At 55.5% G+C, this 135246-nt stretch overlaps 10 protein-coding genes across 12 annotated transcripts; 6 read left to right on the top strand and 4 right to left on the bottom strand.

The window, feature by feature from the left end:
* Positions 1-7258: 7258 nt before the first annotated feature.
* CIAPIN1 (cytokine induced apoptosis inhibitor 1) lies at positions 7259-12402 on the bottom strand. 2 transcript variants are annotated; one of them, XM_059824807.1, is made up of 8 exons: positions 12225-12402; positions 11759-11869; positions 10288-10364; positions 9862-10030; positions 9584-9657; positions 9137-9252; positions 8530-8599; positions 7259-7951 (listed from the first exon to the last, which is right to left on the bottom strand). In XM_059824807.1, exons 1-8 carry the CDS (start codon positions 12382-12384, stop codon positions 7841-7843), a joined length of 888 nt encoding a protein of 295 aa, XP_059680790.1. In that variant the 5' UTR covers positions 12385-12402; the 3' UTR covers positions 7259-7840. The 2 variants fall into 2 exon arrangements, with proteins under 2 accessions (XP_059680790.1, XP_009812857.1); XM_009814555.2 differs by having other exon boundaries at positions 11759-11911; positions 12228-12402.
* A 2962-nt stretch (positions 12403-15364) lies between these two features.
* On the top strand, positions 15365-23776 carry COQ9 (coenzyme Q9). 2 transcript variants are annotated; one of them, XM_059824870.1, is made up of 9 exons: positions 15365-15428; positions 16441-16612; positions 17222-17357; positions 17716-17858; positions 18131-18215; positions 19411-19515; positions 21523-21678; positions 22097-22150; positions 23648-23776. In XM_059824870.1, exons 1-9 carry the CDS (start codon positions 15365-15367, stop codon positions 23681-23683), a joined length of 951 nt encoding a protein of 316 aa, XP_059680853.1. In that variant the 3' UTR covers positions 23684-23776. The 2 variants fall into 2 exon arrangements, with proteins under 2 accessions (XP_059680853.1, XP_059680851.1); XM_059824868.1 differs by lacking the exon at positions 23648-23776 and having other exon boundaries at positions 22097-22419.
* Positions 23777-23896: 120 nt separating this feature from the next.
* POLR2C (RNA polymerase II subunit C) lies at positions 23897-31749 on the top strand. The gene is made up of 9 exons (XM_059824917.1): positions 23897-23982; positions 24323-24372; positions 24626-24694; positions 24878-24930; positions 25057-25185; positions 26246-26297; positions 26808-26976; positions 30509-30583; positions 31256-31749. Exons 1-9 carry the CDS (start codon positions 23897-23899, stop codon positions 31398-31400), a joined length of 828 nt encoding a protein of 275 aa, XP_059680900.1. The 3' UTR covers positions 31401-31749.
* Positions 31750-34501: 2752 nt separating this feature from the next.
* DOK4 (docking protein 4) lies at positions 34502-37653 on the bottom strand. The gene is made up of 8 exons (XM_059824832.1): positions 37571-37653; positions 36598-36705; positions 35908-36022; positions 35699-35818; positions 35416-35605; positions 34971-35109; positions 34752-34875; positions 34502-34650 (listed from the first exon to the last, which is right to left on the bottom strand). The coding sequence occupies exons 1-8, from the start codon at positions 37634-37636 to the stop codon at positions 34526-34528; spliced, it is 987 nt and encodes a 328-aa protein (XP_059680815.1). The 5' UTR covers positions 37637-37653; the 3' UTR covers positions 34502-34525.
* A 3629-nt stretch (positions 37654-41282) lies between these two features.
* CCDC102A (coiled-coil domain containing 102A) lies at positions 41283-46836 on the bottom strand. Its single transcript, XM_059824961.1, has 8 exons — positions 46303-46836; positions 44275-44477; positions 44051-44159; positions 43676-43792; positions 43380-43589; positions 42942-43112; positions 42747-42850; positions 41283-41693 (listed from the first exon to the last, which is right to left on the bottom strand). Exons 1-8 carry the CDS (start codon positions 46834-46836, stop codon positions 41567-41569), a joined length of 1575 nt encoding a protein of 524 aa, XP_059680944.1. The 3' UTR covers positions 41283-41566.
* Positions 46837-55783: 8947 nt separating this feature from the next.
* ADGRG5 (adhesion G protein-coupled receptor G5) lies at positions 55784-60428 on the top strand. Its single transcript, XM_059825070.1, has 12 exons — positions 55784-55835; positions 55960-56053; positions 56161-56287; positions 57258-57392; positions 57545-57661; positions 57835-57877; positions 58038-58144; positions 58666-58784; positions 59032-59297; positions 59392-59491; positions 59952-60214; positions 60352-60428. Exons 1-12 carry the CDS (start codon positions 55784-55786, stop codon positions 60426-60428), a joined length of 1500 nt encoding a protein of 499 aa, XP_059681053.1.
* Positions 60429-74706: 14278 nt separating this feature from the next.
* On the top strand, positions 74707-87524 carry ADGRG1 (adhesion G protein-coupled receptor G1). Its single transcript, XM_059825069.1, is given in 27 exon segments — positions 74707-74796; positions 74799-74850; positions 75375-75800; positions 76304-76427; positions 76510-76657; positions 76742-76870; positions 77109-77225; positions 77768-77817; positions 78182-78278; positions 78362-78477; positions 79087-79361; positions 80019-80130; positions 80395-80663; positions 80834-80950; positions 82222-82372; positions 82410-82465; positions 82991-83186; positions 83269-83386; positions 83873-84013; positions 84101-84223; positions 84306-84345; positions 84431-84531; positions 85032-85144; positions 85297-85580; positions 86122-86215; positions 86660-86946; positions 87409-87524. Coding segments are annotated over 27 exon segments (3942 nt in total).
* Positions 87525-88769: 1245 nt separating this feature from the next.
* On the bottom strand, positions 88770-97652 carry LOC104257347 (uromodulin-like). The gene is made up of 9 exons (XM_059825068.1): positions 97611-97652; positions 94019-94085; positions 93322-93489; positions 92512-92717; positions 91756-91916; positions 90938-91183; positions 90117-90276; positions 89537-89681; positions 88770-88870 (listed from the first exon to the last, which is right to left on the bottom strand). The coding sequence occupies exons 1-9, from the start codon at positions 97650-97652 to the stop codon at positions 88770-88772; spliced, it is 1296 nt and encodes a 431-aa protein (XP_059681051.1).
* A 119-nt stretch (positions 97653-97771) lies between these two features.
* DRC7 (dynein regulatory complex subunit 7) lies at positions 97772-112396 on the top strand. The gene is made up of 17 exons (XM_059825025.1): positions 97772-97908; positions 98339-98513; positions 99407-99532; positions 100700-100894; positions 101230-101379; positions 101711-101929; positions 102665-102793; positions 103737-103812; positions 104351-104479; positions 105337-105465; positions 106516-106742; positions 107634-107849; positions 108939-109049; positions 110182-110292; positions 111340-111534; positions 112020-112159; positions 112306-112396. The coding sequence occupies exons 1-17, from the start codon at positions 97772-97774 to the stop codon at positions 112394-112396; spliced, it is 2556 nt and encodes an 851-aa protein (XP_059681008.1).
* Positions 112397-116620: 4224 nt separating this feature from the next.
* On the top strand, positions 116621-134326 carry KATNB1 (katanin regulatory subunit B1). Its single transcript, XM_059824743.1, has 20 exons — positions 116621-116696; positions 119297-119427; positions 121555-121672; positions 123464-123564; positions 124097-124138; positions 124824-124907; positions 125886-126001; positions 126529-126600; positions 126875-127025; positions 127459-127646; positions 127773-127903; positions 128716-128766; positions 128941-129021; positions 129164-129165; positions 129690-129794; positions 130788-130937; positions 131270-131346; positions 131766-131840; positions 132584-132700; positions 133312-134326. The coding sequence occupies exons 1-20, from the start codon at positions 116657-116659 to the stop codon at positions 133442-133444; spliced, it is 1965 nt and encodes a 654-aa protein (XP_059680726.1). The 5' UTR covers positions 116621-116656; the 3' UTR covers positions 133445-134326.
* The last annotated feature ends 920 nt before the right edge of the window (positions 134327-135246 follow it).

Here is a 135246-nt window from a genome sequence, read left to right as displayed (position 1 = left end):
CCAACCTGGAAAAAAAAAACAAAAACCAAAAAACAAAAAACCAAAAAACAAAAAACCAAAACCCACCACACAACAACAACAAGCCACAACCCACCCAACACCACACAGCACCATGCCCATCAAGCTACATGCCACAATGCCACATCCACACGCTCCTTGAATATCTCCAGGGAGGGTGACTCTACCACCTCCCTGGGCAGCCTATTCCAATGTTTCACTAAGAAATGTGAAATGTGATGTGCCAGGTCTCCTCTTGGCTGCAGAAAGGAAGGAAGATGGAGGATCTCCAGAACATCTCACTGCTCAGCACTCCTTGGGGGCTGTTTCCAACCTACGTGCCTGGAGATCCATGGGATTTGGCTTAGAGAGGCCACCGCTCAGCCACAGCTCCCACCCTATCCTCGTGGCAAGGAGAGCCATCGCTTGTGCTTGGCTGGGACACGAGGGTGGCCATCCCGCACCCTCCTGACATGGTGCTGGGGCGGCCAGGGAGGCTGGGGTTGGGCAGAAGTCCAACAAGGGATCAGCAGGGGGTCTGCTGCCCACCTTTTGGTTGACAACTGGATGAATATGAGCCAGCAGTGTGCCCAGGTGGCCAAGAAGGCCAACGGCATCCTGGCTTGTATCAGAAATAGTGTGGCCAGCGGGAGTAGGGAGGGGATCGTGCCCCTGTACTCGGCGCTGGTGAGGCCGCACCTCGAATGCTGTGTTCAGTTTTGGGCCCCTCACTACAAGAAGGACATGGAGGTGCTGGAGCGTGTCCAGAGAAGGGCGACGGAGCTGGTGAGGGGTCTGGAGCACAAGTCTGATGAGGAGCGGCTGAGGGAGCTGGGGTTGTTCAGTCTGGAGAAGAGGGGGCTGAGGGGAGACCTCATCGCTCTCTACGACTGCCTGAGAGGGGGTTGTGGGGAGGTGGGTGTTGGTCTCTTCTCCCAAGTGACAAGTGACAGGACAAGAGGAAACAGCCTCAAGTTGCGCCAGGGGAGGTTCAGGCTGAATATCAGGAAAAATTTCTTTACGGAGAGAGTGGTGAAGCATTGGAACAGGCTGCCCAGGGAGGTGGTGGAGTCACCATCCTGTGGCGCTTAGGGACATAGTTTAGCAGTGGACTTGGTAATGTTAGGTTAACAGTTGGACTTGATGATCTTGAGGGTCTTTTCCAACCTAAATGATTCTACAATTCTATATAGCCAGGCTGGGTGGCCCTTGGACTGGCCCAGCACAGCCCTTCTCATCTTCTACAGCATGAAATGACCAATGTTGTTATTTTAAGGAGAAAAGGGTTTAAAAAAAGCCAATTTCAACTAAGAGGGACTGCTCGTGACTCCAGGAAGAACTGAGGAGGACACCTGAGGCTTGTATTAAAAGCCTTGGCAGCCGGTTATCCTTTGCAGAGGCAAGAGGGGAAGCTTCAGAGGAGGCAAATACAGCTGCAGAGAAGTTCTTCAGCATCCCACTGGTCAAAAAAGAAGGCCACAAGGAAAGGGAAAACACAAAGGATATGAGCAGAATGACATGATCACTAAATTGCAGAGGCAAAATCAGAAAGCTAAGGTAGAGAATGAGTTAAAACTGACAAGGGCTGCGAAAGGTTCTGCATTTGCTTAACTGCCTTAAAAAGAAGAGGAAGGAAAAGGAAAAGTTTGGCTCGTTGCTTCACCAAGAAAGAGTCATTAACTGATGAGGTGGAGAAAGCTGGGATGGTCATAGTGCTGCTTTTGTATCCTCCCTCACACCTAAGGTTAGTGGGGATCAGATTTGGGATAACGTTTTTAACAAGGAACCAGGAAAGAAGCCTTGGAGCAGTTACACGAGTGAGCAAGAGGTGAAGAAACGCAGCCAGAGCTGATTAAGGAACTAGCTGAGGCAATCTCTCAAGATCTCAGGGGCCTTTGCACGTGCAGGCAGGAAGGGTGGGGGCAGTGCCTTTGTCCATCGGCTATTTTTAAAAAGGTGAAGCGGCTATGGCCAGAGCTGAGCCTCCAAATTTCAGTTCCCAGAAAGATGCTATCACAAGCAGTTAAGCGAGTGTGTGAAGAGAAAGCGATAATAAATGCAATGCCTTCCGTGCCCCAAACACGTATGTGCCACCTCTGTACGGACAGAGTTGTCCCCGTGTGCGCTCAAGGCAGGTGGGTGAGACGTCCGTGATGGATTTCTATGCCAGGAGCACAGAGGGTGTCCTCGCTGCCCTGCAAGCTCTGCTCACCGCATGGAGGAAGCCCTGAGTCAGGCAGAGAAACAGAAGTAGAAGTGCTGCTTTTCCCAGTTTGGGGGTCTTTTTTAGGGCAGAATCGTAGCAGCAGGCACCTGGGGAGAGCACGGAGGAGCCACTCGACCTCTGGAGAAGAGTAGCAGGGCGTGCAGCCGGGGACATCTCTGTAGCTCCCCAGGAGCTGCTGCCTGATGTGGTCCCCAAGCTTCACACCCACCGTGATGGTGCTTTTGGGCACTGATGGACAAGTCCTCAGTGCTGCGGTCACTGCCAGCCTGGTTCCTACATGGTCCTCAGCCGAACCTCCCGCAGAACCTCCCGCAGAACACAAGGTCTTGAGCAATGCTGCAACTGTGCTGGAGCACACAGGAGAGCCTCAGCCTCCACCACGCTCCCAGGCTGGTGGAAGAGCAGCAGGAATCCACGTGGGAAAGAACAGGGTTGTGACCCGGGTCGCAGTGGGAAAACCCAGAAAGAGCAAAGGGAAAAAGAAAAAACAAGCCAAGGAGCAGAAAAGGAGGAATGGGAAAGGGTGGGCATGGGTGAGGGCGGCAGTGGGGAGGACTGTAGTATTGTTGGATAGCATGAAAAAGAGAAGGAGAGAGGCCAGCAAAGAGAAGAGAGAAAACGAGAGAATTGGGGAAAGAAAAAAAGAAAGAGAGAGGTGGAAGAAATTGGAGTGGAGAAAGAGGAGACGAGAGACCAGAAGAGTCAGAAGGGGAAGACACTGAGGGAGGAAAATGGCTCAGGCGGAGGAAGGCACTGAGCTCGCTTTGCTGTGGGAAAAAGAACAGTTAATTCGTTGGGTAATTAATCATATTTCTGCTGACAAGTTCATTGGACTTCAACACCTCTGAAACTCTCAGAGATGTCCAGGCCAGGCACAGGGAGAGGTTTATTTTCTGCTCTGCAGAGGGCACACGTTCCTCCTTGCCTCGCAGAGCATCTCCTTCTCATCCAGGAGACCCAATTTCTCCAGCACCTTGCCAGCAGGCATCACGTTTATTTAAGAGCAAAGTAACGCATGTAAAGCAAGCTGCAAAGATGTGGAGAAAACCTTCCTGGTCTTTGCACCAACGGGCCTCTGAGGGCCACCAATGTGGCCATGGTTTTCCCAGCAGGAGGAAAAGCAGCTGCTCTAATCCAAGGCGGGGAAAGCAGGCGTGCACACGGAGCCAGTGCTGAACTCCACGGCTCTTCGCGCGTCCCCAAGTTGAAGCCACGCAAGGGGATATGCCAGGGTGCGAGTACGGAGGCAGGGGTAGATGTACTGGGGTGTTTCACCACGAGCGGCTCCATAAAGCATCTCTTGAACAGGCTTCAGGGTAAAAAGGGACATTCAAAGGATGTTAAGAGAGGCAGGAGGAAAAGGGCAAAAAATGCTGCTGATCTCAGCTGTCAAGAGGAACGGACGCTCAGCTCCGTGACGCAGTGCTTGGCCCAGCACTTGGCCCGCGGAACAAAGGGCTGCATCTCGCAGCCCCCCGGAAAACTGGGACAATTCACTCTGTTTCAGTTTTATTGCTAGAGAGGGTTGGAGGAGCCTCCCTGATTATTTTAATCCCTGCTTTTTGTAAATTAGACTATTTCTATGTCCCCAAGATGATTGATGCTCAGCAGGGCTGGTCCCAGCAGTGCTGGGAGGAGAAGCCGATGGCACTGGGCTTTGTTGCGTGCTGGGGTCCGCAAGGCTGGCCGGACGAGGACCAGGCAATCCTGAGCAGCTGCAGCCGCTGGAGGGAGGCAGTGGAGCAGAAAAGCTGGCAAAAAAAACCTTGGACATGGCTGGAGATGGGGAACAGCCTGTCCAGGGCAAGCTGGGTGGGAGAGGCACATCCATCCCCCCTGCACCAGGGCTCCTGTAACTCCTCCTGCTTACAACCCAGTTGTGCTCAGGACCTGGATTCATTGTGTTGGACGGCTTTCTGCGCTTCTGCAGCTGGGAAAAAAAACCACGTCTGTCTTCTTTGTGTTGCACAAGTGAAACTAGGAAGAGGTGAGGGAATTCCTCCGTCGATGGTCCTGGACCGAATCCCGCACCCTTAGCCTCTCTTACCTAGATGTTGCAGCCCCAAATCCTGTCCTGATGTGGGTGGGATCCTCCAGGCTGCCCCAGCCCCTGGCTTGGAGGAGGAACAACAGGGAGGATGAGGCTGCCTATGTGCCCGTGAGGGAAGATGGATGTGACTTACAGCCACCAAGAAGGGGATGAGCAGATGCTCGTCTTTGCAGTGGCCAGCCCTCACATGCCCCGTTTGCCTGCAGTGCCATAAAACACTCCCCGAGGCAGCGGTGCAGATGGGACGCTTTCAGAGGGCCATGGATGATGCAATCCCCCAAAAGAAATAAAACCACCTGAACAATGCTTCAAAACCACGGTGCAAAAAATAAAAGATCTCACAAGAAAAAGTGCGTGGTAGGAGACAAAGGAGCAAGTCCACCACTGGAACGATGGAAGACAGGCAATGGCTGGATCCAGTAAGGTCTCGGGGGTCTGGCCTAAGGCAGCAGGCACTCGAAGGCCCCATTCCAGTGCACGTGCGGCCGCACAGCTCGCTCTGTGCCACAGAGCAGTGTGATTTTTAGTCCTTACTGCTCTCAGCAGCCTCGTTTGAGATACGCGCGGGCAGTCCTGCACTCCCCATGGGCCGTACCTGGTGCTGCGTGTCCAACCCGGGTCACTTGAAGAAGAGAGTGGCTTCCGCTGCCTGGAGCAAGGAGTTCAGAGGAACACGGGAAGAGGTCAGCTACTGGGAGAAAAATCAGAGAAGGTTCACTGCAAATGGCTGAAGTTACAGTGACTTAACTCTGCTGCAGGGCACGTTTAAAGCGTCCGCTGGAGACCCCCGTAGAATTGCCCTGTCGCAGAGCTGGCTCAACAGCACATCAGGACCTGAACCGCATCCGCTGAGTTCAGTTAATTCTCCCTCAGTTTGTCCTTTTAGCCCCCTTCCCACCATCCCAGCTGAAGGGAGGGAGGTGCTGCTCTTTTCTCCCCGGTATCCAGTGATAGGACACCTGGGAACGGCTCAAAGCTGCGCCATGGGAGGTTCAGACTGGACAGTCGGAAGCATTTCTTTACTGAGAGTGGTCAAACCCTGGAACAGGCTTCCTGGAGAGGTGGTGGATCGCCCAAGCCTGTCAGAGCTTAAGAGGCATTTGAACAATGCCCTTAATAACATGCTTTAATTTTTGGTCAGGCAGCTGGACCAGATGATCATTGTAGGTCACTTCCAGCTGAAATATTCTATTCTAGGCACAGTCACAGCTTGCTTACCCCCTAGGGACAAGTGCCACCCTCCCAGGCGCAGGCTGGGCAGCCAGACGTAAGGACTAGGGGTGGGAGGAGGAGAGGAGGGCAGGCAGGGTGGCTGGAGGCTGTAGCAGACAAGGGAAGGGGGCTGAAAGGATAAATACTCAAAACCAGCCTGAGAGAAGCATATTCCCACCCAGCTGATGCTCCACTGCCAAACTGTCACCCTTTGAGGGCCTCTCACACAGCAAAAGCGAGTAACACTATTTAAAGAGCACAAGATTATGCAGCCTTAACCATCATTAACCCAACTCAGCAGTATCGGAAAGTGCTTCCAGCTTGTTTAAATTCCAGTTGAGTGAGTCACTGTAAAACAAAAGCTTCTGCAGCTGCCTCCTCCCTCTCTTATCTTATTTACTCCTGAAAGGAAAGCAGAGTTCAGGTTAAGGGCTGCCTTTATCAGGAACCTTTCACATGTAGACATGCAGAGAACTGATCTTCCGCTACCAGTGAGGCTGAAAAAAAGGCAGTAAAACCCCCAAAAGGTCATAGGTGTGTGGAGGCTTTTACCTATTTCTTTAGATCACAAGATGGGAGCGCTATCAGCCTTGTTGGACAGGAGGTTTATCACAAGATTTGTGTCTCCTTGGGAGCTGTTCTCACTGATGACAGAGGCAGCAGCTCGGAAGGAGGGTGAAGAAGGGATCTGGGAAAGCCGTGCGCTGGCTGGAGGGCAGCCATCTACATACAAGCTCTCGAGGTCTCCGTTGCCACCAGTGCCTCATATTCCCCTCTGGCTCCCAGGTAAGTACCCAGTACTGCACAGCTAACACCGTAGCGCCTGCCCCTTGATCCACACAGGGTGCTTTGCATGCCTCCAGGACTCCCTCCTTTCTCTTCCTGCAAGCCACCTTCTCCTTACTTAACCAGGAGAAAGCCTCTTTCTGAAATCTAGACTGAATAACAAAGTTAATCTAGGCAGCTTGATTCTGTTCTTTCCAGTGGGCATTACATACTCAAGTCATGTTTTCAGTGGAACAACTTACGGAGAACTCCAAGATGCAACCCAACGTTTAAATGGTTCCAGAAATCACTGAGAGGCTGAGTAAAAGGAGAGACGCGCTTAGAACACCACTAATATCAGTCTTAAAACAAACACTTTACTATCGGTCACTTTTATTTCAAGAACAGAACAGACTTTCATCCCAGCTCCCTCCGTGAGTTTAGCGCGTAACCCAGGTAGCACAACAAGAAGCAGTCACATCCTGTAGAGCAAGAGCTCCAAAAAAAGCAATCCCCGTTGAGACACTGCCTTTGGGTTTTCCTCCTCTCCCTCCCTGGGTGAAAAGCAAGCGTTGGCACAGAACATGAACAGCTCCCTCATCCCGCATCTGCACAGATGCTTCACTAGCAGTAATTACACCAATAAATAAAGAGTAGTCAGTATCTCGCAGAGCGGGAGCAGATGGTGACCGCAGATCATCTAGAAACTAAGTTATTGCTATGTTCTTACTTTTTGGACACTGCAGGTAACTCACTTGGTAACCACCAAGAGAGGTGACAGTCTCAGATTGCCCTTGTGTTACCAGTTCATGTTGGACAGAAAGGTGTGGGAGGACAAGACAAGATCTTGTTTAATCTGCTCCCTGCCTTAAGGGCAGGAGTTTTCTCAGTGCGACTGAATCTTTGTCATTTTGATGAAAATAGGTGAGGGCAGGGGATATCATCGGCAGGCTCCCAAAACACTTGGAAATTCATCATGCCTGCCAGACTTTACCAAGGAGTTCACGTACACAGGTAAGAGTACATACTGCTAAGTGTACTCACTGCTCCTGACTTGCAACAGGAGCTGCTGAGCCACCTTCACGTGGTAAGGAACTGCAGGTTCACATTTCAAAGAGAGCAGGTTCAGATTTCACAGACAGCAGGAGCCCAGTGTCATCTTGAGAGCTGAGCCAGCGCTGCTGATTAATCAGGGAAAATCAGGGCAAATTAGAGCTATACGACAGGGGCATGGGGAAGTAGCAGTCCTGCCACACGCACATGTCCAGCCTGACACTTGATTCTACTTCCCTCTGCTGGTGGGACGTGCTGTGCCAGCCAGCGTCCCAGTATCGAGTCAAGCCAGCTAAACCAAGGCATAACATGAAGTCTAATACATACGAGACCACTTGTCACCAAAAATTATCAGGCAGCCCAAGGTTGATTACAAATGATGAGCTCACAGCAGTGTCAGTGCCCACAGTGTCCCTCCCCACAAGGAGTATTGGCCGGAGAACATGAGTCTGAGAGGATAAGGGGGACTGCAGGAACAACCTCAGACTGACGGAAAAGCAGAGGAGTCCTTTGCAGGACGTCCAGAGACGTCTTTGTTAAGCATCATGCAGCTGGTTCTCTTTCAGGAGAATCTTCTCCCCAGGCTTGAAGGCGGGCATCCCCAGGTAAGGGCAGCTGGCACAGCGGAACGCATCCCCCAGGTAGCACTGGCAAGAGAAAGAAAAGCACCTTCTGTAAGCAGCAGCAACTTCCAGTTCTCTCCCCCTGTGATACGCTTTTTTCCAGCTTAAGAGACATGCTCCTCAGCATGTACCAGCACAGAAACTGCTTCCCTTCCACCCCCTCTCAACATGTGTCTGGTTAGCGCAGTTAGAGCGGTGCAGGGCACCGTGCTCACGTGGAAGAAGCGAGTTTCCACCCCAGCCGGCGTGCTGGGGCATGGCTGCGTGCTGGGGCATGGGCAGCCCCGTAACCACCGCAAGGTCCCCCTGTGCTGCCATGAGGTGATCTTCCCTAAGCAGGTAGCTGGTTAGCACGTGAGCAGGGAGGTAAAGGTTCGCTGTTCACTCTGACTCCTACAAGGGCAGCGCTGGCACTGGAACAGACAACACACGCTGGTACGGAGCATGTGGGCACAGGGCAACAGGCTGAAGCTCTGCAGAAGCTGCACAAGCAGCGTTTGGAAGCAGTAAGCCAGCTGAGGGAGCAGTCACTAGAGAACACAGTTCTGAGACACAGATCACATGCTGCAAACCACAGTATAGAAACAAAAATGACTATTTACATTTCCACAGGCAGATTTGGGCTGTGAGCTCTTCTTCTCCTGTTCCAGCTCCTCAGCCAGGCCACATGTGCTGTAGAAAAATAAAGAAGTCACCTGCATCTTTCTGCTTAAACGTTGTGAGTCACCAACACTTGCTTCAGCCCCACTCACACACAACAGCCCTCACTCTGTCACCTGACAGCTGACTCCGGGAGCCTCACGCTCTTCACTTTGTTCTTCAACACCATGGCTTGTTATACAAGTGCTGAAACACACTCCTCAAGTTTAAACTGAGTGGGAAATGACTCTACAGCACTTGCTATGTGTGCTATTTCTCCTTGAAATCTGAGAAACCAGGGACTGGACTTGACCAAGGCTGGACAAACTGTGTAGCCACCTTCAGGTGGCTGTTGATCACATCAGTGTGGTAATTTGTAGCAGTTTTGGTGTGGCTAGTCAATTCTCATTGTATTTGGATTTACATTCAAATAGTTAAGATAAGGACATGAACCAAGAGAACTAGCTCTGAAGAACAGCAAAACATTTACAATCTTTTTAAAATCCATCCAACTCTAAAGTTTAATGTTACAGTTGAAAGGTTCACCGATACGCTAATCCCAGCACTGACCAGTTCTTGCAGGCTTTCTTTTTGCCCATTTCTTTGCAGGATGGAGCTCTGAGGGAAGATGGATCTGGCTTTTTCAAATCCTCTGAATCCAACAGCTCATCAGAGTCCAGAAGATCCTGAAAACATACCATGGAAGATAACATGCAGGAAACTGATTTGTCAGTAGGAAATGACATTGATGTGTTATGTTCAAAGAGATTGTGCTATCTGGAGCACTAGCGTTAAAGTGCTGCAGCTGTGCCCTCTTACCCATGTCTCCTCTCTGCCCTCACCACACCTCTGGGCTCTCAAGACCTCACATAGTAGATGAGATATTTTGCCCTAGGGATGCTTTTCTACCTCTTAAGCTGTAAAGCTTCCCAAGAGGCATAACTGAAACTATTTAGAGTAGGAAAGGAGAGGAGAGAGAAGGAACACCAGCAAAGCCTCACAAATAAAACCAGATACCATTTCTTCATCATTCATATCATTGGCAGAGAGCGTCCACAGCTTGGCAGTGGCTGGGTCCACAGAGGGTTTTCCTGGAGCCAAAACAAAGGAAGAAACAGTAGTTACTCCAGCCTTTGCCTCATCTACTCCCAACAAATAGAGCTCAACTTTGGAAAGCCCCACTTCACAGGTTTTTACTGTAGCACTCCCTACCCCAGAGCTGTCTCCCTATTCCAAGAGATGCTTGTCACCCAAGAGGCAGGCAATCCACACATTTAGCACGGACCACTCCTTACCTGAAGGACCAGGTTTCTTGGCAAAGGAAATTTTGAGCTGACTTGAGGATCCCACTTCGAAATTGGGCTTCCTGCCTTCTATCTGGACAATGACAAGGTCATTGCCTTGGTAACCCAAATGCTCTTGGACCGACTGGGCCTCTTCTGGGGTCAATGCTTCCTTTTGCAGCTGCAACATAAGATTTTAGGTTAACCTCATGCAGAACCCCTTATTTCAGCACCCAGTCCAGCATTCCAGTGAACACAGTATTTTTAATCCTGAAGAAAAACACCACCTTGGCAGTAACTAAAGTTTGTGGCAGGCACATTTACAGCAAACCAGGGTAGCTAAACACCTTGTCACCCAGCAAGTCCCCAGGAATCGCCATCCACATTTCAAGGTAACTGCACGAAGGAAGTTTCTGGAAGCAGTTAGCACATACGTACCTCCTTCACTTCCACCAACCCAGAGAGAGTCAGAGCTGTGGGGAGTTTGGCTGCTGTTTTGATTCTGCTGTTGTTTCCTGGAAGACACAAAAGCAGGAATTAGGAAGAGGGAAGAACAAGAATACGGGTCACTGAGAAACCTAGAAAAGCAAGAGCTTTAGCAGGAAGTACTCAAGCCAAACCTCTGCTTTAAAATTAAGCCCTTTCCAGCTGACAGCAGGAACATACCAGAAAGAGCATAAGCAGCTTGTTCATTAAAATAACAGCCTGTGGCCACAAAGCCGTTATAGCTCCAGATCTGTTCTATATATGCTGAAACCTTCCCCAATCCAATTTACGCCCACCAAAAAAAAAAGGAAACAAAAAACTACCCCAAAACCCAAACAACAAAATCCCCCAAAATATTTTCACATATTAAAGCGAACAACTCATGAAGTTTTCAAAACAGGGAGTCCTAAATGAACATTATGTTCAGAAACATAACATTCAAGAGCCTTGTTCTCATAGGCAAAAGCTATTACAATCACTGTTTAATCAAAACCTTATTACAGGTGTCTTCTCTTGGGCACAGGATTGCGCTGAACAGAATCCATTCACCCTCTCCCACTAGTCCCACTTGCACTTTATCCCAAGCCCACCAAATTCTGGCCTGTCAGATGTAACTTTGGAAAAAAAGAAACCTCACCTACTCCAGACTTTGCATGTTCTTTGTTCTGTCTCACAAGTGTTCCCCCTGCCCCTAAGGTACCCCTTGCACCACAGAACCACCGCCAGCTTCAAAGCATTGGCAAATCTTCCCTATCTGAAGAAGGCGTTTCTGCTGCCACTTACACCACCATTTTCAGCACTGTAGATTGTGCCAACAGAAACACTGTCAGCATAGATGCTTTTGTTCTTATGAGGTGGCATATTATTTCCCAATACCATCCTCAATCAGCTCCCCACGGCAGCAAGGTTTGAATGCAGGTCAAGTATAAGACAGAGAAATAACCTTGTGTTCACCTCCTTGTGTGTTCCTCCAGCTGTCTCATGGCAGGTGCTCTGGCTTTACTCTGAAAACTTAGTCCAAACACTTCTACCTTTTCTGGGAAACTATTTCTCAGCTGGCTTCTGGGACAGCTTCTGTCACCATTTGTCACCTGTTTTTAAAATCACTTCAGAAGTTCCTCAGAAACACAACATCTGCAACTATTTAACATTACACACCCTAGGAGAAGACCAGTGTCCACTGAGCTTTTCAACGTAGTTTAGGAACAAGCCTATCCAGCACTTTTGATAGGAGAGTGACTGCAAACATCTCTGACAGCTACCAGCTTAAACAAAGGATAAAACCCTTGCTATTCAGGTTAGTGTGTCAGGAGAATGAAAATCTCTGAACGTCAGTCAGGGTTCCTGTCCTTTCTATTTCAGCCTAATCCTCGCAAGAATTGCTATGTTGCCATGAAAGCAAGGCTGATGTGGATTCTCTCACCTGATTCTGTAACCACTGGTTCTTTCAGGAGGACACGGCCCCCCGGCTTAAGTATCCGAGCTATTTCTGCCAGTACCTCTGCACTGTGCTGCGCAGTACTGCCTGGTACCACGCCAGAGAGAATTACATCAAAACTGGACTCCCTGTGAGCCGCTGAAAAGAAAGAATGAAAAAGGAAGATGGTACAATTTTACACATATATACACACAGCTTTGCTTAATACATCAGTTCCCCCTCCTTCCTCATTTCTCATGCTTGCGTACAACAGCAATAACTGATTAAAGACACCAGTCATAAGAAGCACGACCAGGGTATATCACTTTCTTTGCTGTACTGCCAGTGGTAAGAGTTAACAGTAGGCACTATTGCTATTCTGAATGCTGACTTATGAACCAGGGAAGACGTCAGCTCACACAACAGAAGCACACTCGCCCTTTAAATGAAACTGAAAAATTAAGTTCATTCTTACATTGAGACAGCTGGTTAACGTTTTCCACAGAGACACGATTATCAGCTCCCACCAGCGCCTGAATTTTATCCACCAAATCCTTCAGTGCTTCAACCGGCGAGGAGCTGTCCCAGATGATGGCCACGCGCTGGCCTGGCACGACTCCGTACTCCCCCATTTCTCCAGCAGCAGCAGTAAACCTGACAGCAGCAGAGAGAGAAACGGGTCAGTGGGAGACAGAGAAGAAGGGTAAGTGCTAAGCGCAGCATGAACCTCTGTGGACTGCGACTTAAATCCCAGAGCATCAACTCGTTTTAATAAACAGGGATTGTTTTCTGGAGACAGGCTGCACAGAGTTCCCACAAGCTGAGCATTAACATGGCATTAAGAAATAGCTACGCTTAAGGGCATAATTCACTTTCTTTCCAGTTCAGAGACTAGTTTTGCAGGGAGACTGCAGGCCATGCTTAAAAAAAAAAAAACAAACAACCTAAACCCCAACAACTTTCCTTAAAGATTTGAATAGAGCTGGTGAGGGGTCTGGAGCACAAGTCTGATGCAGAGCGGCTGAGGGAGCTGGGGTTGTTCAGTCTGGAGAAGAGGAGGCTGAGGGGAGACCTCATCGCTCTCTACAACTACCTGAAAGGGGGTTGTGGTGAGGTGGGTGTTGGTCTCTTCTCCCAAGTGACAAGCGACAGGACAAGAAGAAAGGGCCTCAAGTTGCGCCAGAGGAGGTTCAGGCTGGATATTAGGAAAAATTTCTTTACGGAGAGAGTGGTGAAGCACTGGAACAGGCTGCCCAGGGAGGTGGTGGAGTCACCATCACTGGAGGTGTTCAAGGAATGTGTGGACGTGGCACTGTGGGACATGGTTTAGTGGGCATGGTGGGGTTGAGTTGATGATCTTATAAGTCTTTTCCAACCCTAATGATACCATGACTCTGTGAGACATACACAGGATTTCTGGATTTCCAGACTAGTGACAACTATTTGACAGTAAACACTACCTTGTCTCTCCTACTCAGGACATCACCTAGCAGAGTTTGCTTCCGCAGTACATGAGAATTTAAAAAAAGTACCTTTTGGCATTCCCAGCATTCCAGATTGAGGCTTTTCCAACTCTTACCATTGGTGCCGCTGAGTGAGCATTACATGGAGGGAGGAGGGGAACAGAACGTGCAGTGAAGTGTCAGTTTTGAGAAACCTGTCTGCACTAATATTTTATAAAAGACTGCATTCCTGACAGGGTCCAAAGAAAACCTGCACTATAGAAGTGTCACAATAGTATCATACCATCACCTGTACCAACTGTAGCAGCACCGGCTACTGAAACAAATTACCTAACCTCTTTCACTCTACTCATCCAATGCAAACCTATTTTCTTTCTAATTTAACATGAGCACAGAGAACAGAGAGCTCCGGTGAGCACGCTAGTTGCTCGGCGTATCTTCAATTAGCTGCAAGCCACACACTTGCTTCAGGAGAGCCTGTTGTAAGGTCTTTAATAGAAATCATTACATTACGCATCCTGGGTAATGCCTTATTGCCCCCACGTTGTCATGAAAGCACCGCTTATGGATATGCTGTACCAAATTTAACTCAGTCGCCTGCAGTCAGGGGTAGAGTTGATTTTGACCTGCTGTTTCTCTGGCTCTAAGTGCCATGGACCCCTCTCTCCTAGAAACTGCAGACAAGTTCAGGACAGAACAGCCCTACACCTTGTCAGAGTTGCAATGGTAGGAATTAGTGCTAACACAGCCCACGCTGCCAACCAGGTAAGGAGTGGAAGATCTTGGATGTACGCCACAGGTTATGGCACCTCACGGTTGGCCTTGCATGCATATGCAGCACAAGCTAAGCGACTACAACAGATAGTAACACTAGTAAACACACATATTAATCCCATTAAGAAGTCACCCTTCCCAGGAAGAAGGCTGAAAACCTCAAAAGATACATAAGCTGTTGGGATAACGTGGAAAAAATAAATCCGAAGTCACCATCTTCGTCTCAGAACAGCAGGCTGTGACCCTTCAAGATCGGCCCAAGCCCAAACTACATCAACAGCAAACCCAGCCTGCATAGATCCCTTGAGATGCAATCTAAAGAAAGTAGGAAGCTATCATAGTCCTCAAAGACACGACAGCATGTCTGCTTTCAGTCAGTGTAAAGGCTAGGAGTAAGTTATCATCAGAGTATGCAGAGTCACGTTCTTGATGGGATAACAGGAAGGATATTTTTCCCCTCTTATGTTTTCTGGTAGTAGGTGCAATATATTTAAAGTGAAAGGTTTTGTGTAGCAGCCGTCTTCCTTTTAAGTATCTCCAGCCCTAGACTACAATGACCTGGCTCGCTCAATCACCCGAGCGCTCGGTTGGCCAGGGCTTGGTGAAGACAGCGAGCCGGCGCTCTCCTCTATCGCACCAAGGAGGATTCCGCCGGCTGGGATCAGGCTGCTTCGTGCCACGCCAAGGAGGAGGCCCAAGGGCTGGATCCGGGATAGACAGAGGGCTGCGGGTGGGACCTTATCTGAATTTCACACACGTTTTAACAGTCCTCGAGGAACAGGACCGCCCAAAACCGGGCAAGAAAAGAGCTTTAAACAATATTAGAGGTTTCTAGCTTCAACAGATTAAAAAGCTACCGCATACAGCACGTTAAAACATTAAACCAGAGCCTCCTGAGCGCTGCGGACCTTGCGATGCACAGCAGGCCCAGGGCGCGATCCAAGGCTGCGGGCGACGACTACACCGGCCCTGCAGCAGGTGAATGGTTTAAATACATCCCCTCACACAGAAAGGGCAGAATAAGCCCCTGGATCACCGAGCCAGGAACGGTTTAGAGGGACGAGGGACACGATACGTGAGGGAATGTCACACAGGAACTCCCCACCGCCTCAGGGGAGGCCTCGGAAGAGCCTTTTGAAGGGAAAAAAGGAGAGTATTGGCCAACGCGGGAGGAGCCCCCGGCCCCCTGCCTCCCCCCGGCCCCCTGCCTCCCCCCCGCCGCTGAGGAGGGGCGCCCCCGGCCCGGCCCGGCCCGGCCCGGCCCCGCTCACCTCCGGCCGCGCCTCAGCCCCGCTCGCCTCGCCTCGTCCCGCTCTGACGCCGTCACCGCCGCGTCCCACCCCCGCGACGTCATCGCCCTCTGCCCGCTTCCAAGATGGCGGCGGCGGCAGCGGGCAGCCTGCGGCGGGCGGGCTGGCGGCTGTGGCGGGGCCGCGCGGGTGAGGGGGCGGGGGGCGCGGCGGGGGCGGGAGGGGGAGACGTGCTCGTGCTCGTGCCCGTGCCGTGCGCGCGGCGGGCGGGGCCGGGCGGGGCGGGGCGGGGGAAGGTGAGGTGAAGGGCAGAGGCGGGCCGCCGCTAGGGGGCGCCAGGGGGCCGCGGGGCCGCTCCCCGCACAGGCCCAGGCCCGGGCCGCGAAGGCGGGTCGAGGCCTTCCCGCCGGCGGTGGCTGCGGGCCCCGGGGGGGGCTGGAGGGGCACAGCCTGGCCCACGAGGGTCTGTTTGGGGAGCGCAGTGCCTGGGTGAAGGAGGCTGTGCAGGGCCTGGTGTGAGGAGAGACCCCCCTCAGCGGCCCTGGCGCCCGGCCAGGCCCTCAGACCCCTCTGGTCCTCAATCTGCCCCACGCAGCGTGTGAGGGAACCGGAGGGGGTTTGGGGTTGGGGGGGCTGTGTTCGGTGGTGGGGTTTTTTTTAAAGCGTGGGCTAAGCTTATTAAAAAAACTCAAAACCTCACCGTAGTTAAATTAAAAATTCTCACAGAGTAGCCGTAATTGAAAGCTGAGTTGCCTTTGAGTCATCTGAGAAAGAGACATCGTGATCAGCATGTTGTATCCGTTAAGACTGCTTGCAGAGTATTACTTGCCTCTTGCCCTGAGCTCAGGGGTCGGCGCTTCCCTCCAACTCCTCTCCTTCATCAGGGACTGAAAAGGAGAGAGGGTGTGCTGCAGGGCACTGAGTGCATCTTTGTGTACCTGGCTTCCAGTGCAAGATTGGGAAACTCCTTTCTATTTGCAAAACGTGCCATCTGCGTGGTTCTTCTCCTCACAAAACATTCTCACTTTATTTTCATCGAGTAAATGTGAGCTTGGCTCAGAGGGGGGCTTTCCAGAAGAGGCTGTCCTTACAAATTTCTGTTCTTTTCGGCTGTATTTACCACAACTCTCTTCTTCACCTTCATTTTCTGTGCTGCTGCTTGTTGGAAGGAGACATCTGACTCTCTTGGTTTCCCTTTTAGTGGTCAGGTGCCAGCTCTGCCCACCACAGCGTCCTCTCCAGGCCTCGGCCGTGCTGAGGAGAGTCTCCGATGAGCAGAAGAAGGAACCATTGGCATCTTCCTCTCAGCAACAGTTCGATTCACATCCAACCGATCACCAGCCTGAACAGGAACCTCAGGGCCCTCGCCCCAGGTAACTCACTAGCTAGTTCTAGCGCTGTCCTGCCAACAGCGGGATCAGGAAGGCTTTGCTTTCCTGAAACTAGCATCTGAAGCTCGGAGACAATGAGATCCCGAGTTAACGGAGCCTCAGACTAGAGCAGCTGGTTTGCTGTGACAGTGCAAATACCACTGTCTGCTGTGGAGAAAGGAGGGGACTTGCTTTCAAGAGGGAACCTCTCTGGTCTGCAAAGTGCAAGCCTTCGCTTCCGGATTTTTCTGTAAATCTACACAAAATATGGACACTATGTTGTCCATATGTCTATAACTATAAAGCCCCCATTGGAAAAGCTTGTAGTTTAGCTTTTATTTAAAGGAGGGGGAATCTGAGACTGATTGGTCTCCAGATAGGCACCTAGATTGAGCCCTCCCTTATTTTTCTCTTCTCCTCTCATGGCAAAGGTTTGTTAAGAATCCTTTTTCTGGAAAGGGAAGGATTTTACAGGAGGAGGTGAGATTTGTACAAAGTAAGCAGATCTCAAAGCGTGCCTCCACATAGCAGTGGCAGTGAGGGAGCGGCAGAGTCCAGGTTGCTGATGTTTGATGGTGACGTTCCCCTCACTGTAACAATACCTTCTCATAGTTACACTGGCCAGGGCGGCCAGGAGTCTGAGGACTATGAGAGCGAGGAGCAGCTGCAGCATCGAATCCTCACAGCAGCGCTGGAGTTTGTGCCTGAACATGGCTGGACTGCAGAAGCCATTGCAGAGGGAGCCAAGGTATGTGGGGAGAGAAGCAAAGAACCAGTTGAAAACTGGATGGAGCTGAATTCCAAAGACAGCCAGGCCTGCATGCTTCCCCCACATACTCTTGGGCGATGCACCCTAGTCAGCAGATGGTACCGGGCAGGAATGCGTCCCGGCTACTCCAGGATAACCCTGTCGGAGTTAAACTAAGGCACGATGTAGAGTAGTGATCTAAAGAGAGAAAAACACGTACAGCAAGAGCTTTTTAATGCAGTGTTGCTTTGTTTAAATTCATAGAACTTTGTTCACAAAATACATACAATGTATTTTCTGGCTGGATTCTGCTTAGCAATGTATGACCCAGTCTGTGCTTCTTCCTTCTTCCCTGCAGACCCTGGGTCTCTCTGTTGCTGCCGCAGGGATGTTTCACAGTGATGGCAGTGAACTGATCCTGCACTTTGTGTCTCAGTGCAACACCAAGCTGTCTGAGCTGCTGGAGCAGGAACAAAAACTAGTGCAGCTGGGCGAAGCAGAGTGAGTATTGGGTATGAAAAGACATCTTCCTTGGCAGACTTTGGGGACTGGATAGACAGAGAGGCCACCTGGGACACAAATACTTTAAGTAAAAAAAAGTAATTTATCCAAATAAAACCACCTTGCCAGACACAGGGTTGGACCAGAGGCATGAAGGATACATAATTCTTTGCATATCTATTGCTGAGGCAGGCAAGAGATCGATCTTTCACATTCACAATTGAGTTTAACTTGGATGTTCTTCATATTTGTATTTTGGTTTCCTCACCCAGGAAGAAGCCTACAGATCAATTCCTAAGAGATGCTGTGGAAGCCAGACTGAGGATGCTGATTCCATACATTGAGAAATGGCCCCAGGTATAAAAAGAATATCAAGATTGTATCTTTTTGTGTGTGTATTTTAAACACTCTGCGGCCTTCTACGTAGTCTCTCCACCAGAGTAGTTCAAGGTTGTAAATGAAACCCTCGCTGGTTTCAGATGATTCATACCCTTCAAGAGGAGAGCACCCTTGGAGGAGGCAGTTAAAGGTGTCCTTAGAACAACTATTTCTTGCAGTTCTGGAAAGGCAAACCTCCATCATTCCCTCCACCCATCTGGGATCCCCAGGGGATAACCTGTGTCTCCGCTCAGTCCTCTTTGCAGTGTCACTGTAAGTCACGCTCCTTGCAGCATTTTTCCGGTTGCACTGGTATCGTCTGATGCCTGGAAATGCAGAAGTACTGCTTTGTTGCAAGAAACTGCCTGCCTAGTGTGCGAACAACAAACCCTTGGCAACCTGAGGATCGATCTGTGAACTGAGAGGGCTCTGTGCTTTGAACTTCAGATTTAAGTCTCAAGCCTTTCTTCCAGGGTGAGAAGGGAATTGAATTGTGGCCTCAGTAACAAGCAAAGAGTTCCCAACCTTGGGCTGCAGAGATTGCTGCAAAGTCAGCCTCTGTTGTCCAGAATCACTGCTGGCCTCTGGGCAGCTGAATCCAGTGTTCCTTGCAGAGAGGGAAGACAGGATTCATGTTTTTGTTCCAGATTAGCATAACTTGCCATGTGAAGGATGTGGGTGGTTTGTGACTCTTCTGGCATTGTGTTATTAAGTTCAAAGGCTGCAGGATCCCCGTAGGGCCATTATGGCTGGCTGTTCTGCCCTCGGTAGCTGCTTTGAGTTCAAAGTCAAATTCAGAGAAACGAGAAGATTTGACTCCCTGCCCATAGGGGCACAGCACAAGCGTGAGTCAGCTCAGCCTCTGCTGTGTTTCTGTGCCTGGAGAGGCAGCTTGGGAGAGACAACACAGTGGCGTTTGAGCTCAGTGGGGAGCTTTGGGGTCCGGTACAGGCCGAGGCCTGAGCTTGGCTGCCACGCTGTACATTCCCCGCAAATCCTGCCGCTTGAAACGACCAGTGCTCACAGAAAAGATCTGGGGGGACTTGTCACTGGGAGCTGGAGGGAAGTCAAGAGCAACAGGGAAAAGATAACAGAGCAGAGCATTGTTGGTCTGCTTTAATGCTATGTCCTTCTCTCTCCGACCCTCCCATTTATCTGTGTGTTTCCTTCGCAGGCTCTGAGCATCCTGCTGCTCCCGCATAACATCCCATCCAGCCTCAACCTCCTCACCAGCATGATCGATGATATATGGCACTATGCTGGAGACCAGTCCACAGACGTAAGTCTTTGTGCTTCGCAGACGGGCTGGTTCTGCCCCTCGGCGCTGCAGCAAAGTGATGGGTTGAAGTAGGCAGGCCACATATCTCTTGAAATGATCCGTTTGTTGAATGAGGAAGACATTTTCAGAAGCACCCAAGGGTCCTTATAAGCCAGACTAATTTCCAAAGAGACTTAGGAGCCAATGGGACTAAATGCAAATTACTGCCAATGCAATTAGTGCAAATTAAAAGGACCTATTTTCCTAGACTCTTTTAAGCGCTCTTTTTTTTTTTTTGAAGAGACAGACAAAACTGTTGAGATTTTGAGACTAAGAAGTTGATGCAGTATTCAGAGAGCGAGCACCATCTCTGTCGAAGCAGCTGTCTCTTCCACCAGCAGTGGCATTTACAGATTTGACTTGAAAACCTTTAAAGAACCTACCTCAAAATACCAGTAGCTTATTAAAGCTTTCATCTTTCTGGCAGGAAATAAAAGAAAATTATAACCTTAATTAAAGCAATTAATAAACTACTTTAATTAATATAGATATATGGAGAGATGGGAAAAGCTAAATGAACCATTTTAACAAGCTACTTTAATAAGCTTCTTTTATCTGAGTATAAAAGAGAAGCTACTGCAGTGAAAAAGAAGTAAGATGACAGAAAAATTAAAGGAATAAACCAGAAGAGAACTGAACAACTGTGATTGCATCAGGAACTGCAAGTCCCTGACGGTTTATGAAAGTCAAATCAACACGTCGGAGTCAGTGTCTGCACTGAGCTGTTCCTAAAGTCTCCTCACCGACGCAGAGTGTAGGCGAGGTTCTGAACTTTGTCTTTTGTTTACACCTTCTGACAGGTTACAAGAGTTTTCTTGGGGAGCTGTGATGTTGAGCCCCCTCCATCTTTCCCAGTAAAGGGGTTTAAATGTCACTCGTAGTGGAGCCCTCTTCACGGCGCCAGGAGCTAGGTAGAGTATGCCTGTGCCTCAGTGGACAGCCTTCAGGTGTTTTTTTCAGAGCAGGAGGAGAATCAGTAAAAACAGTTTGGTCTCAGGCACCTGAGAGATCCAGCTGCAAGTGGCAACATCCCTCATGTTTCTCCCCTCATCAAAGCTTGCAGGTCAAGGTGCAGACAGTAGAGATTTCGAGCCAACTTGTTTTCAAAATCAAGGGCAGTGTTTTCATTTCTCTGTTGCTTTGTAATTGTGAATGGAACAACCAGAATTTTTTCCAGGTACCCAAATAATTTAAGCACTACAACAGCAGCAAATGAAGGTGAAGACTTGCTTTTAAAAATGTTTATATATTTCATCTGCCAGTGGTGCAAGTGCAACTGGAAACACTGAAGAGTTTGAGTTATTTGTGCATCTTTGCATTGTCTAACCTATTGTTGTAAAGCATCCCACAGCATTGCTGCCAGCCCGTACTGATGCATTTAGTGATTCAGCAGGCAGTACTGGTATTTCAATGACAGGATTTGGGAAAGGTGTATCTCTGCGTGCCGTCTCGCACAGTTCTGTCCTCTGGTTGTTCCCGTTCTTCATGCTTGTATCTGGTGCGAACTGGTGCGAACTGCTGCTCAAGTTCAGTACTAAATATAGTCGTTTCTCATCTAATCGGATCTAGAATCAGAGCTTTGCATTGCCTGCTAGCAGTCTGTAAAGCAAAGATGAACTCTTGCACCATGCACGCAGGCTAGCTGGGCAAGGGAGAATTCCTTGCTGTCTGCTGCAGGTGCCTGCTTGCAACCAGAAGCGGGTGGTGGGGATTTTGTTTGGCAGTTTTAGACGCCGTACTTGTGACCTCGCTCTGGTGCCACGGGAGCAGCTGTGCTGTCAGATGTCGGTGTTGGCTGGCGGCCCACTGCATCACAGAGACGAGTTATACAGCTTAAGTGGGGAAGGAATGTGCTGTCGGTGTGCTATTTTCCTTTGCCGTTCTCCAGTCTGCTTTCGTGAGCTGCATTCTTGAGCTGCATTCAGGTCACACCTTTCTCTCTCTCTCTCTCATTTCATGCCCTTGCAGTTTAACTGGTACACTCGTCGGGCTGTGCTCACTGGCATCTACAACACCACCGAACTGGTGATGATGCAGGATTCATCCCCAGACTTCGAGGACACTTGGCGCTTCCTGGAAAACAGAGTAGCTGATGCCATGAACATGGGCAATACAGCTAATCAGGTAACGCTACGGGCAAGGTACGCACGCAAGCGTCCCCCTTTTCCCCAGATACGTATGCAGGCAGAGCTGGCTTTTCAATCATGCAGACCACACGTCTGCGGAAAGACCACCGTGTACTGGCGGGTGGTTGCATAAATGCTGTCGGTTCAACATCAATAAATGCTTATGTATTTCCTAGTAAAATGACATGTAGGCGCCCTCTTTGCCAGACTGGCACGATAGTTAGGAGACATCTATTCCCAGGAAATCTCTTCCATGTTTCTTATCTCTGGCTGTCATTTGTCTGCAGCGCTTGGCTTCCATCAGCACCTTGCTATAGCAAATACATGTCCGTTGTGCATTACATCTCTGTGTTTGGGTGGCCAACAGTGTAGCCGCAGAAGAAAGCAAAAGGTCATGTTCTCCTTGTGTCTCCTAGGTACAGTCAACCGGAGAAGCAGTTGTCCAGGGCCTGATGGGAGCTGCAGTTACTGTAAGTAATGCTGAAACCAGCAGGGCTGTGAGGGCAGAATTGTTTCTGTTCCCTTCCATGCTGAGTGTCAGCATGTTTTTCCTCCCAAATTTAGAGGACAGCATGAAAAAGAATCATCTTTCATAATTTAACTACATGTAAGGATGGTTTTCTGGCTAGTTTGGGGTTAGTTCACTGTTCTGCGGTGAAAGAACTTGTAACAGAGCGTAAAATATTAAGTCTGAAGCTGCAGGGTGAGCTTTAGGGATGAGAGCCAGGCAATCAGAATAAATAACAACAGTTGTCTGTCGCCGCTCACGAGATCTCTTCCTCTGCCAGTCCCTGCGCTGGAGATCTTGATGGAAGGACTGTGCCCCCATGGACACGCGGGAGGTGGCGCCTGTCCCTGTGCCACAGTGGGATGACTTCCTCAAGCTCTTTCAGTTGCCTGCAGTGCCCTTCCAAGAACTCATTCACTTCTTGGTAGCATCCTGGACTGCTCTGTGTCCATGCAGGGGGAGCTGCACGTCCTCTGGGATAGGAAATAGTCCTTTGTGTACCCAGGAATGATTTTTGAAGGGCTTCAGGGCCTCCCTGTGATTCTATTTTTGGACAACTCCCATTGTATTCAGCAGCAAAGTGATTTCCTTCTTACCAGAAATACATTTTCCTTGTGCTTACCAGTACAGGACAAACAGGCTGGAACATAAATTAGAAATCATTTTTACTGTATGAAGCAGTTCTCAAGAGTTTTTGCCACCTCCTTCCCCCTGCAGTTACGGTGGAATCGTTTCGTATCTTTAGCATTCCTCAGCCTCTCTCTGCTTTTGCACCTGCCAAAGGATCCTCCACCAGAGAAATCCCTGTGCTCTGTGCTCTTGTACGTCGGCACACTGCTCCCCTGCAGAATCCATCCCCGCAGCTTCGCTCCCAGATGTCTCCTGCTACCAGATCTTAGTCTGTCGGTGCAGCAGATCCGCTGTGCCGATAAATAGGAGGAACGAGGCTGCTTCTGAAAGGGGGTGGGTTGCAGCCAGCGGGTTTTAGGGCAAAATCATCCCAGTACATTAACTGTTAGGGGCAACCAGTCCGGACCTCCCATGTCATGGGGTGCTGTACAGGTGTGCTGAGCTCTCCAGGTCTCTGCAAAACGGACCAGCAAGCTGAACGCCTCAGCGGCTTCAGTTCACTCTCGGGGTCTGCGTGGCCGCAGAACTAAACCCAAGCTGAAACCTGCTGCCCTCGAGAGCAGGTTCAGGTCAGAGCGGCTGGATCTAGGGCGATCTTTCTCCACCCCGTTTGCGTTCACCCCCGTCCTCTGCCCACAAATGGGGCCTTTCGCCCCCACCTCTGGGCTCCCGAGCACCCAGCCCTCCCCTCTCCCCTGGGGCAAGACTCGCTGCCCGGCAGCGCTGAGACCTCCGGGGCTGGGCTGGGCGAAGGCCCCCGAGCTCGGGCAGCGCGGCCTCCCCCGCCCGGGGCACCGGTGCTTGACCCCCTTCTCCCTCTGCCCCACAGATCAGGAACCTGGCGGGGCTCAACCAGCGCCGGTGAGGAGGGAGCCGCGGGCGCCGCCGACGGCGCGGGAGCCAGCACGGCCCGCGCCCGACCCTTCCCCGGCACCAATAAAGCCGCACCGTACGCTGACACGGACTCTTTTTGCGGGCGCACCGGCGGCGGAGCGGAGCGGGGCGGGGACGGACCGGGCGGGTCCTCCGGGAGGCGGGGGCCGCCAGGGGGCGGGGCCGGGCCGGGCGCGGGGCGGCCATGCCGTACGCCAACCAGCCCACGGTGCGCATCACCGAGCTGACGGACGAGAACGTCAAGTTCATCATCGAGAACACGGACCTGGCGTGAGCACCCGCCGCGGGGCCGGGCCGGGCGGGCCCGGGGACGGAGCAGGCCGCGGTCGGCCCCGGTGGCGGAGCTCGGGAGCGGCCCCCACAGGCCCTGCCTGCCCGCGGGGGTGCAGCCGGCGGGGGGAAGCGGGACGGGCCGCGGGGATCCCCCCCCTCGGGTCGCGGCCCCCCTGGAGCGGGCCCGGTGGGGGCCTCCGAGGCAAAGGCCGGGCCTCAGCCGCGGCCTCGGCCTCAGCCCGGGCCCGGCCCCCCTCACGCGTCTCTGCGGGCGGGCGGGTGCGTGGCGAAGCTCCGCGCTCCCTCATGCCTAAACGCGGGTGTTTCTCTCCCTCAGGGTGGCAAATTCCATTCGACGAGTGTTCATCGCAGAAGTCCCCATCATAGGTACCGCCTTGCGCTTCCTTGGGGCCACGGCCCCTTGGGCTGCTGTCCCCTTGCTCTCATCCCTTCCCCGCCATTTTCTCCTGCACCTCCGAGCTGCTGGCAGCTCACCTTACCCGGGTTTAGTCAGTACTATGTGTTACCAGATGCTGCCTCAGCTTCGCTGTAGTCTCCGTAACGTTTTCTGTGCCCTCGCAAACTGCTCGGATTTTCCCCCATAAATATTTCTCGGCTTGAGACTTTTTCCTCTCTGCAGCTATCGACTGGGTCCAGATAGATGCCAACTCCTCTGTGCTCCATGATGAATTCATTGCACACAGGCTGGGTGAGTGCTGGGCGTGGGGAAGAAGACGGAGACGTGCAGCGAGGCAGAGGTCGTGGGCGAAATCAGTCCAGAGATGCTGAAGCACCTTTGTCAGGAGGCTGCTGTTCCTCTGCCCGCTCGGCAGGAGGGCCGGTACTCCCGTGGTCTCATTCAGACATTCCCCCGATTTCCTTCTTCCCACAGGCCTCATCCCGCTCACCAGCGATGACATTGTGGATAAGATGCAATATTCCAGAGTGAGTCAAGCAAAATGTCGTGGGTGCTTATTTTGATGGTGGCGGGTGTCTGATCTGGTGGGAAGCGCTACTGATTTCTTGCTGGGAGAAATTTGGCATAAAGGTCTTGACCCGTGTCTGTCCCAGGACTGTACGTGTGACGAGTTCTGTCCGGAGTGCTCTGTGGAGTTCACCCTTGACGTCCGGTGCAATGAAGACCAGACTCGTCACGTCACATCCCGCGATCTCATCTCCAACAACCCCCGGGTCATACCGGTCAGTGCGATCCCTCTGCTTGTCAGCGAGTCCCCTCTCTATGTTCCCATTGTGGCGGGGGTGGCAAACACATGGGATGTGGACAAAATAAGGCCTTCGAGCATGTTTTACGTTGCCTAAAGCCCCACTTAAAACGTAGTGGGAGAGCAAAGCAGGAATATCTGCAGAAGCAGCAGTGTGTGCCAGCGCCCTCCTCTTCTTCGCTTTGTTGTCCTTCACTTGCTGTCTGACGGCGTGTCCAAGCAGTATGGCCTTGTTAAAGCCCCATCCTGCACCCCTAATCTCAAACTCTTGGGAGGCTTTAGCGTATCCCCTCTGTCTCGCCTCGAACACTCGGAGCCTGTGCGCTTGTGTCCTGCTGCCGTGTCACTGCCTTCTCCTGCCTGATTGCTGCCTGGGCTTGGGCAAGGTCAGCCTCTTCGAAGGCTTGGCAGCAACCCAGAGGCCTCTGGTTTTCTGGTTCTTGGCCCTCAGCGCAGCAAGGTGTGAGGAGCCCGGGCCAGGGCACTACTGCCAAACGGCTCTTGCCCATTTGCTTTGGGGAGAGTTGGCACAGCCAAAGCGGAACGGATGCAAAGGGCCTTAATGGAGAATGATTTCAAATGCTATTGAGGCCGCATCCGGATGTCACCGCAACCTGGGGGCTGCTTCTGGTAGCTGGTGACGGTGTCTGCCTGGTTAAAGCCTAGCTGTAGCCCGCTGTTTCTTGCTTGCTTCGGCTGAGGTGCTGTGAGTGCTGTGTGTCACCTGCCAGCGGTCATGGGAGTGACTTTGGGTCGCGTCGCAGAACCACGCAGCGGCACTGGGCTAGGCTGGAGCTTTCTCCGTCCTGGGGGGGAGAGCAGCTTGGGAGGCGAGCAGGCTGGTGGAGTGGGATATCGTGTACCTAGCTGCAGCTGCCTGAATTGTTCCGATTTCCGTTAAATAGGGTGGGCTGGATTTGTTGCCCGTGCTAGAATGGCTCTCTGCAGTATCTAATATTTGTAGGCAACTGCTATTTGATGTGGGGAAAAACGCTGATCTTGCCATTAATTCGCTTGCTTTTGTTCTTCTTCCGCAGGTAACATCTCGGAGCAGAGACAACGACCCCAATGACTATGTGGAGCAGGACGGTAAGCGGCGTTTCACTGGGAACAGGAGCTGGAGGAGGAAATTAATTTTCTTTCAGGCTTTTTGAACTCATTCTTCCTTTACTAGCTGTGTAACTGTAAGGCAACTGTAAAGCTGGCAGTCATGAGACACCAGCACCACTGCATCAGTGGGGTTAGCATTTAGTCTTAATGCCACTTAAAGGTTATCCCTAGAACTAAAGTCCTGTGTCAGAGGGTGCTTCTTTCTCCTTGTGAGAGCTTAGAGACAGCAAAGATGCAAAATGCTGTGCTGTCCGCTGTTGCCTGGGGGCCTGAGCTGTGCCTCTGGGCATATGTGTAACTCCTTTTTACTTAGCAAGGTGTTTCCCAGCTTCTCTGGGGACACAGATGAGCCCCTCTAAGAATCCAAGCCAGCCCTGGCTTCTGGTGACGTCTTCCTGGGCACTAAAAATTCCCGCCTTTGTCCTAGTGTGATCTGCACACTCATTTCTCCTCTGCAGCCTTCTCAAATGGGCGCATGCTTTTCCGCAGACATCCTCATTGTGAAGCTGCGGAAGGGCCAGGAGCTGAGACTGCGAGCCTATGCCAAGAAGGGCTTTGGCAAGGAGCACGCCAAGTGGAACCCCACAGCAGGCGTAGCGTTCGAGTACGACCCGGACAACGCGCTGAGGCACACCGTGTACCCCAAACCGGAAGAGTGGTATGTCCTAATGCCTGTCTGGAGGGACTGGAAAAGATTTTCTAGCAGGCATCTACATTTCAGTCCTGAAGATAATTTGGGTCAGTGAGTGATCGCGAGCGTGCTTGTCATTTCCCCTTGCACAGACTCTGCTCCTATGTTAGGGTACCAAAGCCAGTCACTTGGTTGCAGCTGTGTGCAAGGTGGACTGGTTTGTGGCCACCTCTCATCCTCTTCTCACGTACTGTCACTGCAGTTTTACCTCGCTTTCATGTCCTTTACCACGACTCGTTCCTGTTTCTTCTTCCCTGCACGAGTGGTACGTAGGTCAGGGTGAGGTCTGAGGAAGGAATAGATCCATGCAAGGTTGGAGGAGGTTGCTATGAGAGCAAAGAGCGGAAGGTTAGGTTGCAAGGCTGATTTTGCAGCCCTGTTTGAGGAAGCCCTGTGTGTGGCTCTGATTTCACCCGTACATCTCCTTCCTCCTGGAGCGTGAGCTCTGGCGGCAGGGTTTTCCTCTCTGGCCCTTTCCTCTGCTCTGACATACCATTCTGCACTGGTAGCACGCTGCGTCTCATCTAAAAGTGACATGATTTTGCTTTTGGAAAGCTGCTGCCCTGCTTTGGCCAGGGCAAGGACTTCACCTAGCAGCACTATTCTATGAGTAGATACCTGAGCTGCTCCTGGCTTTGCATCCCAGTGACTTTGCATCCCAGTAGACATCCTGTCATCGAGCACGCTGGAGCCAGCAGCAGAGCAAGGAACCAGGTGCTTTAGCCAAGGCAAGCTGAGACTAGGGGGGTGGTGGATATGCTGCCGTAACAGCAGGGCAGCAGCCAGAGCTGCGCTGAACGTTGGGAAGACCTCGGTACGGGAGCAGGATTTGGTGCAGGGACCGCAGAAGCCAGGGCTGAGCAAGCGGGAACAAAAGCCTGAGCAGAGCTGCAGCTGGAGAGGAGGCTGAGCGGCAGAAGGGGCTCAGCGGGTTTTCCTCCTGGCGCCGCCAGGCCCCGTGCTGCCAAATTTGACTCTGTAAAATGGCTGCAAGCACTAGCAGGCAGGTAGTGGGCTGTTGTACCTCCACACTGTCCGCTTCAAGCCTGGGCGCTCGGACGTATCGTGGAGCGTGGCCTTACGCTGTCCCTTGCTAAGCTAGCTATCAGTAAACGAGCTTCCCAGAGGTGCGGTTAGCCAAGATTTCACACCTCAGCCGGACTGCCAGGGGCTTTCTGCTCAGGAGCTGTCACGGAGATCCTGTGCGGCTAGGTTTGCACTCAGGAGACTTGAGAAGCCTTTTGTTGCCGAGGGTGGAGATGCAGGTGAATCCATTACATGCATGAAATGGGCTGGGATCTGCCCGCAGCCATCCCAGCCCTGTTTTACAGATGGAAGGAGCGAACCCCACTTGGCTTTGATGGGCTCTGTAGGGTGCGTTCGTGGGTCTGGTTCAGTCAGTCTGGGTGAGAACAGGACGTGCCAGGCGTTCGGCTCCTTTAGCGCTTCGTCAGGGCGGTGCTCTGGGATCTGCAGTAGGAACCAGGCTGGCTGGTAGTGCTGGAAAACTGGAAATGGGCATTTTCCTTAGCGTTGATGATCTGTACATGTGGACTGAAGCTGGACTTTGGGAACTGCCAGCTACAGACCAGGCTGTCGAGGGGGAAAGTCCATGAGAGGCCGGTTGTGGTGAGGTGGTGCAGAGCTGAGGAGGATGCTGCTCGGCAGTTTTGTGGTCAGGAGCACGTCACAAGAATTGATGTGCTGGCCTGTCCTTTGTCACTGGCAGTTTTGAGGGTGGAAGTGGATAGTCTTGAAGTTTCCAAATGTTTTGTGGCGGGTCAGTTGCCCCAAAGTTCAGTTGATTGTCTGGATGATAGATTGGATGCTTGAGAAGCAAGAATGTCTCTGTGATGTGGAATTTCAAATCAGGATTTGAAATAATTTTGAGTTTTGTTTTGGTGCCGTAAAAATTCTTTGGTTTAATATCTGTAATGCTAGATACTAAGTCTTTGACACTGATGAAGTGACAGGCAGGTTTTGAAATACTGCTTTGAGCTGGACAGACAGACGCCAGGCAGGCTGAACTCTTTTTCGACAGGGAATGTCACAGTGTGAATTTTGGAGAGTTTGGGCTTCTGGAGATGTCGGTGTCACAGAGAACAGCCCCAGCCGCGTGGCTGAGCCCTTGTACCTCGGCAATGAGGCGCTTCCCTGTCTGGGTGGCCCAAGGCAGCTGCTGATGGGGATTTTTTAGTTCAGTGGCAGAGTTGGCTGCATCTTCAGGAACCCGGTGTGTTATACAACAGGCTGGGTACCTGGAAACAGTTTTTGAGAAGTTCTTGACGAAATGTAAGTAAAAGTTGGAAAAATCCCAAAGGGAGATTGACATTGGAGCTGACTGTTCTCTGATTATATGTCTTGTCTTTCCAAGTTCATCTGATTGCCCGTGAAGACAATACAGAGACAAAGGCCTCTGCTCTCCAAGGCTAGCTATTATTTTTGGTCTGGTTTTTCATGCTAGTTGCTTTTTGAGGCTGTTGGCAGAGCGCTGGCACGCAGCTGGACTCTCAAAGCAGCTGTCGTGGTGGTGGAAACCTCTGCCCTGTTTTCGGTCCTGGGTGGTTCTGCAAGTAACGTGAAGACCCAGCTCCATTAACACTTTATCTCTCTCAGTGGTTTGTTACAGACAGGATTTATTTGGGAAGTGCAGTTTTATTAAGGCAGCTGATGATAGGCTGCGAGGATCAGTCTTTGTTGACATCGCTGGGGCAGAGGAAGGCTAACGGGAGACCTTGGTGGGCACGGGATTTTCTGTACTGGCTTCTCGGACACCTCAAGGCTTTGGGTTTTCTTACATGGATTAAGTGCTTACAAACAGTCTCTCCAGTAAGATACTCTATAAGCCAAGGGATGCAACGGGTGGAAAGATGTGTTGGCCTAGCTGATGCACGGGTATTGCAGTGATTTTGGTAGCGATGTGTGTAGAGGAGTGGAGGTGCAGGACATCAGGACGGGGCTCACTAATGCAGCTGGTGTCTGAAGTACAAGAGATTTTTTTTCCTGCTGGGCACAAGCTGACCGGGCCTTCCCATCTCAGCCATGCTGCACAGACAGTGCTGGAGTGCTCCGGTCTTTTCCTGGCCCAGTTAAAAGTAGGAAAAAAGATAACATAAGGTCCATTGCTCCATAAATAGCATCCAGGCTCCATAAACACAGTTCTTTCAAGCATCGTCACCCCTTCACTGTAAGCACCTGCCAGATAGTGCCAGTGTAGGTGGATGGAGCCACAGTACCCCGCACAGGGCTCGCTGAATTTGGGCAGAGCGGGGCTGATCCTCTTCCTCCAGTGCTGCTGGGTGACTGTGTGGCATGAACGAGGAGCTAGAAAGGGCAACATGGGACTGATCTTTTTTTTCTGTGACTTGATGTTTCATGACGGCTCCTTCGCCTGCTGGACATCAGCCCCAGTGCTCGCTTTCTGGGGCCAAACAGTGTGACTGTGGGGCCAGGCTAGAGCGTGGGCTCCGTGCTGACCTTCCCTGCTCTTTGATTCCAGGCCCAAGAGTGAGTACTCGGAGATCGACGAGGAGGATGCTCAGGCTCCCTACGACCCCAACGGGAAGCCAGAGAGGTAGGAAGCTGAATGTGCTGCCGCAGCTGGAAGATGGGGGGACTGGCTGGGTGCATCTCTTGGCTTTCGTTAATACAAGAATATCTGCTCTGCATTGAAGTTTGCCAGCCCAGGAAGCTGGTGTTCCCTGAAAAGCAGGGCAGAAGTTGGGGTTAACTGGTGATATGCCCAGGCCTGGCAGGTTTTCCCCTCTGGGAGATACTAGACGGCTCTCTTGAGTTTATGTTATCAAGTAGGACAGTGCAGTGCTTGGTGAAGCATGAGGCCTGCGGGGGAAAACGGCTTAGGATATTGATTCACCCGTGTGGGTCTCTCATGCTCTGCTTGCTGGTGGTACCCCCTCTCCCGGGTTATTTGCACTGCAGAAGTGCCTGCAGCCGGTCTAACTCCCTGGTGCGGGGCTCTGTGCTGGCTCACAGGTCACAGTGCTGAATGGGGAAAATCTCAGAAGTGCTCTTGCAGCCTGTGGAGTCACGAGTGTTGGTGTGACGGCTGTAGAGGGGCAGCGCTGGCCGTTGCCCACTTGGGAGGTGAATGATGCTGATGGTTGGGATTCCCTGCAGATCACCTGTGGTGGGTCAGGACGGGCTGGAACTGCTCTGCGGGTGCTCTCTGGTTTTGCACCTCCTTGCAGGGCAGATGGTGACTTATCCCCCTGACTTGTAACCTCAGGTTTTATTACAACGTGGAGTCCTGCGGTTCTCTGCGCCCGGAGACCATCGTTCTGTCCGCGCTGTCTGGCCTGAAGAAGAAACTGAGCGATCTCCAGACCCAGCTGAGCCATGAGATTCAGAGTGACGTCCTCACTATAAACTGAGGTGGCCCCTTGCACGAGAGTGCTCAGGCATGAGTGATGCAGAAGGTTCCAGCGCTCTGGACCGAGGCTTTTGCCTCCCCATCTCTCTCTGCCTTTCCCAGCCCAGCTCTGCTGGCCAGTGACACCTCTTCCTTGGCCCCCCTTCCCAGGGAAAGCCATCGTGATGCGTAGGGTGAAGCAGGAAGGGAATCAGTGAGCATCTTTGCTGGGACAGGCTTTCTCTCTAAGTGATCCCAGAGTTTGAGGCCAGAGTTTTGGATTCTGGCCACGTAGCGTTTGGGATCGGGAAGCACGTTACACAACCCTACCTTATTTGCATGTCCGTTCCTTACTGTGCTGAATAAAGCCTTACCCCCCCATGTGCTGTCATCCCTGAAAGCTCATCCGGAGCTGCAGGAGGAGATGTCACATCATTTACTTCTCTCCAATAGATGTTAACTTAATGAGATCTGCCTTGGATGGAGCATTGCTCTCTACTGCTGATTGCTGCTCTTGACATTGTCTCCTAAGGAGACCAGAACCCCCTCCAGCAGGTAGCCCGTCATTTACCGATCCAGCGCTACATATAAAGCAGATGTTTGAAGCTGGGCTGGTAAGCGAGATGCTGCAGAAGGCAGTGCTGCAGGGGAGCCCAGATGGGCCAGGCAGGCTTAGCTGTATTTAAAAACTGCTTTGGAGGAGATTCTACCCAATGCGCTATATAATCTTTACGTTAGGAGCTGGGATGGCAGGGAGTCTGTCGTTAATAAACCCCGGCTGACAGCTTCCGGTGTGCCCGCAGCCCCAGGGTGGGTTGTGTGCTGGGCTGGAGCGAGGCGCAGGTCCCAAACCATGACCGCCGTGGCAGCGGCTGAAGGACTTCAGCAATTGCCCAGGTCTCCTTTTCTCCTCCCCTCTGTTAGCGCCCAGCAGCATTTGGGATGAGCTTCCTGGAGAGATCTGCCTCTTCCTTACCGTGGCGGCTGGGAGGGAGGGGAAGGCGTGTGTGCCACTTCACTCATCCCTGCGTGGATGTGGTACATGGGAACATCGTGGGGAGCAGGGACAGGGGCTCGCACTGAGCCGGAGAGAGCAGCCGGGGTCAGCGCTGCCTTCCCCTCCAGGGAAGAGCTGCTGCAGCCAGGCTACTGCTTCCACGTCCTTGCCGTGGCACAGCCGGCTGCGGCACCGCTTCCGCAAGAGCTATCCCCATCCCTGGAGGGAGCGCCATTGCAGCTGGCGTGGCTGTCTCACCTTGAGGCCAGCGCTCTGCCAGACGGTCATGGCATGGATAACCAAACTGGCACAACTCTGGAAGAGCTGGGAGATGGAGCAGCTTGAAACTTCTTCGCCTGGGGACTTGGAGCCACCACTGCCCTCACACGTCCCCGGAGCCGCGGGCAGCCAGAGGTGAGGGGGTGACAGTGGGGTGCTGGCATCCTGTTTCACTGGCAGTCGTTTGATGGAGGGTGGCAAGTCACTCCACCCTTCTCCCCTCCCCAGTGGTTTTAGGGCTTTGCTTTGCTTTAAATGTCCTGTCTGTGGCTGAAGGCAGAACAAAGCTTTGAGCCAAGCACGCTGCCAGCGTTAGGAAATCTCCCCCCATCAGCATTTTTCTCTCTGGCAGGCGCTACTCCCACTTGCACTTCCCGAGCGCCTTTGGATGGAACAGACAAACAGGAAGGGTGGATAAGGGTTGTTTATTCATTGAGCAACTCCTTAAAAAAAAAAAGAAAAACATTTTTGGTAATAAATGTTAAGTCTTTTCCAGATGAGGTGTGTAGTCAGGAAAAGAGAGCGGGTTACACCTCTCACCCGGGGAAGGACACGCTACCGGGTGGTGCTGGGGTGCCGATGAGCCCCTCTGCGCCCGGCCATGCTGCGGGGAGCCGGGAGCAGCCCTTCTCCCCTCCTGCTGCCCCCCCCAGCAGCTCCCCAGCCTCAGCCACAAGCTACACAAACCCAAGACACAGTATTTACAAACCACAGGTTCCCACATCACGACACTCCCCGTCCCCAAAGCACGGACCTGGAGCTTCAAGGGCGGAAATAAAACCACCGACCACCCAACCCCAACCAAAAGAAGACTCCAAAGAAACACCAAGGTTTGCACGGCAATAAAAAGATAGCCCTTCTAAAGGAGGTCAATAAATAGGAGAACTAGAAAAAATCAATTGCTTTTGAGTTCAGCACATGACGCCCAGCTCCCCTTGGGTGAGGGCCTTCACCGGCCCCACCAGCAGGCGAGGGGGGGAAGTGAGGACGATGGGAATGGGGGTGCGCGGAGAAACGTGGCTCTTCTCCCGTTGGCATGGGCTTCTCTGCCTGGGGACTTCTTATATCCACAAAGCTGCCCCTCGAGGGACAGATGCTACTGGCCAAAACTGGTCCCTGGGTTGCCCACCAGCAGATAAACCAGGGGCACGGCCGGGGGGAGTGGCTGCGGGTGGAGGAATGAGGGGTGCTGGGGTGGGGGCAGCCTGGGGGGCTTGACTCTGCCCGGCCGTTCACCCCAGCCGACCCCCCTGGAAGGAAAACCAGTTTCTCCTGAGACGTCTCAATTCTACAGCGAGTGTTTAAATAGCTTTGAGAAGTGCAAAAAAATCAGCTCAGGGATGATGGGGGGAGCACCCCACTCTTCACGCGGGGTGGCAGGGGGAGATGCTGGGACCCCACACCATCAGCCCGGCACAGCCGCATCCTCCAGCGCTGCTCTGTCGCCGCGGCAGGGTGATGCTCCAGCCTTCCCCTGCCTCATCATCGCAGAAAACACACTGAATTTCTTGACACCCCCACCCCTTCTCTACCTCCCAGATGGAGCCCCAAGAGTCAAAAACCTCTGAGCACCTCTCTGCCCACGGGCTCTTCGGCAGCCACAAAGTTTGCATTCGTGTGAGAAGGAAAAAAATCTCTTATAATACGGATATTCAATATATATTGCAAGTCAGTCGAGGCTGAGCCAGCCGTCACCTCCACTAACGTCAAGCCAGGGCGCGAGCCAGCGCCTGCTCCCCCCGAGGTCTTGGCATGGAGGATGCCCCAACTCGGTCTCCCTGGGGACTCGGAGGGGCAGCTGCCTGCATCCTTGCTGCCCCTTGGGGAAGAAAAAGGGGACCCCCTGCCACAGTTGTCCCCCCCCCGCCAGCTCACGGGGACGATGTGGGCTCCCTGCTCTCAGGCTTGTCGCTTTTGGAGGACTTTGGCTTCAGCAAGATGAACCTGTTGAGGAGGTCGGTGTCCGAGCTGGCCTGGGCGCCCGCGTACGCCTCCCCTGGGGATGAAGCAGAGGGTGGGCTCGCACTGCGGGGTGGGGGGGGATGGCCCGGGGGTCGGAGGAGCGGCAGCTCCTCGGTGGGGGACGGGGACACTCACCGGCGTAGCTGGAGGACTCGGCCATGTTCTGGGAGCCGGTGATGTGGTGCCAGTAGGCGCTGCGGGGCAGCATGGTCGTGGGGGTGCAGGGGTAGGAGAAGTGCTCGGTGCCCTTGTTCAGCAGCTGTGGTGGACGGGGTGGGGGGGTGAGGGTGACACAGGGTGCCCCAAGTCCCCCCCCCCCCACCAGCTGTGTCCCCAGGGTGGGCTGGAGCTCACCCTGACGTTCTTCTCCATCTCCAGCAGGACCCTCTTGTGCTGCTCAGCGATGGCCAACGTGGCGCTGTGCACGCGCTGGTAGATCTGCTCGCCCTCCTGCGTCTGGAAGGTGTAGAGACCTTCCCCCGCGTCGCACATCCTGCGGGGACAGGGCACGGGGCGTCACCGGGGTCCCCAAGCCGAGGGATGATAAAAAACACCCCCACGCCCCCCCAGGTGGCAGCTGGCCCAGCTTCCCATGCTTTAAGTGCTGTCCCCATGTCCCCTCCACGGTGCTGACCTGGGACCAGCTCCGTCCCCAAACCTCCCCGACCGTAGGACACCCTGTGCAGGCTGTGGCCATCACCCCGGCGTTAGGCCTGTCCTAGGGTGATGGCAGCAGTGCCGCCTCCCGGTGCACCCAGCACCAGTGGTGGTCCCCGTCCCAGCGAGGGTGACATCTCACCGTCCGGCCTCGAAGGTGAAGCGGGTGGCGTCGCGCCCGTAGCGGCGCAGGGAGCAGAGGGGCCAGGAGACCAGCTTCACCCGGGGGTTGTGCGTGTCCCAGAGGTAGATGTTTTCGTGGGTGATCTGCAGCTTGCACTCGCCGTAAATGTCCAGGTTGGGGCAGGGGAGGAGAAACACGTTGAACCGGTCTGGAGAGGGAGAAAAAAAAAATAAAATAAAATAATTCAGGGGGGCGTAGCGAGGCCGAGCCCCGAGCGAGCGCCCCGCCACCGCGTGCTCACCCGTCTGCTCGCACTGCACGCCGGGCGCCAGCAGGTCGGGCTCCCCCAGGCTGATGTCGTTCAGGCGGGCGCCCAGGCACTCCACCGACAGCGTCTTGTACCACTCCTCCGCCTCCAGCTCTGCAAGGCACCACGGCAGCCCCTGGGCGACCCTGGCCAAACCGGGGTGCCCCACCCGGCACCCCCATCCCCTGGGCGCTGCCCCGTACCCGAATCGCAGGTGAAAGTCTGCGCGGAGTCGTCGGTGAAAACGATGGCCACGGCCTGTCTCTTGGTCTCCTTGGGCAGGCGGGTGATGCACTTGACGTTGCTGATCTCAGTGACCTGCGGAGGAGGCGGAGGGGGGAGCGTCACCGACGGCTGCACCCAAACCCAGCCCCGCTGCACCCAGAGCCTGGTGGCACCCAGACCCCAGCCACCACTGCCCCTAGACCCCAGCCCCTGCTGCACCCAGAGCCCACCCCCTGGGCTGCACCCAAATCCAGCTGCTGCTACACCCAGATCTGGCCCCTGTAGCACCCAGACCCTGGCCCCTGTGGCACCCAGACCCTATCCCCTGGGCTGCACCCAAATCCAGCTGCTGCTACACCCAGATCTGGCCCCTGTGGCACCCAGACCTTACCTGCTGCTGCACCCAGACCCTGGCTGCTGCACCCTGACTGGCCACCGCTGCACCCAGATCCTAGCCACCACTTCACCCAGACCCTGGTCCCTGTGGCACCCAGACCCAGCTGCACCCAGACCCAGCTGCACCCAGACCCAGCTGCACCCCCCGCCGGAGTGCACGGGGCGACAGCCACCCAGCTCCAGCCCAGCAAGTTTAGGCAAGGAAGGACCCACTCCGGCACGGGGCCCTGCCAGCGGGCAGCACCCCAGCACCCCTCCACCGCAGCCCCCACCTTGGGGCACCCGCGCAGGCACGCTGACTTCTCATCCGGGTACTTCTCCAGGCGCTGGGGCCCTTTGCTGGAGGATTTCCGGAAGACCAGCCAGCACCGCCGGTAGATCTGCCGGACAGAGAGAACGCGGGCGGCTGCCACGGTGCGAGTCGGGGTCCCCGTCCCCACCCTGTCCCCATGTCCCCATCTCCTTCCCCAGGACCCCTGCTTGGTCCTGCTGACCCCGCTGGCCTGGGGACAAGAGGGGACACTGGGGATGGGGCCATCCCGGGGCTGCCATCATCCCCCCTGACCCCTGCCGATGCTAATTACGGAGCTTAATTAACGAACATGGGCAAGGCTCCCAAGGGGACCCCCATCCCGGCGTCTCCCTGTCCCCTCTCCCGCAGCCCCAGCCTCTGGGGGTGGCGGGGCCATTGTCCCCAAGCATGTCCCCCCCCTTAAATCCGCTCCCTCTTTGTTCTCCTTAATTAGCGTGAAATTACCCAGCATGCTCGTTGCTGCAGGCTCCAAGCGATGGAGGTGAGCAAGGAACCCCCCTGACCCCCCACCTATGGGTGCTGCACGCCAACACCCCCCTAATTTGCACCCAGCAGCCCCCCCCCCCCCCAGCGTGGGGCATCCCCGGTGCCAAAACTGGGTGTGGAGGGAAACTGAGGCACGGGGGGGGGGGGGAGTGGGTGGGGAGGGCTCAGGGCCACCCCCCAAGTCCCCACTGTGACCTGTGTCCGGTGAGGGGGTGCCACCCAGTGCAGGATCGGGCCCCCTGGGGCTGCTGGATGATTTGGGTACCAACAAGTGGTCAGCTCCCCCCCCCCCCGCACCCAAAATGCCACTTATTTAACCCAAAACCAGGGGCGCCGGTTGCCACGAGAGGCGACGTGGCCGGGGGACCCGGCCACGTCGCCTCTCGTGGCAACCGGCGCCCCAAATTCATTGGTGTCCCCCCCCAATCCCCGAGACCCCCACTCACCCCCAGCTTCTTGCTCTTCATCCTCACGTAGCCTTGCTTGATGATGTCGTTAAAATTTGTCGCCATGGCGATGGCCCGATGGGGTGGGGGATATTTTGGGAGGGGGGGGGCTGCCTTCACCTTCGCCCCCCCCTCTCCATCCTCTTCCTCCGTAACCCCCCCCCGCCTCACCGCCGGCCCAGCTTGGTGCTAGCGGCGTCCCCCATCCTGGCTGGAAAAGACAAATGACAGATCTACGGGTGACATCTTCCTCCTCCTCCTTCTCCTCCTCCTCCTCCTCTTCCTCCTCCCTTCGCTGCCTGAACCATCTGAGTGGAACAGTCCGGCGTTAACCCCTGCCAGCGCGGCAGTGCCAGGCCAGCACGCACGAGTGCTCCCCGGCCATCAGCCCCAACATGTGTCCCATGGGACACCCACGCTGGACCTCGCCCAAGGGTCTCCATCACCTCTCGTATCGCCCCTCCTTCCTCCCAGGCTGCTCGTTTGGGCAGCAACATGGCCCTGGCTGCTGGGTGTCAGTAGGGTTCAGTGTTAACGACCTCCTGCCCGGTCAGGCAAGCTCTGCTGAGGGGTGTTTTGGTCCCAGTACCGGGTGCCAAAGGGACCCCAACTCCCAACCTTGCACCCCTCCGACGCAACCCAGGCTCCCTCCAGCCCCGCCACGAGGTTGGCCTCGCTCAGCCTGGTCCCCGTCTGGTCCCGGGCGGCGGGACCAGACAGGGACCAGGTTCATTTCCCAGCTGGAAAAATCCCCTATAGAAGGCAGTAACCTAGGAAACGGGATGGAGCCATCCCCAGGGATGCTCGGGAGCCACACTGCTCCACGCCGGTGACACCCCGGTCCCCAAAGCCCCGGCACCCAGGAGCATCCAGCCCCATCCATCCCAGAGGGGCCATCCCGCAGCGACTACGCCCCAGTGTCCCCCTCCAGCCACCGCAACCGCCACCATGGCCTGTCTGGGTGCCACCGGGCTGGCTTGTGTGTGTCCCCTGCCCCCCAAAAGCCAGGCTGGCCCCACTGCCTGGGCCCCCACGCCTGGTCGTGGGGCACTGGGGGTGGCTCGGGGGTGGCCTGTGGCTCACTGGGATGGGGGAGTGGGGGTGATGGGGGCTGGGACAGCACCCTAGGGACCCTCCGCCATCCCCAGTGGGTCCAGCGCTCACCTCAGAGGGGGACATCCCCCCCCCATCACCCCATGCACATGAGCACCCCAAAGGAATTCAGAGATGCTGGGGGGGGGGGGGGCACCTCCTGCCCCCCCGCCCCGATCTGTCACCTCGGACACCCCCAAACCCGGGCACCCGGCACCCCTCCATCACCCCTAGGTCTCCACCGCTCCCACCGGCATCACCCCTCCCTGCGCTGTCACCCCCCCGGCCGGGCCCCCCCCGACACTTGTCACCCCGGACCTGGGCCAAGCGCCGTCCTGTGCCACCCCCCACCGCACACCGGTCCCCCCCCGTGTCGTGTCCCGGCCCCCCCCCGGCCTTACCCGGTCCCCCCCCCCGGCTACAGGCGGCGGCCCCGGCGGCTCGGGCGGCTCCGGCGTCCGGCTCCGCGTCGCTGCGAGCCCTGGAGCCGCGCGGCCCCGCCCGCCCCGGCCCCGCCCCGACCACGCCCCTCCAGGCCCCGCCCCCAGTCCCGGTCCCCCCCCACCCCCCCACCCCGGGCTGCCTCCTCCGTCCCCCCAGGGCCCGGCCTCGCCCGGCCCAGCCCAGCCAGAACCACAACCGGCCGCCCTAGAAGAGGCTTTCTGCCTGCACATCATTAGGCTTCAGAGTGAACGCCCCGGGGCAACTAATGGGCGGCAGCGGCGGCCTCCCCCCGAGCTGCTGCCCCGGGTTGTCCCTCGACTCAGGTGGTGGTCTCCTCGTCCCTGTCCCCCCTTCTGTGCCCCCCAACCTCTGCTTTTCGGGGCCCCCACTGAAACTGCCTGCAGGCACCTCCACCCCCACAGCCTCATTTGTTGGGCCATAAAAAAAAGAATAATCGCTGCAAATAAAAGGGCATTAAAAAAACCCGCGAGCAGCAACGAGCCGTGCTTTTAGCCAATCAATTAAAAGGCAGAGCGAGGGGATTAGCTCACTGAAATATTAATTTTTAATAAGGTTGTGTCTGAGCTCCTCCAGTGCCCCGCGAGGCCCCGCTCTGCGGGCTGGCCGCGGGGGCTGGGCTGCAGGGGCCTGGGCTGGGGGGTCAGCACCCACAGGTGAGCACCCCTGCTGCCACGGGCGAGCACCCTGCACCCACAGATGAGCGCCCTTGCCCCCACGGGTGAGCACACTGCAGCCACGGGTGAGCACCCCTGCACCTCCCCAAGTGCGAGCACCCTGCACCCACAGATGAGCACCCTTGCCCCCACGGGTGAGCACCTCTGCACCCATGGGTAAGCACCCCTGCACCTCCCCAGGGTGAGCACCTCTGCACCCACGGGTGAGCACCCCTGCACCCAACGGCAAGCACCCTGCACCCACGGGTGAGCGCCCCTACATCTCCCCAGGGTGAGCACCCTGCACCCCCGGGTGAGGACCCCTGCATCTCCCCAGGGTGAGCACCCTGCACCCACGGGTGAGCACCCCTGCATCTCCCCAGGGTGAGCACCTCTGCACCCACGGGTGAGCACCTCTGCACCCCCCCCCCAGTGCGAGCACCCTGCCCCCACGGGTGAGCACCCCTGCACCCATGAGTGAGCACACCTGCACCCACCAGCAAGCACCCTGCACCCACGGGTGAGCACCCCTGCACCTTCCCAGGGAGAGCACCTCTGCACCCACGGGTGGGCACCCCTCCATCTCCCCAGGGTGAGCACCCCTGCACCCAATGGCAAGCACCCTGCACCCACGGGTGAGTGCCCCTGCATCTCCCCAGGGTGAGCTCACTGCACCCATGGGTGAGCACCTCTGCACCTCCCCAGGGCAAGCACCCTGCACCCACGGGTGAGCACCCCTGCATCTCTGCAGGGTGAGCACCTCTGCCCCACGGGTGAGCACCCCTGCATCTCCCCAGGGTGAGCACCCCTGCACCCAATGGCAAGCACCCTGCACCCACGGGTGAGCGCCCCTGCATCTCCCCAAGTGCGAGCACCCTGCCCCCACAGGTGAGCACCTCTTCACCTCCCCAGGGTGAGCACATCTGCACCCACCGGCAAGCACCCTGCCCCCACGGGTGAGCACCCTGCACCCACAGGTGAGCACCCCTGCATCTCCCCAGGGTGAGCACCCCTGCCCCCACCAGCAAGCACCCTGCACCCACGGGTGAGCCCCCCTGCACCTCCCCAGGGCGAGCTCACTGCTCCCACGGGTGAGCACCCAGAGGTGCGCACCTCTGCCTGCCCGGCCGCAGCCCTTCGGACGCAGGCACCTCCATGGCCATGAGCCCCCCCGCAGCCCCCACTTACCACTTCATGGGGACGGGCTTTACCCATGAACTGGGCTCGTCCCCAGGTGTGGGGACAGCGAGGGCAGTGGGGTGACACCAGCAGCCACACATCCAGCCCCACGTGCGGCTTGCGGAGAAATACCCTGTCTCCCCGATGCTTCCCCCCCGGTCCCCTCCATCCTCGCTCCCGCGTGGGGACAAAGCAGCCCCCACCAGAGCCTGGGCCCCTCTGGGCTCTGTATTTATAATAAAAAAATCATATACAAATACATACATATATATAATATATATATAAAAGCAGGCAGGAGAGCGTGGCTGGCTGCAGGGCTCGGTGCCCCTCTCTGCCCTGCGCCGCCTCCTCCTGGGCTGCTCAGCGATGGTGGCTTTGGTGGCCACATCTGTGTCCCAGGCAATGCCGGTGACCGAGGGGCATCGGATACTGTCCGAGAGGCAGCGGGCTTGGAGCATCCCTGGGCAAATTCCTCCCTGCCGTTCCGTGCCTCAGTTTCCCCATCTATACAAGGGTCACCGCATGGCGGGGTCCCGCGGTGACAGGCACTTGTGGGCAGAGGAGCGCCATGGGACGTCCCCGCGGCGGTGGTGCCTGGCCCTGGGCTCTAGGGCACCTGGATCTGCAGGTCCTCGTCCTCGTCGGGATCGCTGGTGCCATCCCCGGTGTCGTCGGGGCCGAAGCGGGTGCTGCGCATCTTGCCGAAAAGCGGGGTGCTCTGCTGCCGCCGCAGCCTGCCGAGGGAGAGCTGCTGGGGTGGGGGGCGGTGGGGCGCAGCCCCAGGAGGATGCCGAAGCCGAGCCTGTCCCCCTGCACCCCCGCAGCATGGCTGCACCCCGGTGGGACCCCCGTTTCTGCGTCTCGCACCAAGCGCCGGGTGCAGGATCAGCCCCCCCATCCTGGGGCTGACCCTCCGGCATGGGGCTGGGGAGCCCTGGATGATGCTCGGCACAAGCAGGGCACCGGCTAAAACCCTCCAGGGCTGGACTCGGCCACGCCGGGCATCTTGGACCCAACCGAGAGTGCAGAGCGGAGAGTTGTCCCCCTAAAATGGGGCTCCCCCCAGAAAAAAACAAAAGTCCCCATTCCTGGGAGTCTGCGATGGTTTTAGCTCCTCGCTCGTTCCTCGCATTAAAATTCATCACCGAAAATTTATGAAGCAAATTTGAAATCAAAAGGCCCAGGACCCGGTCAGATCCGACCAGTTCGCTGCGCTTTACTGGAAAGCATGAATTATTTAAGGGTGAGCGCACGGGGAAGCTGGAGAGGGGGAAGATGAAGCCTCCATTATTCCTCCATGATTTAATGAAGATGTCCCAATAAAATAAAGGAAGATTATAAACACAACCCCCCCAGCGCCTCCCGGAGATGCGGCATCGATCTCTCACGGCCATTTCAGCTCTTTACTGCTGGAGAGGCGAAGCGAGGCCAGGGAAAAGTTTTTAAGGGCAATAAAAACCACCTCCCGCCTCCCCAAACCGGCGTGGGATGCTCGGAGCCTGCCCCGACCCTGGGTACCGGCGAGTGAAATGCCAAGCGGTGTGAAACTGGGCTGTACTGGGCTGCGGGCAGCCTTGCGCTGGTTTAACTGGGAGCTTGCAGTGGGGCGAAGGCTGCTCCCAGGATGGCTCCACGCCCTCCGAGGACGTTGGAGGGACTTTGGCCACGCTTAGCCCGGGGTTCAAACCAGGGAGATGCTGTTGAGGGACGGTGGCGAGGAGAACGTCACCCCACCCCTGGGTCCTCGCTGGTCCCCACCGTGGTCCCCCCCCCGGTCCCCCGCTCACCGGGACTGCAGATGCTCCAGCTGCACCTGGAAGCTCTCGCTCTGCTCCGTCTGCTCATCCAGCGACCGCTGCAGCTTCCGCGTCTGGTTGTGGGCCTCATCCAGCTGCGGGATGGGATGGAACGGGGCTGTCGGCAGCCGCGGAGGGAGCGGAGCTGCCCACCCCTGTCCTCTCCGCCAGCACGAGCCTCCCCACCTCGTCCTCGGCTTGGGCCAGCTCCTTCTTCAGCTCTTCCACCCTCAGGCGCAGTTTCTTCACCTCGCCCTCGTGCTGCTCCACGCGGCGGTTGGCGTGGGCCAGCTCGGCCATCTTCTCCTGGTACTGCTTCTTCAGCTTGGTGTGGATGTGCTTCAGGTCAGCCAGCTCCTGCAGCGGGCACGGGGCAGGGGGCTGAGCGGGTGAGAGCCACCCCCACTGACGGGTGCCCCCTTCTCCCTCCCCAGAGACCTCTCCCACCACCCCACCCCATGATAGAGGAGCTGATGGAGCAAGGATGGGGTCACTACCACCCCTTAGATGAAGGGCGGTGGCAGAAGTTGGGCTTGAGGAGGTCCTGGGGGGGTGCTGAGCCACCGCTGAAGTAACAGTCACCCAGGGAGGGGGTGGCGGGGGATGGGACCACCCCCATGGCACCTTGTTCTTCTCGAAGAGCTCGGCCTGGATGGTTTTGAGGTCGGTGTCCAGGGCGCTGGCCGTCTGGCGCCGCTTACGAGCCAGCACCTCCTCCAGGTCCTCGATCTGCGCCCGCAGCTTCTTGTTCTCCCGCTCCAGGTTGAGTTTCTCCGTCTCCAGCCGCTCCCGCCGGCCCCACTCGGCCGCGTTCTCCGCCTGCAGCCGTTCCATCTGGGACAGGGACATGGGGTGGCCGGGGGGCAGCGGGGACCCCCCTCGCCGCTCTCTTTGCCCCCCGCATTGGGGTTGGGCCTCACCTCCGCGCGCAGCTCGGCCAGCTTCTTGTCCATGCTGGAGCGAGCGCCCAACTCGTCCTCCAGGTCCTCGGAGATGCGCCCCAGCTCATCCTGGTGGATCTCCTTCAAGATGTTGAGCTGGGGAGGGGGAACAACACAGCACCCAAGGTGGACAGCGAGCACCCACCTTGGGCCACCCAAGTCCTGCCCGCACCCATCCACACAACATCTGCGGACGGACCAACTGGCTCAACAGCACTAATCAAGACCCTTAATGAGCACCCGGGGGTTGAGGAGGTGGCTGCGGGTCACCATGTCCAACCATCAGGACATGCCACCCGCCAGGGGACAGGCCACCCCCCCGGGGCACCCCTGGTCCCCAGGCACCTCGCTCACCTGCTTCATCACCTCCTGCTTGTTCTTGTTGAGCTCCTCGTACTTGATCTTCCACTGGCTGAGCTCGCCCTCCAGCTTCTCGATGCTCTTGCTCAGCGCCAGCTTGTCCCTGGGGAGAGGCAACGCTGGTGACAGCCGGCAGGACCCCATGGGACGTCCCATCCCGGTGGGGACCGGGCTGGGCTCAGCTGGCACCCCGCGAGGATGATGGCCTGAGCACTCACTCCCGCTCCTTGAGCAGCACTTTTTGGGACTCATCCAGCCTCAGCTTCAGGGCGGTGACTTTGGTGGCATCCTCCTCCATGACGCTGACGTCTTCCCAGAGCAGACGGCTCCGTTCCTGGCGGGCGAAGGAGGCCCGGGGGCCCCGCTGCTCCCAGCTCTCATCCTGCTTGCTTGTCAAGATGTTTTCCATCAGCTCCAGCTCCTGCGGCGCCGTGGGTGGCCCGGCACAGGGGACAGGGAGTCACCCGTGGGTGAAGGAGCTGCCCTGGCTTCTCACCCCCTACAGCACCCAGTCTTCACCCCAAAACCAAGAGCGTCCCCCCAGCCAAACCCAGCAGCCACCCTCCCTCCGGTCCCCAGGGACCCCCCGAGGCTGATGGAGAGGGACCCGTCCTCGACGGGGAGCTCCCATACACCACCACGCTCTGCTGCCAGCTCCTGCCTCGCTGGAAATTTGGGATGGGGGAACACCCATTTATTACACCGACCTCGCCGCGACCGCCACGTGGGCGATCTTCTACCGGGCTCCACGAGCGCGTGGTAAACGAGCTGCAGAGGTTTTCTGGGGACGGGATTTCCCCAGGGACCAAGCGGGGAGCCCACGGGGGATGCTCAGATTAGGCTCAGATTTGCCGCTCGGCAGCCCTGGACTGAACCGGCACGGCACGGCACGGCACCCCGCGCGGTGACCTCTGCGCTGTGACAGAGCCGACCGGCAGCAGAGAGGGGATGGCCGGAGCAGCTGGGAGCATCCCTGGCGTGGCTCTGGTGTCCCCTCCTTCCTCCTCCTCCTCCTCCCTTCAGCACAGACCTCTGCCAGAAGCCCGGACGGACACCCTGGCATTCCAGCCATCGCTGGGAGATGCCACCAGCACTGCTGAAGCCACTGTCCCCTGTACTGGCACACCGGCTTCTGCTTAATGTCCCCAAAGGGAAAGCCCGGAGAAAGGGACCAGAGCCCGTGCCAAGGTGATCTCAGGGCTGTGGGGGTCCTGGACCCCCCCGCGGCACTGCTCTGAGAGGGGTCTGACCCCCCCAACGCTGTTCCAGGAGGGGTCTGACCCCACGATACTGCTCCGAGAGGGGCCTGACCCCCCCCATACTGCTCTGAGAGGTCTGACCCCCAAGGCTGCTCCGAGAGGGGCCTGTCCCCCCCACACACACACACTGCTCTGACAGGGGGCTGACCCCATGGCACTGCTCTGAGAGGGGTCTGAGCCCCCCATGCTGCTCTGAGGGGGGTCTGAGCCCCCCATGCTGCTCTAAGGGGGCTAACCCCCCATGCTAATCCAAGAGGGGTCTGACCCCCCTGTACTGCTCCAAGGGGGGTCTGCCCCCCCATACTGCTCCCAGAGGGGTCTGACCCCCCCCCCCCGTAATGCTCTGAGAGAGGTTTCACCCCCCCGTGCTGCTCCGAGAGAGGTCTGACCCCCCCACACTGCTCTGAGAGGGGTCTGACCCCCACCACGCTGCTCCGAGAGGGGTCTGACCCCCCCATACGGCTCCGAGAGGGGTCTGACCCCCACCACACTGCTCCGAGAGGGGTCCGACCCCCACCACGCTGCTCTCAGAGGGGTCTGACCCCCCCCCACTGCTTCGAGAGCGGTCTACCCCACCTGCACTGCTCTGAGAGGGATCTGCCCCCCCGTACTGCTCCAAGAGGGGTCTGACCCCCCCCGTAATGCTCTGAGAGAGGTCTCACCCCCCCGTGCTGCTCCGAGAGGGGTCTGACCCCCCCACACTGCTCCTAGTGGGGTCTGCCCCCCCTGCACTGCTCTGAGAGGGGTCTGCCCCCCCGTAATGCTCTGAGAGGGGTCTGACCCCCCCCCACTGCTCCCAGAGGGGTCTGACCCCCCCCACGATGCCTGCCTTTGGGGGTCAGGGAGTGACCCCACGAGCACCTGCAGGCAGCGGTGGTTTGGGGGTGCACGCAGGCAGCTACCGGGGCTGAGGAGCCCCCCCTGGCGCCCCGCCAGCCCTGCCCACCCTGGGCAGCACCCCCCCCCACCCCCCGCCCCCCCCCTCACCTTGGCTTTTTGGGGCACCTCGGCCCCCACATCCCGCACAGGCTCCCGCTCGGGGTCGGCCTCTCCCTCCGCCCCGTCGGTGTCAGTCGGGCTGCCAGCGCCGGGCAGGCCGTGAAGCCGTGCCGGGGGTCGGGCGGGCGACGGGCGCTCCTCCGGCCGGTCGCGGTCCCGACGCAAGCCGGCCAACTCCTTGGTGAGGGCTTCCAGGCGATGCCGCAACTGCCGGACCTCCTCACGGGCCCGGTTGCGCTCGGCCCGCACCTTGCTCCATTTCTCCCGCCAGTTGGCCGTGCAGTCCGACCACCATCGCATCGTCTTCTCCATCTGGGCCGCTCGCGCCCGCGCCTCCTCCAGCTCCCGCAGCCGCAGCTCCTCCCGCCCTTCCCAGTCCCCTTCCAGCAATGCCGGAGGAGGGCCGGGCGAGGGGGTCCCGCTGGGGGGGGACGGGGAGGGCTCGGGGGCCAGCAGGGCCAGCAGCGAGCCCCCCGGCAGCGGCGGGGAGCCGGCCAGGCGCGAGGCCCCGCTTTGGCTCATGGCGGGTCTCCCCTAGGGCATGGCCGTCACCATCGGGGTGGCACCTCCGTCCAGGGACCTGCGGGAGAGAGGAGGGCTCAGGGGGTCCGGGGGGGCTGCAGGAGGCGGCTGGAGGGAAGCGGGGGCACGGCCCCTGGGTTTGGGGGGGCGGCACGCTGAGGGATGAGGTCCCTGGCATGGGCCCTGGTCAGGTCCCCGGTGAGGACTCCGCTGGTGTCCCCAGCCGGGTCCCTAATGACGACGCCGGCGAGGTCCCCGGTGATGAGCCCAGCAAGGAGCCAAGTGACAGCCCCAGCCAGGTCCCCAACGAAGACCCCGGTGAGGTCGCAAGCAAGGACCCCGGCAGGGTCCCCACTGAGGGCCCCGGTGACGGCCCCAGCAGGGTCCCCAGCGACGAGCCCGATGAGGTCCCCAGCGAGGACCGCAGCCCACCGCCCAGTCACCGGCACCTCGTCCCAGCTTGGCACTGCAGCAGGCACCAGCCTGGCCCGGGGCGCCTCCGCCAGCGCATTGGAGGCAACACCGGCTACATGTTATCTGGATGATGTCATCCACATGAGGTCATCCGGATGACGTCATCTGCGAGCCTCCAAGCCCATCCCCGGTGCTGTGGCGAGGGGGGGATCCGGCTGCACCTCAAAAGCTCGAGCGAGGGTTAAAGCCTGGATCCGGCGCCAGCGAGGCAGGAACAGCTCCGGAGCAGCGTGGCGGCAGGATGCGTGCCGAGGTGGCTGGACGCGCTCTCCGGTGACGTCGCAACAAAGGGCCAACGCTGACCGCCTACGGCCTGGCATGGACCTGACATCCCGGCTGGGCCAGGCGGATAAACCGCCCCAGGAAACCTTAATGGGAGGCTGCTGTGTGCCCTAATGGGATAAGTACAGAGTCTGGCCACGGCCAGCCCGCAGCCTCCCGGCAGGTTTTTGGGACGGTGGAGCCTGGACCCGCCGCTAAATCCGGCCGGGCTGTGAGCGTCGGTGCCGGAGCAGCGGGAGCATCGGCTGATGGCGGTGACGTGCTTCGGGCGGGGGGGAAAAATTCATTTCTTTGATGGTATTTGCCGAAACGGTGAAGTTTTGGTAAAACTTCAAGGCGAGCCCCAGCCTGCGCTCTCCTGCTGCCCACACGGGCTGCTGCCCCGTGGGGGGGAACCCAGCTCCCGGCAGGATCGGGCCCCGGCAGACCCCCCAGCACCCGTGCAATGCCCACGGGAGCACGGGCATCCGTGCGATGCCCACGGGAGAACCGGCACCCGTGCAATGCCCACGGGAGCACGGGCATCCGTGCGATGCCCACGGGAGAACCGGCACCCGTGCAACGCCCACGGGAGCATGCCCGGAGCACGGGCACCCATGCAACGCCTGCGGGAGCGCAGGCACCCACGCAATGCCCGTGGGAGCACCAGCACCCCTGCAGCACCCACAGGAGCACTGGCACCCGCGCAGCACCCACGGGAACACACGTGGAGCGCCAACACCCGCGCAGCGCCCGCGGGGATCCCGCACGGATCACGGGCCCCCCCCGGAACACCCACGAAGAGCACGCGTGGAGCGCCGGTACCCGCGCAGCGCCCACGGGAACACACGTGGAGCGCTGGCGGGAACGTGCGTGGAGCGCCAACACCCGCGCAGCACCCGCGGGGATCCCGCACGGATCACGGGCCCCCCCCGGAACACCCACGAAGAGCACGCGTGGAGCGCCGGTACCCGCGCAGCGCCCACGGGAACACACGTGGAGCGCTGGCGGGAACGTGCGTGGAGCGCCAACACCCGCGCAGCACCCGCGGGGATCCCGCACGGATCACGGGCCCCCCCCGGAACACCCACGAAGAGCACGCGTGGAGCGCCGGTACCCGCGCAGCGCCCACGGGAACACACGTGGAGCGCCGGCGGGAACGTGCGTGGAGCGCCAACACCCGCGCAGCACCCGCGGGGATCCCGCACGGATCACGGGCCCCCCCCGGAACACCCACGAAGAGCACGCGTGGAGCGCCGGTACCCGCGCAGCGCCCACGGGAACACACGTGGAGCGCTGGCGGGAACGTGCGTGGAGCGCCAACACCCGCGCAGCACCCGCGGGGATCCCGCACGGATCACGGGCCCCCCCCGGAACACCCACGAAGAGCACGCGTGGAGCGCCGGTACCCGCGCAGCGCCCACGGGAACACACGTGGAGCGCCGGCGGGAACGTGCGTGGAGCGCCTGCACCCGCGCAGCGCCCACGGGAACACACGTGGAGCGCCGGCACCCGCGCAGCGCCGGCGGGAACGCGCGTGGATCGCAGCGCGCCACGAACGCCGCGGGGCGCGCGCGCCCCCCACCGCCGGCCGACCCGGGCTCCCGGCGGGGGCGGAACCGCCCGCCCCCCCCGGCGCCTTCCCATTGGCCGCGGGCGCTGCCACTCCGCCGGCCGCCGCGACGCGCCCAGGCCCGCGGGAGCCGCCGCATTCCTCCGCGCCCGCCCCGCCCCGTCCCGTCCCGCACGGCCCGGTACGGCCGGTACCGCCCCGCCCCGCCCGGCTCGGCTCGGCCCGCTACGGCCCGGTACCGCCCGCCTTGGCCCGACCCGGCCCGGCCCGGCGCGCCCGCCCCCCCCCCCCCCCCCCCCCCCGCCAAACTTTCCCGCAAGTTTCCCGTCGCGCCGGTGCCGCCGGTGCCGCCGCCGTCCCTCCCGCCGGCCCGCCCCGCTCCCTCACCGGTGTCAGCGCGGCGGCGGTGCGGGCAGCCCGCGCGGAGCGGGGCGCTGCGGCCGAGTCTCCTCCTCCTCCCCCTCCTCCTCCTCCCCCCGCCGCTCCCGCCCCCCGCCCGCGCCCGCGGTGCGGGGGGGGGGGGGGGGCCGGTCCCGCCGCCGGCGCCCGGCCCGTGGCCGCGGGTGCGTGTCGTGCTTCCGTGGGGGCTTCCACGCTGCTTTCGGCACGGGGAAGGGGAGATTTGCCCACGCGCGCGTACTTGCACGCGGGGGTTTGCGGGGGGGTTACACCCGTGCGGGCTTCACGCGCGGGTTTGCACGTGGGAGGCGGTGCACGGCGATGCCCACGCGTGTCACCCGCTGGGTGCTCGCGCCCGCGTGCGGTGGGGTGTCTGCCCACGGGGGAGCGTGGTGGCTGCTGTGTCCACGGGCGTTTTTTTTTTTACGTGCGCCTGGGTTGCACGCGTGGCTGCGCCGGGGAGCGCGTGCAGCGGCGGTTCCTGCGCGCAAACGCCTCGCGAGCGTTGGCGCGAGGCCGCACGCAGGCGTGTTGGCGCACGGGCGTGGTGCGTGCAAGGGTTTGCACGCACGCCGCTGTTGGCAGGTGGTTGCGGTTGCTGGTGGGCGCTTGCAGGCGTGCACAGTTGCGGGCTCGCTTGTGGGTGTTTGCACACGAGCGTAGGGCGTTAAGGAGGTTGCGCAGGCGGGTGCTCGCGCCTGGGCATGTTCACACGCAAAGAGCGAGGCATTTCCGCCTGCTGGCGCGTGGGTATTTGCACACGGATGTACCTGCACACGCGTGTGTTGCATGCAAGGGTTTGCCTGCGAGAGGTTGCGCGCTGCTCTTTGCACGTGGTTGCGGTTGCTCGGGGGTGCTTGCAGGCATGCACAGGAGCGTGCTTGCTCACGAGTGTTTGCCCACGACCGTGGCGCACAGCAGGGCTTGCACGGGCGCGTGCTCGCACGCATTTGCACGGGCGTTTGCACGCAGGCGTGCCGGCGCGCAAGTGTGATGCACGTGGGGCTGCGGCTGCCAGACTTCATCTTGGCCGCCGGCTTCTTTCCAGCTTGGGCCTCTTTAGGGTTTGAGTGCTTCTGGAGCCGCTGGCGCTGCGGCTGCAGTGCTGGGGGGCCGGGGAGGCCGGGGCCGGCTGCCGGAGCAGGCCTGTCCCTTCTTCCCTGTGGCTCTGGCTGCTCCCACAGGATTGACGTTGCTCCGCTCCAAATCCATGAATCGGAGGCTGGGGCTTGCGAGGGGACCCGGGGTGGGGTGGGGGGACAGGACATCCCCACCCAAGGCTCCCCACGGGAGAGCGGGTCCCAGGCGGCCGCGCAAGCCCTGTCCCTGCATCCCCGCACATCCCGGTGCTGGCTCTGTCCTGCTCCTGACCTAGCAGCAAAGACCCAAACCACCATTTTCCCCCAATAGTTTTCCCTTTGCTGGATGCTTTTCAGCCAAAAAATTGGGAAATACAAGCATCCAAGAGGATTGCGTCCCACGGGACGGGGAAATGATGCCATGGGACACCGACACCCTTTTCTGCCCCAGCATCAAGCAAAGCAGGGGAAAAATAAATCAAATTAAAGCAAAACTGCAAATGCCCATGCGTGTTCTTCCCAAGCCCGGTATTTTTCCGCTGGAAACGACCCCAAAAAGCTGGAGGCGGGGGATGCTTTGCTCTCCTACGTCCCTATCCCTGTGTTTTGCGCTGGGGAAGCCCGAACAAGAGGCTTTGCTTGCAGCCGGTAAAGCGATTTTGCAGGCGGTTTGGCTGGAGCTACTGGTGCGTGCCGGCGGGTTGGGGTTTTAACCTGCTCCTGGCACTAAAACCGGGCTTTGAAAGCCGGCAAAGTTTTTTCCAAGTGTGTCTTTACTGTTTGCTTGGATGTGAGCATCTCTGTGGCATCGGCAGGTTCAAGGATGCGTGGCAGCATCCTGGGATCTGTGGGGTTTGCCCTTGCAAAAATCAAACCTCCTTCACCCAGGGCACATCACCAAAGGACGTGGACAGTGACCCACCTCTGTGGTCCATGGACCATCCTCCTGGCACCCTCCTCCTCCAGCTCTGGGTCTCCAGCCTGGCCTAGGGTGCCTGGCCATGCCCAGCAGATCCCCCTTAAATCCATCCCCAAAGGGCTCCCATCTTCGGGGTGGGTCAGACGGAGGCAGGCTGTTGCCCCGCGGTGTGAGCTGAGACCTGGAGACTCGTTGCGTGAGTGGCTGCAGGCGCTGGGCAAGCACAGGGCGGCATCGCTGCCTCGTGGTGGGCACCGGTGTGGCTGAGATGTCCCCCCTCCCTGCGCCTCTGCATGTGGCCACATCCCTGCAGCTGGACCCAGCAGCCCCTGGAGCACAAGGTGAAGCCTTTTGGGGCAAAACTAACCATTTGGGGAATTAAAAATAAAAAGACCTTTTTTCCTTCGGCTGGGCCGGCTGGCGTCGCCAGGGGAGCTGTGCCGCTGCGGCTGGGATGGAGAATGCCGGCTCCGCTCCAGCGGTAACATCAAACTGTAGTATCATGGAATCACAGAATATCTCAAGTTGGAAGGGACCCACAAGGGTCATCGAGTCCAGCTCCCTGCTCCTCGCAGGACTGCCTACAACGAAACCATATGACAAAGAGCGTCGTCCAGACGCAACTTGAACTCTGACAGGCTCCACGCCGTGACCGCTGCCCTGGGGAGCCTGTTCCAGGGACCGACCACCCTCTCGGTGAAGAACCTTTTCCTAATGTCCAACCTGAACATCCCCTGACGCAGCTTCGTTCCATTTCCTCGTGTCCTGTTGCTGCTCACCAGAGAGAGATCAGCACCTCCCCCTCCTCCACTGCCCCTTGAGGAAGTTGTAGGCTGTGATGATGTCACCCCTCAACGATGAGGTCACCCCTCAGCCTTCTCTTCTCCAAGCTGAACAAGCCAAGTGACCTCAGCTGCTTCTTGTAAGTCTTGTCCTGGAGACCCTTCACCATCTTGGTTGCCCTCCCCTGGACACACACTAATCGTTCGATGTTCTTCATATATTGAGGCGCCCAACGCTGCACCCAGTACTCGAGGTGGGGCCGCACCAGTGCGGTGCAAGCGGGACAGTCGCCTCCCTCGACCGGCTCGCTGTGCTGCGCTTGGTGCACCCCAGGACATGGTTGGCCCCTTTGGCTGCCAGGGCACACGGTTGACTCCTAGTCAACTTGCCATCAACCCAAACTCCCAGATCTCTTTCCATGGGGCTGCTCTCCGTCTTCTCATCCCCCAATTTCACACAATCATCGAATCACTAAGGTTGGAAAAGACCTGTAAGATCATCAAGTCCAACCATCAACCCAACCCCACCATGCCCACTAAACCATGTCCCACAATTCCACGTCCACACGTTCCTTGAACACCTCAATTTGTATGTATACCCAGGATTACCCCGTCCCAGGTGGAGAATCCGGCACTTGTGCTTGTTAAATGTCATACGGTTGGTGATTGCCCAGCTCTCTAGTCTATCCAGAGCTCTCTGTAAGGCCGCTCTACCCTCCAGGGAGTCCACAGCTCCTCCTAGTTTAGTATCGGCGGCAAACTTAATTAACGTACGTTTGACTCCTGCATCCGGCTCATTTATAAAAACATTAAAGAGCGTTGGCCCTAAAACTGAGCGCTGGGGAACCCCACTGGTGCTGGCCGCCAGCCTGATGTAACCCCATTTACTAAAATTCTTTGAGCCCGACCCCTCAGCCAATTGCTCCCCCAACGTATGATGGACCTCTCTAGCCGTGTGCTGGACAGTTTATCCAGAAGGATACTGCGAGAGACAGTATCAAAAGCTTCGCCAAAGTCCAAACCCACCACATCTATAGGCTTCCCTTCGTCAACTCGATGGGTCGTAAAAGGAAATTAAGTTGGTTAAACAGGACTTTGCCCTCGTGAAGCTGTGCTGGCTGTGACCAACGACTGCGTTGTCTCTCAAGTGTTTTTCAATAACTCCCAGAAAAACTTTCTCCATAATTTTACCAGCACTGAAGTGGGACTGACAGGTCTGTAGTTACCAGGGTCTTCCTTCTTACCCGTCTTGAAAATTGGGACAACATTTGCCAGCTTCCAGTCCACTGGGACCTCTCCAGACTCCCAAGATGGTTGAAAAATAATGGAAAGAGGTCCTGCGATGACATTGACCAGCTCTTTCCATACTCTGGGATGAATCCCACAGACTCATGTGCATCCAGCTGGAGCAGCAAGTCTCAAACAAGGTCAGCTGGGAGTTTATCATCCCTCCAGTCACGGTCTTCCAACACAGGGCTCCGGGGGTCCCAGGGCCCATCACTGGTGTTCAAGAAGGAGGTGAAGAAGGCGTTAAACATCTCCGCTTTGTCCATGTCCCTATTTGTGAGGAGACTGACCTCATCAAGCAACGGACTAATGTTATCCCTGATCTTCCTTTTGCTGTTGACATATTAAAAAAAGCCCTTCTTGTTGTCCTTCACAGCCCTGGCCAGCTTGAACTCTAGTTGAGCTTTGGCCACACAAATTTTCTCCCTACAGTGACGAAGAGCATCTCTGTAGTCCTGCCGCGTCGCCTGTCCTTGCTCCCAACCTCCGAACGCTTTCCTTTTCCACCTGAGTCCTAGCAGCAGATCCCTGCTCAGCCACGCCGGCCTTCTGCCCGGCTGGTTTGACTCCGTGCCATGTACACGCTCTGCTTGGAGCCCGGCTTCTGCCCCGGTGGCACCGCCGTGGTGGCGGTGCTGCCGCAGCGGCCGGCTGGGCTCCTTGGCACGGGAGAGCAGGGGTTGCTGGTGAGCCGGTGGCAGGGAGAAGCTCATTAGAGGCAGAAAGTTAATTATATCAGACATGCCCGGGGAGCAGGTTGTCTTTGGGCCTCGCCGAATCGCAGCCGACTGCCATGGCAAGCGTCGGCCTCCGTGTCCTTGGGGTTTGGCGGTGCCGGGGATGCCCCCCCCCCCCAGCCCCAGTCTCTCAGTGGGCTGCGAAAAAGAGTAAGCAAAAGGAAATTTAAAAGCTCTCTTGATTTAATCTGCTCATCTGCATACGAACACTTCCTTTTCTGCAGCCCCAACGCTGAGCAGACAGAGCCGGAGCGGCCGACTCCACCGTGGTGGTGCCGACACCGAGAGCTGCCCGGTGCCCAAGGTAGGGGATTCACCGGAGCGAGGGGGGGATGCGGGGGGCCGGCGTGGCGCTGGGGGCTCGCTGGGGTGCCAAGCTGCTCCCCACAAAGGCAAAACCCACCCGAAGTGACACCCACGCCCTGTCATTTCCGGAGGGCGCAGCGAGGGAATGATGCCCTCTCCGGCTCGGCGGCGGTGGGCATGGCGTTCGGTATTGCCGGGCTGTGCCGGGCGGCAGGGGAGGTCAGGGCAAGCGCCTGCATCAGATGCCCCAGAGATCCTAGAGTTACATTGGTAAGAAGTAAAAGGGTTATTTATTGCAGAACATCCTAAAGGGGACACAGTGGCCATCCCTCGCTGGGGGTCAGGGAGCAGCCTGTGCAGGCAGCTGCCCACTGCGCTGCTGCTCCTGCTCCGGGAGGCTCCGGCTGCGTTGGCCGTCATCAGTCTCAGCACCTCAAAGTGTCAATCCCATCGCTGCATCCACAGTTAAAACCCATTTGTGCATTGGGGTTGCACCCCAGCACCGCTGCACTCGCAGCCTCTCTCCCCAGCTGCTTCGGTGCTGGCGGCATTACCGCAGCGGGCGTTGCTGTGAGCGGCACTGGGTGCGGTGTTTGCAATGGATGCAAATCTTGCTGCCAGCTGCCTTCCTCCCACCCTGCGCTGGGGACGCTTCCTCCTCCCCAGCTCCGTGCTGGGCCACTACCAGCAAGCCCCGGCACTGCGGTAGAGCGTACCGGCGACCCTTCTGGCTTGCAGGCTGCTTGCCCGGGATTTGCAACCATGAGCTGGTATGGCAGCAAGGTCCAAGACCCGGTTGCAGGGGGACGGAAGGCAGAAGCCTTGCCCCCGCGGTTTTACAGCCTTGATGGTAAAACAGATGCGAAGAGCATCCTGCACCCCAGTCACTGTGGCAAACATCCTCTTCCTTGCTTCGCCACCGGAACAGCCGCTTGGCACTTCTGGGCTGGGGCTTTGCTGCCGCGATGGCTTCGGTGGGCTTGGCTGCCCGTGGGGGGGAAGCCAGCGGTACGCCATCCTCATCCTGCAGCCGGTGTGTGGGAAAGGGCTGAGGTCCCCGGGGGATACGGGTGGGTGCTGCGGGGAGCTGCCCAGGTCCTGGGTTCCTTTTGCAGGAGAGGACCACAGCGATGCCCACCCTGCCGCTCATCACCCTCATCCTCTGCATCCTGTGGGCTCAAGGTAGGGACATCTCCCATCCTGGCGTTGGTCTGGGCACTTTCAGGGCTGTTCAGGGCTCTCCGGGCTGGGGCGGGATGGGGAGTGCGACAGGGTGCCATACGCCAAGGCTCAGCTCCCAGAACAGCTCCGACAGAGCTGAACGGGACGGCGAGTGACATGGATATCCTGGAGAAGGAGCTGCAGCAGGGCTGCGGCAGCGCCCACCGCGCCAGGGAGAGGTGAGCACCAGCTCCCGCTCCGCTGTCCCCCGGACCCCCTACCTCTTCCCAGACCCACAGGGGCCGGATCCTGCTCCACCCTCCCCCGGAACACCCTCCCTGTGCAGGTTAAGTCAGGTGGAGGAGAATCTGGCCGACGGGGAGAAACACAACTTCACGGGCAGCATGATCGAGACCTACGTGTTCAAGTTTGTGACCGAGCACTTCAGAGGGTTAAACCTCAGCAGCAGGATGGTTGGTCCCCCCTGCGCTGCTGGGGCTTTTCCCAGGGGATGCCGGTACCCCCCTGGCCCCCTCCATCCCCAGTGGGAGGTGCTGGGGGGGATGCTGGGGAGGCTGACGCTTGCCCACACTGGGCTTCCATCATCCTCCGAGGATGCTTTACGCCAGCAAAGCCACCTGAGATGCGGCTCTGCTGGGGTGTTGCAGGCAGCCACGGCTGCAGGTGCCCAGCTCCATCGCTGGGATAAATCCAGGGGCTTCTAAAGCTGGGGGCGTTTCTGCAGCTGAGAGCCAGGATTTCCATCCTGAAACCCTTCTGATCTACAAAAAGGGAAGCCCTGGCCCCCACCTTCCTGCAGTGGGAAGGGCGAGGGAAACCGCGGCGGTGAGCGCGCAGGGTGACTTTCCTGTCCCAGAGCAAGGGTGTCGTGCAGCGGCACCACGACACTTCCCCTGGCCGCGGGGCTGCCCTGACGGGGACGTCCAACCGTTCCGGCCTGAGGTCCCTTCCCGCAGGACAAGGCAGGTTTTGCAGGCAGGGGTACCTGCCTGTCAGCTGGGACCCCCGGCTCAGGACCCGGGAGCAAAGAGTGTCTGGGGGAGCCCACCAACGTGTGAAATCCAATGGGAAAAGCATCCCAGCACGATGCTGTCTGCCCCGTGCTTGCCCCATGGTGGGGCTGGCAGGACAGATGTGCCCACCCATGGGTGATGGACCCCCCCCACCCACCCACAGCCCTCCCATGTGCTACGGGCTGGGAGGGCCCCCATGTCAAGATGGGAGTGGCTGCCATGTCTGCGTGTCCGCAGGTGCCGTGGCAGAGCTGGAGCTGCCGCCGGGGCCGGGCGATGCTGCGGGGCCACGCCAGTAACTGGGGTGGCTGTGCTGGGGAGGGGGCAGCCAGGGCAGCACCCTGACCCCCCCTGAGCCAGCCGAGCACAGGGTGGCCAAACCCATCTCTCCCCCTGCCCACCGGCGCAGGATATGAAGCTGGGTGGTGGTGGGAGGCTTAGACATGCCATGAACTTCCCGGCGGAGCTCGTGGAGGGTGTCCGGGCACGGGGCGTGGAGCAGAAGCTTGTCTGCATCTACATCCACAGCCCCTGCATCTTCCAGGTGAGCCGCAGGTCCTCGCACAGACCCCCTGAGCATCCTCGGCCAGCAGCACGCACGCCCCATCACCCACCCCCCGCCGAGATGCTCAGGCGGGGCCAGCGGGATGTCCTGGGGACCCAGGACTCTCCCCACAGGCACCCCAACTCTTGCAGGATGCCCACAACAGCTCCGTGCTGAACAACGCTGTGCTGGGAGCCTTTCTGCAGAGCGAGCACGTGGCCGGGCTCAGCCGCCCCGTGGAGATCCAGTTCTGGCACGACACGGTGCTGGTGAGCCGGGCTCCTCCGTGGGCATGAGCCAGGGGGGTCCCCAGAGCCAGCGTTTCCCCTGGAGTTGGGGAAAGAGAGCGTGTCCCCTCTTTGCATTGGGACCAGAAGGTTTCTGGGGTCCCCGGTGAGCAGAGAGGGTCCCCAGCTTTCCCGCTCTGTCCCCTTTCCACCAGGATGCCTCCAATGCCACCTGCGTCTTCTGGAAGCCCGGAGCTGGTAAGTGTGGCTGCGGCCAAGACGGGGGCAATGCCAGCTCGGTGCCACCCTGAAGACATCGCCCGTCTGCCTCCCGGGCAGCCCTGGCAGGGGTCGATGTCCCCTCGATGTCCCCGTCCCCTGGCCGCTGTGCCACCCTCCGACGGCGGCTCTCTGGCAGGCGCAGGCAGCACAGGCAGCTGGCACAGGGAGGGCTGCAAGACCACGCACAGGGAGGGCACCGTTATCTGCCACTGCGACCACCTCACCTACTTCGCCGTCCTGCTGGTGCACAGCCCTCCTTCCCCCCTCCTTCTTCCTCCTTCCCCCTTCCTTCTTCCTCCTTCCCCCTTCCTTCTTCCTCCTTCCCCCTTCCTTCTTCCTCCTTCCCCCTTCCTTCTTCCTCCTTCCCTCTTCCACCTGCCCTCCTTCCTTTTCCCTTCCTTCTTCCTCCTACCCCCATGCTCCTTCTTCCTTCCCTCCTTTCTCTGCATCCTCCTTCCTTCTTTCCTCCTCCCTTCTTCCTCCTTCCCTTGTTCCCTCCTTGCCTCTTCCTCATTCCCTCTTCCCCCTTTCTCCTTCCTCTTTCCCCATTTCCCTCCTTCCATCTTCCTCCTTCTCCCTTCCCTCATCCTTCCTCCTCCTCCCTGGAGGTGGGGGTGTAGGTGGGTGTGGGGGTACGGGGTGCATGTGGGGGTACAGGGTGCCTGTGGGATGGATTTTGCAAGGGTTCCCCCCACCTTTCCCAGCGGGTGGGTGCTGCTGCGGGTGCTGCCCCGGCTCACCCCGTCCCTCTCCTCTCCCGGCAGCTCCCGGCCGGTGCCCTGAGCCGGGCCCAGCTGGCATCGCTCACCCACATCAGCACCATCGGCTGCTCCCTCTCAGCTGCCGCCACCCTCTGCACCCTCCTGCTCTGCTGCTTCTCCAGGTAGAGCTGTGCCGTGCCGTGCTGTGCCGTGCCGTGCGTGCCACGTTGTGCTGTGCCATGCCGTGCCATGCCATACCACGCATGCCACGTTGGGCTGTGCCATACCATGCTGTGCTGTTCCATGCCACGCATGCCATGTTGGGCTGTGCCGTGCCGTGCTTCACCACGCCGTGCCACACCGTGCCATGCAGTGCCCTGCCATCCGGCGGGCACCTCCCAGCACCCCCTGCCCTCACCCCTCTTGCAGGCAGCGGCTGAGGGACAACACAACCAGGATCCACATGCACCTCCTGGCAGCGCTGCTCCTGCTCAACTGCAGCTTCCTGCTGAGCACGCCGCTGGCCGCCAGCGCCGAGGGGCTCTGCCGGTTCACCGCCGCCTTGCTGCATGCCAGCCTTCTCTGCGCCCTGGCGTGGATGGCCGCTGAGGCCTTCCACCTCCTCCTCCTCCTCGTCAAGGTCTACAACGTCTACATCCAGCACTACCTCCTCAAGCTCTGCCTCTTCGCTTGGGGTAAGTGGGCACCCGCCCGTGCCTGCCTGCCCGCGCCTGCCCGTGGCACGGCTGCCCCGGCACGGCCCCGCACAGCCTGTCCCCGGGCCCGTAGGTCTGCCCACGCTGGCCGTGGCGGCTGTTTTTGTCTTCAAGAGAGATACGTATGGGTACCACGTCATCAGCACCTCTGAAGGCTACAAGAACGCGACTATGTGAGTGAAGGGGGCTGCCAGCTCCCCTGGAACCCTGGGCACCCCGGGCACCCCTGGCACAACACACACCCCAGGGACCCCGGGCACAGCATGCACCCTGGGCACCCTGGGCACAGCATGCACCCCAGGCACAGCATGGACCCCGGGCACAGCATGCACCCCGGGCGTGCCAGACACCCCGGACGCACCAGGCACCCTGGGCACCCCAAGCACACCATGCACCTTGGGCACACCAAGCACCCTGGACATGCCAGGCACCCCGGGCACACGGGGCACACTGGGCATCCTGGGCACCCCATGCTGTCGCTCTGCTGAGTGCCACTTTTTGATGAGCCCGGCTCTGCCGGCTGCCTGCCTCCATCTTGCCACGCATGGGGGCACCCGCCACCATGCCCCTCCCGTGCCCAGCTCCTTCTTAGGGGGTGCTGGCCCTTGTCCCCAAGAGAGTCCCCTCTGCCAGGTGCTGGCTCACCAGCCTGCCGGCCCATTACGCCACCGTCTGCTACGCTGGCCTCATCCTGCTCTTCAACATGCTGGTGCTGGGGAGGGTGGTGACGATACTGCGGAGGATCCGGCGGCAGAAGGGGCAGGCGAGGAAGGACTGGGCGACGGTGCTGGGGCTCACCTGCCTGCTGGGCACCACCTGGGGCCTCGTCTTCTTCAGCTTCGGCGTCTTCCTTGTCCCCCAGCTCTACCTCTTCACCATCCTCAACTCCCTGCAAGGTCAGTGGGGAGCACTGGGGGCGTTCTGGGGGACGGGCACCCCGTGTGTAGGGAGCAGCAGGGTCCTTGTCACCTTCCTGCTCCTCGCAGGAGCTCGGTGCGCCCATGGCAGTGACCGCGTTGCCACCCACCCACAGGTCTCTTCGTCTGCCTCTGGTACGTCACCGTGCACCGCCGGAGCAAGCCGGGCTCCGTCAGCAACACCTCCGGATAACGCGCCCCGACGGCGGGGTGAGGGGCTGCGAGGGGAGCTCGGGAGCTGCTCCCCAAGGACGCAGCGTGGCGGTGTCCCCTGGGCTGGACAGCCGGCGCCGTGGACGCCGTGGGTTTCTTCAAAGGAAGCATTTGGGCTGCAAAGCCGGATTTCTGGGCGGCGGGAGCTGCCTGCTGCTGGGGGGCTGCAGCTCGGGGCCCCGCGGGTGCTGCGCTCCCCTGGGGACTGCGGTTGCCCCCGTGCCGGCCCAGGGCAGCCCCGCCAGCTCGCAGCCCCTCCGTTAGTAACCAACACTGACTTCTTCTGCTGAAGGCGGACACTTCTCATTAAAAGCGTCGTTTAATTGCCAACGCAGGTCTCCTCCGCTGCCAGAGCAGCGGTGCGACTCTGGCCGGGGTCCCGCAGCCGTCCGCTGCCACCCTGTCACCCCAAGCCCCACGGCGGGCAGAGGCGGCAGCCACGCTCTGCCTTGTCGTTAGTGAAGGTCCCACTAGATGGCACGAGGATTTCGAAGATGGTCCCAGCTCTGGACTGTGCACTCGGCAGGGCCGACTGGCGGCGTGGGCCTCTGGCGGTGCCGGTTATCGGTGCCAGTTAGCAGTGGTGCTGGTTAGCGGTGGTGCTGGTTAGCGGTGCCGGTTAGCGGTGCGGAGGAGCCCCCCAACAGCCAGGAGGGGACATCCAAGCCCCCTCGGGGAGCTGCCACCGGATCATCGCACACAGGACAGGCAGAAGCGGGATCTCCCCGGCTACATCCCCCCAACCCCTTTGGTGCCGGCACGGCTGCAGGCTGGCAAGCGTGGCCGTAAGGCCGTGGCACCCCCAACTCCCCCCCGACCCCAGGTTTTCACTCATGACAGCACCCCACCAAAAGCCCTCCTGCTCGCCCCAAAGCCAGCGCGGGGACGGAGGCCACCCACAGTCCCGGGTCGGCGGGCAGACGGGCGAGCAGGGCTTTGGCTTGGCATCGGGCGGACGTGCCGGAGCGGAGGAGAGGGTGGGAAGTGAGTAAGCGAACCGATAACTCGGCTTTCCTCCCGCTCTCACTGAGGAAGGCAGATCCTGAGCAGAGCTCCTCAACACGACCAAACGCTTTATCAGGGTTTACGCAGTCCAGCCTGCGGGAAATAAACAGCGAGGATAAATTGCGGGGGGTAAAACCATCGGTTGGAGGTGGCGAGTCAACCCTGAGCCCCCGGTACATCCCCGTACACCGGGCTTAACCTGGAACCGCACCCACGGTTTTGCCTTTCTTGGTGCCTGAGTTTTTGGAGCCGGGCATCCCACCCTCCCTGCCGAGAAGCAAGAAGCATGGCACCGCGGTGACGCTGGCATGGCCGCGAATCCGCCTGCGGTGGCGGCGGGGTTCCCATCGTCCCCGTGCTTGTAACTTGTGGGGTGCGCCAGCGAGGTGCCATTTGCTGGCGCTGCCTGTTTCTGGTCTGGTGGCAGGGGACCGGGCATCACGGGGCAGCCTCCCGGGGTGACACTCTGCCCGTCTCTGCCTTCCCGTGCCGCTCCGCCGAGCGGCGTTTCCCTTTCCGCCTGCTTCCCAGGGCCTGGTTCTGGGCAACGAAGGAAGCCGCTGGCTCTTGTTCTTTGTTCCGCTCACAAAGGGCAGCCAGCGCCACCGAGTTTCCATCCCTCCCGCCGGTGGCTAGGACAAAAGCCGGTCGCGCCGGGGCCGCGTGCCCCCGCCTTCCAGCCCGCCGGGCACCGCGGTGCCCCCGGCTCGCGGACGCGCTCCCGCCGCGTGGCGATGAGCTGTGCATGTCTCACCGCTCCGGCAGCTGACTTCAGCTATTAAATAAGAAGCCTGGGGGTTTGGTGAGGTGCCAAGCACCCGGTTTGGCCCCCATGAGCCCCACCATGGGAGAGTCGCATCCCGGCTGCGGCGGTTCCATGGTTCCATCCCCCCGGTTGCTCTTGGGATGCGCTTTCCATGCCCCTTCCTCCCCATCTCGAGATTTCGGAGCTTGCGGCGTGAGTGATGCTGGCTGCCTGTGCCTGCACCGGCGCAGGAATAAACCTTGTTCCGGTATCCGGTGGTGCTTGGAAAATAATGGCTTGGTGGTTGCCTCCCGGCAGCAGGAACACAGCACTGATGGGGCACGGTCGTCCCCGGGGAGCTGAGCCCATTGCTGGCGACCGGGGGGCAGAAAAGGCACTTCTCCCACCCCACTGCGCCAGGACTGGGGGTCAAAATACTCCCCGAGGTCCCGTGGGAGCGCAGGGTGGGCTCCCACCTCCCACCAGCCCCGGTGGGACACAGCGCCGCGGCCGGCTCGCCCCAGCCCTGGGGCACGGCGGGCAGGAGAAGGGGGAGCCGGCCCATCTCACCTCCCCAAGGAGAAATAATCCTGTTTACCTTCCCCTGCGCCTTATCGGGCAGGAGGCCGGTGCCGGGCTGCTGGGGCAGGGGGTGCCGTCCTTTTTTCCGCAGGGAAAAGGGCGTCACCGCGGTGCCTTCAGGCTCCGGTGCCAGCCTTAGCCCCAGGGGCAAAGCTCTGGAATTATTGCGAATTCTCCAAATTTGGGGGAAACAAGCAGCCGGGGAAGAGACTAAATCCATTTGGGAATGGGAGGGGGCAGACCTTGGCTTTGGGATTTGGCTGCCAGGGAGGAGATGAGCCCGGTTCCCGCATCCCATGGGAGCATCCTCACCCGCTGCTTCTTTTCCCACTGCTTGACCAGTTTTCCCCCGGACTTCCCTGCCGCCATGGCGGGTTTATCTGCAAAGCCGAGCCTAAACAAGTTAAGTCGGGTTTATCGCTCGCTGCGGTTGGGATTTACAGCCCGGGCACCCGGTGAGGCGCTGTCATCGCCGCTGCCCAAGGGAGAAACCCCGATGCGGGGTGGGGGGGACCCCCCTCCCCATTTGGGGGGGACCCCCCTCCCCATTTACTGTGGTTTTGGGGGCTGACGGAGGCGGAGCGGCGGCGACGGGGGAGCGGGAGCACCCACAGCCGCTCACGGCAGCGGCGGAGCTTCGGGATCGCCACCCTCTGAGGTTCCCAAGACTGCCCTGGCATCGCTCGCCGGATTTGGGTGGGGGGGACCTCCGGGCATCCCCTCCCACCGGCACTCGTCTGCTTCATCATCCTCATCCTCACCTCGGCAGCAGCCTGGCGGGACGTGTCCTCGCCTGCCGGAGCACGCCCGTCCCACCGCCGCGCTGCTCCGGCACAGGGCCGCTCGCCTGCCGCCGGCACCGGGGCCTCGAGGAGCTTTTAGGATCTTTTAGGGCTTTTAGGAACTTTTAGGGCTTTTAGGAACATTTAGGGCTTTAGGAGCTTTCAGGGCTTTTAGGAACTTCAACTTTTTTAGGAATTTTTAGGGCTTTTAGGAACTTTGAGGGCTTTTAGGAACTTTTAGGGCTTTAGCAGCTTTTAGGACTTCTAGGAACTTTGACTTTTTTAGGAATTTTTAGGGTTTTTAGGAACTTTTAGGGCTTTTAGGAGCTTTCAGGGCTTTTAGGATCTTTCAGGGCTTTTAGGAGCTTTCAGGGCTTTTAGGATCTTTTAGGGCTTTTAGGAGCTTTCAGGGCTTTTAGGAACTTTTAGGGCTTTTAGAAACATTTAGGGCTTTTAGGAGCTTTCAGGGCTTTTAGGATCTTTCAGGGCTTTTAGGAGCTTTCAGGGCTTTTAGGAACATTTAGGGCTTTAGGAGCTTTCAGGGCTTTTAGGAACTTCAACTTTTTTAGGAATTTTTAGGGCTTTTAGGAACTTTGAGGGCTTTTAGGAACATTTAGGGCTTTAGGAGCTTTTAGGACTTCTAGGAACTTTGACATTTTTTAGGAATTTTGGGGGGTTTTAGGAACTTTTAGGGCTTTTAGGAACTTTCAGGGCTTTTAAGATCTTTTAGGGCTTTTAGGAGCTTTCAGGGCTTTTAGGAACTTTTAGGGCTTTTAGAAACATTTAGGGCTTTTAGGAGCTTTCAGGGCTTTTAGGTTCTTTTAGGGATTTTAGGAGCTTTCAGGGCTTTTAGGATCTTTCAGGACTTTTAGGAACTTTTAGGGCTTTTAGGAACATTTAGGGCTTTAGGAGCTTTCAGGGCTTTTAGGAACTTCAACTTTTTTAGGAATTTTTAGGGCTTTTAGGATCTTTGAGGGCTTTTAGGAACTTTTAGGGCTTTAGGAGCTTTTAGGACTTCTAGGAACTTTGACTTTTTTAGGAATTTTTAGGGCTTTTAAGGAACTTTTAGGGCTTTTAGGAGCTTTCAGGGCTTTTAGGAACTTTTAGGGCTTTTAGAAACATTTAGGGCTTTTAGGAGCTTTCAGGGCTTTTAGGAGCTTTTAGGGATTTTAGGAGCTTTCAGGGCTTTTAGGATCTTTCAGGACTTTTAGGAACTTTTAGGGCTTTTAGGGACATTTAGGGCTTTAGGAGCTTTCAGGGCTTTTAGGAACTTCAACTTTTTTAGGAATTTTTAGGGCTTTTAGGAACTTTGAGGGCTTTTAGGAACTTTTAGGGCTTTAGCAGCTTTTAGGACTTTTAGGAACTTTGACATTTTTTAGGAATTTTTAGGGCTTTTAGGAACTTTTAGGGCTTTTAGGAGCTTTCAGGGCTTTTAGGAATTTTTAGGGCTTTTAAGGAACTTTTAGGGCTTTTAGGAGCTTTCAGGGCTTTTAGGAACTTTTAGGGATTTTAGGAGCTTTCAGGGCTTTTAGGAACTTTTAGGAACATTTAGGGCTTTAGGAGCTTTCAGGGCTTTTAGGAACTTCAACTTTTTTAGGAACTTTTAGGGCTTTAGCAGCTTTTAGGACTTCTAGGAACTTTGACTTTTTTAGGAATTTTTAGGGTTTTTAGGAACTTTTAGGGCTTGTAGGAGCTTTCAGGGCTTTTAGGATCTTTCAGGGCTTTTAGGAGCTTTCAGGGCTTTTAGGAACTTTTAGGGCTTTTAGAAACATTTAGGGCTTTTAGGAGCTTTCAGGGCTTTTAGGAACATTTAGAGCTTTAGGAGCTTTCAGGGCTTTTAGGAACTTCAACTTTTTTAGGAATTTTTAGGGCTTTTAGGATCTTTAAGGGCTTTTAGGAACTTTTAGGGCTTTAGGAGCTTTTAGGACTTTTAGGAACTTTTAGGGCTTTTAGGATCTTTTAGGGCTTTTTAGGAATTTTTAGGCCTTTTAGGATCTTTTAGGGCTTTTGGGAGCTTTTAGGGCTTTAGGAGCTTTCAGGGCTTTTAGGAATTTTTAGGAACTTTAACGGTATGTAGGAACTTATAGGGCTTTAGGAACTTTTAGGGCTTTTAGGAACTTCAAGGGCTTTAGAAGCTTTTAGGGTTTTCAGGAACTATTAGGGCTTTAGGAAATTTAAGGGTATTTAGGAACTTTTAGGGCTTTAGGAGCTTTTAGAGCTTTTAGGAACTTTAAGGGCTTTTAGGATCTTTTAGGGCTTTTAGGAACTTTCAGGGCTTTTAGGAACTTTGACTTTTTTAGGAATTTTTAGGGCTTTTAGGAACTTTTAGGAACTTTAACAGTATTTAGGAACTTATAGGGCTTTAAGAGCTTTTAGGAACATTGAGGTTTTTTAGGAGCTTTTAGGGGTTTTAGGAACTTCAAGGGCTTTAGAAGCTTTTAGGGTTCTTAGGAACTATTAGGGCTTTATGAAATTTAAGGGTATTTGGGAACTTTTAGGGCTTTAGGAACTTTTAGGGCTTTTAGGAACCTTAAGGGCTTTTAGGATCTTTTAGGGCTTTTAGGAACTTTTAGGGGCTTTAGGAGCTTTCAGGGTTTTTAGGAACTTTAAGGGTATTTAGGAATTTTTAGGTTTTTAGGAGCTTTTCGGAACTTCAAGGGCTTTTAGGAACTTTTAGGGCTTTTAGGAACTTTTAGGGCTTTAGGAGCTTCTAAGTTTTTTAGGATCTTTTCAGGCTTTTAGGAGCTTTTAAGGCTTTTAGGAACTTTAAGGGTATTTAGGAACTTTTAGGTCTTTAGGAGCTTTTCAGAACTTCAAGTGCTTTTAGGATCTTTTAGGGCTTTTAGGAACTTTCCGGGCTTTAGGAGCTTCTAAGGTTTTTAGGAGCTTTTAAAGCTTTTAGGAACTTTTACGATTTTTAGGAGCTTTTAGGCTTTTGAGGAGCTTTTAGGTCTTTTGAGGAGCTTTTAGGCTTTTGAGGAGCTTTTAGGGCTTTGAGGAACTCCGCAGCTTGAGCAATAAACCTGTATCAGGCGGATTGAGTGCCACTGGCCTGAGCCCAAGGGCAAATGTCCCTCGCAAGGGACAACACAAGGATTTCCTCCTTCCCGGTGCTCAGCGCCTTTGAAGACGCAGCGCGGCCTGCCGACTTACAGATAATCCCGATAACATCAACAAGTGCAGACGTTGACCTAAAAATAACGTCTGATAACGTCAAGCGCAGACAAAAGGCTCTTTGTTCCATGAACGGCGGCAAAAAGATGGCCTAAAATGTCCTTTCCTCGCCGGGATACGGGGCTCACACCTGATCCCCACCTCCAGGAGGGCCTGATCCTGCGGGAACCACCGCTGGGTTTAGCAGTGTTATTCCCGAGAGGTGGATTTATGGCATTTCCCGAAGGAGCTGGTCGGGATGACCCACAGCGGGAGGCTTGGCTCGCCGTGATGCTCCTGCGGCTTCGGCTGCCATCAGCGCGCATTTTGGAGCTGGTCCCGCTCCCTGTGGCGTGGGGACGGTTGCGCTTCAAAGGCGGCCGCGTTAGCCACGGTCCGGCCGCGTGAGCCCGCGTGAGCCGCTTCCCATGGGAGCCGGGGAAATTCGGGGCTTGGAACTGGAAATTAAATGAAGCTGGGGGGGCGATGCGAGCGTGCGGGATGTTCCTCGCTCTGGGGGTCCCAGTGCAGCCATAGCACCTCCGGTGCCGCGGCCGCGTTTTATCTCCATCGCCTTCGCTGCTGGAGCGGGAGATTGTCTCCACCCTTCCCCCAGCAGAAAGAAAAGTCTCATTCAAGCCATTGAAAATATCTGCAAGAGCAACTATTTACCCAGGGCACTTCCCGGAGCCCTCCCCGCCTGCCCTCCTCCCTCCCGCTCCCGGCAGCCCCGGCTTTCTCCCGCCTGGCTGCTTTTCAGGGCGCACAAAGGGCTGGCACGGCTGGACGCGGGCATTGCTTGGCAGCGGCTTCGTCTGCTCCCGCAGCGCCCATCGCTGCCACGACGCTTCCAGCCTCAGCTCCCACCGCCGCCGCGGGGTCCCGAGGGCGAGGGGCAGGGTGCCCATCTCTGGCCTTGGCATGGGTGGTGGGAACCGCGTGCCCTGGGCGGGGGGGGTCACATCCAGGCCCCGCACCCCACATCCCAGCCCATCTCCTCCAGGGATGTGCTGGGGGGGGGCATGGGGGACCCCAAGCCCAGCTCGCCCCAGTTCAGGGCCCGGGCTCCTTGCCCTGCTTCTGGCCTCCCCCGTTTCCTGCGGGGAGCAGGACAGGGTTCGCAGGGACACTCCGTCCCGGCTGCTTTCCCATTAATTGTTATTTTTTAATCCCATTCGCAGCCAGGCGTGCGGCCGCCCAGCTCCTTCCCCGCTCTGGATGCCCGCCAGCCTGGAGCTGAAGGGCAGCGGGACGGGGTCCCCCCGGCTCCCGGCTGTCCCCAGCCGTGGTCCCCCAGCCCATCCCAGGCCCGGTCCTGGACCTGGTCCTGGTCCCGGTCCCGGTGCCAGCCGAGTGGGGTGATGCAGCCCGGTGCTCCCAGCCCGGTGCTCCCAGGCAGAGGTGGGCTGAGCCGAGCCGAGCCAAGCTGAGCTGGGCTGGGCAGAGCTGAGCAGAGCTGGGCTCGGCAGAGCTGGGCTGAGCTGAGCTGGGCTGGGCAGAGCTGAGCAGAGCTGGGCTCGGCAGAGCTGGGCTGAGCTGAGCCGAGCTGAGCCGTGCTGGGCAGAGCCAAGCTGAGCCGAACCGTGCTGGGCAGAGCCGAGCCGAGCCGGGCTGGGCAGAGCCGGGCTGAGCCGAGCCGAGCGGAGCCGAGCCGAGCGGAGCCGAGCCGAGCCGGGCAGAGCCGAGCCGAGCCGAGCCGAGCCGAGCCGAGCCGGGCCGGGCAGAGCCGGGCTGATCCGAGCTCAGCCGAGCCGGGCTGGGCAGAGCCGAGCCGAGCCGAGCCGAGCCGGGCCGGGCTGGGCAGAGCCGGGCTGAGCCGAGCCGAGCCGAGCCGGGCTGGGCAGAGCCGGGCTGAGCCGAGCCGAGCCGAGCGGAGCCGAACCGAGCCGGGCTGGGCAGAGCCGGGCTGAGCCGAGCCGAGCCGAGCGGAGCCGAGCCGAGCGGAGCCGAGCCGGGCAGAGCCGAGCCGAGCCGAGCCGAGCCGAGCCGAGCCGAGCCGGGCTGGGCAGAGCCGGGCAGGTGCCGTGACCGCGGGCTGGCGGACCCGCGGCTCCCACAGCGATCCCGGAGGGTCTCGGGGGGGGGGGGGGGGGTCGGTGCGGCGCGACCCGTCGCGGTCCCGCCCCGCTGAGTCACCGCCTGCCCGGGGGGACGGGGCGGGGCGGGGCGGGCCCGTTTGTCTCGCTGCACCGAGCCGAGCCGAGCCGGGCTGGGCTGGGCTGCAAGGTGCGGAGCCGAGCGGTGCCGAACCCCGCCGAGCCGAGCGGCACGGTGCCGAGCCGAGCCGAGCGCTGCCGAGCCGAGCCGAGCCGAGCCGAGCCGAGCCGAGCCGAGCCGAGCCGAGGCGGGGCAGCGCGCCCAGCCCAAGCCCGGCGCAGGTACTGGGGGCGGCGGGGAGCGGCGGAGCCGGGCGGGAGAGGGAGGGAGGAGGAGCGGGGGGGGGGGGGTCCGGTGTTTGCTTTCGGGGTCCCAAAGGCCACGGTGAGGGGCGCTGCCTGGCACGCCCTTACTGGGGCTACTGGGAGGGGATGCTGCGGCGTCCTGGGTGCGGGCGGGGAGGCGGCGCGGGCAGGAGGCACCCACTGGGTGCGGGGCCGAGCAGTGCCCCCGGCCAGGGGACCGCCACGGCCCTGGGCACCCGTGTCCCCCCCCCCGGGCCAGCCCGGCGGGACGGGGCTCTGCCTGGCCGGGGCGGGTGCCGCCGGGCAGCACCCTGGGGTGCTCGGCGGGGCGGGGAGCGGCCTGTCTGGATGGAGGTAAGGGTGTGCTCCGGGGGGGGCTTTGGGGTGCACCCCACTCCGGTAGGTGCGGGCACGTTCTGCCTCCCCATGCCGGAGCAGTGGGTGCGACGCCCGCGTCCGGGCAGGGCCCCGGAGCCTCTGCTCGTGGCCAAGGCCTGAGGTGTCCGGTGAAGCCTCCATCCCGGCTACGCTGGGCTCGCCCTCGCCCGCCTCGCCACCCCTGTCCCGGGGCCAGGCTGAATTCCCGGGCCGCGGAGCCACGAAGCCCCCTGAGCCACCCGGGACCAGCTGCTCCCGGCTGCTGTCGGCGGCACGGCTGGGCCCCACGAAGCCCCCGCCACCGGGCCGGGCCCTGCGTGCGGCCACCGCTTCCCACCCTGAGAGAACCACCAGCGCACCCCATTCCTCCTCCTCCCTCCTGGCGAAGGGCGCAGCATCCCCGTGGGACCGCCGGCGTGTCTCGACAGGGTGATCTCCCTCCCCTAAAATACCCGGTGTGGGGGATTCCTCCTGCAGCATCTCAGCTTGCTGTTGCCGGTCCTGGCATGCCGCTGCGGGATGCGGGATGCTCTGGGTGCTCCCTGCCCGCAAGCTGCCTCAACTACCCCCCTCCGGAGCGACCAGCAAAACCCAACCGGAGAATTGAAATGAAGTCTCCTGGAATAACCTCCTGGCCGCAATCCGAATAGCTGTTGAGCAGGGAAGGCAGCCAAAGCTCGTTTCACGGTCTGAGGGCTGCAGTTACCCCCCTCCAAGCTCCACCAGCAGCGGGGAGCCAGGAGTGTTTTGGAGATGAGGGCGGGGGGCCAAATCCTTTAAGCCCAGGACCGCAGCCACGGTGGGTTTTGCCGTGCCCTTGCTGGGTTTGCAGCTCCCACGTAAATTAAGCCAAGACCTAAAAATGCTGCATACTTGGTTGCAGTCCAGCTCTTAATCCCGCGGCCCGGGGGCTGCTATTCGCAGCGCGACAGGTTTGCAAGCAACTGCGAGCTGCTGGGACGGGGACCCCCGGGGCTGGCCGTCCCCGCACCTTGCAGTGGCACCCATGGGCGTCAGAGGGATGCAGTGCTGCGGGGTTTGCAGACGGCGGACCGGGTGGCTCTTGGCGTGCCAGCGCCCGGCTGTACCGGCTGGGTGGCAGCCTGCTGGCGCTTGTTTTTCGGGAGGGCTCTGACCCGCCAACTCCTTTCCCATCAGCTCACCGACAGCTGGGGTTTGGCAGGGATCCGGGGAGGGGGGGGCTGGGGCCTCTTACCTGACTCCTCGGGTGCTGCAGCCTTCGCCCCGGCTGTGCTTGGCTTTTCTACAGCCGGAAAAGCCTGCCGGGACCCGGTTCACCCTTGCCAGGCTCCAGGTTGGCTACTTCCCGTGCCAAATGCCTGGGAGCCTGATTTGGGGTGGTCCTGAGCTGCTCTGCGCAGCCCTGTACCGCCTTTGCCCAGCACCCACGGCGCGGGCAGGCGATGGGGACCTTGCTCCTGCGGAGAAGGACAAGACCTGGGAGGGGGCAGGGTGTTTTGGAAACCATTTAAAACCCAGGGGGGTCCTTTGGGTGGAGGGAAGGTACAAACCGACCCTCGGGAGGAGGCCGAGGGGATTTCTCCCAAAGAAGGCTGAGCGGTGGGAGCGTGCGGTAAGGACGGCCGTCTGTACCTGTCGAGGCCAGTGATGCAGCATGGGGTGCTGGGGGAGGAGGACAACCTGCGTCACTTCTTTCCCACTTCACGGCAGCCCTCAATTCGCCGCAGGCTTACCTGGACCTTCACAGACCGTTTGCAGCCCCTGCCGAAGCCGCAAGCTTTGCATGCCACCGAGCCAGGTGCCGTGTTGCCCAGGCGTTGGAGGAAGTGCTGCTTTAGTTTGCAGCGATATTTCTGCCTGGGATGTTTCTTAGGAAATGGAGATATTTTTAATTTTGAATGTTACGACCCAGCTTTAAGCAAAACCTCCATCTCGAGAACCTCAGGCACCGGTGATCTGCCTGTGCCGGCCTCCCCTCGGCTCTCCCCACGCTTGCTTGGGAAGGGATGGTTGCCAGTGGCTGGAGAAGGACGGATCTGGCAGGGAGCTGTGCCGCTCCCGTGGGAATCTTTATCAGGTCTGGTTTTGTCCTGTCGGCAAAACTCAGCTCGCGCGTGCTGGGTGTTGTGTGCAACCCCACTGCCCGGGAAAAGCCGATCCCGCGGCACAGGCTTGGCACAGCCGGGCTGCCGGCACGGCGCAGCTGCCGCTCAGCTCCTCGGGCATTAACAAATGCGCCGGGTCGGACCCTGCCGCCCACCGGTGACGGGAAAGGCTCGCATGCCGATGCCATGAATAACAGGCGGGCTGGCCCCTGCGCACGGGCCGCTGGCCAAGGACAAGGGCACTTTGTGAAGCACCCGGGTGACCGATGCCGGGGCATCCCCTCTGCGAGGGGGTCCCCACTGGGGTACCTGCCTCCTCGGCAGCTCCAGCCCCAGGGCACATCGTCTGCGGTCCCTACGATGGAGGCCGGTCATGCAAAGCTGTTGTGCATCTTGGGGAGCACATCCTGGCTTGCCTCTCCATGCCTCAGTTTCCCCATCCGGTTCCCAAGTCCTTGCCTGGGTGACAGGCTGCGGGTGACAAGCTGTGGGCTCATTAGCATCTCGAGGAACAGCGTGTCGGTGTATTTTTCTAACGAACCTGGAAGGAAAACAGGGATAAAAGTCCCTGGATCTCCCCGTTTCCGGTGTTTGTTTGAGGCGACAGAGCATCTTCCCTTCTCCTCGGGAAAAACGTCACATCCAAAAGCCATGTGCCACCTCCCAAAGCTTAAATACCTGCTGCCAAGTCACCCAGAGTGCAGTAAGGTGGTACTAAACACTGGGTTTTTTTTTTTTTGTGGGTTTTTTTTGGGTTTTATTCCCATTTGCCTCCGAGTTTAGAGGCTGGAATATTATTCCTTGGCTTTTCTTTCTGAGATCAGCGTGTTCTTTTAATGGGAGGATACAATGTGATGCCTGGGGCTGAGCCTCCCTCCATGCTGGTGGTGAGGGAGCCTGGTCCAGACTGTGTAGCACCGGCGGTGTCCCTGCCACCTCTTTTTACATCATCTGGCTGATTTTGGGGCCAAACCAGGAGTTTTTCTATGTGTTATTGTTCTCAGAGGAGCTCAGCCCCCGGCTCTGGCTGGGGCAGCAGGTAAAGCCATCCTGCCTTGGGGATGATGGAGTGGAGGTGGGGTTGGTGCTGAAGGGAGTCTCTGCTTGGTCACCGTGGTGACACGGGGCTTTTGAAGATGGGTGACACTGGGGACATGCCTAGGTGGCAGTGGGGACATGCAGCATTGCCATGGGTACCCAGGGGCAGCGATGCTGCATGTCCCCACTGCCGCCCAGGGATGGGAAGATGATGGGGCAGGATCTAGCCCCGGCATGGGCTCGGTGCATCCGGCTCCCTCTGGCGCTGCTTATCGCAGGCATGGATGGGAACCGTGTTTTCCCGCTGCAAAACCATTTTCGGGGGATTTTCTCTCACTATTGTTTGGCTCAGGAAACAGCAATCGGTGTCGGGGCGAGCGGGACCATATAGGGCTTGGAGGGGAAATACCAGCTCCCCCACCCACATCCCCACAGGGATTTCTGGTCCCGGTTGAGTAACGGCTGAAAGGGGCTGATCCTGTCTTCCAACCGCCCTAAGAAAATCCCAATGGAGTCAGCGCAGTGGGATGGGCTGAAGCCTCGTTGGGATTCAGCAGTCCCCATCCGGACGGGATGCTTTCCCGGCACACCGGCTCTGTGCCATCACACCACGGTTGGCATTCATGTGCTGCTCCGTTGCTGTTAAGTGGTCCAGGTGTTTCCCATCGCCACCGGCATTTTGCCACCCCAGATCTGTGCTTTTCGGATACACGTACGTGATTCCCAAGTGTGTGGCAAGGCACCAGGATGCCAGCCTCATCCACATCCAGCTACCGCTGCCAAATCATGCCTGTGCCGTACCGTCCCAGTCTGCACTGGGAGGCTTCGTTAGCGCCGCACTCAGTTACACCCATGGCAACAGGTTAATTAACAACCCGAAGCCCCTGTCTTCCGGTGATAAATGCCGCAAGAAGCAGGCGGGGAGGGACGTGCCGAGCCGGTGAATGATGTGCCCTGGATCTAAGCTGGCTGCAGAAACCTCCGGGGAGAAGCCCGTGCTGGTGGGAGAAACCTGCTAACAGGGACGCCGAGTTTTCAAGCAAGTGGGTTTCCCCCCAGCCTTCCCATCTGACGACCCTTGGGTGCCTGGGAGAGCTCACCAGCCTTTGCTGGTGATGCTGGTGGGTGCCCTGGCACCCGCTTGCAGCACACGAAACAGGATTCGGCCACTCGGTGGGTTTCAAGGAGGATGCTTTGAGAGCAGCAGAGGAGTGGGGTGCAGCGGTGGCAAACAGGGTGCCGGCTTGGCTTTGGGCATTGGCAAGTGTTCGGCTCTGCCGGCTGGTGCAGCAGCCCCCACTGATGCTGTCCCACCCTGGGGGTCTCCCGCTGGTTGCCGGACCCTGGCAGGATGGGTCCCACCAGCCTTGACCCATCGCTGGGATGACAGCGTAGCGAGGAGGAGGTGAAGCTCGGTGCATCCCAGCGGTGCCGGAGATGCAGTTCACAGTGGGGGGAAGGTGGAAAATGCGATGGGAAGAGCTGCGGGCGCGAAGGCTGCGGCTGGGTGGAACGCGTGGGTGCGGCAGCAGGCCTGGGTGCTGGTTGCAGGAGCCCTGGCCGCATGTAAAGAGAAAGAAAAGGGTGGTGGGGCAGAGTGCGGGGTTTTGGCAGCTGCGGTTGTTGCATCGGCATTGCCAGGGCGAACCCAGGAGAGCCCATTTCTGCCGGGCTGAAGCGGCGGAGGGGTTTGCAACGTGCCCGGTTCCTTGGCTAATCTGCAGGAGCTGAAAGCACCCGAGAAAATAATTTTAGGGCTGGCAAATTAGGAAACCACCGTTTCCTTCTGTTCATATCACTCGTGATAAGAAGCCAAGGCCCAAACCACCATGTGAAGCAGGGAGCGGAAGAGGGGACCCGTCCCATGCTGAATCGTTGGTGGTTGGCGCCTGTGCTGGGGCGGTGGGGCACCCTCCCTGTGCCGAGAGCCTGGGGACCCGGCTGCTGGCCTCCCCCATCCTTCCAGCCCGCAGCTGGGTGGGATGCCCGGTGCTCGTGGCTCCTCCTGGTGGCAGAGGCACCGGGGAGCCGGCCGTGACACCGGCCGGTGTCCCGGCACAGCCTTTGCTCTTCATCCCCTCACCCCATGGTATGGGTGATACCTAAATACTCACGTGGCCCCTTTCCTTTGTACCCTTCCAGGCTCTGCTTTCTCCTCGGAGGCCAAGCCAAAGCAGAGAGCTGCCCGGGATGAAGGTCCTCCTTCTGCTCCTTCTCTCTCCCCTCCAAGGTAGGCTGTCCCCAGCCGTGTCCCGCCATGCGCTGGTGGGCCAGGTTTGGGCTGCTGGATGTAATTGGCAGCCCCCAAAAATTGGCTGGGGGGCACCGAGGGGCATTTGCAGCCGTGGCTTCCACAGGTGAAACATCTCATGGGCTGACGTGCCTCTGGTGGGGTCTCTGGAGCAGGATGGGTCTTTTCCAGAGTAAGGAGATGGCCTCCATCCATCCCTTCTGGAGATGGAGAGCTCCTCCGTTGGTCTCTGCCAACGCGGGTGGTGGCACTGGGAGAGGGTGGCACCAAGACATGAGAAGTCCTGCCACCCCAGGAGCCTTGGCTCCCTGGCAAACCCTCTCAGCATGGCCATGGGGACGTTGGGGAGGTGGACGATGTCACGTAACCCATCTAGGACGGGGTCGGGATGCCTGGGGCAGAGAGCCCGGCGTGCCACAAGCGACAGCTGCCATGGGGGTGCGGTATTTGCCGGGGGGTGGCCGCGCCTCTGGCTGAACCGGTGTCTCCGTGTGTTTGTGCAGGGGTGGGAGCCAGCAGCCTCCGGGAAGAGGACTTCCGCTTCTGCGGTGACCGAAATCAGACCCAGAACAGCTCTGTCATCTACGAGCACGGCCCTGCCACCATCTCCATCGAGAACACAGCCCAGGCGCTGATAATAAAAAAGCCCTTTTTGCCAAACAGGAGAAACTCTTACTACAAGTACCACTTGCCCCCCACTTTGGGCAGGTACCGCTTCTGCGTCTACTGGTTCAAGGCCAACAGGACCCTGAGGCTGGCGTATGGGAAGCAGAGCTTCCTCCTGGGTGGGGACCCATCCAGCAGCATCACCCGGGGGAAGGAGAGTCAGAAGACTGAAAGAACCAGCACCTCCATCTTCAACGTGTCCTACATCTCAAAGGGTGGGAAGAACACCTCCCTTGACAGTGCATCTGAATACTTCTTCCCCGGTAAAGGCAATTTAACGTTATTTTAATGAAATAAGGGGTTCGTTTCATCCCCAGCCCATTCTCTAGCCATCAGCAGAGCATTGGTGGCGTCCCAGTATGTCCTGCAGACACAGCTGAAGGGTGATGGAAAGGGACATAGATTTGCTTCCAGCAGCCCGGAGGCAGCCCTTGGTACCCAAGCTCCCTAAAGATGAAGATGGAGATTTCCAAGTGTTTAGGCCTCTAAAAGCCTGGGAAATCATCGGCTTTGTAGAGGTCTCTGAGGGTCCCGTCTGCAGTGCCGGGCCTCAGCCAGCCTGGTCCCGACAGCCTTGGTGGGAGCTGAGCTCCGGGCAGCAGGAGAAGCCGTCTGGGTTGGGGTCTCCATCAGCTCCCCAGGCTCTGGGTCACCTTGAAGCCCTCTGCTTTCTGCTCCCACCAGGGCTATGCCCAGTTGGTTCGGGGCACGGGGAAGCTGGCTCTGCCTGTGCATCTCACAGCGTTCCCTTTCGTGTGCCCGTCAGCCTCTCCAGAGAGCATGCCCGTCTGGGAGCAAGATGTGGAGGAGCAGCTCACCACCTTGGACAGCCTCATCGCCCAGCCCCTGGCACTGGCCGCAGGAGCTACGGAGCAGCGGATGCTTCGGCGGTGAGTTCCTGGCTTGTGCCGTTCCCACTGCTGCTGGTGCGGTGCCCGCTGCATCCTGCTCACTGCATCCCTTCCCCGACAGCAAACTCGGGGAGCTGGAGAAGACGCTGGCCAAGGTGGAGCTCGAAGGGCAGAATCAGACCTTTGGGAAGGCCACCGTGCACGCGACTGTCATGAGGGTCCAGCCCACTCGGGCTCCTCGGCACCTGGCCTTTGCTTCCCAAAGAGAGGTGGGTCCTGGGCAGCCTGCCCTGGTGGTCTTGGTCCACCAGCACCCTCTCCCAACCTCTCTCCTGACGAGACTGTCCTTGTAGGAGGGTGGAGAGGTCCATGGGTTCGCGGTGGACCTGCCGAGCAGTCTGTTCATGACGGTGAAGGAGAGGGAGGAGGTGGTGGAGCACAGGGTGCTGCTCATGGACATCAACAGCCAGACCATGTTCCAGGTAACGCCCACACGCGTGGCATGGTGGGGTGTCCCCGCTGTGCCGGGCGCTCTGGTAGGACAGGGCAGCAGGGATGCCACCCAGACCAGGTGCTGGTGCTCTCCTGGAGAAGATGTGTCAAAGATGAGCTAGAAGCTTGACAGGGAAAGAAGCATGGGACCTCTTTCTTGGGGACTCTCACCTCCTTCATGCTCAGCAGCAATCCCTTCCCATGCTGCCATCATCTCTTCTCCCACAGGATGAAAACAGCAGCCACATCCTGGGTGACAGGGTGATCGGCATCTCCCTGGTGGACACGGTGGTGGCCAACCTCTCCGAACCAGTGGTCCTCACTTTCTTCCATGACCAGCTGCTGGTAGGTGGGGAAACAGCCTCATCGAACCTGGTCCCACCAGGAATGGAGGGGCAAGGAGGGCTCAGGCCCTGTCAACTTAGAGAGTGGTCACAATCCAGCAGGTCCATGCCCTTGGCCTGCCTGTCCAGGGGCTGCTACGTCTTCTGGGGCTGTATGATGATCATGGCTTCACTGTGTGCACTGGTGGTAGTGCTGCCTGCTCCTGTCCAGGAGATGCTGCTTTGCAGATGTGTTGCCTCCAGCACGATCCCCAGGGCTGGGGGACGCTTTGAGTTAACAGTCCCTTGGCTCATTCATGGCCCTGTCAGGCGCCTGCTCAAAGCTGAACCCCTTGTTTGAAAAAGGGGACCTGTGAGGAAGTATCTGCTCCGCAAGCTGCCAAGAGAACAGCCTCTGCCTGGAGCCCGCTCCCATGATATGGGACGGTTTGTCTCCTGAGACTGTCTCGCCTCCTGCCCCGTGTTCTTCCCTATCAAATGTGCTGGCCGGGCAACAAATCCACAGCTCCATCCTGATCAGGGCCTGTGGTTTTGTCATTGCAGAGGAACGTGACCCCGCTGTGCGTCTTCTGGCGGGAGGACACCACCGGTGAGTGCTCCTGCACTTGGATGTGAAGCCAGGCGCTGCCTTTGCTCCTTTTGCGGGGTACCACAGACCCGCTGGTAGGGGTAAAAGTCGCTCTGCACCTCCCTTCCTCACTCCAGCTCCATAAACCTTTCCCATGGGTAGATTTCAGGTTTGCCCACACATAGCTAACCTAAGAGCGTTCTCCCTCCCCAGGGATGGGTGCTGATGCTGAGGGTGCTATCTGAGTGCGTGTATTTGGCATGGGACAAGTTGGGACCCCCACTTTTGTCCTCCCCCCTGCCATGGGCACCTTGCCCTGAAGATCCACAAACCCGAAGCAGATGTTCCTGCTGCTCACCTGATGTTCTCCCTTTCTCTTGCGCAGCCAGCTCTGGGAGCTGGGACAGCTACGGTTGTACGACAGCGACAGGGAGCAGCCAGACGGACTGCAGATGCAACCACCTCACCTACTTTGCCGTGTTGATGGTGGGTAGCACCTTCCCGCAGCTCTCCACATCGTTTCCACCGGCTGTTTTTCATCACCATCTCTCGTTCCTCCTTCTCCTCAGGTATCCTCCCCGGAGATTGCCTACATACACAGGGATTACCTGAGTATCATAACCTACATCGGCTGCCTGATCTCAGCTTTGGCATCCATTTGCACCATCTTCTTCCTCTACTTCAGGTACGGTCTGACAGGTCACCCCACGCTCCCTGCCTGCATCCTGTCCATTGCCACTACACCTGGGTGGGTGCGAGCTCTCCAAACACAGTTGGTGGCCTGGCTAGAAGCATGACGAAGGAGCAATGCTTGAAGAAAGCAGTTCTCCTCTCCAGAAACCACCCCCTTGGTCAGGTCTCCTGCAGGGCGCTCAAAAACACCGGCTGTTTTCAATGATTTTGGAAAATCAGCTTGGTTGTTGTTGTGGATCCGGCAAGCAGAAGCCTGCAAAGATCTTTTCAAGGGCGCGGTGGAGGACATGAGTGTCTTCTCCTGAGTCATGTCACTGATCCTACGTGGATGATTCAGAGCTGAAATGATGTCGCTCCCTACCCGCCATGGCCTAGACCTGAAATGCAGGGTTGGCTGCAGGGACCTGAGTTTGCACATCTAACGGGTGGTCCCACCCGTGGGGTTGGGCTCTCAGCCCCTGCCACCACCAGCAGAGGATCTCCTGGCTCTTCTGGTGGGGGCGAGGGGGAGTTGCCCCATGCGGAGCTGTGGGGTGTTGCGGGACACCAAGGATGCTGGCTAGGCACATTGGTGAGGTCTGCCCCCTCCTCGCTTCTCCAGAAGCAAACAGCGAGACCAGATCACGAGCATGCACATCCACATGAACCTGCTGGGCGCCATCTTCCTCCTGGACGTCACCTTCCTCATCTCCGAGCACTTGGCTTCCAGCAGCAGCGAGGCAGTCTGCAGAGCTGGGGGGCTGTTCCTGCACTTCTCCCTCCTGAGCTGCCTCACCTGGATGGGCATTGAGGGCTACAACCTCTACCGGCTTGTGATCGAAGTCTTCAACGCCTACCATGACCACTTCCTCCTCAAGCTCTGCCTGGTGGGCTGGGGTGAGCATGGGGGAGGCAGAGACGCCCTAAGGGCATGGGCAACAGGGGCGGAGGGGCACCCGGGTAGGTCTTTCCCACCGTCTATGGTGCCTGGATGGGGATGGAGACGTAGCTGTGGAGGAGCAGATGTCTGAGAGCGGAGGGGTCTCTCTGTCGAGAGGCTGGGTGGAGAAGGAGGCTGGGTGGAGGACACTCGGTGGCTGAGAGCAGAAGCTGGTGCTAAAGCAAGGGTGGGTCACCCTGGGGGTCACCCAGCAAAGGGAGGCATGTGAGAGCCACTGCTCGGGGTCTTTAAATAGCAATGGGATCATCTCTTTCTGAAAGAAACATCCAGGACAGCCCAGAGAGATGGGCTTGATGCAGGAAGCACCCACACGTGTCTGCCGTGTTTTGGGCAGGAGGTGGTGGTCATGAGGAGATCTCATGATCTTTTCTGGTCTAAAATTCCACGGCCCTGGGAGACCCCCAGCTGGGTTCGGTGCAGCACAGCTCACTGCCGGGCCGGGGCTTACGCCAGGTGTCCTTGTTGCATGCTCCATCCTTGGTTCCCCCTTGAGAGGGAGTACTTTATACGGGGAGAAAGGGGTAGCAAGTCCTTCCAGAAGGATTGAGGGACGGGGATTAGGGCGGCCGCTTCACTCTGTTCTTGCCACCCAGGGCTCCCCTTCTTCTGCGTGACGCTGATCTTCCTGGCTAGCTGGACGAACTACGGTCCCTCCTCCATTTCTGTCTATGAAACCGTTGGTGGCAGATCCACCAACGCAACCATGTAAGTCATGGGAAATGGGTTGCCTGGTCCCTGGTCTTAGATAAAGTCAACTGGCTAAACCTTCACTGTGTCCTAGAGGCTTTCCTTAGCCCGCTCGTGGCTTTTCTGGGGCTTTGTGCAGGGTGGTGGTGGGGGATCCACCCCCCTGTTTAACTAAGCTGGGCACTGGGTTTGCACCACACCTTCATGCTTCCCCCAACCCCTCCAACTCATGTCCCCGTGGGATGACACAGCGTAACCCTCTGCCCTTTCTCCTCCCTCCAGATGCTGGATCACGAGCCCCCTGATCCATAACATCGTGAACCTGGGTTTCTTCAGCCTGGTGTTCCTCTTTAATTCGGTCATGCTGGGGGCCATGGTCCGGGAGATCCTCCGGCAGAACAAGAAAGGCCACAAGCTCAAGCACGTCCTCGCCCTCTTTGGGCTGAGCATCCTGCTGGGCATCCCCTGGGCGCTGGTCTTCTTCTCCTTCACCTCTGGCGTCTTACGCCTCGTCTCCCTCTACATCTTCACCATCGTCAACTCCCTCCAAGGTGAGCCTGGGACGCTGGGCTCCTCCGAAGGGCATCAGGGATTTCACGGGGTATTGGCGGGGTGGTGACGGGGTATGAGAGGAGCCGTCCCTGGCAGGCTGGCTGGCTCGCGCTCAGCTGCTGTTGGTCCTTCGAGGGGGTTCACCCACCCTTCCTCCCTTCTCTCCCAGGTTTCCTCATCTTCCTCTGGTACTGGACCATGGTGCTGCAGGCAAGAAAGTCCCCTGACTCACAGAGCAGCTCAGACAATGTCAAACTGCAGCCCAACAGCAGCCAGAGCCACCTGGGCTGAGCCCCGTGACGGCCGTGCCACGCCGGGTCTCCCCGCGCAGAGGATGGACGCGGGAAGGACTGACACCGTCCGCTTTGCTACTGCACCCGCCTCGTAGGGCTGCTAGGAGCCCAGGGACCTGCAGCAGGGCCGGCTGCCCTGAGCCCCTCACCTTTGCCGGCCCCCTCCCCAATTTTCCCACCCACCGCATCCCGCCAGGCAGCGGCGCATCCCTCGGCTTGGCATCCTTGGGGCAGGAGGGAGGGATGCTTGCCCGGGCAGCGGGGGCTGCAGAAAGTGGAAGGGGCAGGGACAGGGTCCGCGGTGCCTCCAGACATCCCCTCCCGTGCCCCGAGGCCAGGGATGATGGGTGGGAAAGGCCCCACCTTCAGCCCTTGCTGGTGGTCACCGATAGGGTCCTTCCCCAGTGAAGACAGAATAACTCTGCCCCCGCAACACCCTCTAACAGCTGAAATAATCTATTTTTGTTATTTTGTTGAATGTCTATTTTTGGATGGCATAGAAGTTTAACGACCGCGCCCGCACACCAGACCTGTACCCATTAAAGTTGTTCCTACTCGGAGTGTGGCTTGCCACGGTCTCTCTGCTGGGTGCGTTCGTGGGCTCTCCGATGGGATCCATCCCTCAGCCCGGGTTGTCCCATCCCCAGGGCAGCACCCGGCGTCTCACCCCGTAGGATCCTGCTGAGCTGGGACCGGTAATGGTGCTCCCAGCAGAGGATGGTTACCCCAGTGCCATAGGGTTCAGGGTGATGGAGGGGGATGCCACGGCTCGGGAAGCTGCTGCAGTCTCCGGGGACCGTCACTACCCAGTGAAGAGGGAGGCTGGCGGAGGGCGGGAATCCAAAGAAAGGCTTCGCAGGACGAGAATTGCCTCCCTCGGTGGCTGCGGGGCCACGCAGAGCGCAGCTCTCCTGGCTGTACCGCTTGCAAGCGCAGCACCGCGTCTGCCATCCCACCAGTTCCCCTTCCGGACGATGCTCTGCTTGTGGTTCGTCCCTCTCCACCCGGCTCCAGCTCTCAGACAGTGCAAGGCGACCTTCTGGGGAAGGGGATGTTTCATCCCCGGCAGTTCACGGTGATGCCCGGTGGCGTGCCCGGTTTGGGAGAGGGATGCCCCAACACGTTGCTGGGTTGGTGGGGTCCATCGGCCAAGGATTTGGCAGGATGGTGGGGAGAAGGGGAAGGAAAAAAGCCCCGAGTCAGCCGGGGGAAGTGACCAAGGGGGAAACGACACAGCCCTGACGGTTATCGCCGTTGCTGCGAGCTGGGGCAGGAGGTCACTTGCCAACCCACAGGAAAGCGCAAGGGGTTCGTGGAAGGGAAATGAGGACACGGCCATTTCCTCAGGAGCAGCTGCAAGCCCCAGGGGATCCCGAGGAGGAGCAGAGCCGCCGGGACGAGGGGAACAGAGCGTCGTGGGGTGGCCAGGGGCGGCCAGGAGACCCCACAAAGCAACATGAACCTGCTCCTGGGCACCGTCCTGCTGCTCCTGGTGCTGCCCGGTGAGTGTGATGGGGATGTGGGGGTCAGTGGGCACCCCTGACTTGGGTTGTGCGTGGACTTAGGGGGTACATTTTCCCGTGGCAGGGTTTCACCCTGAAACGTGGCCGGGCCAGAAGGGAGCGTGTCCCCCCTGGGATGCGCAGAGAGCTGGCAGAGTTGAGCGGAGCCGGGGGGGTGCTGCTGGGGGCTATTTTAAAACCTGGGACCAGCAGCCCAGGGTCGCTTGTGCGAGCCACCCTTGCGGGCTGGACACAGTGACATGTCAACGTAGGCATGGTGGCTTTGCCTTCACCAGCCCCAATGGCTGTCCAGTTGCTTTTTGAAGCCCGTGTAACTGTAGGGCTGCTCCTTTCGAACCTGGCAGCTGCCAGATTCTCCTGCCTCCCCCTTCCCCTGTGGCCAGGGGGAGAACTGACCCTAGATTTTGGGGGTTTCCCCCCATTTCTCCACGCGCTCTTCTTCCAGACACTGCCGGGGGACAGGAGAGCTGTGCCGGTGAGTGGACTCCCCCATCCCTGCCCTCATCCCAGTGCCACGGCGCCCAGCGGTCACCCTGCTCCCCTCCTCCCCAGCCCTGAGGGGTGACAGTCACCACCACTGCTGCAACACGGTGAAGTCGGAGGAGCAAGGCGACGGGACCCCCAGCCCTGACTTGCCCCGGCGCTGCCCAGAGCTGGGGCGCTCCGGCAGCCCCTCTTGCACCTGCCTGCGGGACCGCTGGCTCAGGTAGCGGGCAGGGGTGGCCATGGTGGGGTTTGGGGGCTCAGCACCCCATGTCCACTGGTCCCACAGCCCTCCTGCCCCGCAGGCTGCTGCAGTCGCCGGGGCCGGCGCTGAGCAACAGGCTGGCTGGGCTGAAGGTGCTGCTCCTGAACATCAGCAGGGCTGTCACCCACGATGTCCGCATCACCTTTTCCCCCACGGAGGTGAGATGTGCCCCTCTCCCTCGCTTGGAAGGCCCCATGCCTTCCAAGCATCCTTTGGCCCCTGCCCCAGGGCTTGGCATGCCATGGCGTGCTCTTCCTCCACCCCGCTCCACGGTTGCGTCATGGACCCACGTCAGCTTTAGCATCCCTTGGCAAGGAGTCACAGTGAAACGGTGCTTGGGAGGGAAAAGCACTCCCTGAGGAGCCGTCCCAGCAGCAGGCGGGCAGTCAGGGGGAGGGGGAGGAAGAGGAGGAGGAGGAGGAATGTGTGGGACCTTCCACCTCCTGCTCACCCCCAGGCTCTCCCACTTTTGGGATGTCCCAGGGGACCATGTACCATGGGGTGATGGTGGGTTGGGGCTGTCCTGGGAGCTGCAAAACCCACCCGGGCAGAGCTCAATTTGTGCCTGGAGCAAGGTTGGTGGGTCCCAAGCAGAGATGTGATGCTGCCAGCAAGCAACCTCCCACCGCTGTTCTCCACTGCAGGTCCCTAGGATGCTGAACATGACCGAGAAGGGGAAGGCAGGCAGAATCCAGCTCCCCAGGGAGATATTCTGGTCCCTGAGCAGCTGGACAGCACGCGTCGTGGTGACGGTCCTCAACATCCAGCAGCTTGGCATGTTCAATGTATGAGCTGGCATCACCGGCATCCCTCCGGCTGCTGGCACTTGTGCTACCTGCCAGCTCCGCTCAAAAAACATTGTCCCCATGCAGGAGGTCAACCAGACGGGGCAGGTCCTGGACGACACCGTGGTGGGCATCACGGTGGGAGAGACGAGCATCTCCGGGCTGCAGGACCCCGTGCGGCTCACCTTCGCCCACAGTCAGCTGCCCCATGTAAGTCAGCTGTGCCCTCCCTCCACCTCTCCTCTGGTGCCCCTCACTGTGGCTTGGCTGATGCTGCTCTCCCTCCTTGCAGGGCGTCACCTCGCAATGCGTCTTCTGGGATGCCAGCAAAGGTACGGTCCTCAGCGGGGCCGGGCGCAGGGCTGGGTGTGGGTGCTGTGCCCGGCGCTCACGGCCGTCGCCCTGTACCTGTTGCAGGGCAGGCAGGAGGCTGGAGCAGCAGTGGATGTGTCACACAGCCTGGGGACAAGGGGACAGTCTGCTCCTGTGACCATCTCACCTTCTTCACCCTCCTTCTGGTGACAATCCCACTCCCCGCAGCTTCTGCTTGTATCCTGCCTGTGCTGCCTGTCCCACCTTGGTGGCCCCTTGGGTGTCACGAGTAGCTGCACAGGGACAGTTATAGCTGCTCCCAGGCAAGCCCAGGTCCTAAAATGAAGCCCAGCCCTAGCTCAGGAGGGCAGCAGCAGCTCCGCGGAGCGGGTACAGGGTGGAAATGGCCCCCAGCCTAGTGCTGGCTCTGGAGCAGCGAGGCTTGGGGTCCCATCTCCTGGTGGAGGCTCCCAGGAGGGTGCTCATGGTGGGCCACCATAGCCTTCACTCATCCCTCACCCCACCCCAGGGAGCATCTCCTCTGAGCCACCACTGCCCTGCTCTCCCCAAAGACCTTCTGGGGGGACAGACCAGGGGTCCCTGCAGTAGCCCACCAGGGTTATCAGCCCCATGGCTTTGGTAGCTGCAGTCGGGTTTTCTAGGTTGATCCAGGGCCTGTCTGACCCAGTGTGCACATATTTGGCAGAACCCAGCTCTGGACAGGTCCATGGCACAAGCCTTGATAGCTGTTGCCACCGCTGGCTGCGGGGTAGCCACGGCTTTCTCCGTCTTCACCATCGCCTTCTGCATCTTCTTAAGGTAGGATGTGCCAGCATCTCCCTGGGGACTCGTCAGGCTGGGAGAGATGTGGGGCAATTCCAGTGCCTCTGCATGAACCTGCTGCGATACGTCGTGGGGCCCCCCCCTCAGCTGTGACCCCCACCTTTTCTGCTCCCTCTGGGGATGCTCAGGTGCAGGTTCAGGTCCGAAGAGACCCTCCGCATCAACCTGGGGCTGCACGTGAACCTCGTGGGCAGCCTGCTCCTCCTCAACCTGGCCTTCCTGCTCAACAGCGCGCTCTCCGGTGGGACCCAGCCGGGTACCTGCAAGGTCCTGGGTGGGCTCACCCACTACTGCCTGCTCTGCTGCTTCACCTGGATGGCACTGGAGGGCTGTCACCTCTACCTCCTCTTTGTCAAGGTCCTCGGCACCTACATCCACCACTACCTGGCAAAGCTGTGCCTGGTCGGCTGGGGTGAGCACCACCAGCCTGGGCGAGAGCTGGGGGGGGAGAGGGGGGCAGTGGGTTACAACTGGAGGGGGAACAGGGTGACACAGTGATGGGCAGAGAGCGAGTGAGCCCCCGTCCTGCCCGCAGCTCTTCCAAATGCCGTGGTCAGGGCTGAGAAGGGTCTTATATGGGCTTGATGCACCAAATTCAGGGCAGCACCCACAGGCACCCTCCATCCCGCTGGGGACCAGCCCTGGGCTCATCAAGCAGGTGATGTCCTCTGGGGTCTTTGTTTCCCCCGTTGCCAGCCCTCCACGGGCACCTTGGGCGGCACCGGGGCAGATGATCCCGCAGAGAGGTTAGGGGACACCTCGAGCCCTGCCACCCAGCGCTGTTCTTCCCTCTGCACTTCATGTCCCAGTAGCAACCGTTGTGCCCCCGGCACTTGTGCAACCTCAGCGGGAGGTCAGCACGTCCAGGGCCACGCAGAGACCCCAAGCTGACCACCTCGCCCCCCCCACCTTGCCTTTCTGGCCTCTTCCACGTGTCTCCCTTGTTCTTCCAGGCTTCCCTGCTCTCGTGGTTGGGGTGGCAGGAGCCATCGGCAGCTATGGAGAATACAGCATCCAGACCGTGGACCACCAGGTCATAGCCCACCTGTGCGTGTGCCACTGCCCCCAGGGCTTAGGTGGCCCTTTGGCACGGGGAGCGGTAACCCAGTCCTGCCGGGAGCGCGGTGGTGGGGGGTTGCGCCCATCCTGCTCGACTTTACACCATGCTTCTTCTTCCCTAATTGTGATTACAACACAGCAGCTACAGCCGTGGTAACCACCGCCACCTCTCGTGCCGAGCCTCCTCGGTCACGCCTGCAGGCCTCCAGGTCATGGAGGAACATCCGAGGTCCACCTGGAGCTTCCCCAGGCTCCCTCCCACCTAAGCAACATGAAGGCAGCGGATCAGCACCACTGTCCCCCCTGCTTCACCCTGGCCTTGGAAAACCCCACCAGCACTAGGGCGTCCCTGCATCCCCAAACGCATCCCCTGGGGAGGCTCCCATGGGTGCTGCCGGCGCTAGCAGAGCCACCGCGGTTGTCTCTTTTCAGGTGCTGGATCACTTCCAAACATCTCCTGGTCCACTACATCACCAACTGCGGCTACTTCGGCCTCATCTTCCTCTTCAACATGGCTGTCTTTGGGGTGGTGACCCAGAAGAGCTGCTGCCTGCAGGGCACGGGGGCGGTGCAGGGAGACCGCAAGGCCTGGAAGGTGGTCCTGGTGGCGGTGGGGCTCTTCTGCCTGCTGGGAGCCACCTGGGCCCTGGCGTTCCTCACCCACGGCACCTCCTCGGCGCCCGTGCTCTACCTCTTCACCATCCTCAACTGTCTCCAAGGTCAGGGCCAGCTCCGAGCTGGGCTCCCTGGGCTTGGGTGGGGAAGATGGAGGAGGCAGGAGCCAGCCTGGCGGTGGGTTGACCAGGGGTCCCAAGGCACCTTCCCAGCATCTTCCCAGCACCCTTCCCATCTTCCCGTCTTCCCCTGTCATGCCCTTCCCTTTGGCAGGGCGTGTCAAGCAGCAGGTCCCAGCCACAAGCGTGGAGCTGGTCGTGGCTCCCAACCACGTCCACTCCACCAGCGACGGTTTTCCTCCAAGGAAGCCATTCCTTAGCAGAGGAACAGGGACATTATCCATCCAGGGCATGTCCCAGCCAAATGGCTCACCTGAAGCATGGGGAGGCCCTCCGAGCTGGGGGAACCCCCTGGAAATGGCAGGGAAGTGCCAGCAGTATCCCGGCAGGATGCTTCCCACCATCTCCTGCTGCTGCTGCTGACTGTCTGCCTTCCTTTCCCTGCAGGAATCTTCATATTCATCTGGCTGATCGTCCTCTACTACCCGAAGACGAAGGAGACCGCTGGCTCCCTCTCCCACATCATCAGACACGACAAAACCACCGCAGTCTCCCAGGACTAGCTGCTGGCTAGACCTCCTTCCCTGCCTGCATGTGCACCCGCTGAGAGCAAGCTTCGATCCCGACGGATGCAGCTTCCCCACGGAGGACGAGGGCTCAGTTTACCGTGCCTCAGTTTACCCTTCAGTAGGCATGATCCGCCTTAGCAGAGCTCTTTGCTTCGGCCCTTTTGTTCCTAGTGGCCTGCCTTGGACAAGGAGCTCCGGAGACGTCCTTTCTGCCAAAGTCCCTCCAGCCTGCAGCTCCCCCGTGGCCTTGAAGTGCCCCTGATCGCATTCCCCAGGGACTCTTGCGGGGGCGAGGAGGGAGCCCACGAACCGCCTGCCTTCAGCCAGGATGGAGCCATTCTCCTCTTCACTAGAGTTGGCCTTTGGTGCCGGACCAGTCCAGCGGTGGGTTTTCCTGCTGTTGGCAGTGGAAGGATTGACTCGCTCCAGCCCAGACTCAGGAGGTTCAGGGCTGGGAATTAGCAAAAAAAGAGAAATCCCACGAGCTTCTGTGCAATACATCCTCTCCAACCAGACCGGGGCTGAGCTTTTCGGGCAGGGATCTGTTGTACGTCCCTCCTGCAAAACACCCTCTGTGTCCAGCAACGATTTCCGCGAGGACACCATGCTTCAGCCAAATGCACACACAGAGCTGCCTCGCAGGGAAAACACTCAACTTCTTACCTGTGTTTTAGTATTAAATCTCTGCCAGCTGTCTGAGCACTGTGGATTTAGTCTTTGGTGCTTACAATATTATTTGTTATCTGCTTTATATTAGGAATGTATTGATGGGCAAAAATCTTGCCGGCAATTTGTCATGAATGAAAGGAGAAATCTATCAGGAATGAAGGAAGAAACCTGTATGCATAGGAGTATATACACATGCGTGTGCACCCACGGAGAAGCCCTTTCTCTGCTAACACCACATCTGTGTCACTCAGAACCACACGAAGTTCAGCTTTGGTGGGCAAGTCTCTAGCGTGGGTACCTCCATCTTCCCACATGCCTGGGTGACTCTCTGGAGGAAAGCAGGAGGACGGAACCTCCCATCCCTGGGTACATGTTTTGAGTCTAGAGAGCGTGGGCCAGGAGGGGACAAGAAGGTCCTAGAGATGCTACAGGGAACAGAAACACTCTAATGTGACTCATCCTTCAAGCACCGTTTGCATCCAACCATCGCCACCTTCCCAAAAAAACCCTCTAAAGACACAGGCAAGAGCCTCTCTGCTACTGCCACGTTTATTTGGAAACAGCCGTTTCCTACACTGTTCGCCGCCTTGCGCTGATGGCCGCAGCAGCCACCGTGAGCACACCAAGTGCACACAGCAGGATGAGGGCCCCGGGGAGCCATGGGTTGGGTCCTGTCAAAGAGGAGAAAGGTTGGTTACACATCTGGGTCCCCTGAGCTGGTGCCGAGCCCTGGCATGGCATCTCCTGGCTAGGGGCAGATTCGGGAGAGGTCATCTCCCGTGAAGGGTAAGAGCTACCGGAGCTGGGGATGCTTCGGAGCCCTGAGGGCACTAACAGGACTTGGTCACCCCAACTGGCCACACCTGGCGCCTCCACTGCCCCGGAGGCTGCGTTTAGCTCAGCATTCACGCCTGGTCTGAGCTACGCTGTAGGTGGGCTTGCTCCCAGCCCCGATCCTGGACCTCCTTGGATCCCCTAGATTGACCTCGGTGCTCAGAAGGAGCCTGCCTTGCTGGGTTGATGCGGAGGTCCAGCATGAAAACCCAGCCTTCCTTGCCTGGGGTGCTGCACTGACAGCCTTCTGGCTCCTGGTCCCCTCCCGCCCAGCTGCCCTGCTCAGCCCGACCCGTGCCTGGTACAGAGCCGCTCACGCAGAGCTAAACTCTCTGTGCTCGTTCGGTTTCTGGAGCACACCGTGCATGGCCATGACACCTGAAAGACTCCACGCTTCTGTGCAGGGCAGTGACTTTAGCAGCCCTTTTTAATAACCTGGCATCGCCTAGAAAGTTGCAAGGGTCTGTGAGCTGCTCCTGCCCTCCCCGGAGGGACATACGTACCCCCCAGGTCCTGTTGGTCAGCCCTGGAATGGTGGATCTCTGCTCCCAAGGAAGGAGCAGCCAGCAGGTGGATGGGCCCGTAGGAAACAATCTTATTGTAGTCATCCGCCAGCGCCCGTTTGCTCCTCCAGTGCCTGGGGCATTGCTGTCAACAAAGCCAAGGGAAGGGTGATGGGACCAGAGGGCAGGGAAGAAGCCCGCTCTGGGGGGCAAGAGCTGTCCTGGTGGTCTCCCCCTGGCAGAGGCACAGTTGGGGCTGCAGCCTGGGAGCAGTTAAGACCCCCGAGCATGAGAGGAGCTGGTTCCTGAAGGACCTTAGCCTGCTCCTCCCCAAGTCCTAGCATAAACCTCTCCTGCAAATACCCAACAGACAGAGGGAAGAGGGAAAGGAGCTCTCTGGTGGGTTCAAGCCCTCGTACCTTTAGTTCAGGGCTCTGAGGTGAGCTCCTGCTGCTGGGAGGTGTTTATTGTGCTGAGGCACCCAAAACCAGAGCAGAACCCCTTCTCCAAACAGCAGGCCAAGGGAAGGGAGGTCCCCCTGCCCGGCCAGGGCATGGTGCAGACAACCGGGAGAGCTCACCTTGGCACAGGGCTCTGGGCTGTCGGGGAGACAGAGCCGGACACGGCAGTGCAGGAACACCTCAGGGTAACCAACAAACTGAAACATCTGGAAGCTGAACTTAGCAGCAGTGCTCTCTCCAATGGCGTTCAGGTATGTCACTGTCTCATCGTGGGGACACCTGGGACACGATGGCTGAATCAGCAGGCGGCAAACAAGGGGGAGCATCCCAGCCTGGAACACCAGAGCACCCGGGGAATGGGTGCAGCCCCCAAGCTTTGCTGAACAGGACTATTTCTGTCTCGGTGCTGGTGGGGATGCTTTTCCTTGGCACCCTGCATTGCGCCCAGCTCAGGGAGGAGCTGCCACCAGCACAGGAGCTGGCTCGTGTCTTGCTCTGTGGGGCCACAGCTGCTCTGCAGGGGTGGAGTGAGCCTGGCTGTGGCTCCCACTTCCTGGATATCCATGTTACTGGCATTAGCTTGGCTGCAGCCACCTCTAATGCGAACTCTCTAGCAGATACCTCTATGCACATCCCAGCAAGGTCTCCCCTCTCCCCTCCTTGCCCTTTGCCTCCCCAGCTGGCCAGGAGTGATGCAAGAGCACTACTGGCAGCAGAGCAGGGTCAGGAGAGGGGGCTCAGTTCAGAGCAGTTAGCGAGCTCATCTATGGGGCTGTTCCACCTATTCAATGATGGTGTCCACCATAGGTTCCACCTACGAGCAACGATGGTGTCATTGCTTATTGCTCCTTCTCAGCAACCTGTCCTTAGCATCCAGCAAAGAGACGCGACTGTGTTCATGGTGCAAGGAGACCAGATGCGCTAGGGGCACTTCACTCACCCCTTCTCAATGAGCTCGTGCCGCACGTCCTGGTAGGGATCCGCGCTTGGCGTGGCCCAGCAGTCCTCAATGCTCAGCAGGAAGTACTTGAGCTGGCGCTGTCCTTCTATCTTCAGAAGGACATACAGCGTGTCCGTTACCGGGATGGCCGTGGTCGGCAGGTGATAGGGTTGCAGGTAGGAGGGAGTCTTGTAGAGTCTCATGCTGACGTTGAAGTGTCCTTCTCTGACCACAAACTGCACCAGCCTGAAAGGAGAGGAGGAGAGCTCACGAACAGAACAAGAAGACAGGAAGGACGTAGCACAAGTCAGGCCACCGGCGCAGGTGCACTGATTCTGGACGTGCCTCTGCTCCCGGGTGAAGCCTCATGAGAGCTGGGCCCCGAGCTGCCTCCTGGCTGGTACGTATGCGCTATGTGCGGAGAGAGGCAAGGAGCTCCAGGAGCTCCCACTGACCTGCTGGCCAGTGAGGGCTACAAGAAAGGCAACCCAGGGGGTTCTAACCTGCACCTCCACAGGGGCAGGTGGGGTGGGGGCGTCTTCCAGTTCCCACCCTTTATTTTTTGGTTAGTTGATTTCAAGGAGTGAGGATAGGAGAAAGGTTGATTGTGAGTGCCCCAATTTGGCTCTGTCCCAGGCCCAAACCTTGTGTTGAAAAACTGTGTTGGTAAGAGAAAGGGAGGCACCCTGATGTGACATTGCTCTCAGAGCTCTCTCGTAGCTCTCCATGGCCTTTGCGTATCACCTCATCGAAGGCATCCATTTTTTGGCAAGCTCACAGATACCATGTCAGCAGCAAGGTGAAGAGGGACCACTCACTTGTCGACAGCAGTGAGAGCAAAGGGCAGTTTCACCACCTGCTCGTAGGCATAGACACAGGAGAAATGCACCTCCAGCTGAAAACTCCGGGAGATCACGCCCCTGTGCACTTCCCGCTCCGACTCAATGACATTGGAGTACGACACGTGGGAACTGTTTTGCTGGAACAACACAGAAATAAAGTCTCCAGACCATGTCTAAATCCATACACGTTGCTCCAAGCTCCAGTTCAGATGGTGCAACTCAACTATAGCTGCTCCAGGCCTCCTGGATATCTGCTGGGGTTTTTGCTCAAGAGCCGGGTTCAGGGGCTACTGGCAACCATCACCGGAGCAGGCAGGAGTCAGCATACTGACCAGAGGTGAGGGCCTTCCTGTGCAATGGAGAGCTGGAGCACCGGTTCCTCTGCACCCTCCCTGACCCATGAATCAAGCGAGGGACCAAGGGGCTATAGCCAGGGCTGCAGAGCTCAGAGGATGCTGCCAGAAAGCCGAGGGCTGTTATCAGCTAGTAAAGAGCACACCGAGACTTCCATGCTCTGCTGAATAAGACAAGATGTGCTGCCAGCAGCGGTTTGGTGGAGGCAGAAGAGCTTTCTGACAGCCCCCAGGGAAGCCTTCCAAGGGGAACGAGAACTTTACAGCACCCAGATATAAAAGGAAAAGGCTCCGGTTCTTCCCCTTGCTGTCCCCACTCAGCATGTCTGCTCCTCTCACAGCTTCAGAGCTAAGCAGAGAGGCTCTGCTGGATCCTCACCTGAATTATTGATCCACAGGCAGTGTGGTTTTCACCCGTGAGACTGGCTGCAAAAAACAGCTCGCCCTCTTCTTCCCTTTCTGAGACCTTGCATGCCTGGTTCTTCAAGTGGACAAGCTCCCGGGGAATTTTCAAGAGTTCAAACACCTCCTTCCTCACCATCATCTTCATGTACTCTTCCTCGCAGGCTAACTTCAGTACCACATCTGGGGGAAAAAGCCATCTGCAATAGCAATAAGGAAGAGGCCTGAAGGAGCCCTAGGTCAGCTATGGGATGGCACAGTCCTGCTGAGCTCAACAGACCCTCATCCCAGCCTTGTTGCAGGCTGCTGGTAGGGCTCTTCAGAGACACTGGGCAAAAGATAAACCTTTGGGAACATGAAGAAGTTAATGTGGGTCTGTCATGTTCTACTGGTTGCCTAAGACCTGTGCAAGTCCGTGGCTGCCACTACTCTGAACACACACAGTCCTCAAGACATCAAAGGCAGATGTCGTGGGTCTGGTCCCTTTCGAGGGCTGGCTACAGAATCCCTGCAGTCTGCCAAGGGCACCAGACAGGGACAGTGATCCTCTCTTTCAGATGAAGAAGACACAGTTTTTGGCCAGCCTCTGGAAGGAGCCTTCACTGTAGCCATGCTGGAGTGCGTGTGGTTGTGCCGATACCGTGAGGCAGCTGTGCTCCGCAGCATGCCCTGCTGCCCTGACACGGCTACACCATGGCACGGCTTCTTGACAGCCAAGGTTTCCTTCTTACAGGAATTAAGACTTTTGGGGAGGAAGGAAATGACCTGTGACTAGGTCTTGTACTACCTTGACAGAATGCCCCTGTGAAGCCTGGTTTGCAATTGCAAACTGGTCTGTCCTCCATCACCTGGCAGTCCCCCTGGTGCTGGCACGGGTTTGGCAGGCAGGCACCCGGGCTCCTCTTGAGACGGAGGGCAACCCCTTGCCTTGCGCCATGTGGGCTCATCAGCTCACCTGCAGCAAAGGAAAGGTGAGTAAGCTGAAACACAGCAAGAGTATCTCCCCTACGAGAGATGCGAGAGCAAACTCGCCCCATGGCGTGAAGCCTTGCCCAGCTTGCAAGGGCTGAGATCCTTGCTTAGAGCGAGAGCAGGCACATCTGAGGAAGAACCTGCCACCTCGGCTTGCCTGGGAGGATGTGACTGAGAGCCTGAGAGACAACCTCAGCACGGCCGTAATCTGGATCAGAGCTATAGAGCCTTCCACCAGCTAGCAAGGAGCGTGGTGGCACATCACAGCACCTCTGCCCACCTCCATGCGTTACATACCGCAGTTGGCTGGGATGGAGAGCCTGAGGTTTCTGCCTGTTTTGCCGGCTCTTGCACCCCAGTTTCTGCCCCCGAGCCCTGCGCTGTTGTGCCCTTACCAGCCTTCAGCGGTGCCCTGAATGAGGAACCCGGACACGGATCAGGTGAGGGTTTGACCTCTCCTTTCCATACTACCCATCTGTGACCCAGCGGGGACAGTGTACAGAGAGACTCACTCTTGTTGCTTTCACAGCCAGCCAGGCAGAGGGTAGAGACAAGCAGCAAACATCTCACAGTCCTTTCCTGTAAAAACAAGCAGGATCTGGGTAACTCGGGTTTTTAGCTTTCTCGCTGGAGATGTTTGCAGTCATCCAGAAAGAGCCAACCCTCAATCATAGGTGCAATAATTTCTGGACTGTATTTCCTCCAAAAACTCTAGGTTCAATGGCACTAAGCCATTTCCTATCCCAAAGGGCCAGATCAGCACTGCCTCCCCCTCCGCAGGCTAACACAAGGGTCAAATACTGTCCTGAATTTAGGTAGCTATTCCAGAAAGAGGGAGTGGGAGAAACCAGACCTCAGACCTGCAGGGATGTGCTGACAGTGATAAAGCCACATTTCAGTAAGAACAGGCACGTTGAGTAAAGCCACCGCACAGCTGAGGCATCAATCCAGGCTCCCCAAAGAGGAAAGGAGTTTCCCTCTTCCCACTACAGCTCTTTTGAAGAGTTAGGATTTGCAAAAGGATCCTTGCTTTTCCAGTAACCCATATCCATAACAAGGAGACAATGGGATAAAAAAAACCTCAAAGCCTCGAACACAACTAAAATTAATGCCACAAAGCTACAGATGAAGTCGATTTTCCCCATTGGTACAGATGATGGATTTCTTTAGGGAAATGAATGGCATGGTGCTGGATGAGCCCTGGACACTGGAGTCTTCTTATCAGAGACGTAGATATGAGTTAGCCGGGGCCGGTGGCTGGAGCAATGCTCTGCCACCCCCCTGCCCTGCAGGTGCCCTGAGAGTGGGGCAAAGCCAATGCCAAAAGCCCCACTCTGGTCTAGCAGCACATCACGTACCCCCTCCACCCGACCCCGAGCGGCTGCGACCGCCAGACCTCCAGGTGAGGAGGGTTTATTCCCCGGTCCGCTCCTTGCTTGCTGTAGCAGTCCTGAGAGATCCCACCAGCGTCAATATCTCACCTTGTTCTCATCCCACTTACCATCGCCAGGCCGCTCTATGATCCTCCACCCACCACTGCCCTGGGTTGCTCTCGTGCTCCCCACTGCGTGCCTTATATCGCCTTCCGGCAGATCATTCTTCTCCCCCACGCAAACATGCTGCCTCTGCGATTGCACAAGAGCCAGCTTAGCATCCTTCGGCAGCCAGGGAGGAAAGGACTCTGCGAAAGTCCATCCTCCAGCACGGATGCCCTTCCTATTAGCCGACAGCTCGTGAATGCGGACCCAATTCACGGCCCTGATGGGATCCCAAACAGGGGGCGTATCAGCAAAATCCTCGGGAATCTGGAGTTTTGCGCATCCAGCTGGTTTTGTGGTACCTGCTTTTGACGCAGCAATAACAACAGATAGCACAGTGGCACACGCGAAGGCCAGATAACTGCGTGTACTGAATACACATGGTTTCGCAACCACAACATACATTTGCTTCGGCTGTTTTTCTAATGACTTCTGACATCTAAGATCTGGTGAGAGATGGAGAGATGAGGCCTTGGTCCTACCACGCTTTGTTTGGGAAACAGTAACCAGCTGCAAATAGCAGTAATCACTCAAAGTGATGCTTCTTGATATATATTGACTATACTCTGTGCATCCTCAGAGCTTTAACTGCTACAGTCACCGTAACATAGCAGCAAATGTGAACATCCAGCCTGCCAGGTTTTTTCCCAACCGCAATGAAAAGCAGAAAACAAAAGTGTTTAGCACCTGAGCCTGCTTACAGCCTAATGAACTACCAATTAAAAAAAAAAAAAGAAAAAAAAAAAAAGAAAAGGCCTCCTCCCCTGCCTTGCTGCCAGCTTTTGGGTGAGAATCTGCTTTCCATTACGTATTTTACAAAGTAATTAACCGGGACAGAGGCGTGCACAGACTCGTTTAGAGGTGCAAAGGCAGTGCAGCCTGCAGGCTTAGAAAGCAATAAAGGAAAAGGATGAGGAATGGGGTGGAGGGGGCTTTTTTCTCCTGTTTTGGTTTTTTTTTTTTTATTAAAGAGAGTGAAACTTGTGAGTTTAAGAGCAGCCATGTGGTCTCTGAGGGGCTGGTGGAAAAGCTGTCCTGGTGGGCAGGGTTTGGCCGCTTCACGGAATCACAGAATTCCCCCTCCTTTTGCCCAAAAATCTTCTGCCCCCAAATCAGGGGGCTGCCACCAGAAACACGCCTTCTCCCCGGGCAGCTGTCTGCAGCTTTCAGCTGGGGAGACGCTCAGCCCAGCGGCGGGGAGGGCTGGGGCAGCCAAGGGGGTGCGGGATGGGCACCTGAGGAGCCCCCGGGGGCAGGGGGGCGGCCTGCCCAGGGCAGCGGGAGACCTGGGAGGGGGGGAGACCCTGAGGGTAGGCCAGGAGGAGGCCGGGGGGAGGCTCTGGGAGAGGCCGGGGTAGGTCCGGGGAGGGGCTGGGGTAGGCCTCAGGGTAGGCCCAGGGGGGGTCCAAGAGGGGAGGCAGCAGTGGGCCCCGGGGTAGGCCCCAGGGGCAGGCCGGGCTAGGCCCCGGGGTAGGGTGGGAGTAGGCCCCAGGGGCAGGCCGGTCTAGGCCCCAGGGTAGGGTGGGAGGAGGCCCCAGGGTAGGGTGGGAGTAGGCCCCGGGGTAGGGTGGGAGTAGGCCCCAGGGGCAGGCCGGGCTAGGCCCCGGGGTAGGGTGGGAGTAGGCCCCGCGGTAGGGTGGGAGTAGGCCCCAGGGGCAGGCCGGCCTAGGCCCCGGGGTAGGGTGGGAGTAGGCCCCAGGGGCAGGCCGGGCTAGGCCCCGGGGTAGGGTGGGAGTAGGCCCCAGGGGCAGGCCGGCCTAGGCCCCGGGGTAGGGTGGGAGTAGGCCCCAGGGCAGGCCGGGGCAGGCCCGGGAGGGACCGCAGGACCCCGCCGCGGCCCCGCGCCGCCTCTGCGGCGGGCGTTGCCATGGTGCGCGGGCCCGGCAGCAGCGGTGAGGCGAAGGCGGTGAGGCCGGGGGAGGCGGCGGGAGGGCAGGGGAGGAGTAGCTGCAGCCTGGCTGTCCTTGAGAGCCGTGGGGCTGAAGGGGCGGCGGGGGCGGCAGGCTGTTGTGGTGGTGCAGAGGCCGGGGAGCAGTGCCGGGCCCTGGGACACCCCCTGTCCCGCCACCCCCAGCCCCTCCAGTGCAAGGTCTGTGCCTCCCTCCCGCTGTCTGCTCCTCACGGGGTCAGCCTGACCGCAAGGAAGGGGAAACAAACAGCCCCCCAACCTCCCTGAGATGTAAATAAATAATATAAACAGCCCTCTGTCCTTGGAGGATGCTGACTGTGCTGCAAAATATCCCCCTCCCTTCAAGGCCCCTGAGCGGCTGGCCAGGCTCAGTGCAGCTTGCAGGCTCTGGCGTGGGCCATCAGCAGGTGCCCAGCGGATTTCTGGAGCTGCTTTCCAGCCGGCAGCACCCCAGGCAGGACAGAGGACACAGCATTTACACGAGCACGGGAAACACGGGATGCACCACAATCTGAGACTGAACGTGGGGATGTGCTGTCCTGTACCAAGCCAGGCACCCCACTTCTGCCGTCACCCCCATGCTCAGGGGCCCCAGGAGCGTGCAGCCACTTATTTACCAAGCCTAGCCCAAACTCAAATTCAGTGCTCACCCTTTACTGTCGCAGAAACGGGAATCACGCTTCTGGCTGCCTCGGCCATGCTCATGTACTAAATCACTGCGGCCAGAGTGCGAGTGTTTCTGTGTTGCTGTATATCTGGGTGCCACCCCTGAATTCACCCTGGTGCGTGTGTTGCTGTAGTGCCCAGGAGAAGGCAGAATGGAGGTCCTGGAGGAGAAGGAGGAAGAGGAGCAGAAAGAAGAAGAAGAGCTGAAGGTTTTGGAGGTCAGTGCTGAACTCCAGGACTTGGAGATGAAGGTGTCCGTGGAGCAAGTCTGCGTCCCAAGTGATACACAGTAAGTCACATGTGTCCCTCAGTCACTGCGATGAGCAGAGATGGTCCCTTTGGCGTCCACGGGGAGATTGCACACGTGTGGATGGCACATGTGGTCCCCTTGCGCAGGGAGGGGAGTGAGCAAATTTTGCATGCCTGGTGTGTTTGTCCAAGAATGGGCATGTGCGAGTAAGACGGTAACTCGCTTCATTGTACATTCATTTGCTGCTGTATCATGACACTATATAAAGATCCCCTGAGCCTCTGGGTATATGTCAGCTTGCCATCACTCCAGAGAAGCTTGGCTATGTCAAAATCATGTCCTTGGGTACGATCCCCATTTTTTCCCCTGGGAAACAGGGAGCCCCTGCCATGTTTTGATAGCAGGTCATCTTGCCCGAATTGCTCCTGGCTTATTACCTGTGTCTCTCTGCCTCCCCCTGCCCTGGAAGTGATTTTGACTGGAGCTCCATTGACACATCCCAGTTACTGTCCTCGTACAAGACAAATTCCCTGAAGGAAAAGAAGCTGCTGCACATCGCTGACCATTTCCTCCAGCAGTACGCTCACCTCTGCCCTGACCGCAAGCCGCTCTTCCTCCACCCAGTCAACGAGTGTGGCGTGGAGGTATGGGGTGGTGTGGGGCTGGGCTGCAGCACAGGGTGCACTCGGCTTCCATCGTGCCAAATGCAGGGGAAGGACAGCAGCCCTTCCTGCACTCCCAGGAATGGGAATGGGAGGCCAGAGGGAATGGGAACCTGCTTGCTGTGCCCACAGCACCCTGAGCAGGCACACAGCACCCCGGGAACACCCTGGCTGTCCAAATCCACAAGGATGTCGTGCCACATTTGCGGTGGTGGTGCCATGTAGGCTGCAGGCAGCTCGCAGCCCTGCAGCGTGACGCTTAGGAAACAGGAAAGGCCACAGAAACATAAAACAAAGTAAAAGAAACACATGAAATAGATAAGGCTCAGGCTCAGTTGCGGATATGGAGTCTGGATCCAGAGTTAGGTCTTATTCTGAACTTAGCAGAGTTACAGGGAAGGAAGTAAATGTGGAAGTTTGTGGTCTGGTTTTGTTTAGGACTGGGCCCAAGCTGCACAACTGTTGTCTAGTTCTGGACCTGATGCTCCCCCGGGCATCTGGAATTGCTACTTTGGACCAGCTTTTCCCAACATTTATTATATCATTAACATAAAAGGCAAAAAATGCTGGAGGACGTTAAAGCTGGAAAGGGCAGTAGCTATTTGTCTTGCTTGAAAACTAAGAGAAGAATTGGCTCGCATCTGTAATGTGTCTGAGATGAGCTTGAAGTTTTAGCCACAGACAAGCAGACGGCCTCTCAACCCCATGCAATTTCTTTCTCGGAACAGGTGAGGAGGGTTATTGACGCTGTTGATAAGCTCTAGGGAGGTCCTGAGTGTCAGCTGCAACATCCAGGGGTGGTCCAAGGATGGCTTTGGACAGGAGACACTGCCAGGCATCCGTTGGCTAACCAAAGTCCTCTTGTTGCCTTACAGAAATTTGTGAGCACAACGGTGAGGCCAACCCTGCTGCCTTATACGGAGCTGTACCACTGGCATGGCTGTGCCAGCTTCGTCTCCGATTACCTCACCATGGAGCCCCTCAAGTCCCCTATCACACCGGTAAGAAAGGGGCTGCAGTCCCATCAGAAACAGCCCCATAACGGAGGTGACAGAAGGGCCTCTCAGCAGGACACGGTGTGGAAACCCCAGTGGCTGGGACTACATAGGTCTTTGGGATCATCATCCTCTCATTACTTAGGCAACCCCCCGATTTTCCCAGGCCCTCTGTGCTCTGTTTGGACCCGTAATCCCAATACATGTACAGTGTTGTACCTGTCAAGCAATTAAGCACCATTTCTACAAAACTGGGCCTCACCCTGCTCTCAGTCACCCCAGATGACCAGCTGGTCTGCTGTGGGTTGCAATGGCTGACAAGCTTCTCCTCCAAAGACCAAGATGCCTTGGAACAAAGGAGCATATAAAGCCTGGGGGATGACGCTTCACCTCAGTGACCCGTTCTTAGGGGTTTTAGACATTTCTATCCCAGTTTTGGGGTGGCTGAAGGGAGATTTCTAAACTGGCAAGAAAGGATGATGCCGGAGTTGGGGCAGTTTTTGGCTGCTGTGAATCAGCTAAGGCAAAGGGAGCGCACTTTGGTAGCAAGGACTGCTGATGACCTGCAGAGTGCCCCAAACAATCGACACCAGCTCCATGCTGGCCAAGTGTGTCCCAGGGTCTCAAGAGGAGCTCTGGCGCTTTGCGACCAGAGAGAATGTATCTCCATTTAGCAGACGGAGACTGCCTTGATCACCTAAGGTGATGTCTGAGATCTGGGAGTAGACTATATAGAACCTCTCTATGTTCAGTATGTGCGTATTGATCCCTTTGCTTGCTCGCCGGTAAGGGCCAGAAGAGAGTATGTTCCCTCCTTTGAACTATAATTTAGCTTACAGGTCTTTTGCTTTGAAACAGACCAGCCAGAGATGGAAGTAAGCCCCGCTCTAGAGTTGTGGTTAGCATTAGGTTTTCAGCAGTTTGATGAGCTTGTCCTGCCTATCTCTCCCTATGGTTAAATTTGTTACCAGATTTGGGGTCAGAATTTCCCCAGATCACTTTGGAGCGGACTTTTGGGATCTGTGGCTTATATAGGAATTTTATATAACAGATTCCATATGGATGCAGAGCCCAGGGATATGGGCAATGCCCTCTCTCTCTCCTGCTCTCTGCCTGGTGTGTGTTTCAGCTTCACAAGACAAGCACTGCGAACATGCATCTCTCTCTTTCAAGCCCAGCTCGCTCTATTCCCCAACCACCATCCTGAAATACCAGCGAGGGAACTGCTTTGACTTCAGTGTGTTGCTGTGCTCCATGCTGATCGGGGCTGGCTATGACGCCTACTGCGTGCACGGGTATGCCACCCGCGAGATATGCACCCTGGACGAGACTCTAGAGCTGTGCCCACTGCTCAGGAAGCCACAGGAGGTGAGACCTGCAGTGAGCAGGCAGGGAGGAGCCCAGCATGCATCCTCAGCCTGTTCATTTTCAGTGAGCTCCGGAGTTGAGCTAGGGGGAACAGCTTCAGGTCCACACTGGGTTTCAGTCTGTACCAAGCAGGGGCCTCACCAAAGGGATCTTTTGAGTGATTTTCCACAGTTCCTTAAGAGGCCTCTTCGGCTTCACTGAATTCCTGCTCACCAGGTCCAATACTGCAAACTGCCAAGGGTTGGGAACTGGGAGGTACCTGTAAGCCATACATTGTCTCCCTTCTCTTGATCTCTGCTGGGTTTCACAGCAATACCCTGCTTTTGTGGAGGCAGGTACCAAAAGAAGGGATGAAGAAGCCGTCCAGCAAGTATAGAGTTAAGCCCCCACCAGACCTGCAGAGTAAGTTTGAGCTTCAGCAGGAGGCCAAGAAGGCAGCAGAAACTGAAGCTGCTCAAAAGAACAAGGAAAGAGAAGAGGAGGAGGTCACGGTGAGTTGGCGAGGTACACCTCACTGTAAACTCCAGGAGCAAGAGCTGAGACACAGGTAATGGCTGACCAGAGAAGGGAGCTCACCACCCTCCACCATGAAGTATGACACAACCCTGATCATGGCCATGAGCACTTGGCCTCTGGGAACACAGTGTGTGCTGGCACAGGAATATGTACTGGGTATGTACTATCTCACTCTTCTGAAGAGTGTTAAGGGCCTGGAGATGTTTAGAAGTGGGTAGAAGAGAGAATAAGATTGCCGTTGAGTTGGACTAAAGTGGCAATAAAATGGCAATAATTACCGCTCTGTCCTCTGCGCTACAGGAAGCGGAAAAGCCCAAGCGTGACCCTTTGCATGGCTTACGAGTGCACGCATGGGTTTTGGTTCGGTCTGGGAAGAGGGAGGTTCCCGAGACCTTCTTCATCAACCCCTTCACGGGAAACAGCCACAGCACCACAGATGAGCACTTCCTTGGGATCGAGAGCGTCTGGAACCACAGGAACTACTGGGTGAACATGCAGGACTGCTGGAACGGCTGCAAGGTAACGAGCCCTTAGCACCCTGTGTCTGGGAGGGACAGTTGGGCTAACCTGAGTCCTGGGGAAGTCCAAGATCAGTGATGATCCCAGTTTCCACTTAACCATTCCCTGTGTTGGCTCTGGTCAGGTTGCTCTGATTACATAGACTCTGGAACTACTCCAGGACATCTCAGACCCTGAGCTAGCAAATACGGATCACACCTGTAAAACCCCTACAGTGCGAGAATATCAGCTTTTAAGGCTGGCTGGACACTCATTCTCTCAAACAACAGCTTTTAAGACAGAGGATGTTTTGAGCTTGTCAGGCATGGCGCAAGACAGGAAAGAACTTGATTAGGCTTTTCCCACACCTCAGCTACTACCCAGCTGATACGAAGTTTGGGAGGCAAGGGTCTGAGTTAGAGCAACTTTAGGCCTGTGTCAATGACCTTGGGGCCATGCGTGCCCCAAGAAAGGAGGCAAAAGCATTTCCAGCAACTTCCCTCATCTGTGGCAGAGGCACCATGAGGAAAGGCATCTGCAGCCCTCCAGGCACAGGGGCAGTCTTTGGGGTCCCACCAGCCAGCAAAGGATCTGACGAGCCCCCCTCACTGAGATCCAGGGTCTGTCTAGAATCCTTTAACGCTCTGACACCCAGCCAGGTCCAGAGCACCGCAGACGTGTAGGAGCAGTGTTTAGTTTAGTGTCGGGCCCTTGAGACTGCCCTGTAGTTAAGTGGATTTCTTCTGTATGGCCTAGGATATCATCTTTGACTTCAGTGATGCTATCCGTTGGGAAATTATGCTTTCGGGGAGCAACAAGCCTCTTCAGCTGCTCCCAGACACTGAGGAGGGAAAGGAGTTATCTGACAAGGACATGGATGGTACGGTGAGTGACCCAAATGATGGCTCTTGTGCAGTGGGGATGCTGTATCGAAGTGGTGTGCGGGCCTACGAATACATGTCTGCCTGCCTGCTGCCCTCTCCAGGTCAGATCACTATTGCTGTAGCTGGGTTTTGGTTCGTGCTTTAGATCCCTTCTCAATCTCAAATAGTTCTGATGCTTTTTGAAGCAGGACCCCAAGTAGTACTTCTGGTGTCCTAAGTGGCTGGGGATCTCTGTAGGCCTCCAGTACCTTGACCTTTGGGATGAAATAATTTAAAAAAAAAAAAAAAATCCAAACTGAAATTTTTCTGGACACTCTTCCTCTGCTGGTCAGCACCCTGCTCTCCCTGCTGTTAGGTAGAGTTGCTAACCAAATGTAGAAATAATGTAGGTACTCTAATATACCAAAAATGCTGGTTACTGGAAGCAAAAAATGGTGTGTTGTCCTGTTGGGAGAACACAGCATGATAAAGCAGGCATTGCATCAGCACAGCGGGACGGAGGAACGCCAATAACAGCACATTCCCTCCTGTTATCTGCTCTTCTCAGCCTGTGCTCATAACTGGGGAGCAAAGCACCTTCCATGGTCTATGTAAAATAAGCTGGTCATTAGTTTGAATGATGACTGTCACATTCATCCCCTGTCCAGCATGAGCGTTAGCCAGGAGAAGATCATTTCATTACGCTTGAGTAGGGATGTGCTAGTGAGAGTGTGGGGATGCAATAAAGCCCTCCTTCCATGTAAACTGCAGTGTGCTGCTTGCCTCTGTCCTCGGGCTGTGTGTGACCAACACAGCTCTTGTGACTATGCCACCGTGTTCCCCAGGACCCGCGCAGCCTCGCACGAACTGAGCTCTGATCGCTGCACCACATTCTCTAGAACCAAAATGCCTCCCGGCACAGTAAGAGAAGCTTCCAAAAATGCAAATCTCTGCTTCTGTTTCAGCAGGAAAAGGAGGAGGAAGACATGAGTTTTGACATGCCACCATCGTGGGTAGCCCCAATTCAGATATCTCCCAGAGGTACGTATTCTTCCTTTGCTTTTCACTTGCCCCCCAGCTAAGCTTTTAGTGGATTTGGGACACTTGTTTATCTTACTCTCCCTTCAGGATGGACAAAGCACAGCAGTGAAGTGCAGTAGATGAAGGCAGCAACAGCTATTGGCTTGAATGCCTCCCCTCAGTGCACTGTCTCATCCTGGGTGGGACCCCCCTGCAGACACACAGACACAGACCCACACGCAGACACACAGACACAGACACACACACAGAGTGTTTTCCTGCTAGCTGAATGATTTTGCCTGGGATGGACTTCCTGTTACCACTGTGCAGAAGGGACTGCATTATCAAATATTTGCTTTGGGAGAGAAAAGATGTATTATACTATTATAACATTAAAGCACAACAGGCAGGGTCTGAACAGCTTTACTGGCAGCCGAACGCAGTCAAAAAATGCGCGGTTTCCCTCAGGCAGTGGTTTTCTCCCTCTTGAATTCTTTTTCCTGGGGCTGAGTACAAACAAGGGAGTCAATTTTTCTGACACCTCTCTTGCCCCCTGCAGAGTTTGAGACCCGCTGTTCCCAGGGGAGGAAGGTGATCCTGTACAAGAAAGCGAAACTGGAGAAATGGGCACCGTACCTGAATGGAAATGGGCTGGTGAAACGCCTCACCGTCTATGCAGACTTAGACTGTAAGAGGGATGAGTGAACACACTCGACGCACTGAGCAAACACAGCCTGGGGTGTGCTGATGGGAAGGGAGAGGCGGTCCCCTTTCTGCCAGTCTCCCTTGTGCTTTCTCATCCTCCTTTCACATTTGTGGGGGACTTACCTACCACATCATCAGACCTTCATCACGCTCACTGTCTGTCAAGCCCCAGAACTTTCCAGCATTGATAGGGGTTCCCGCGAGAGTTTGAATCTGTTTTACACCCCAGTCATGAGGCTGTTCAGTGTCGCAGGTCAGCTGCTTGGATTTTCAGCCTTCATTGAAATGGAAGGCTGCTTTGATTTGATCCAATAGTATCACTGTTCCCATTGGCGTTGACAGGAGCCATAGAAAGGGGCAGTTACGGACCATGGATATTTCTGTACTCTGAAGCATTATTCTTCAACAGCTGGCCCAAGAAACCGTGCAGATTCCTAACTGGACATACAGTGTCCTGTCCTCAGCCCTCTTGGATAGTGTAATGCCTCTATCTCATTTCCCTTCACTGCTGACACTCTCATTAAGTATTTGGGATGGAATTTCTCTTGCCTAATGGTAGCCATCCGCCGTGCCACCTTCTCCCCCCGAGCTGATTACTTTGGTTCTTGTTGATGGAGAGGAATAAATCCTCTTAAGGTGCAAGTCGTCTACTCAGACGGAGATTAGGATTCATCTACAAAATGCTCCTGTGCACAGGGCCGATTCCAGTGACTATACGATGTGTGCCGTGGCTGTATCAGGAGCACAGGGTGCTGGCACTGACACTGAGAGCTCATCAGATGAATCTGACCACCTCCAACAGGGTGACGTAAGGTTGTGAAACGGTTTGTCTCCTGCCAGGTACTGAAGTAGTGGAGGTGAGGGAGTGGTTCAAAAACCGAGAAGACATGTTGGATATGAGAGAAGTGAATAAACAAACGCAGCTGACCACAGACTTCTTCAGCCCAGGACACCTCCTCGGTCTTAAAGGTATTCCAGCTCATCTGGGCAGCCACTGCAGCTGATGGGACTTCATGTGAATCCCTTCTAGCAGTGGCAAAACCTGAAGTTGGGGGGGGTGGCAAACTTGTGGGATGAATCACATAGATAAATAATATGGTCTCCAGTGGAGAGTAGAGAATTGGGTTGTTGGCTTCCAGTCCTGGACAGTGCTCCCCCACAATGTAACAGAAGAAAAATACATACCAATCACATACATAGGGTGATATGATTTACTTTTACCAGTAGAGGTGATAGAAGTAGAAACTTTCTCCTTAGGATCATGTTCGGTCTTTCAGTGTTGTGCAGCTGGGGGAGAGAAAGTCCTGCATCAGATCTGTTGCTAAAGCAGTGTTTCACCCAAAGAGGCTGCGTCTGTTCCTGGTTTGGGATGAGCAGGGTCTGGGTTCCACTCACTACTGCCTTACTGTGTAAGGAAGGCAGTGACCCTGCAAAGCTGTCCTGCTGTCCTTAGGCCGTGGCGTATTGGTGCATAGCAGTGAGGAGATAACATTTCCTTCTTACACTCTTATGTGCATTTGATTTATTGGCTGCTGAATCACAGAATCACAGAATGACGGGGGTTGGAAGGGACCTCTGGAGATCATCTAGTCCATCCCCCCACTAGAGCAGGTTCACCCAGAGCAGGTTGCACAGGGATGCGTCCAGGCGAGTTTTGAATACCTCCACAACCTCTCTGGGCAGCTTGTTCCAGTGCTCTGCCACCCTCGAAGTAAAGAAGTTCCTCCTCATGTTTAGATGGAACTTCCTATGACCAAGTTTGTGCCCGTTACATCCTGTCACTGGGCACCACTGAAAAAAGACTGGCCCAATCCTCTTGGCACCCACCCCTCAAGTATTTAAAAGCATTAATAAGATCCCCCCTCAGTCTTTTCCAGACTGAAAAGACCCAAGTCCCTTAGCCTTTCCTCATAAGAAAGGTGTTGCAGAAGAAAATGAGACTTCCTCTGGACACATTTGTGTTCACTGTGTTATGGTTGCTAACTCTGAAAATGTATACAATCTCTCTTATGTCCTTAGCTCACACCTATACATTGCTGGAACCGGAGACTGAACATATGATGGAGTTTTACAATGAGGCGCGAGTCGATGGCCTCCAGAAACGTGTTGAAAATGCTAACGAGATGACAGAGTACTTCGTGGGGCGGGATGACTTCCTGCACCTCCGGCACGTGGTGTTTGGCAAAAGAGGAAAGAAAATACACTTGGCTGGCACCAGAACTGACATTAACTCCCGGCCTATAGTGGTACGGCCAAGGCAGGAACAGAAAAATATCTGTCACTGTGATATTTATACTATGCAAAACATACTGCCTAGGGCTTTAGGTTCATTTTCAGTGGGCAGAGCCACGGCCAAAGTCCAGATGAGACATCCGAGCCTTGTTCAGCTGCTGTGTCTCACAGTTGCTTGCCTGACAGAGAGCTACAGTGTGACCAGTTGTCATGAACTGCATTGAGCAGCTAGAATGAAACTAGGAAACTAAGACTTGGAAAATGTGTGTCAGAGGAAAGAAAAAAGTTTGGCAATGATTTTGGAATTAAGTTTTCACAAGACTTAATTCTAGTCAAATTATTTCATGTTCTGACCCCAAACTAGTAACATTTTAAATTCCTGCTGAAGTATCCCATCACTCTGATTTGCTACAAGTATGTAATCTACCTCTTCCTCTAGTCAGGTCTGATTTGGAGAGCCGAAGTGGGAGGAAATCTGACATCTAGCAGTATGGCTCAGAGCCTTCACCTGCCAAGACAGAGGCATGCAGTGGCTTGCCTTTAGACCAGCACCCAACATCCTCCTTTTTCCTTCCCTGTGTTGAGGAATGTGGGAAAATTTGTTGTGCTCCAAAATACCTTGCTTCCTGCAGTTCCCTCAGGCAGGGATGCATCCCAAGCTAACTTGGAGCTTGGAGAGCATACTCAGCTCCACAAATAGGAGACTTCTGTATTGCTTTAAGCAGCTTTGTGCTTTTTTTCTCAGGCACAGGAAAGAACAGTAGGACCATGGGCCAAGAGATGCCATCATGGTCCAGGCAGAAAAGCCCCATTTTTACCTTGGGTTTTTACCCAACTCTGCAAATCTTGCCAGTTTTCTGTGTTGTCTAACCTGCTTCCATCTCTTTCTTTTCACCCCTCATTAGCAAATCAAGGAGTGTTTCCACAGAAACCTAGAAAAGCCTGCTGATGAAGATGTAGCAGAACGTATCTTTCTGATCACAGAAGAGGCGATCTATCTGATATATCACCTCAAGGATAAATACATTACTGCCTCAAAGAAGGATTTCTTCAAAGCGGCGGAGAGGGATAGGAAAGGAAATGAAATAGTCATGACCCCAGAAATGTGCATCACATACCAGGTATGGAGAAAAACTACTTCTATCTTGAAGTTTTTCTAGATCACAAGACACAAAGGGAAGGTGAAATGTCAGTGGAAGAACTACAAGCATGACATATTCCATGCTGCTCCATCTGCACCCCTCCCTCACAGACAGCCTCCAGGCCGACAACACGAATGCCCCTAGAGATGCACTACTGTGCTGGAAGGGACTGGGCACGCTGGACGTAGTGAAGCGTGAAAGGCTTGCTCTAGCTGTGCCTGAGGTCATCTTCCCAGACTTGGTCATCAGGCAGTGTAGACACAGCCCCTGGGATCTTGCAAGATGCTGGTTCAGCAGCTGTTGGGCTCAGTCCTGCGGATTCATGGCAGGGAGGCTGAAATTTCCTCTGCCGTTCTCTCTTGAAGAAGAGACTACAGCAGAGAAGCAGACATCCTGTGTTCTAGCTCCAGTTCTGCCGTGGAATTCTTGCGTCATGTCATTGCTTAAATCTCCCAGAGTTTACCCTGCAGACGCAGAGCAAGATGCTGAGGCTTAATGCATTGCTGATAGATAGATAGCCCTAAATAAAATATATTCCAAAAAACGTGGAGTGCTGTCATTAAGCCAAATTCTGTCATTCAGGGAGGGGGTGTGTGTCACTCCACTAACATCATTGATGTGAGTCTGTAATCAGGAGCAGAAGTCTGCTGGTAAATTCTGCAGTGATGCTGCACAACTACACTGAGGAAAATCAAAGAGAGATTGCAAATACAGGATTTTTTAATGCTACGCAAGTTATTTTATAGTTTCTATTTCCCATGGGGGAGAATACACAGAACACAATTGCTGGAGTGCCATCCTTTCATCTCTAACCCTGCAAAACCTGTTCCAAACAAATAAAAGCAGCATCAGCAAAGTGCAAGACGTGCCATCTGGCTCACATTACTGATGGGTTCAAAATTGAAATGAAGTCTAATAAACTGTTGACCATGGGTTAGATGTTTCGGTGGTGGAAATCAGTGTGACTATATTGACTATAGCAGAATTGTGCCAATTTCTGTTAGCAGGGTACCGCGTCCCGTGCACCCAGAGAGCGCTACTGTTTTTCACTAGCTTATCTGTTTGCAGGCGGGGTCCTCTGAGAAAGACAAGAAGCCACTCCATCTGTACAAATTGTTACAGGAGCTAACAGAGGAAGAGAAGCAGCTGAAGCAACAAGTCTGGCAATCTGAAGCAGAGGTAACAGGGAGGTGTTCACATTGTTGTCAAAGTTGGTCAGGCATAGAAGTGGTTTCAGCTGACTGGTTGCCAAAGCATCCTCAGCATAAACTGTGATAAAAATAAAACTCTGGTATCACAAAGCTGGTCTCCGTGCTGAATTATCAGCTTGCAACCCAGCCATTGTTCAGTAAAGGTGTAGCTTTAATATATTTATGGAGAGTCACGCGCGAGTCACGCGCTTTCCAGCTCCTGCTCTTACTCTTCATTCTCTGGGAGGAAGACAGTTTCAGAGAGCAAATGACAGCATATGAATTGGGGCAACTAGAAACGTCTCTGCCTTTTGCCTGGCAATGAGACAAAAAAGAAAGGATATTGCATGTAATGTATCTAGTTGCTAGGCATTCCCAGGAAGTCCTATCCAAAGTACTGAAATGACTTTTTGTGGGAGCAACTGCAGAGAAATACTTCATAAAATACATTGCTTGTACTGCTAAACACACTGTGACCAGTGTAACAAATCCATGTTCTTAGAAGTCTTTGTAATTACTTCATGATAAATACAACCATTCTAGCAGATGGAGGCAAAGCTATTGGATTTTAGGTTTTTTAAAATGTTTTTGTGAGGAAGAGGAACCCCTGAAGGAGCTGGAGAGGGAATGCTCAACTATATTAGCACAGAATACTAGGAATAATTAAGAACAAGATTGCAAAAGTCTATTTTTTTCAGAAATTTGAAGCTAGTTCACTGTGACCTCATGAACTACCTTGCCAAATGTCTCAGTCTTGATGTATTAACAGACAAAATATTCACGTTGCTTGTGCTGTATATCCTGTTAAGACAAAGAAGTAAGTCAAAGCTATTCAGTGCAATTTCAAAAGCAGTGGCAAGAGTATGACTCCAGAAGAGCTTTCTTAACAGATAATATCAATAATTGTGTTCAAGAATGTCATACAGAGCAGCAATCTAAAAATAAGACCACTATCAGCTTCATCTATCAGCAGGATATGAACGTATTTGTATAGATCTTCTATATTTAACCTTATGCTACAGTTCCTGTATGCAGCATCTGCTCTGTTAGCAGGTCAAGCATGTAAAAGTACTGTCTGTTTGTGGGAAAGCTGAGGGGTCTTTCTTCTGATTTTTTGGAAGGTGTTAAATATTTTGAAGGTCCGTAAGAATGAAGAGACAGACGTTAAATTGTCAGTTTCAATTTATAATACCGAGAGGAATGAGAAGAGAAGACAACAGTATGAAGCCATGGTAGGTAGACTTCGTTGATCCCAGTATTTATTACGTGTACACAAAGAAATCCAGAGTAAGGTTTTTCTGTCTGAGGAGTTATCTCTGAAGAGCTTTTAGTATCATAAAAATATACTGGGCCAAATCCCTAGCAGGTGTAAATCAGCACAGCTTCAATTGACTTCTCATGAAAATACAACGTGATCATGCGATGACCTTCTGACTTTCTGGAAAAACTCGCATCACTGAGAAAGATTATCGTTTTATTTTGTTTAGTTAATAATAGTTAATTAGTTGATAATAGGGATTATGGGGGAGTATGATAATGGATTCCAAGCTGCGTCTTTCTAGGCAGGGCTCATTTTGTTAGGCAAATATGCACTTCTTTGTGTGATAGGAATCAGTTGTTTTCTTGGTTTTCATTATTGCTTGCAAAGCCAATTTTGTTCCAGGATCTCTGCTGCAGAATTAATAACCTTATGAATGTTCTGGACAAATACAAAAAGATTCAAGAATAATCACTTGAAATTTTTTGAGACCTCCAAGATGATTCATGTGAATGGTTTTTAGGCTGAGCTTTCCTGAATAGGGAGGTTATAAAAGGTGATACTAGGTTTTACACGCCAAACTTCTGGCGTGAAACACAAGTAGGGGCAAAGATCCAAGAACCAGCTATTTGCCAGCCTACAAGCTGGTATCACTCAAAACACCCTGTCCTACTCTCTTTCTGTCCAAAATACAAATGCATTTTGTAAAGCCCTTCTTGCACCTCAGTAGATAACACTTTTTATGTAAGAGATGTCTCTACAATCAAGGAAATTAGGAGAAATGTTAAAAAGGGCGATAGAGAAGAAATTACAGAATAAAAAACGCATTGGGAAAGGGCTGGTAGGCCAAGGTAATGCAAAGCAGTAGTTTTGATCAAACTATAGGAAAAAGAAACATTATTTCCTCCTGGGGGTGGTGGGTGGAAGGAGTTTTGGCCTTTGCTTTTATTTTGCCTTATCACAGGGTGTTGGGACACAACGGGAAATGGGACCGTGACTCTTTCTGTCCCTTCCCCTCCAGAAGAACACAGTGGAGGACGAGCTCCCTGGACAAGAGGAACAGGATCTGGATTACCTGGCACCTTTTCTTATTCAAATTGGCCACAGAGAGAAAATGACCAAGGGGCAGGCCCTGCGTGTCAGAGATGACTGCCTGACTGATTTTAAGCATCGTCTCATTGATAAAGCGAACATCATCCAGGCTCGCTTTGAAAAGGTATTCCCAGCCTTGCTCCAGAATGTGTCTTTACTGGAGTCTCTTCTGTACTGGCAGGAGAGTAACACATACCTCATTGTAACAGCAGGCAAGAAACAAACCTCCTTTGATTACTTTAAGAGAGCCATAAACATGTCTGTATTTTTTGTGTGTGTGTGTGTGTTAGCATGTGAGATCAAAGAACAAAATAGCTCCAGGGTGAAATTTAGTCCCTATCTCAATCAGAGCTGTTTTGGTTCTCCAGTGCTTCTTGACTGAGGCAACGTATTCAGGCTTTGCTGCCTCTTGCTGTTCCACGTGTTTTGACCCCCTTTGTTTTCTTGTCCTGTGAGACCTCATCTCAAACTTACTGCCTCCCATGAAAATAACCCAGCTCTGATTTGTGGTTCCCTTCATCTCAGCTCCCTGAACTTCGAGTTGCACTTTTGTGTGCCTTTGCTCCTCGCTGTGTTACCCTGACTTCTGGTTGCTTGCTCCCCCAACAGGCGGTGGAAGAGCTGCAGAAGAAGGACCACTGGTTTCAGGAACACCAGAATCAGCTCAGCGCAGAGGAGGAGGATGACTTCCTCGCCCGTTACTCTGAAATCACATTCCATATCCATATTCTAGCGCTGAGGCTCAACAGGTATTGGGACTGACTGCCCTAGTACAGTGCCCAGGGGAGGTCTACAAGTCAGCCCCCCCAGGCACTCAACACTGAAGCTGTTCTGTAAAACATTCTACTCCACGTCCTGCTGCAGTTTTCCTCTGATATCCCCCTTCTTGTTCTAGGGAAAAGCAGACGGCACCACAGAAATATCTTGCCCTTGAAGAGAAGCTGCGCAAGGATCCTCGCCTAGCTGAGCACCTCGGCCACGCCTGATTTCTTTATTCCTTCACACTGGAAGTCAGTGCTGCAGCCCGTTAGAAGCAGCCTGAAAAAAACGTGGAAAGGTTTTCCTGCTCGCCTGCAGTAAATCTTACATTATCATCAGATTCATGGAGATTTTAATAAACTTGTAGCATTCCACTGTATTTTTCCTCTTTTGTTTTAAGGCCCATCTACATCAAGAGGCCGTAGGAAGGCAAATTCTCTTCTCGTGCAATTCCATCGTGGTTGAGACTGAAATCTGAATGAGGCCTTAGCTTTAAGGTCTGCTTCAGAAGTTGCTACAAATTACGCACACTGTATTGCAGGGCTTTTCTTCCCCAAACCTGCTCCCTAGCTGCTGACATCAGGAGCAGGATTATTTGGGAATAGTGGTTCTTTTCCAACATAACAATATTTTAACAAATTTTAATTTAATTTTGTAAGTAGCAGAAGCAAGGATTTTGAACTTGTGAGTTCACAAGGAATATAAAAATTCTTTGACCTCATTTAGAGCTCTCTAAACCCAGCTAAGACTAACTGGTTTTAACTACAAAACCCAGCAGAGACTAATACTCAAACTGACAAACTTTGGATTTTAACATCTTTATTTTTCTCTTTGAATGTCTCCACTCATTGTTCACAAGTATTGGCAGACAGGGTAAAAAGTCAAGAGAAATCCAAAAAGCATTCCAAATCCAAGAAATTCTAGGTAATCAAGTATTTTAGTTAATAATCATTCCCCGAGATCCACAAATGGAAGTCAGTGTGTGTGTGCCACGTATTGGTATTTATGTAAGTCCCTGAACCTGCTAGGAAACAATTTCTGATGTCACCTATAGTACACCATGGACACCTATAGGCACCGTGGACACCTACGGTCATTCTACCTACGGTTCCCAACAGCTACAGTCTTCAAGGAACAACCTCTAATGATCACCTTCAACGAAGGCAACTGATTGCAGCCGGGGGAAGACAGAAACATATTTTGCTGTGATAACAGCAGAAGAAGGGACATTACACCTGAAATACAGCACAAACCAGAGCAGATTAAACTTCTTGGTTTATGGTAGCTGTCCATTGTAAGTGTAATAAATAACACTAAAGGGCTTTTACACCCCTGCCAACTGCCTATTTTATTGCAAGAGTCATTTGCTCTTGCATCCTGTTACATTTTAAGAGGTGAAGACGATGTTAAAACCAAAAGCCACCATTAGCTCATTATGCCTAATCTGAATATCCTAGGTCAGTAAAATATACCAAATTACCCTTATAGAGAGCCCATTAATTTAAGTGTCACTTGAAGGATGTGCTCTATTTTGGGCTCAGAAACGAAGAGCAGGGAATTCAGCATCTCCTGTGGGAGACAGTTGCAGTGTTTGGCACCCACCACATCAAATCCCTGGGTCTGCCCGGGCCTCCCAGCTCCCAGTTTTGGAGCTCTCAGATGTTTCATGACAAATCACAGAATCACTAAGGTTGGAAAAGACCTGTAAGACCATCAAGGCCAACCACCAACCCAACCCCACCATGCCCACTAAACCATGTCCCGCAGTGCCACGTCCACACGTTCCTTGAACACCTCCAGGGATGGTGACTCCACCACCTCCCTGGGCAGCCGGTTCCAGTGTTTCACCACTCTCAGGAAAGAAATTCTTCTTAATATCCAGCCTAAACCTCCCCTGGCGCAACTTGAGGCCATTTCCTCTTGTCCTGTCGCTTGTCACTTGGGAGACGAGACCAACACCCACCTCCCCACAACCCCCTTTCAGGTAGTTGGAGAGAGCGATGAGGTCTCCCCTCAGCCTCCTCTTCTCCAGACTGAACAACCCCAGCTCCCTCAGCCGCTCCTCATCAGACTTGTGCTCCAGACCCCTCACCAGCTCCGTCGCCCTTCTCTGGACACACTCCAGCACCTCAAGGTCCTTCTTGGAGTGAGGGGCCCAAAACTGAACACAGTATTCGAGGTGCGGCCTCACCAGCGCCGAGTACAGGGGCACGATCCCCTCCCTACTCCCGCTGGCCACACCATTTCTGATACAGGCCAGGATGCCGTTGGCCTTCTTGGCCACCTGGGCACACTGCTGGCTCATATTCAGCCGGCTGTCGACCAACACCCCCAGGTCCTTTTCCGCCGGGCAGCTTTCCAGCCACTCGTCCCCCAGCCTGTAGCGTTGCATGGGGTTGTTGTGACCCAAGTGCAGGACCCGGCACTTGGCCTTGTTGAACCTCATACAACTGGCCCATGGATCCAGCCTGTCCAGATCCCTCTGCAGAGCCTTCTGACCCTTGAGCAGATCAACACTCCCGCCCAACTTGGTGTCGTCTGCAAACTTGCTGAGGGAGCACTCGATCCCCTCACCCAGATCATCGATAAATATATTAAACAAGACGGGCCCCAAAACTGAGCCCTGGGGGACTCCGCTTGTGACCGGCTGCCAACTGGATTTCACTCCATTCACCATGACTCTCTGAGCTCGGCCATCCAGCCAGTTTTTTACCCAGCTAAGAGTGCCCCTGTCTAAGCCACAGTACATCGTGTTCCAAGTCATTCATCATCAGCAGCAGCCTATTTCACACTAACACACTGTTTCTGACAGCTCTGCATCCCTCTAGCAACGCGTGGCTAACGTGGCGACCTAGCACAGATGGAAACAGTCCAGGAAAGGAGAAAGGTCAGAACAGCTCACTCTTTGAGATGGAGAGGTATTTCAGTAAGAAGGCACTACTGAAAAGGAACATCAGGAATTTCAGGAACTAGCCAAAAGAATTTCCAAATCACGAGGACTGTGAGCTGCTGAAGGACTGAGGGACCTCAGGGAACTGGGGAGAAAGGAAACCCTAAGGTCTCTAGAGACACAGAAAGAAAGAAAGGAGCACGCAAGCCTGTGGTTATGAACTCATCAGTGTTCAATACCAGAAGACACCAGAACAAATTAATTTGAAAATCCTTTTACAGGCACTAGGGACATAGCAGCTGCCAAAAAATCAGTTAATACATATTATCGAGGACTAGCATCGAGCTGATTTGATTTCCTCTTCCGATGGAGTAATTGGCTTCAGAGACAGGGAGGAAAGGGTAGAGGCGGTGGGACTCCATCTCAGCCAGGCTGTCAGAGTGCCCAGCAAGGCTCCCCCGGGAGGAAAAACCACCCGAGGCCCCGGCAAGAGTCAGAGGAGCCGGTGCCAGCGCTGCCTGGCAAAAAGACAGAGAAAGGGGGAACCCCCGGGAGCCCCGCTCCCGCCAGGCCTGCGCCCGTGGCACCCGGCGAGGGGAATCGCCTCCTGGGGACACACCGGCCACAGCCCAGGGGCACCTCGGCCGCCGGCGGGCTCTGAGGTAGAAGGCCGGGGAAGGAGCACCCACCCGCCCCCACGGAAGCCCCAGGTTAAGCAGCCGCTGGAGCCTCCCCGCCGGCCGAGAAGCGGCGGAACCCCGCCCCGCTCCCCGACACCGCCCCTCAGCGCGGCCTAGCTCCACCCCGCCGCGCCGCAAAATGGCGGCCCCGCACCTCTAGGGCGCCACCCTCCTTATTGGCCGCGCTTGAAAGGCTCCGCCAAGAAGCTGCGTTGCGAATGGCCGTCCGCTCTGCGGTCGCTAAGGCAACCGCCCCTCCCTCAGCTCCTATTGGCCGAGCGGCGTGCGGAAACCGGGCAACGGCGCGGCGCGGCGCGGCGGGGCTCGGCGACGCCGGGGATTGGCCGGGGGGCGGCGGCTCTGGCTGGCGGAGGCGGGGCGCGGCCGAGGTTTGTTGTGAGGGGCCGGTTGTCAGGCGGCGGCGCCGCCGGGGGGACGGGGGAGGGGTCCGGTGCCGCCGCCGGTAGGGCTGGGGGGGACGGGCGGGCCCCCCCGCCAGCGTTCAGGCCTCCCCCCGGCCGCTCCTCGTCGCCCGGTGAGGGCTGCGGCGGCCCGAGGAGCGCTTCCCGCCCGCCGCGCTCCCCGCTGGCCCGTCGCTACCGTGATGGTCGTCAGCGGTGAGGCCTCGCCCCGCGCTGCTGCCGGGCCGGGCGGTGGGCTGGGCCCGCCGCCTCGCCGCGGCCTCCCCGCTCCCCGGCGCGGCGGGGGCTTCGCCGTAACCCCGGCCGGTGTTTTTTTGCCCCCAGGACGGCGCCGCGGGGACGCGGGTGAGGAGCAGGTCCCGGGGAAGCTCGGGCGGATGGCCCGGTGGCCGTAGGACGCGCCGGCGGAGAGGCGGCCCGGGCCGGGCGGCGGGGCCGCGCTGGGAGGAGGAAGGCGCGTCCGCCCTTCCCGCCGGAGAGGCGCCGCGCTGAGACATGGCCGTGGCCGTCGCCACCAAGACGGCGTGGAAGCTGCGTGAGTGTCACCGGGCTGCTCCGCCGGGGGAGGGCGGAGGAGCTGCCCCAGCTGGGAGCGGGTGGAAGGGGCGGTTTGTGATAGGAACCAGCTAATCCCTGCCTCGGGGCTGGCTGCCCCGGCCCAAGCTGCTGACTGGAATTTTTAACTCCTAGAAACCCTTTTTGAAAACATAGTAGGGCCTTGTCATTGTTATTTTCAAAGGGTGACGGCCTGTGTTTTTTCTGATTAGTTGCTGTCATGCTAGCCTAAATTTCTAGCTAGCCCCACATGACTCTCATGTAGCACAGGAACCACCAAGGGAGTGATGGAAACCCCCTTCGGAGCCCGGGCTGCAGCGGGGAGCTCCCTCCGTGTCAGGTTAGCCTGTCTGGGTTGTCCTTCATTGCTGCTCACTTCTTACAGGAGGTGCACTGAGCTCTTTGCTGCAGGAGGGATGAGGTGATTGTTGCGGGGCCTTTATGTCTCATTCTCTTGAAATCGTTTTGCAGGAGACAGTAAGAATTTGTGCTCCTTTTGCATCCAGTATTTTTCCTCAGAAGGAGCAATAAACAGTTGCTGGCTATCCATTTGTAGCTGCTTCACTAGAACAGGTGGGAAGCGATCGGTTTTTCAGAAGTGTGAGCTTTAGACCAGTGACTTGGGGTCTAGAAACTGGCTGGCAAAAATACCGTGTCCATGGCTGGTAACACATTAAGGGAGCTGAGATAACTGCCTTAGTAATTTCGTGTCTTTTTGAGCAGAAAGCCAGTTTGCTATGTTACCTTCCCCTCCCTGAAACTCCAGCTGGAAGTCGATCAATCTCTACTCTCTTTAAGTGAGCAGAAGTTCTTGATCTTCGTTCTTGCCAGGCTCTGCCCCATCTCAGCGTCCTCTTTAGAGCAAGAAGCGTTCTGAACGTTAGAAATGTTTTGGCCATGCCAGTTAGGAGCTTAGTGTTACTGAGCTGGTGGGTGATAGCTGGTGACAAATACTCCATTAAAAAACCCCCAAGTTTGTGGGTTTAAGGAAATTGGCACTTCACCCGGGGGAGCGGATGATGCCGTCTGGCCAAGGCTGGCATGAGGTTGTAACCTGGCTTTTAGGAACAGAGGGCTGAATGCTTCAGCAACGACTTTTAAACTTACAATATATTATTAAGAACGAAATCAAGAGGAGGGGAAAAAGTGGAGCTGCTGACGCACTCATTTCAGCAGCAACTCTCAGCATCTACCCTTTCAATTTTAACTAGTGAGTTGGTCTATTAATACTAATTGTACTGTTTGGTACCTTCAAGTCTGTGTATACATACAAACTTTACTTTAGCATTGTCACGTGGGAGATTGGTCTTTCAACACAATACGAGCATACTTTCAGATTTGCCCTTCTCATGTAATTTGCGGTCCAGTTACCTTTGTAATTTGAAAGGTGTTTCTCCAGCTAAAGTGAAAGTTGCGCAGTTTTGCTTTCGGAAAAGGACTCTGAGAGCTTGAGATCAAAGTACCTGTAATTATTATTGCAGCAGTCTAATATCCTTTGGATTAGTGTTGTGTAAAGTGATCAAATTGCTCTTCCCACCAAAACAATCCGAACGAAAGCTGAATTGATTGCTACCTGGCAGTTGTATAAACAAGTTTCATAACTATTAGGCATGCAAATCCTGTGAACTTTCAAAGAAGAGAACAGTAAGAAGAAGAAATTGGTAAATACATCTGCCAAAAGCCCCTGCCAAAAATTTGAGTGAGTTTAAAAATCCACTGTGGAAACTAGATGTCTAAGCAGAGATGCTCATTTGGCTTCTCTCTTGCCCCAAGCTTGTTTCTTTATGATGAGGTGTCCTTGGAGTTCTGTCATTGCAAAGCCGTTTCAGAGTCAGAGCTTCCCCTCAGCCCCCATTTTTAACAGTCTTTTAGTATCAATCGCGTTTGTTCTTTTGTGCGCTTTTGGATATATACTCATCCTTCCTTTGTCACAGTTTCACACTTTGCGTTGCTAAGTTTCACCTGTGTTACACAGTGGGAATGTAGCAAAGTCTCTGCCAAAGCTCAGAGAAGGGAGCTCCACCTCTCCCCGCTGCTGAGTCTGACTTTTTTTTTTTTTCGATGTAAGGTAACAAACTGTACTGCTGCTAATCTGCCAGTTCCTCTCAGGTTGGACACTCTGCTGCTGCTTTCTAGAACAGGATTACGGGGCCTTTCGCTAGATGACTCTGGCTGCTGCGTATTACCGCAGCTTCTCAGACGGTTTGGCTTACTGAGACCCACCCGGGTACCAAAGGTAAAGCAGCTTCTGTGAGCAGGTTGCCACAGTTGAGCAAATCTTTAAAAGCTACCGAGCTGCTGCTAGAGAGAGAAGATGCTTTTTGTAAGCCACATGAACACTGGAGTCGTGAAGCTTGGTCAGCAAATGTCTTAAGTACAGCAGGCAGAGCCAAGAAGGACTGTTTCAAACAAGATAATAGTGTGACTTCTTATCTGAACTGTGGGCTGCTGCAGCTTGTCCAGTGGAAACTGGAAGGTTTTTCTGGAGGAAGAAGGTTTTTTTTTTTTAGTCCTTTGGGAGGGATGGCATGGAAAATTGTTATACTAGTCTGTAACAACTGTTTGCTTTCTTTTGTGCAGAAGAGATCACAGCTCACAGCAGCAATGTATCCTCACTAGTCCTGGGGAAAAGTTCAGGCCGGCTGCTGGCAACTGGAGGAGATGACTGTCGGGTCAACATATGGTCAGTTAACAAGCCCAACTGCATCATGGTAAGAACAGGCCTGTGTTCAACTTTGGGGGGATGGGAATAATAATTTTGATGTATGGAGGGTGGGGAATGAGGGAAAAGATCGTTGAGTTGTAGCCTGTGGGACTTGTGAATAGAGTTTACTGACACAAACCTGGCTGACCGGATTCTAGCTGAAGATAGGGGCAGAATTCGGTAACTGGTGAGACCACTGCTCCAGAGAGAATCTGGGATGGCTGGCTGCTTCAGCTGGGCCAGTGCTTGCTCAGATAATGAATATCATGCCTTCCGTTTCCAGGCTACAGATAATTAAATGCAGAGTTTTGTACGAGATCAGCTACTTTTATAGTGCAAGCTACGGGGGACAGTTTTATACCCTGGAGTTTGCCTTCCTAGCAGGAAACATCCCCAGTGGGACGCGTTCCCGCCTGTCCCACAGTCACTAACTGTCAGCGCAAAGTTTCAGAATAGTTTGCTAACTTGCCTGTAGGCTGGCGAAGAGTAACGTTGGGCACAGCGTGTTGGAAAGAGTAGGGTTACCCCAGTAGTGATCACTAAAGCGCACCACACGTATATTTAACAGATGTCTGTCCTGCATCGCTTTTGCTTTGAGTGGGTGTTGTGGAAAACCATCTTCAGCAAGTGTCCCTTCCCACCTGTTTAATTAACAACACAATAATGTTGAGTTATGGAAGACATTTCTTTAGCCACTGTGAACCTTGTGAGGAAGAAATTGGGGAAAGTAGGATGAAAAAGGCTAAAAGGAGAATGTGTCTACTTTATTTTTCCATTCATTTACTGTATAAAGAGGTTGAAATGGGTGCAAAAGGAGTTGCTCACCTTTGGCAGTGCTGTGCTTCTTGCATAGCGTAGTTAAGCTGTGTCTTGCCAGGCCCTTGGTGGTGGCATGACAGTAGTTTGAAACCAGAGTATCGCATTCCACGAGAAGAAGGTTCAAGGACTAAATATCTCTGCACCCTTTCTGTGGGAGCAGAGAGCTGTACCTCTCCTGCGCTTCCTGGGAGCCGCAGGCGTTAGAGTCCCTGTTTCTGAGGGGCCGGGACTGACTGGAGCTGCTGAGGACTTGTGCCATTCTTGTATATCAAAAGAATCTTGATTTTTGGGGTTGTGCTGTATATTTTGTCCTCTGAAATTCCTCTTTAGTGTTTACATTGTTAGGATTCCAGATGTTTCCGTGTTGAGGAATTGAGAGAAGAGGAACTTTTCAAGTAGCATTGCAACTTGGTTCAAGTTTGAGCTCTGTTTCTCACTAAACAGTGACAGTTGCATCTGTAGAGTATGTAGAGGATTTCAGTTGCACGTGAAGTCCTAAGAGAGCCCCATCAGAACAGGCAGCTTTCAGCTGGCATTTCCAGCCTCTGTACGTGTGTGGGAGGCACAGAGCTAGCTTAGCTATTTAAAAAGACCTGTTTGAGGCTGGGGCAAAGCATAGAATATTGCTTAATTGACAAGCAAAACGTCTGCAACAGTGGTATTGGTTTTCTAGAGCTAGTATTTTTATGTTTTAATTAAATACTGGCCTTTTCGAAATACGTAATTTGTAAGCTTTTAGATGCTCAAGGATGAAAGGAACTGCATACATGTGAATTACTACCTTATGCCTCAAGTTAATACTTGAGTAATAGCACCACGTTATCACTGTGACACCCATTGCTGGCAGCAACATATGGCTCTTTGCTTATGTGAAGGTTTCGAAGCAGCCCTGATTTAGCTCTTGCTTTGATTTTGGAACTGGTTCATGACACTTACGTGACCCATTTAGAGCAAACACGGCGCCATTGTGCTTGTACAGCATAATTTTTATAACGTAAGCATGTGTCAACCTTGTCTGGGCACCCGCACCTAATGTTTAACTACCCGTGTCTCTGTTGATGCATCCTTTAAAAATTAGTCAGTGTGCTCCGGAAAGTGGGATGACGGGGAAGATGGGTGCACAGTGCTATATGCAGTGATGGTCTTTAGGGTGCTCTACCATGCTGGTAGCTGATGAGGAAAAAAGATCAGTGGCACAACCAGGTGGCCTCAACTCAAGGCTAAATACTTTAGTTACTAATTGAGTATGAACAATGCCGTTGTGGACAGGGCTCTGTCACCAGCTGTTGATTGTGACTCGTGGTTTTCTTTGCAGAGCTTGACAGGCCATACGACGCCCATTGAGAGCCTACAGATCAATACGAATGAGGAACTCATTGTTGCAGGGTCCCAGTCAGGGTCCATTCGAGTTTGGGACCTGGAAGCTGCCAAAAGTATGTTTCCATGAGTTTTCACTTCTGTTAATGCACACTTTTTGGAATATCGGTGTGCTTAATATCTATGCTGACCAGAAGGTTCCCAACTTAAGAAGGAACAGGAGCCTGGCATTGCTTTCATCTTAACTTCCATCCCGCTTAGAGGGCTTTTATGCACTTCCTTACTGAGGCTGTAGAGCTGTGTATGCACGCTCAAGCAGAAATTCTTATGTGTATTGTGGAGACTGATCTGAGCAACTAGTTTCTAGGTTTTGACCCAAGTGTGTTGAAATCTATATTCCAGATCAGGTTCCATGCATGTATAGAGTAACTAGGCATATAGAATTTGTATTCAGAGTCTCAGCTTAAAATTGTCAACCTTAATAAAAGGACCTAAAATCAGATTGGAAGTTTTAAGCATATCAGGTTCTGCACAAGTCCAGGAATCCCCCGCTTGCTGACCTCTTGTTCTTAGGTTCTAACTTTTCTTTTTTTCTCACATGATTTTTCTCCTCTTCTGCTCTTGCGTGGCCATATAAATAGACAACGACCTAATTTTTAATAAATCGGAGAAGCTATGAACTCATCGAGCGCTGATCCTTTAAAGGCCAACTGTTGAGTCATGCTTTATTTATTGCATTTTTCTCAAATCCTAGAACAAGCTTGCAAAGGTGTCATGAATCACTTGAGTGTATTCCAGCAGGAATACCATAAAATGACTGAATATTTCTTATAAGTTGCTACTTGTTCATAGAAAGAATGTGTAATGAAAATAGAGTTACACTGGCTGAGCTAAGAAGGTAAATGGCACGTGGCATAAATAATAAAAAGCACTTTTTTCATTCAGACAGTTAGAATCAGTTCAGTTATAAAATAGTTTGGCTCTACCAGTGGAGAGTAACTGATCTGGCTGAATTTATTAGGAGACCTATGAGCCAGTGACTGTGCAAATGACCACTGCAGATCTGGCTCAAGAGCTAATTTCTGCCAGGGGAGTCATCAGACTGTTCCAGATGACGGATGATGGAGAGAGATTGCCCTTGTTATTATCTGAGCAATTTTTCTTCCTCGAAGTTGAGTCCTGCATTTGTCTCTGCTTTCAGAGATATGGTGTACCAGTTCTACTGGTCCTTTCTGGTTTCCAGAATTACAAGGGGTGTTACTTGGTTGATCACTTGCTGAAACACTGTGATCATTTCTTTGTCTCATGCTTCCTAAGCGTCCTTTCCCCATCTTTGGGATGCTTCTTGCAAGGGGCAATTGAAGGAGTCCAGGGCAAATATTGGAATCGAAGAGGTAAAGTCAGGCTTGTGCCTGGACGGGGGTGCAGAGTCCCAGGAAAGGGTCTGTCTAATAGGTGCAAGGTGAACGGTGCAGGCAGTTAAACGTCCCTCTCACTTCCTGGCTCAAACTGTTCCCCCCCCCCCCCCCCATTTTGCTCTCTTTGTAACAAGTGGAAAGATGCGCTGCCTGAAAGCTGCCTCAAAGTGTGGCTTTTTAGTTTTATTTTCAGAATGGACACCTTTGGAGTTTTATTCATAGTTCCCACACCTAAGGACAGGACTCTCATTAGGATCATTGAACGCGGGCCCTCTATTGCTGTTTCTTTGCATTGCAATGCAAAAGTCAGAAACATTTCTGTAAAATAATGTATACAGATGAATAAACAACATGGAGCGTGTCTAATGTACATTGTATTAGCATGTGCTTATTGGTGAGGATAGTATGGCTAAACATCTTCATGGTGTCTGGAGAAAAGGAACTACTAAATGTTTGCTCCCTATTCCTTCTCCCTGCTCCTTTTCCCAGTTCTTCGTACCTTACTCGGTCACAAAGCGAATATCTGCAGCCTTGATTTCCATCCTTTTGGGAGCTTTGTGGCATCTGGATCTTTGGACACAAACATTAAGGTAAAACCCAGCTTCCCCTAGAGATTGCCCTCTTTACTTGCAGTAGCTTTGCTTTGAAGAGTGCCAGAATATGTTTTGTGCCAAGCTGTTGGTAGATGCTGTACATCATCATTTCCATGTGTGTGGGCAGGTGTATTTGCGAGTGCTTGTGAAACCTGTGCATGTGTTTTCACAGCGGTAGCTCATGAGTGTGACTCCTCTGGTGTGGAATGTGGCTCCAAGTAGGGTGTCAGCAGACGCAGATGTCCTGATTGCTGTGGATTGCATCTGCTTCATCAGGCTGGTGTTTGACTGTAGGAATGGAGCTTCTGTGCTAAGAGTGAAGTCTACTATCACTTACAGAAGTGATTCTCACTTGGGGGATTAGGTTAGGAAATACCCCTGAAGCAAACGGGTTCAACAGCCCCGTCAGTATTTTCATTCTGCAGTGCCTATCAGCTTGGTGACAGGGAGAGCTCTTGTTCTGATGGGACTCTTGGGCTCCCCACATACTGCTCTAAGCATATCTTTTGTTTGCTTTTCTTCCCTGTAGCTCTGGGATGTAAGAAGAAAAGGCTGCGTCTTCAGGTACAAGGTAAAATGCTTCATTAGTTTTCAGGCGAGGAGGGGAGAAAGATTTCTGTGGAGGATTTGTGAGCAAACCTTAAAGTGATTATGTACAATTAACTTCCTAGTTTTCCGGTATGGATCTGCACGAGCTGTGAAGTGGCCTGGCAAACCTCTGCAGGCCTCTGAACTGTATGGGAATATGAAATGGATATCACAGGAGTTAATGTACCGTAGCCTGGTTGGCTTCAGTGGGGGATGGAGAGCATCCATGAGTGTTTCCTTATACTGTGGCTGATAATACCATGCAAGTCCCCACTGCACTGAGATGGTTCTATTCTTGGGGCCTTTTACTACCCAAGGAACTTGCTGTATATTAATTTCATTTAGAAACCAACTAATGGCCCAGCACTTCTATCTGACCACCCATAAATCTCTGTAATTTAAAATTGATTCTTACTAATTAAGCCAGATCTGTATTTACTATACTTAAACTGATGCCAGAAATGTCTAGATGAGAGAGACTACGCACATTTAGTGTGGATGGGTGTAGCTCTCGAGTGTAGTGTTTAGTGTTCTGTGAGCTGTGGACTCTGTGAAACAGTTACTCGATTTTGGTTTATTATATTGTATAGGATTGAAAGACAAAAGCCAGAATTCCCTCTAAAGGAAGGAAAAAAACCCCAAAAAACTATTTGTTTTTCTCATTTCAGGGTCACACAGAAGCAGTTCGATGTCTCCGCTTTAGTCCTGATGGGAAATGGTTAGCCTCTGCTGCTGATGATCACACTGTAAAGGTAATTTATTGTGACACTCTCCGTATGTGCTCGTGGCACGCAGGAATGCTGGGATCGTCTTTCTACCAGGCATTACCAGCACTTGCTGATAAACACCTTTAGTTCATTAGGCAGCTGGCTGAGCCCTGTGGCTTTGCAGGGGCCAGTCTGTTTATGAGGATCATGTCCGGTGGCCCACAACGTCCAGAAAAGAGCTGCACGTGTTGAAATGCACTTACCCAACAGACACGTTGGCGCTGCGCACGTGGAAGTTCAAGTTTTGATGGTGGTAGAGTTGTGATAACTGAACACTGGTGTTGGTTGTCTCAGTAAATGTTGCAGAATGAGTTGTCCACAGCATGTTGCTTCACCATACCAATTTCTGGCTCTGCTCAGTTAATCCAGTAAGAGTGTTATCATACACATATGTGATTATCTGTCTGAAAATTGCTGTCAGGACTGAGCAGAGCAAGAGAAGGAATTCAGAAAAGTATCGACTGAAGCAGTGGCTTCAGTTGTTTCAGATGTGGTTTGGAGAAATGTGGGCGAAGGACTGATTTTTGTTTTCAGCTTCACATGAAACAAACTGATCAGTCATTTCACTCTGGATTTTTCAGTGGAGTCTAGAGCACAGGAAAAATGAATTGGTAAGGGATTCAGAGCTTTCGGATTTTTGTTCGCTTTTGAGATATAATTTGTGGGGACAGGTGGAACTGCTGTATTTTATCCCAGTCTCTAAACATAAACCAGAAACTTCTAGGGGACAAATTAAATGGAAAATGTAAAAGACAATGCCAAAAAAAGAAGAAAAAAAAAAAAAGCAGCCTTAAATGACTGGGATGGTACTCCGTCCCTGATCATTGCTTTCTTTAACAAACTTGAGTCTGTTCTTGGAGGGGGAGAAGCGTTAGAAGGTTGCCAGTTCAAGGAAATCTGAAGTGTACTGGAATTCTCTAACAGTAAATCTTTTCAAGTCTCTCTGTTCTTTCCTTCTTCCAGCTGTGGGATCTGGCTGCTGGGAAGATAATGTTTGAGTTTACTGGACATACCGGCCCAGTAAATGTTGTTGAATTCCATCCCAATGAATACCTTTTGGCTTCTGGCAGCTCTGACAGGTACATAAAGGGAGGGAGAAAGAAGGGAATTGTATGTGTCGGTTCCCTTTCCCAATGCCCTTCCTTTTAGGGATGTGGAAAATAGGAATGTCACACAACTCAGACCTGCCATTGCAAGAGCCTGACATATAGCCAGCAGCATGTAACATCTGTGACACACAGAATACGGATATCTTGCCTTCTCATCCAAAATTGATGGCACCTTCTACCTCACTAAAAAACAGTGCGATAGCCTCAAGCATCTCGCCAATCCAGCTGATAACCTATCTGAACAGCAAGCAGTCCTGCTCAGCTAGCAGGGTGTCCTCTTAGCTCTGGGTCAGCTCTAAATACCTATCCATACCTAGAGCCTCTAAGCATCTGTGGCTGGATTCACGGATCTTAGCTAGACTAGCCTTCTGTGTAGGCTCATCCTATGTGCACAACAGTGAAATTCATTCTAGCTATTAGTATATTATTTCAATACTGGATCCTACAGCAGATTTCTAGAGGGCTGAACCATGATTTTTGTTCTGTTATGTGTACAGGACTGTTCGGTTCTGGGACTTGGAGAAGTTTCAAGTTGTGAGCTGTATTGAAGAGGAGGCTATTCCTGTCAGGTATATTAAATTCCTACTGCAGTGCAGTAGGCAGAGACTAAAGTGGGTGAAGGGAGGATTTCCTGAAAGAGAAACTTTACTGGGGAGAAGTTTGGGCTGCTGGAGATGTTGCACAGGCCCACCAGGTTGCACAGGTGAACACCAGATCAGTAGATTCCTTGTTAGAAACAGGGCTAGAGGTGTTCAGTGAAGTCAGGGATACAGCCCTGGGCTCCTTGTGGGACTGAGCAAGGTTGGGAAGCCATGCCTAATTCTCCACTTGCCTTCCTCCCAGGTGTGTGCTCTTCAACCCAGATGGCTGTTGCTTGTATAGTGGTTTCCAGGATTCGCTGCGTGTGTACGGCTGGGAGCCAGAGCGCTGTTTTGATGTGGTCTTGGTGAACTGGGGAAAAGTAGCTGACTTATCTATCTTCAACAACCAGCTGGTAAGCCAGTGCTCCTGAGGAGTCGGGGAGGCGGCTGCAAAACACGAGATAAAATCCTCCTGCCTCCTTGCAGGCCTTCTGACCTTTAAACTTATGTCTGAACATAAGTGGCCAGGGCTTGCAATGTGCCCGGCACTTAAACAGAGCTTGTGTGCTTTTGCTTTCAGCAGCCTTCTGCTCCACTTCATCTCTCTTTGGCTTCTAGAGGAAAGAACTGGGGCTTGGTTTGACCAGTATTTAGTAACTCCGCTTGGCAAAAGTCTTATTATAGCCTTTCATAAAACATTGGCAGCTTCAAATCGAAAAAGCCAAAGCACTGAACTGAGAAATTCTCAAGCATGGCTGCTCAGGGTCACTCCATCATGCCTGTTCTCAAAAAGGCTGGGGTGCACCCTGCTTCCTGGTAAATTACCTTGATCTTTTGCCTCTGCAGATAGGAGTTTCCTTTGCGCAAAGCACTGTCTCTTCCTTCGTTGTGGATCTCAGCAGAGTCACAAAGTCGGGTCCCATTCCTCATGGGCTGATCAGGGACGACGAGCCTCTTGTGCCACCTACCCCCACGGGGTCCTCCCTTCGACGCATCTATGACAGACCCTCAACTACCTGCAGCAAGCCACAAAGGTAAGGGAACCTGCTGGCTTCCTGAATTTCAAGATTTTAAGGAAATGTACAAGGAGCTTAGTGCTCTTGCTCTCTCTGATGGAGTCCATATGACCTGCCCTGACAGCATCTCTTTTTCCACAGCAGAGTGAAGCACAACTCAGAGAGCGAGAGGCGCAGTCCCAGCAGTGAAGATGACCGGGATGAGAAGGAATCAAAGGCTGAGATCCAGAACCCGGAGGATTACAAAGAGATCTTCCAGCCCAAGAATGCTATCTGTCAGTACCACGGTTTGTTGTCCGTTTGAGTGGTGCTTGGATTAGAGCTGTAGGTGCTAAACTGGCTCAGTAGAAGTGAGCTTTGCCTTACTATAACAGAGGGTTTGCCTGTGACTGGGAGAGTTTAGAAAACTTTTATTTAATAGTCTGTGCTTGGACTCTGAACCACAGATCCTGTTGGTGAACTGCTGGAAGGTGGGCACCTTTGCTTGGGTGCAGTGATGACTGGTCAAAGCCTGGCTCAGAATCCAGAGCTTCATTTGTAAGGACGCTGCCTTCCTGTCCTGATTAGGAAGGACTACTGTGTTACGGGATCTTTATTAGCTTAGAATTTTGATATGTATAAAATCAGCAGTCTCCACTAAAGAAGGAAAGGCAAAATGTTTTGTTAAAGCAGAGATTGTTTAGGAGGCATAATGCAATGCCTGTATCTCATTTTTATATAAGTGAGAAAAAGGAGATACTCTTTCTAAGGAATTAACAGTCATTATTTTGATTTACTTATGTAAATCAATTTAGCGGGAGGTGAATTTTTTCTAATGTAATTTGTTGTGACAGTGCATTTTCTTGTGCTTCACACCTCTGCAGCAGCAATGAACTATGTGGGTCAGTTTTGTCCCTCCCATCCATGAAGGCTGAAAGCCTTTAGCTAAACTCAACAGCGTCAAGGTCCGAAGGAGATAACTCTGCTTGCCGCATCGCTGATTGCCCTAATCTGTGGAGTTGTTGGAGATCTCCCAGCTCCAAGGTTGACTTGTCGCTAATCTGAAGCCTTGGATGCTCCTTCGTTTATTTATTTTCTCTTTTTGTAGGTCGAACTCCTCCTCGAAACAATGAGCCCTTTCCAGCCCCTCCTGAAGATGGTGAGTATGAAAATAACCCCTTGGTGGGAATGGGATTAATGGCCCTCAAAAGAGGGAGAATTGCGTGTCTGCAGAAATGTCTACTTGTAGTCTAGCTATACAGAACCTTTGCTCTCAACTCCTCTTGAAAGGAAAAATCAGTTTCTGCTTTCCCATTTTTTTCCATCTTGGTAGAGCCCGTAACTGCAAAGGAAGCAGTGAAGTCCAGCCAAGCTGCGGATGTCCAGACCCCGTTGCCAAATCAGGAACTTGTACGTACTGTATGATCTGTTAATAGCTGTTACTGCTCTCACTCTGAAACATATGTGAGTGCTGGAGACTTTATGATTTCTAATCAAACTGATTCCTTTACTGAAGAGCAGCTCCAATCTTTGTCCTGCCATGTGTCTTGCCTGAGCAGTAGAATCATAAGGCCAAGCCTCCAGCAGGTGATGGCTCTATTGCTTTTGTTTGCTTCTTGCACTTGCAGTGGTGTTTCTCCTTGCATCTCAAAATTGGGGCGCTCTAAAGAGAACCAAGTGCCAGATTTCTGCAAGTGCTTGAACTGGGGCTGTTTTGTAGTGAAAATTGCACGCAGGGGATGGGCCAGGATGCGTTACGCTGGCTTCTTTAGAATTCTCTCTTTGCCTTCAGGCTGGCCGTGGCCCGTTGCCCTACTTTTAGATGCTGATAACAATGACATCACTTGGGACTTCTGCTGGGGCATCTCCACGTTCTTTGCGAACCTTAATTACATCTTGGCGTTTACCTGAGAGATACTTTATTGCCTCTTAAACTATGCTAGCAAATTGGAGACTGCTTCTGCGTTAGGACCCTGCTGTGAGAGGAAAGCGGGTCAGGAAAAAAAAGGACATCAGACTAAGGCCAGATTGTTGCTGCTAGAGCTTTTATCTCAATTTCTCCTGCAGCCTGATCCGGTTCAGAGGCCACCAATTGCCTCCTCAACGCCTTTCACCAGAACAGAGCCGTCGGTGATTCCTGCAGCCAGGAATGAACCCATTGGCCTTAAGGCTTCCGACTTCCTACCAGTAAGTGTCCCTGGACAAAAGTTTCCAGCCGGTGTCTGTGTTGAGTGGCATCAGAAAGGGGGTTCTCTGAGGTGCAGAAGAGTGCCTCAGGCGCTTTCTGCAGCCTGCAGTCCTCAGTACTGAATGAGAACGTGTTACCTCCTGCTCTCCCTCTGCTCACTCGGTGCTTCCCCTGCCAGCTTACTCTCCTGCCTCCCAACTGCTTTGACTTGCAGTTCCTGTGGAATTGGCACCTCGGGGTTGCTGGACCCAGCCCCCATTGCGATTGACAGCAGGCTGATGCGAACACAGCAGCGTTGATCCGTGCTCACGAAGAACGTGTTATCAAAGCAGAGAGCAAGGGATGAGACAAAGACACTGAACAAGTCTACATGCTAGACAGTGATTCATTTAGAAAATTGGTGTCTGCCATTACACGTACATAATTATTTCAAGAGTCTTTCCCTCTTGCATCTCAGAGGCCTCCTAGCCTCTCTTGGGAGGGTATTCCCTGTCCCAAAAAAGGAGAAGGACCAGAGCATCCTCATGATCCCAAACTCTAAATGTGAGCAGAGGAAAAGAGATTCCAGCATGGTGTGGGTGGGAATCAAATTGACAGCCTAATAAATTGTGCAAGATTTATGCTTTGTAATAAAATTTGTTGATTTCAGATGAACATTTCACATAAACAGGGTTTGCATGAAAACATTTCTTCACCAAAACATACTGCTTTTGAAAACTTACTTTTAATTTACTTTTTTTTCAATTTTGAGAGTTTTTCCAAAGCTTCAAACATGTTTGTGATTGACACAGTAGAAGAGGCAGAAGAGAAGTAGCTGAAATTGGAACAAATTGAGCATTTCCATTTTGAAGTATAAAACAATCTGCAAGGAAGTCAGTCTTTACTGGCACTCTGTACACCAAAATCAGGTCTCACCTAGGCTGGAGAAAGCTCCTACCCTTCTGTGCCATCCTGCTCTGTTACTGCCCCTCCATTGGTGTCTGTACTTTCAGGCTGTGAAAAACCAAAGCCAGACCGAGCTTGTGGACGAGGAAGCCATGTCCCAGATCAGGAAAGGCCACGAGACCATGTGCGTGGTACTCACCAGCCGCCACAAGAATCTGGACACCGTGCGGGCTGTATGGAGCACCGGTGACATCAAGGCAAGGATGTGGAGATACCTGAGGCTCATGAGGAGAGCAGCTGAGCAGCTCTTTTGGCTTGTTTGGGGCTGATTCTGCCTCTTACACCAAACGTGGGTGTTCACAGCTCTTGGCCCCAGGGGTGCACCACAGAGTGCGGCTGTGTCCCACCTGCGGTTGAATGGTCACAAAGAAAGCAGAAAACTTCCTCATGAGAGAGTTATCTTCTCTTCCCTGGCCAACCCCATGTTTCTTCTACCTTGTTTTTGAAAAGCGGCACTTGATATCAATTGCATTAGTCTGGACAGTTTGAGCTTTGCAATAGACAACTTCTTCTTCCCCTTCTCTCTCAGAACTCTGTGGACTCTGCAGTGGCGATCAACGATCTGTCTGTTGTTGTGGACCTCTTGAATATTGTCAACCAAAAAGCGTGAGTCCTGGGTGGGGGCAGCCCCTGGGACACCCATGAGCCATCTGGCTGGGCCTTGGGAGCGCTGCCTTCTACCTGCCTCGCAGCCGGTGGGCCATGGCAGCGTGAAATGCTTCCGCTTGTAGTCAGATCTTCAAGTCTACAGTGCCAGTAACTGCTGGAGTTGTATGGGGCCTTTTCTGTAGGCGACGGGCGTCTCGCGAGGAAAATCAAAGTCTTGGGGCTTCGTGAAGTGGTTCTGCTGAGTCAGTAAAATATCTCAGAACCTGCCACTTTCTATCACAAGGGGGAGTCAGTGAACTTGCTCGGTAAACTTGAGTGCCGCTGCCGGGGCTTTTTTGCTAGAAAGCATTGTTTGTGTCGACTCAGCCTTGTAAAGCCTCGGTCTCCGGTCTCAGAATGTGTCGTTTTCTTTTCAGATCTCTCTGGAAGCTGGATTTGTGTACTATAGTCCTGCCGCAGATAGAGAAACTACTCCAAAGTAAATACGAAAGGTGAGGCCCCAAGAACGTGGTGTGCTTGGGGAACAAGGTGTGGATATTCATAGGAGAGCTCCACTGGGTATTTTGTAGCTAAAAGAAAATCCTGAAAAATCACAGCGGATACATTATAATGCCGATACGATGCCTGGAAAAAGCAATGGAATTGCCAAATGTGTAGGGGAAAAGATATGGAAAGCATGCATGGGCAAGAAGAGCAGGGTATTGAAGATTTGGTGTAGGGGTGTTGGATTGAGGGCAACTCTGGCAGCCAGGAAGGGTCAAATCAATGCAGAACAAGTGGCTCTGCTCACTGATGGGAATGACACTGTCGACTTGGGACAAGGGGAATGAAGTCCTGCAACAACCTTGGGGTCACTTGGAAGATTGCTTTGAACCTCATCTTTAGGTGGCAAAAAAAATGCAGCCTCTCTCAAGATGGAGTTTCTGCCCTTCCTTCTTAACCAGGAGAGAGGCTTCTGCCGAGTCCCTTCAGCAGGACATCTCTGCTCTTGAGCAGAAAGGTCCCGCTTGGCAGGGTATCTGCCAGGACCTTTTGAAAGGGCTTGCTGTGTCGGTCTTGACTCGAACCAAGTCCATGTTGGTGCTTGGCTGTTGCTCTCCTCTCCAGGTTACGGGTGGTGAAGGGGACATCATTTGAGTAGGCTGTGCCCAGGGATGGGATGTGAGTGAGGGCTGTGTGCTGGGAGGACAGGAATGAAATTCAAGTGGGACCTGATTCTCTGTTTGTTTTTCAGTTATGTACAGACTGGCTGCACCTCCCTGAAACTCATTCTCCAGAGATTCCTGCCACTGATCACAGACATCCTCGCTGCACCACCTTCTGTCGGAGTGGACATCACCAGAGAGGAAAGGTGAGGCACTTACTCACCTCCACTTGCTCCCTTTTTGAACCAGCTTTTCTCCTGGGTGAGCTTTGCTCCTTGCCATTGAGGTTTTGATACTAGACTGGGCATGCCTTCCCTTTTATCTGCAAACACCAAACCCTCCCGCTCTGAGAAAAAGACCAAGGACTGTTTTTCCCGTTGTCACTGTGTCTTGAGTCATACCTAAACAAAGTGTGAGTATGTCAGGAGTGAAACCACGCTGTGGCTTCACCCTCTACCTCACAAGACACATGAGTTGTCAGCCGGGCCCTGGATTTCCAGTTCACTCACAGGATAGCTCTGCTCTGAGAATTGGCCCTCTGAAAACCAGCACCTCCTTCCTCCCTGGACTTTACTGCCAAAGGGGAAAAGAGGGATGGAAGAGCCCTTACGTGGATGCCATTCTTCCGTGTCATCAGGACGTGGGCTGAATATGTGGTGTTTTTGCAGAGCCATGCTCACATTTCAGCCTCTTCCAGGCCACTTGCAGGGCTCGTGTTTTCTCTCCCGCTTGAGTTGCATCTTTGGCACTACAGGAACAAGCACATCTCTTAAGCAGCTGAGGATTCATGCTGTGTCTGCTGTCTGGTTTTTTGCAGGCTCCATAAATGCAAGCTGTGCTACAAGCAGCTGAAAAACATCAGCAACATTGTCAAGAACAAGTCTGGGCTCAGCGGCCGCCATGGTAGTGCCTTTCGGGAACTGCATCTCCTCATGGCTGTCCTGGAGTGACAGCTGCCACCTCCTCACGTGCAAACACAGATGGCCAAGCTCCCTTCTGCTCTTGGTCCGGTTGGATTTCACCTCTCTCCGTGTGTCCGTCTTCCCCTCACAGCACGGCAGGGAAGTGGAATTTCGCTGGCTGGTCGCCTGCCCAGCCCCAGTGCCTTACGGGCTGGCTGGAGGACCGGAGTGGAGAGATGTCTGTGCTGTGTGAGGGGACCTGGCTGGTGGAGGGCCCCGCAAAGCCCCTGTAGGGAAGCAGCTTCATTTCAGCTCTTCATCTCAGCATCAAGCTCTCAGCTGCTCTGTCTCTGTGTGCTGGCCTTTCCCTGCCGGGAGGGCTCCGAACCTGCTATCACCCTTCCTTCACCCATGTCTGCTGTCGGTTCTTGTTGCTTGGCTCTGTGGGCTGGGACTGGCTGGCCCTGCTCTTTTGTGCAGCATGCTGAGGACTGCGGCGTCCGCCCCACAAAAGCCTGCTGTGGGGCAGAGTGCTCTTTCCCTGCAGAAGGGACTTCTTCAACCGCCGTGTGGGACCGGCCCCTTTGGCTGGCTTCACCAAACGTGAGCCAGGACACCCTGCCACCGTGCCTGGCGTAGTCTCAAGGACCTGTGTCGAGAGGAGGTTGTCTCCTGGCTTCTCAAAAATCCCTGCTGGCACCCTGGGCCACGGAAGATTAATATCTTCAGACCATTGCTGGGAACTGAGGTCTACCTGGATCTGTTAAAATGCGTGACTTAAACAGGACTTGTATGTGTTTGCCTTTGGGGGTAAGGATTTGGGAGGGTGGAGGAACAGAGGGACACAGATTGATGTCTTTCTACATCCACTGGACCACTCTTAGAGGGTTGGTGTGGTTTTTTTGGTTTTTTTCCCCCAATAAATGTCTGTCAGAACCTTTCTGTCCCTCTTTCTTCTTTCCTGTGGGGAAAGAGGTTCCTGTTGGTGCTTCCCCTGCTCCTCCCAGCCTGTCTCCCATTTTCTCTGGGAAGCTGTAACTTATAATGAATTTTATTAAAAGATTTGTAACTTTTTAAAAAAAAAAAAAAGTTGTGTTAAATGCCTGAATCTCTTGAAGTACTGTTCACCTTGGCACAGCTCCTGGCTGGGACCATCCAGGGAAAGCAGGGCTCTGTTCCCTGCGTGTTCCACGGGGATGCTGGCTGTTCTCACCCTTCCTGCTGGGAGTCTGCGGCGAGTGAGTTGGAGAGGCGGCAAGCAAGTCCGAGAGACCGCACTCAACCAGGTGGCTTGCTGAAACCCTGGGGGAGGTTTCAGTCTGCTGGGTAGTTCCCAGCCCAAAGAGCAACGTCATCGTTTGTGGCTTGTCCTTCTCCCCGCCTGATCTCTAGCAGATCTCGGCGTAGTGGTAGTGCTTTGTCTAGGTGGTTTTCTGTCAGCTCTTGAGCCAGGCGCCGGTGTTTGGGGATGGAGGAGGCTGTTTCAGGTGTGTAGAGTGGGGCCAGCAGGAAAGCTAAAGTCTAATCCCTACCTGGCTGATACTTCATCCAAACACAGCCAAGTTTTAGGAGCAAAGGGGAGCGTCCTGCTCTGCTCCATGGCTCTGGAGGAGGAGGCTCTGAGCGGGGTTCATGCAGCAAGAGGCCCTGGCACTGTGCTGTCGCGGGATAGCACGCCCGGGGCTGACGATGCTGCCTGCTTCGAGCACCAGGGAACTTGCGCTGCGCCTTGTGCCTGCGCTGCAGCCGCTTGCTGCCTCACCCGGTGTCTCTCTGGTGATAATCCTGTGCCTGGATCCAACGGAGGTGTGAAAAGGCTCTTCCAGCCCCGAACAGCCCCCAGAGCTGGG

Source organism: Gavia stellata, chromosome 15, assembly GCF_030936135.1.
Source record: "Gavia stellata isolate bGavSte3 chromosome 15, bGavSte3.hap2, whole genome shotgun sequence".
NCBI classification, from domain to species: Eukaryota; Metazoa; Chordata; class Aves; order Gaviiformes; family Gaviidae; genus Gavia; species Gavia stellata.
This window is presented reverse-complemented; position numbering and strand designations above follow the sequence as displayed.

Bases quoted from the DNA above. Each gene is read 5' to 3' on its own strand.
- COQ9 (XM_059824868.1), top strand. From the start codon at position 15,365: ATGGCGGCGGCGGCAGCGGGCAGCCTGCGGCGGGCGGGCTGGCGGCTG. The intron at 17,358-17,715 runs GTATGTGGGGAG...TCTTCCCTGCAG, and splicing joins CCATTGCAGAGGGAGCCAAG to ACCCTGGGTCTCTCTGTTGC. The intron at 21,679-22,096 runs GTAACGCTACGG...TGTGTCTCCTAG, and splicing joins TGGGCAATACAGCTAATCAG to GTACAGTCAACCGGAGAAGC.
- DRC7 (XM_059825025.1), top strand. From the start codon at position 97,772: ATGGAGGTCCTGGAGGAGAAGGAGGAAGAGGAGCAGAAAGAAGAAGAA. The intron at 97,909-98,338 runs GTAAGTCACATG...CTGCCCTGGAAG, and splicing joins TGCGTCCCAAGTGATACACA to TGATTTTGACTGGAGCTCCA. The intron at 101,380-101,710 runs GTCACGGTGAGT...TCTGCGCTACAG, and splicing joins AGGAAAGAGAAGAGGAGGAG to GAAGCGGAAAAGCCCAAGCG.
- CCDC102A (XM_059824961.1), bottom strand. From the start codon at position 46,836: ATGAGCCAAAGCGGGGCCTCGCGCCTGGCCGGCTCCCCGCCGCTGCCG. The intron at 44,160-44,274 runs GTGAGTGCTCAG...GCCTCTCCCCAG, and splicing joins GTGCTGCTCAAGGAGCGGGA to GGACAAGCTGGCGCTGAGCA. The intron at 41,694-42,746 runs GTGAGCGGGGGA...CTCCCTCGGCAG, and splicing joins CTGGAGCATCTGCAGTCCCG to GCTGCGGCGGCAGCAGAGCA.
- LOC104257347 (XM_059825068.1), bottom strand. From the start codon at position 97,652: ATGGCCGAGGCAGCCAGAAGCGTGATTCCCGTTTCTGCGACA. The intron at 93,490-94,018 runs GTGAGTCTCTCT...CCTTTGCTGCAG, and splicing joins TGGCTGTGAAAGCAACAAGA to GTGAGCTGATGAGCCCACAT. The intron at 91,917-92,511 runs GTGAGGATCCAG...GTGTTGTTCCAG, and splicing joins CCTGTGGATCAATAATTCAG to CAAAACAGTTCCCACGTGTC.
- POLR2C (XM_059824917.1), top strand. From the start codon at position 23,897: ATGCCGTACGCCAACCAGCCCACGGTGCGCATCACCGAGCTGACGGAC. The intron at 23,983-24,322 runs GTGAGCACCCGC...TCTCTCCCTCAG, and splicing joins ATCGAGAACACGGACCTGGC to GGTGGCAAATTCCATTCGAC. The intron at 24,373-24,625 runs GTACCGCCTTGC...TCCTCTCTGCAG, and splicing joins CGCAGAAGTCCCCATCATAG to CTATCGACTGGGTCCAGATA.
- ADGRG5 (XM_059825070.1), top strand. From the start codon at position 55,784: ATGCCCACCCTGCCGCTCATCACCCTCATCCTCTGCATCCTGTGGGCT. The intron at 55,836-55,959 runs GTAGGGACATCT...CTCCCAGAACAG, and splicing joins CTGCATCCTGTGGGCTCAAG to CTCCGACAGAGCTGAACGGG. The intron at 56,288-57,257 runs GTTGGTCCCCCC...CCACCGGCGCAG, and splicing joins TAAACCTCAGCAGCAGGATG to GATATGAAGCTGGGTGGTGG.
- CIAPIN1 (XM_009814555.2), bottom strand. From the start codon at position 12,384: ATGGGGGAGTACGGAGTCGTGCCAGGCCAGCGCGTGGCCATCATCTGG. The intron at 10,365-11,758 runs GTGAGAGAATCC...TGTGTCTTCCAG, and splicing joins ACCAGTGGTTACAGAATCAG to GAAACAACAGCAGAATCAAA. The intron at 9,253-9,583 runs GTATCTGGTTTT...GTATGTTTTCAG, and splicing joins ATATGAATGATGAAGAAATG to GATCTTCTGGACTCTGATGA.
- DOK4 (XM_059824832.1), bottom strand. From the start codon at position 37,636: ATGGCGACAAATTTTAACGACATCATCAAGCAAGGCTACGTGAGGATG. The intron at 35,819-35,907 runs GTACGGGGCAGC...GGTGCCTTGCAG, and splicing joins GACTTTCACCTGCGATTCGG to AGCTGGAGGCGGAGGAGTGG. The intron at 34,876-34,970 runs GTGAGCTCCAGC...CGTCCACCACAG, and splicing joins AGATGGAGAAGAACGTCAGG to CTGCTGAACAAGGGCACCGA.
- KATNB1 (XM_059824743.1), top strand. From the start codon at position 116,657: ATGGCCGTGGCCGTCGCCACCAAGACGGCGTGGAAGCTGC. The intron at 126,002-126,528 runs GTACATAAAGGG...TTATGTGTACAG, and splicing joins GCTTCTGGCAGCTCTGACAG to GACTGTTCGGTTCTGGGACT. The intron at 129,795-130,787 runs GTAAGTGTCCCT...CTGTACTTTCAG, and splicing joins AGGCTTCCGACTTCCTACCA to GCTGTGAAAAACCAAAGCCA.